Raw genomic sequence first — 108,677 nt, 5'->3', positions numbered from 1 at the left:
GGGCCTTTTTCCTCTTAATTCCTTACATCTCTAATACTTGTTTTGTGTGTGTGTGTGTGCGCGCGCAAGCATAGTTTTTTAAAATTTTTTAAAAAGTGAGAAATCTAGAGGAAACACCTTAATACCTTTATATTAAGAAGGATCCTGACAGGAAATAGATGGCAAAGAGAGAGCAAAGAAAACCACAAGACATAGTGCTGTACCCCAAGGGCTGAGGATAACCTTAGTATATGGGGGCGGGAGGCACTCCTAACAGGAATCTGCATTTCTGCTGGGAAGGAGTTGGGGGAATAAATTGCAACCTCCCTCCTCCCTCTCCCTTTCATTTCTATCCCCAGATGGTAACAGAGAATAACCTGCATAATCTGGAATCAACAAACAATAAAGTTTTTTTCATTGCTTTGTTCATCATTTAAAAAATAAGTACAACTTTACAAATAGAGTTAGAAATTGCCTTTGTTGGCCCATTCATTACATTCTCATTTGGTGTCTACTTTTTCTGTTTTGTTTTTAAATTTTTATTATGAATGTGCACACTGCATTCCATTGTTTTGGTTTTTAAGATTTTTGTATATGTGTTTCATGTTGTGTATATAATTTGGTAACTTGAGTTTTTTCATTTGATAGTATGCTTTCAAGATATATGCATGTTAGTATATACTGATATGTTTCATTCATTTTAACAGCCTAATAGTATTCCACATTCTCTATCCATTCTGCTGATGGACATTTATGTTTTTACTAACACTATTCTGGGCTGCAGTGAAAAACTTTGAATCCCAGATGGATTATAGGATTTCAACCTTCTCAACTTTACTTGATATTGCCAAATGACTCTCCATAATGGTTGTACTAATTTATATTTTCACAAGTAACCATGTGAGTTTCTGTTTCTCCATGTTCTTACCAACTTTCAATATTGCAGATTTTTTAAAAAACAGTTTTCTTTTTTTATTGTAGATTTTATACATTAACAGTTGAATCAAGATTCTTGCAGGTCAAACATCCTAAAGGGAAAGTAAACAGTCAACCAAAGACAGAGTGGTATTTGCCCACATCATTTAAGGGATTTCACCCCCAAAAATACTGAAGCTTATTAACAGGCTAAAATTCAAAGGGAATCCACTTCATTAAGTCTCCACATTCTGCCAAATGACCCCTGAGCAGCAAAATTACCCTAGTTAAGAATCCCTGCTTTAAGCTCTTTCGGGGTAGTAAGCACATTTTCTTTTATCTCTGAATTCCTGGTGTCCAAGACCTGCCTGACCTTGTGAACCAAAGGGAACTTGGCTGGGGGCAGGCTGGGGCTGATGAAGGAAGGTCTTGCATAAGAGAAGCTATCTTACTTGGATCTGGAAACTACCAAGGAATCATGTAATCAGCACTCTCCGACAGAACTCTTTGTGATTATAGAAATGTTCTATGACTGAACATTGCAAGACATTGGATAGCCACTACCAAATGTGGCCTTGTGCGAAAAGGTGGACCAAGGAAGGGAATTCTTAAATGACATTTAATTCCAATAATCTTGAGTTTAAACTTCAAAGACTACACGTGGCTAGAGGCTACCTACCATATTGGTGGCACTGCTCTAGGCACTGAACAGCTTGACCCAGTGTAAGCATTACTCACCAAATTCTAGCTGGGAATTGGAAACTATCAAGGTAAATAAAAAACATATTTATATTTCCAGTTTCTCTGGCCATTATCCAAGTCTAAAACAACATTTAGGAATAAATTCAATATTACTACATTTCACTCCACAGAGATGATAGAAGAGGCTGATCCCACTCACTGTAAAGAAATAAGAGTTATACCACCGAGGGGTTTGAAGACAGAGGGTGTTTAAATTCTTAGAATCACCCAATTTATTTTAAGGCAACCTTTCCATGTATCTATCTTTTCCAAAATTTATCCAAATAGCATTTATTGAGAGCCTGTTATATACTATCAGCCAATGAGTTCACAAAAAACACACAAAACAGCCAGAGGCACAGTGCAGACAACTAACTACAATATACTGTGAGGAGAGCCACTGTGGGATTCTGGGTGGGCGTCTGAGATGGGGAGAAACTGCAAAGAGTTGTAAAGTTTGACAATTAGCTGGGTCAGTTTTCTAAACCACTGTCACAAAAACAACAACAACAAAACAAAAAACAGAGATTTTAAAAAAATTTAAATTCTCAAGCTCTTTCCTGAAAGTTCCTAACGTAGAGCTTCCTCATTCTTGTTTTAGTTAATGCTTTTTTTTTTTTTTTGTCTTGCGGAAGTACATTCTTTAGTAATTCTTTCAGTGTGAAATGTCTGTAAGCAGTAAGCTCTCTTACTATATTCAAGTTTTTAAATTTATCTCTCACACTTGAAAGATCACTTAGCTTCACCAAGAGTTTAGTTTCATTATTATTCTCTCTCTTTAAAAATATTATTCCATTCTCTCTATCTATTCAACATAATAGGAAGCCAACAGTCAGTGTCATTGCTTCTTATGGGCAGTCTGCAAGTCTGCATTTCTTCCCTGGAGTCTTAGGATTTTCCCTTTATTTTTGGTGTTCTGCACTTTTAATACTAGTATTAAGTATGAAACTTTCTCATTTATTTTACTTATTTTTTTTCATTCTACAAATGTATGTTTCAATGTTGCAACACTAGTAGACATTACCTCTTTCAAAGTTGCTTCCACTTTCCTTCCTCCTCATTCTTTGCATTTCTTCTTTCTGGAACCTCTACAAAATTTGTAGTGGGGTGTCCAATTTTATAATCTCCCTGTCTCTCTGAACGTCATTCTAAGTTACTTCCTGTAGCCCGCCCTTCAATTTACCAATTTTCTATTCTTTGGTTTTTAGTCTACTGCTTAGAAATTATTACTTCATTGATCCTATTTTTTTTTACTTCATTGATCCTATTTTTTTTAGGATTTCTACTTGATTATTATTTTTTAATCCACCAAGTCCTCTCCATAAAAAGAGCTTACAACTTTATTTTATAGTAAAATACAGTATTGATGGATTTAGAGATAAAATTCCAACAACAGCAGAAATATTTCTCAAATCTCTAAATGGAGAAAGATTTTCAAGGTTTTAAATTCCAGCTTGGCTTTCATAATCTTAAGAAAATAGTGACAATTTAAATATATAAACTGTAAATGTGTGTAGCTTAAAATGCAACAAAATTTGAAAGCATGTAGTAATTGAGGAATATATGGATGACAAAGGGTGACTATCTTGAAAATATAAAGCCCTCTTTAAGTAGATGATAAAAACACAAACAAAACACAAATGGCTAATAAGCATTTTCAAATTATTTTTCTTTCCTAATAATAAAAAATAGAAATAAAAACATAAAAGTAACATCTACTATACTAGCAAAACTTTTTTCTTCCTAGAGAATATGCAAAGCTTGCTCTGGTACCACTTGGAAAAGCACAGAGAGACATTTTGTTAATTAAAAAAAAAAAATTGTGCTTTTCCAAGTGGTACCAGAGTAAGCTTTGCATATTCTCAAGGAAGAAAAAAGTTTTGCTAGTATAGTAGATGTTACTATACTAGCACCTTAAAAGTATTATAACTTTTTGATTCAGCAATTTCACTTTTAGGAATCTACCCCAAGGAACCAATCCCAAATACTTGGAAAGAAAAACTTATGCCATATTTTTACAGCCAAGAAAAATTAGGAACAATCTAGAGGTACAATAGAGAAAGTAATTTGTTACATCTGCACAGTAAAATATCATTCAGTCATTAAAATTATGCTTATAAAAATTTTATGATAAAAATAGGAAAATACTCATACCATAATCATGTGAAAAATGAAGTACGTGAAATTATATATTGTGTGTATACACACATACTCACATATAGAGAGAGGGAGACAGATTATAAATATAGATATGTAGTACTTGTGTTAATCGGCTTTTCATTGAGGTAACTAAAATACCTGAAAGAACAACTGAGAGGAAAGAAGATTTATTTTGGCTCACAGTTCCAGAGTCTTAGCACTCCTAGTCTAGTCACCAAAACTGTTGCTCTGGACCCAAGATGAGGCAGTATATCATGGTAGAGGGGAGAGATGGAGGAAGGCTGCTCCATTTGTGGCAGCCGGGTAAGTGGAGAGACAGGAGAAGGAGGTGCAGGGAGGATGAACCCCTCCAGGGCACGTACCCAGTGACACCCCACCTGCCTACCACTGCCACCCAGTCAGAGCACATGAATGAAGATGGACTGATGAGGTTACCACTCTCAGAATCCAATCTCTTCACCTGCAAACATTCCTGATAAACACAGGAGTTCTAACAGTACAACCAAAGGACTAGAAAAAGAGTATCTATCGAAATGCTGACTGTCTATACTTGGTAGTAGCTGTATTGGTGAGTTTGTTATACCTCTGTATACTTTTTTATACTTTCCAAATAGTCCATAATGTAGATCTATTATTTTTTATAATTTTAAATCAATGATGAAAAAAACTTTTTCAATACATTAGAAGTACCTTAGCTCAGTTCTCTTCATTCCTACCCATCTTTCCAGTAGGAACTGTTAGATTATTCTTGGCCAGTGCGAACATCAGGTCAAATGAGAGTGTTAATTTGAGCAACAAAATTCAAAACATTTGACAACTCCTCTCAGAGTAGTTTACATTTCAAGTCTGAGACCTTGAAGTCTGTTAGAAAGGTTTAAGAGCAAATTTCCCATAGGAAAGCACTGACTAGAAACTGAACATTTAAAAGGTTATAACATCTCAAGGTAAATGATTTTCTTTTTAAATTCCATGTTTTGATTGATGGAGATTTTAAGGCTAAAAATAGACTGATTTTTAATAAAAAACTAAAGATTGATTTAATGGCGATAGTGATTGTGTGAGTTTGGTTTCCCAAAGAAGCAGATGTCACAACAAAATTAGATTTTTCAAGATATTCACTGGGAAAAACTCCTGTGAAAGATGTAGACGAAAGGAAGCAGGATTAAATAAGGAGAGCCTTCAGACTTCAATGCCAATCTGACATTGAAGAAAGGAGAGAGGGAAGGAAGGAGAATTGGTAGTAAGAGCCTGAAACTACAGTGCAGCACTGAGAAAGCCTTGGCCAAGTCAGAGGAGCCCCTGGTAAAGGCAGCCTCAGAGCAGCTCACACTGGGCAGAAATGGCCTTCATCTGTTTCCTTTGCTATGCTCAGTGGAGCTGAGAGCAGCCTAGAAAGAGCATGGTCTCAACATCATCCTGCAGTGGATCCCCAAAAGGCTGTCAGCCAACCCTGCTCCTTGAGAAGGTTCTTTTAAAGGAAGACGTGATTGGTATCCCAGCACAGCAGCCACAGAAATGTATTGAAAGTATGCTTTCTTCCAGAGTCTTCTCCCTACCCCACAAAATAAAAGCAAGACTAAAAAATTTTCTTCAAAAACTTGTAGACTGTAGAGAAACTGTTAAGCTTCTCCTTAAACAGAACTGCAGAATTCAGAATCTAGTACAGCGTCCAGCATATAATGTGCAGGCATTTGTATTTGTTGACTAAATCATGTCATTTTTTTTTCCTTCTCCTCAGGTATAATACTATGGCATCTTTATTAAAGCTGGATACTTTAGGTCTGACATTCTAGTCCTTACAACAACACTACAATGTGGACATTGTTATAACTTTTTATAAGTAGACACACTAAAGCTCAGTGTGGTTAAGTAACTTGCCCAGGATCTCATGGTTACTAGGTGGTAATTTTAGGATTCGGAGTCTACACTGCCTTGAAGTTTGGCACATGCTTCCTCTTCTCTTTGTCCTTAGTAACTTTAAAAAGAAAACTAGCTAATGTAGGTGATAGGCGGCAATCACTTGAAAGCTGAAATGGATCTCAGATATCATCTCTACCCATAGTCTTCAACTCATATCAGAACCATCTGGAAAATCTCAAAAGCATTCAGATGATCAGGCTTCATCCCAGATCAACTCAATTACTGTTTCTGGGGTGGGCCCAAGCATGTAATTTTTAAAAAAGCTTTCTAAAGTGCTCAAGTTTGAGCACCCCTGCTCATATTACAGACTGGGTAACTGAGTCCCAGAGGAAAGTTGTCACATTCAACAGTAAATGCTTTGCAACCTGAGCTCAAATGAAGATCTCTTAGCCCCATGTTGTCCTTTGGCAGTGTACTTGAAGGTGACTTATTTTTCTAACATTTGTTGCATCATATAGTGAAGGTGAAGGACTTTGCTCATAGGACAGTCCTAGAGTGCCCCCTAGTGGGACAACTTGGTAAGGAGTCATTATCTTGGGTAGTACTTGATAGGTAGAGAGAAGGGAGCTCGGCAGACCTTTGCATTGCCCAGTCAACACGCTTCATGTAAGTTTATACATGCCAGCTGCTAGGCACTGGGGCCCCACATCAGCCCTATACTTTGAAGGAAGAAAACAACATGAGCACAAAAGCAAAAACCACCACCAGGGATGGGTGCAGTGACTTGCCTCCACAAACTGGCTATAAATGCCAGTTTCAGCATCTAAGGCACTGCCTTATAAAAGAATCCTGGGAGAAACATCTAAAATCTTATAGTACCTTTTATTAAGGCAGTAGAGTATCGTGATTGATCTCACAGGTTTTCACTGCCAAACGAATATGACAACAAATTCTGGATCCACAATTTATTAATCTCATAAGCTTTGGTGAGTTTTTGGTGGTATCTTTAATCCTTATTTTTATCATCAGTGAAATGGTCATTCTAGCCTATTTCTTATAGTTTAAGTAATATTAAATGTGTATGTAAAGTGGTTGGCACTGTGCCTGGAACCTATCAAGCTCCCCCAGCTTCATGCCCCTCCAAAGGTTGTCATTACTATTACTGGAGTGGACCCATACTGGGTGCATTTCTACCAGGTCTGGACAAAACTCTCAAACCAGGAAAGAATGTTTGCAGTGCAATGATATGACCTCTGTGCTTGTGCCGCTCCAGGCATCAGCTTCTCCAGGGATCAGCTCCTCCTGGTCCCTCAACCCAACCTGTCATCTCCCTCCTGCCCCTCCCTGCAGCTTTCCACAGAACCTTTCCTTGATAAGCAGAATCTGCAACTCTCATCTTTCCTTTATCAAAATATCTTTTGCATGTAGCCACCTTCTCATTTCAACCTGGAAAGGGTGAGAAGGTGAGGAGAGACAAGAAAAGGAGGCTGAGAATGAGAGGAACCAGGAAGGGTATTACACCAGGGGGCTGGGGAAGAGTGTTTCAGATGGGGAAATGATCTTTGGGGCCCAATGCCACAATAGGTATGACAAGGACTGAGAGTGACCATCTTATTTAGCAAAGCAAAAGCCATTAGTAATCTTAACCAAAGCAATTTTTATATAGCAGTGAAATTCTAAAGAGTGACATTCTAATTGGAGTAAGGAATTGGATACATGAAGCACAGACTATTCCCTTAATCTTTTAAGATGGTTTTCTGTAAACATGGACAAAAATGGAGTGATAGCTGGAGAGAGAAATGGTTTCCTTTTTGAGATGGGAGAAATAAATTTATAATGCCAATGGAGAAGTGTTAGTGGGGGAAAAACTGATGATGCGGAAAGGAGAGGGAAGGTCGCCTGCTTTCTCTGATTAGAAGCAAGGTCATCAGTGAGAGTGGCTGCTAGTAAGTGAAATACTGTCCTGTCATAAGAGCAAGTGGTCAGTTCAATCTCATAACTACAACTCAAAGCTGATGGAGCTGTGGTCTAGTGGGTAAGAGCCTTTGCTAAAAGTACTAAATAATGAGGTTCACATGTAATGCCAACTTAAGATTCAAATAACAAATGCATGTGTGATGCTCTGAACTTTATTTTCTCATAATTATTTTAAAACACTCTACAAAACACTCTACAACATTATTTAAGGAAACCTCTATGAACTTTGAAAGGGGATTAGACACTATTTATCTATCATCAAAATATCATGCACACACATTTTCTGAAAAGATCTTTAACTTTGTAGGATTCTATTAGGAGACGGTGTACTTTAGTTCCATGGACCACGATGAGAACTTTCTCTAGCATATAACTTTTTAAACATTAAATAACACACATTTCTTTTTGACTGTTTTAGATTAAGATATTTTATGGGTTCTCCCAGAAGTAACTAAGCTTGATTCCTTTCTTCAGTGACAGTCTCCAGCTTTTGGAAGATCTGGACAAAGTATACCAACAACTTCCTGGATTCTTCAGGTAGTGACACCAAGGTTAGTGTCATCACAGGTAGAAGAGAGAATTGGCTAATTCCAAGTTTGGTTCCTTATGGATGCTTTGTGCCACCAGAAAGGTCAGTTTGTGTGCATACTGACATGGTGCTGGGATACTGATTAAGCCCTGAGGAGAAAAACGTAGTAATCATGATTAAGAGGATGATTTGCTCTTCATCATGATTTTTTCTTCTGAGTTTTTCCAACTATTGGTTATACAGACAAAAGAATGTGTCTCTAGATAAACAATAATCACTTTTAACTGACAATAGGCAGCCTCACTCACTCAGAACTGAAGCTTCCTGGCAAGGTTGGGTGAAGGCTTCACAGTGCTGGGTAGTGGGAGACACTGCACTCAGGCCTGATCTGAGTTTCCTTTGACCTTTTATCTCAAGGGGCTTAGAGCAAACCTTGGCTTTGGACTTTGAGAGCAGCTCTTGGACTAATGCTCAGTACACAGGACAGACATGGCTGTTAGCACTTGCCCACCAGGGACATATGTGCTGGTTTCAACCTCCTCATCTATAACACTGAATTAAGAAAACCTTGATTTCCTCCTAAGCCTGCCTAAGATGATGTATATAATAAAGTCCTCTAATTTATTGTGTCTATTAATAGTTATTACTATTTTGCTTCTATGACACACTGGGTTCCTCCCACTGTGGACTTAAAGAGTCACACATTCATCTCATCTTGTGAAAAGTCAGATTTTTTTTTTTTTTTTTTTTTTTTTTTTTGCCTAGGAATATACAGGAGAACTGGGTACAATTCCCAGATGGGCATCTTGAGTATCATATTTACATCAGTAAGCAGCTTCCACTCACCTGCCAATTGTAGTACATATGGCACAGTTTGAATGTTAGTCTCTGCATGTGGTCAGGCTTCAAGCAATTGTCATCATAGATGACATTGTAGTAGGTGGGACTGACAGTTCCCCGACAGGCAGTCTGACTGATCAAATAGAAGTCATACCTGAAGAGGAATGTGGAAATGGGTATGGGAAAGAAGTCACTTGGGTTAAGGCCAAACCTAAACAAGATGCAGCAAATGCTGGTTGAAAACTGATCTCCAGTAGCACTCACCACTTTGGACGTGTTGCTTCTGCATCCACAATAGTGCCCAAGGGTGGGTTCTGGACAGTATGGTTCATTTCTGTGAAGAATCGTGGCATGCATTTCTTTCTCACCACAATCACTGACAGTCTGCAGCTTGGAACCACAGAGGAAAAAAATAAGAAATCAACTAAAACCAATCCATTCAGCTTTGCAGTTTTGGTTTTTGTTGTAGTTTTATCTTTTAAATTAAAATAAAGAATTTCACTAGAAAAAACACTGCAAAACAGAGAAAGTAAAATCACCCATAATCCGTTCCTGAGAGAGACATACAATCTTTAAGCTAGGGATTGTCCTTCTATGTTGCAAAAGTGCACCATGCCAAGTCATCTGCCTCGTTTATATCACTTAAGACAATGGGAGGAATGATTCACAGGACAACAAACTTGAACTGCATTTTGAGAGAAGATGTTCCAGTATTACCCAAGGAGACAAGTTTTTTTTTTCCATTAGCAAGCACCACTCTATTTTCACCTTCACTCTTTCTCTCAAATTTATCTGAGTAGCAAAAGAAGAATCACTTAGTTTTCTTCTCAAATCATCTGTTCTGAATTCTGTAACACTCACTAGGTAGATGGATGGACAGATCAAATTTATATTCTGGAAATGCTGAATGGCCAAATGTTAATGTCAAAGCCAAAACCAAATATTCACCATTATGGAAGAAACTCTGGGATGCAAAGATCACTTGGAAGTTTTATTTTAAGCATTTTAATTATTTAAAAAATTATGATGAATGTTTTCAGTATTGGACTTTGAAAAAGTTGATACTATAGAGAAAGAAAAGTAACCCCTCATCAATTGCTAAATTTACCCCTGTCTCTCTCGATTACATATTTTCTTTAATTTCTAATCATCTGCCTGAGATACATTCACCTGTGGTCAGTGGGAAGAGAGATTTTGACTCTAAGAGTTTGGCTGCAAGTGACATTGCCACCAACCTATGAGGCTCTCCATTCTCTCTAAATACTATCACGCTGAGATCAAGACTCAGCTCCTTTGTGATTTGAGGCCAAGAAGCTCTGATTGATGGGAATGATGGTGAAATTATATGGGAGAGTTCTATGTGCTTCACTGAAATAAGATGCTTTCCAAATATTCTAAGATGCCAACTTGAGATTACTGTCCTCCCTCATTTTCCATTTCTAATATTTTTACTGAGTTGCCACTTCACATAATCACTGAAGGAAATTTCATACCGAAACACCAAATCTAAAAAAGCAACAAGCAGCAAGATGCTTCATGTCCAAGATGGTCTGATTTCCATATGTGGTTCAGTTTTCATGATACTCGCATCCCTCTCACTACCTCAACTGCACATTAGTGCCTGTAATTCAGACGCATCAGCTCTGTGTGTTGATCTGGGCCTCAAATTTAAAACCAGGAGTTATTTTTTTCCATGGTATATTAATATGTATAATATCTTCACTGGCCATCAGTCCTGTGGGCTTCCTGCTGAGTTCGTGCCAGCTACTCTAAAGGATACCTGCCTTCCTCCAAGTGACCCACCTGGGACCCCAAAGCTTACACCACCTGACTATGTATGTTAGACCACCATGACTCCCCTCCAATCAAGGGAAGATTCATCAGCCATACTGACATGATGCAGAAATGCAGAAAAAAAAACTTAAAGTTATGTTTGCATACCTCATGTCAAATAGCTGCAGCTGAATGTGCTATTATTGGGAGTGTTAGAGAAAAGAACAACCATTTAATACCTGATATTTGAGCTGGATTCTGTTACACTGCTTAGCAGCTGCGGGACTTCATATTCAACAATGGTTTTCAGCTGACCGTCCCCTACACCATCACGATACACAATTATGCGCGCAGGCAAGCTGTGGTTGTGCTTGTACCACTTGTTGAGTGCTCCTGCAGAATTTGGTGTTAGTAAGAAAAGAATGACATGTCCAGTGTCAACACATATATTTACATGTAATTTACTGTTTAAATAACTTGGCTATTTCAGACCATTGTAAAATAGGGTCATACCTAATTTGGGTTGCATTTGCAATAATGTAAAAATGAATAACCTCAGAGGCCTTCCTTCATCTCTGCTCTCTGAAACATCTTAATAGTTTCTACGGCATAATACATTCCTAAATTTACCATATTTCTTTAACTAAATTTCAATATTTGTGCAACAAATCAACATTTGATTCATGATACACACAGATATTACTAAAACCAAATTAATGCTAATTAGTTTCTTCAAGTCTTTAAATCCTCTCAATAGAAACAGGCTAGATGAGTTTATATCATTTTCTTCCCTAATGAGAATAAACATGAAAACATAAGGACTTGGCTCTTCTGCTAAAAACACTTCTTCAACTGACTCAACCAATTCAATTCCAACTCTAACTGATGATAGGATTTCTGAAAACATTCCCACCCACTCTAACTAGAATTTGCCTTAGAATAGAAATCACAGTAACTCACATGCAAAAGAAACATCTAATGACATCTGCTAAAAGAAATTTTCCAGTGTAGAGAAAGTAATAGGATGCAGTAATTCTTTTCATGTATATATTGCACAATTTGTTTTTAGAAGAGTTTATTGTCCAGAAAATTCATTTTTTAGAAGATAATCATATATCTAATATCATTATCAACATGGATCATGTTGATAATGATATTAGATATATGATTATATATATTTTTTTAGGAAAAAAAATTACAACCTCCCCAAAATTTACCAATTGGAAAATGCAGTCTGGAACAAAGATTTGTACATGTCACATTGTTGAGGAACAGCACAGCCAGACCTGGGCCATGGCCAGTGAGGAAACAAAACCCTAGATTTGTCTTTCCATTGCATTCCACTGTGAAGAGGGCACCTTTCCTCATCTGTCACCTCCCCCTTCTTCTCCGGCTGTGCCACACTTTATCTGTTAGCATCTCTACCCCAGGCCCAAAGTCTCTACAGGGTAGGCTTCTTTTGGCCTTCACAGTGCTTACCAGGACCACCAGTAGCCACAAACTTTCCTCCCTCTCAGCTTTTGTTTATCACACACATACATATATAAATGCTGCACAGTCTGACTGTTCGCCTGTATGAGTCAGCATACAGCTTTGGGAAAGTTCTGACTCCATGAAATCTGACAGGCTTAGGGAGTTTGCTTCTACCTATCTGCTCTGATGAAAATATGTGGATGGAATCTACTTTGGGCCTGAGCAAGCAGTCCTTGAAGCCCACCCACATTGTAACCTTTTTAGTACCAGTCATGAAGACTTTTAAGCAATCTGCAATATCAGTTGTTTTCTGAAGGATGCAGCGTGAAAACCACCTACAGTGAGCGAAAGAAAAAAAGTAAAGCTTAATTTCAAAATTTTGCTCTAAACATGCCTTAATATTAAACAAACAAATAGACACTTTGAGTAAAAATCAATGACCCTAATTTTATATATGCTATGTGGTCACGATTATATTAAAAAGAACCTCTCCCCAGAATATGTTTTTTATTAAGCGAAATTAAAGCACAGTGTTAGCATTGAGATTCTAATCCTTGTATATTCACTAGCTTTGTGAACCTAAACCTTAGTTTCCTTATCTGTGACAAGGAGATTTACAGGGCAGTAAGGTAGTTACTACTTTATAGGTTTGTAGTAAAATTTCCAGTAGACAATATAGCATAGTACACCTGTGCCCCGAGCCTTGCGGGGTGCTGCAAAAAGTCCCTCTTCTTTCTTGCTTCACCCAGAACACTGAATTGAGAGATTGAGAGTGTCTGGGAGCAGGTAAAGGAGACTTCAGACCATACTAATTGCTCCATTAGCTGCATCAGGAAGCCCACCCATGAGATGTTTGGGATACCTTGCTATACCCCACCTTCAACTGGCCTAGAAGCACCCAAAATGCTCCATACACACTTTGCCACTTCTACTCCAAGTCTGGCCCCTTGAGCACATCCTACAAGATAGTATGAATAAGTGCCTTAAGTCTACAGGATTGGGAGAAAATACAATAAAGGCTGACATCTTCCCAGCTGGCTTAACTGTATAGGATTGGAAGAAGATACACACAAATATGAGAATTTCTGAGCACCAGCTATGGAAGACAATTGGGAAGCTCTCAGCACTTGGTATGGCTTTCTGGGGTTGAGAGAAGGTATACAATCTTTAAGAACTTCCCTAAGAAGGAACAAGAAGTGTAGGACAGGCACACCAATAGAAAAGATGGAAGAGATCCTCACAATCACTAGTGAAGTCATTTCTCTCAAAGCATGTCAGTAAAGTCTAGGGTGGATGACCAATTCTTCAAATGTGAAGACAGCAATGTAAGACTTCAAAGAAGATGAAAAAAATCAAGGAAACATGACACACTGAAGGATTAAAATAATATTCCAATAACCAATTCCAAAGAAATGATCTAAAAACTGCCTGACAAGAAATGCAAAATAGTTGTTTTAAGGGAGCCCAGTGAGCTACTAGAGAACACAGGCCACTTGATATCAGAAAAATAATACATAAACAAAATACTAACTTCAAAAAGAGAAAAATTGTCAAAAAGAACCAAACTGCTGTCCTAGAACTGATTAACCCAACAAATGAAATAAAGAATGCAATAGATAGCAGAACTGCTCCAGTAAAAGGGTGTTTTCTCAGAGGAAGAAAAAGAAATTTTAGATGAAAAAAGAAAATTCATAGGAGAAAAACTTTAAAACATAAAGAATGGAGAAAGCTTATGGAGTTTACAGGAAATCATCCAAAGGGCTAATATTCTCGATATGAGAGTTTCAAAAAGAGAAGAAAGAAGTGACAAAGTTTATTTAAGAAAATAATGGCTGAAAACTTCCCAGATCTAGGGAGAAAAAGGGACATCCTGCCACATAAAGGTCAAAAGTCCTCAGATCAGCTTAATCCAAAAAAGACAACACCAAGACATGTTATAATCAAACTGTCAAAAATCAAAGAGAATTTGAAAATGAAAAAATGGGCTTATCACATACAAAGGAACCCCTATCAGCAAACTCAAGAGAAACTTTATAGGCCAGGAGAGAATGAGATGATATACTCAAAGTGCTAGGCAGGGGTGAACTAGAAATATTTGCCTAGCAAAGCTATCCTTCAAAAATAAAATCTTTTCCAAACAAACAAAAGATAAGGGAGTTTATGACCACTGGATCTACCTAATAAGAAATACAAAAGTTCTAGCTGAAATGAAAGTTGTTAATTAAGTAACATAAAAATGTAAGTATAAAACTCAATGGTAAAGGTAAATATATAGTCAAATTCAGAGTACTCTAATATGGACATATATAAATCACTTTTAACCCAAGAATAAGGTTAAAGGTTAAAAAAATAGCTATAGCTACAATAATATTAATAAATACCCAACATAAAAAATGTAAATTGTGATATTAAAAACTAAAAATGTGTAGAGAGGAAGTAAAATGTTTTTGTATGTTATATATGGAAGTTGAGTTGCTATCAGCTTTTAAAACTATAAAATGTTTTGTCTAAGTTACTATCTCATAGTAACCACAAATCAAAACCCTTATTACCCACAGAAAAGAGAAAGAAAAATGAATCAAAACATATTAAACCACAAAGGAAAACATATAGAGAGGAATAAAAAACAAAGAATCAACAAAATTGCAAAAACAAAAACAAAATGGCAATAGTATATCAATAATTATTTAAAATGGAAATTGATTAAATTCTCCAACCAAAAGAGAATGGCTAAAAGGATAAGAGAGCCAGGGTAGCTATACTTATATCAAACAAAATGGGCTTTTGTCAAAAAACTCACAAGACACAAAGAAAGTAATTATATAATGATAGTCCAATTTAACAAAAGCACAAACCAATATATATGTAAATATATATGCACCTAACACCAGAGCACCTAAATATATAAAGCAAATATTAACAGATCTGAAGGGATAAATAGACAGCAATATGAAAATAATAGAGGAATTCAATACCCACACTTTCATTAGATGGAAAAATCAATAAAAACAACATTGGAGCCAGTGTGGTTGCAAACGCCTGAAATCCCAGCAGCATAGAAGACTGAGGCAGGAGGATCACAAGTTCAAAGACAGCCTCAGCAATTTAGCAAGGCCCTAAGCAACTTGGTAAGAGCCTGTCTCAAAATAATAAAAAGGGCAGGGGATGTATGGCTCAGTGATTAAGCACCCCTGGGTTCAATCTCTAGTACCTAAATAAATAAATAAATAACATTGGACTACAATTACACTTTAGAACAAATGGATCTAACAGACATACCAAATATTCCATACAAGAGCATCAGAATAATATTCTTCTCAAGTACACATGAAACATTCTTCAAAACAAATCATAACAAGTTTTAACAAATTTATGAGGGCTGAAATCATATCAAGCATCTTTTCTTACCATAATAGTATGAAACTAGATGTCAATAAGAAAACTGACAGCACATTCCTGAACAACCAATATGTCAAAGAAATAAAAAAGGAAATCAAAGTATATCTTGAGACAAATGAAAGTGGAAATACTATACCAAAACTGACGTGATGCAGGAAAAGCAGTTTTAAGAGGAAACTGTATAGTGATAAGTGCCTGCCTTAGGAAAGAAGTCTGCAAACAATCCAACTGTACACCTCAAGGAAGTGGGAAAACAAAAAAAACAAAGGCCAACAAAGTTAGTGAAAGGAAGGAAATGATGGCAGTAGAAATGGAGACTGGAAAAACGATAAAAATAATCAACAAAATGGTTGGCGTTTTTAAAAGGTAGATTGATAAACCTTTAGATAGACTAAAGAGAAACACTCAGGTAAATGAAATCAGAGGCATTACAACTGACATCAAATAAACTCAAAGGATCATACACATTACTGTGAATAATTATTGGATAATTTATAAGAAATGAATAAATTCCTGGACACATTCAATCTACCAAGATTGAATCATGAAGAAATAGAAAATGTGAACATACCAATAAGAGAAAGAAAACTGAATCCAAAATAATAATGAAAAATCTCTCAGCAAAGAAGAGCCACAAACCTGATGGCTTTATTGGTGAATCTACAAAACACTTAAGGAATAATCTTTCTCAAACTCTTCCAAAAATATGAACAAAAGAGAACATTTCTAAACCTATAAGGCCAACATTACCTGATATCAAAATCAGACAAGAATGTTTTAAAGCATACATCAATATTCCTGAAGATATAGATACAAAAATCCTCAAGAAATTGTCAAACCAAATATGACAGCACATTAAAAGGATCAGATACCTGGGATACAAAGATGGTTCAACATAAACAAATCAATAAACATGGTATACCACACTAACAGAATAAAGGAAAGAAGTGATCATCACAATATATGCAAAAAATGAAAAGATTTAACATTCTTTCATGATAAAGACTCTCAACAAATTAAATATAGATACCTAAATATATGAAAACCATTTTTTTCTTCATTCAAACATGTCTTTAATTATACCTCCATTGTCTTTCCATTTTATCAGTGGTAACTCTGAGCCTGATATAGTCAGGGTGACCAAATTAAATCCATGAAGATCAAGACTCTCTAAGGAAATATGAGCTTAGATTGCAAAAAAAAATTATGAAAACCACTTTTAATGGTGAAAATAAAAAGCCTTTCCTCTGAGGTCAGGAACAAGACAAAGATGCCCACTCTCACCACTTCTATTCAGCAGAATAATGCAAATCCTATCCAGGGTAGTTATACAGAAGAAAATTTAAAAAGTCATTCAAACTAGAAAGAAAATAGCAAAACTTCTCCTATTTGCAGATAACAGGACCTGATCTATAGAAATACCCAAGAACTCTACCAAAAATTTAACAGATTAACTAGTAAACAAATTCAGTAAAATTTCAGGATACAAAATTATCATACAAAAACCAGTTGTGTTTCCATGCACTGCAATGAACTATTCTAAAAAAAAAAGTAAGGAAAAATCTCATTTATAACAACATCAAAAATATGAAACTCTTAGAAATAAATTTAACCAAGGAAATGAAAAATCTGTATACTGGAAAATATAAGTTGAAGAGGAAAGAAATTGAGGATGACACAAATAAATGGAAAGATATCCCATACTTATAGACTGAAAAATTATTGTCAAAATGTTCATACTATTCAAGTGATCCACAGACTCGGTATAATTCCTATCAAAATTCCAAAAGCATTTTTTCTTTCTTTCTTCACATTTGAAAAGCTGTTTATTATGAACAATTTCAAACATACCGAAAATCCACTGGCATTTTTCACAGAAATAGGAAAGCAATCTCAAAATTTGTGTAAAGCTACAAAAGAAATCCAAATAGCCAAAGCAATTTTGAGCAAAAGATCAAAGGTAGAAGCATCATACTTACTGATTTCAAAATACATTGTAAGGCCATAGTAATCAAAATAGAATGTACTGGCATAAAAACAGACACACAGAATAGAAAGCTCATAAGTAAACTCATGCATATGTGGTGAACTAATGTTTGACAAAAGTACCAAGAAAACACAATGGGGAAAAGAAAGTATCTTCAATTAATTATATAGGGAATACTTAATATCCATGTGCAAATAAACAAAAAAAAGGAAGAAAGAGCAGGAGAAGCAAATAAAAAAATAAATAAAATTGATCCATCTTACATCATAAGGGGTAAATCTATGACTCTGGTCTTGGCAATGATTTTTTTTGGACATGATACCAAAAGCATAGATAACAGTAAACAAGTGGGAATACATCAAACTAAAAAGTTTCTGCACAGCAAAGGAAACAATCAACAAAATGAAAAGGCAATTTACAAAATGGGAAAAATATATGCATACCACATATCTGATAAGAACTTAATATCCAAAACATATAAGGAACCCATCCAACTCAATAATAAAAAAAAAGAAAATATACCACAAATTTTTAAATGGGCAAAGGACCTGAATAAACATGTTTCCAAAGACACAGAAATGGCCAAATAGCCATGTGACATCATGAATCATCAGGGAAATGCAAATCAAAACCACAGTGAGATAGCATCTCACACCAGTTAGGATGGCTATTATCAGAAATTCAAAAGAGAGGAAATGTTGGGAAGGATGTAGACAAAAGGGGACTCTTATACATTGTTGTGGGAATGAAAATTGATACAGCCTTTATAGAAATCAGCTTGGAAGCTTTTCAAAAAATTAAAATAAAACCACCATACAATCCAGCAATCACACTTCTGGACATCTAGCCAAATAAAATGAATCTGTATTTCAAAGCAATAGCTACACTCCATGTTCATTAAGATGTGTAATCAACTTGAGTGTCTGTTGAGGAGCAAATAAAGAAACTGTAATATGAACATTCAAAAGAATATCATTCAGTCTTCAAAGAAGAAAGAAATCGTGCCACTTACAACAACACAGATATACCTAGAAGTCATTGTGCTAAGTAAAAATAAGCCAGACACAGAAAGATAAATACTGCATGATCTCACTTATATGTGGAATCCAAAAAAGTCAATTTACAGACACAGAGAGTAGAGGGCGTTTCTTGGTGCTGGGGATAGAGAAAATGAGGAGACATTTGTCAAAAATACAAGCCTCCCATCTGTGAGATGAGTAAATTCTGTACACCTAAGGCATGCTGACTATATTTAACAACAAGGTATTTTATACTTGGAACAGAATAGAAAGCCCATAATAGAAAGACCAATGAAACAGAATAGAAACTCCATAAGTAAACTCATGCACATAAGGTCAACTAATCTTTTAACAAAAGCATCAGGAACACAAAATGGGGAAAGAAATTATCTTCAATAAGTGATATGAGGAAAACTGGATAGCCACACACAAATAAACAGAAACAAATTTGCTAAGAGTAGATCTTAAGTATTCTCACCACCCCCACTCACGCACGTGAGGTGATGGATTTGTTGATTTGATTCATTTATCGACAAATCATGATGTACACCTTAAATATATACAATTTTTGCTTGTCGATGATACCTCCATAGAGCTAAGGGAAAACTGAAAGGAAATTTTCTCACAAATGGTGACTACTTAAGAAAAAACACTAAGGTGGCTCCCTACTTCATTCCTCACAAAATCCTAAATGTATAAAGAAAAAAAATACAAGTCCTTTATTAACTTGATGGATGAAGTGACATGTATGTCAGGGATCTTATGTGACACAGAAGCACGGTGTTACATTTCCTCTTTCCCACAGTCCCAAATAGATACCTGACCACAAATTTAATGGAGCCAATCAAACCTATTAAGCTGGGAAGAAAACAGCAATCAGCAGCTACTACCTCAAAATATATATTGTTTAGTTACAAATGTTGAATGTCCAGGAACTATGATTTAATGAGAACTTTAGCCACTGCTTAAGCCGTAATCCCTAATCTTGCCTCTAATTTTAACACCATAGCCCCATCAAGTGTCTTCAAGTGTTAATGATATCAAGCATGCATTGAGCATTTACTTTGGGTGGTAGTGTTCTGAGCACTTTGTCTTACAAAATTCCCACAAATGTCTTGCAAAATTGGCACTATTATTACCCCTATTTTACAGATAATAGGAAAGAACAGCAAAGTTAAACTATGCCTCAGTGACAATGTGTGGCAGAACAGGATATAACTTTAGGCAATCTGATTTCAAAGCTCAAATGCTTGCCATAATATTTGGTGAGTACCTGTTACACTGCCTGGTATAGTGCAGATGCTTAGAAAATAAAACATGCACAAGAATATCAACACATCCATAATTTTGAGAAAATGACCAGAATACAAACATCAGCTTGTCCTAATAAATGTGTAAATATATTTAAATGAGGTTACATATTACTCCAATATTTTCAACCACGTTTTTATATATAATTTTATATATAATTTGTGACCATAAGTTTTGGTATATAAAATATGGAAGTGGGCTGATATGTTCTATAGTTAAACTACATTAACAATTTAACTGAAGAATATGTCAGCGTAGTTTTAAAAGTACCTGGTGATTCTAGGATTAAGGCTGGCCACAAATCCAACCACAGCCACTTCCCTGTTGAATGTGTCTTTGCAGATATCAATACCAACCACCATCAGGGACTTTAACTACAAAATTAAATTTGTTAAGATTTAATAGGGTAAGTATTTCCCCCCAACAATGATTAATATGACATGAAAAAAAGACTAGTTACTAATTATTTAATTAAACTTTGTGTCAGAGAGATCAAGATGCAGATGAGGCATATTTTTAAACTGCAAACCAGAGTTAAAGAAGGAAGAACATGATACATATTGTGTTTAAGAGAGTTGCTGTAGTCCAAAACAGCCATCATCCTCTATGGCGGTGAGCAAGAGGCACCAATGGCTAAAGAGATTTCAAGAACGTGGTCAATCCATTCTGTTCTAAAGGAATCTGGAGAGGAATTCCATTCCTGTTCTGCAGATTGCTAAGGAATCCTCACTTGACTAGGCACCTGGGTATGGAAGTGGGCGCCAATGGGAAGCATTCCCCTCACTTCCTCCTGTGGTGTTTACAGTTCAGGAAACAGAAAAGGAATTTCTCAGTTCCCATCACACTTAGGAGCTTCAGAACTTGGACTATGCCATTGCATCAAACTCTGGGAAAGCCCCCACGCAGGGTGCCAGGCTACTCTGAGAGACAGCACTCTGGTGAAATCAGGTAAAGATGGAGGCCAGGGAATAGATTTTAAAATAGCAGCTGGAAGGATCCAAATCAAGCCCTGCCCCAAGTCTATGACAAACTAAATTCTCACTCATGGAATGAACATTGTAAGTTAGAAGTTTAAACTGATGTTCCTTGAGAAGAGCACCATGCCTCACCTTCTCAGGGAATCTCTGCTCAGGGAATAACAGAACCCAGGGTACAGCTCAAGGAACAAACCAAATATGCTCCGCCGTCTGTAACCATAGGTTTTGCATGTACACTATATTAGCTATCAGAAGTAATCTAGAGAGGATTTAAAGCATATGGAAGGAAGTGTGTGAAAGTTATATGCAAATACCACCATCTTATATCCAATACTTGAGCATTTTCAGATTTGGGCATGTTCAGGGGGTCCTGGATCCAACTCCCCAAGGATGTCCAGGGACAACTGTAATTCTGGGATTATGTGATAATATTTCCTACTTTAATTTAAGGATTAATTGATTAATTGATCATTAAAAGGAAAACTGTGACAGTCCTCACAGGTATCTCTACAGCCCACAGCTCGCCTCCGAGTTTACAGGTCATCTGCATGGCAATCTTGGTGGCAACACTCATCATCATTCCCTGTTTATTCAAAGTCCGAGTAAGCACACACTGGCTCGGGACAGGGCAGTCCAAGCTCAAATATTTTTTAATAGAATCATAATAATTCTTCTGATTAGAAGGCAGAATACACATCACCTAAAAGAGAAAAAAAATAGAAGAAGATAAAATCAATTTCATTATGTTTGGGAAAAGTTTTTTAAGAAATGACTACATGGATTGTCTTAATACCCTCTGCCCCCAAGTTCCTCAGAAATAAGACTATCATAGCTACAGTTCCCTTAAATGACCTTTAAGCCACTGGCAAATGCATCAATACCACTTGAAAAGCCTTTTCACCAGCTATTGGCTCTGCAGAGTTGCACTCCAATTTAGCCCGTTTCCCTTGGTTTCCCTTCCTCCTCATTTTCTCTCCTGATCTGATTCTGTTAATGCCCTAAAATCCCCTTCTCAATAGTTCTTCCTCCTACAATTGTGTTGACTCATGGTGGTATAGGAGACTGACCTTGTTCATAGGAAATGCACTAAATGCAATAAAGAATTCAAGAGTAAAGAGCACTGTACCCTCCAATGTTTCAAGAAAAAGAGACCGGAAATGATAAAGCAAATATGGCAAAATCTCAATAATTAGGGATTTAAAAAGGTGCATGAAAGGCTTCTTTTAAATACATGTTGCAACTTTTCTATAAATTTGATTTTATTTAAGTAGGGTAAGAAATCTCTTTACTTAATATAATATCCTTTGGATTTTCTTTTGCGATTACAGGAGAAGCAGAGATGGCTGCACTAGTTTGCATGAGGTATGAAGAGGAGTAGTGGGGGCTGGGCTGAGCAAGCTAGCAAGGTGAGAAGAGGAAACAGGGTGAATTGGAAAAGCACTGCAATATGGAGCAGGCAGAAGCATAACAGAAGAGTAGAAATTTTCAGGAAATAGGAAAGGCTGAGAAATTTTGCCAATTTTAACTTGTCTGGAATGCTGGAGCATGATCTAATCATGTCTTGGCTTCCAATAGCCTACAAAGTCAGCTCTACATGCAGGCACACACTCCAGCACAACTTAGGGAAATGAGGCAATAGCAGATGTTCCACTGTGTGGTGTGGTGCAGGAAGAAATGGCACTTATGAAAGATGAAACACCCAATAGGTGGCAAAGACTCAAAGGAAGCCCGAACTTGGGACATGAGCAAGGAAGGAAGACCCAAACCTCAAAGAATCCCCTGAAATACTGGAGAAATGCGGGGCAACCCAGAAGCTAAGGATGGTAGGCACCCAACAGAGGCTGAAATAGGGGTAAAAACATGTATTTTTAAATTGTTAAAAATAGGAATATTAACTATTGAGTAAAATACTGAGATGATTTTTTTTTTTTTTTTTTTTTTTTTTTAGTGCTTTGGGGGAAATGCAGTGATTTGCAACACAATTTGGGACGGTATGTTCAGGTTCCTTCAACACCACAGATATAAAGAAAAAATTAAAAAAATGTTTATCAAAAACCAAAATGTATCCTATACTTACCAACTGAACATCAGGGTCCACATGTTGCTGGATAGCTCTAAGGAACGCAGATGGATTTTCTTGTACCTTTATGCTACACAAAAAGATGAACATAAGCATTATGATGTTATTAATAGAATGAATTTGCTATTGAAACAAATGAAAATGTTTCAAAATAACAATGAAGTATCATCGTTATCCACAAATGAATTTTCATAACAAACTAGTAATGTTAGGGGAAATAAAAACTAAATAAAAATGACAACCTTGAGTCTAAAATTGTTTTTACCACAAGATATGCCAAAAAATATTTAGTAATCACTTTTATTAGCACAAAAATATAATTTGGTGGAAATGGAATTTTCTCAATTGTAAAGAATCCTTCAATTAATATTTCTGTTGTTCAAAATGGGGTTGAAAGTGAACTTTTAAAATCACAAGCACATAATATCAAGTGACTGAGATAAGGTTCATGTGAGAATATTAATATAAAATTTTCATGAATCATCAGGTCAATGAGACCTTAATTTTCAACTAATCTGCATAATGGGGAAGGGAGGTGAACTTCTCATTACCGGAAGCTTGTTTGGAGCCTGGAATATCTAGCCTTAATCAGTCCATCAGTGAGCAATTATTCATCAATTAGATAGCAGTATGTTAGGGGGCCAGAGGCTACAGAAATAACTCCCACACACAGGGTTCATTAAGTCCAGTTTCTTTATGAAGAATCAGTTTCTTTTATATGCATGATTGGACTCTCCCAATGCTCAATAGTGCCCTTTTAAAATTTCTCCAGCAGGTGGCAGGACCACCAACCTGACTGCTGATTCTAAGATGGACAAGAATGGCCTCAAGCAGTATTTCAACAACTAGATGGTCCTGACTTTTTCAATTCAAACTCCTGCACTGCAACTCAGCCACTATTCCTGCCCATGCCCTCTAAAATCATTAGGCAAATGTTTTAGGTGAGAGAAGCAATGCATAAAAATCTAAACACGTAAATGGATACCTCACTGGGGGGAAAAAGAGGGGAGATAAAATATGGGCTTTGAAACAAAAAAGGCCAGGGAAGAACATGACCTGGGCTTGTTCACTGAATTCATGTAAGAAAGAGCCTGTGATACAAGCCCAAGGTCTTCACACTGTGGCTTCTTTCATAATCTTCTCCTGCTCTATTAGCTCATTGGTTAAGGGAAACTAGAGCAGGGGAAATTCAAACCAGGCGATTTGTTAACAGATTTGATAAGAGGAGAATTCTAAACTACAGTGTAAAATGAGACTTTGGGCATAGCTATAGTTTTCAACAATACTTGTGCTGCTGATGTAATTAATTAGTAACTATGTGTTTAAAGACTAACTTCCCAACCTGCCAGTTAGGACACTGGTACCTCCACTACAACAAAGAAAAAGAAGTAACCATTGTTCTTTCTAAGCATATCGGGTTCAACAAAGTGTGGCCTAATAGACTTTATGGCTTTTTTAAAGCAAAACAATGTTAATCTTTGAGTATGACTGCATAGGTATTTACTCAATTAAAGCTATTTTCTTCATCTTTCTCATCCCCTGAAACAAGTTTAGTATTTAGCACACAGAAGATATAAAACAAATGTTCAAAAAAAAAATGAATGAACTTAGTCTTAACAGAATATTATAAAAATGACTAATCTTGTTATAGCAACAGAATCAGAAATGCTTATTTTAGGTCTATTTCTATATTAAAAGTTAAAGCATAAAATCTATCAAGTAAATCAGGAAATGCAACTTTATTTTTAAATATCCTATTTGTTCTTAAGTTTTAAATAACTGATATGAAAGAAAAAAATTGAGAAGAGAATATATGGACTTATTAAGGATTTATTCTATTACTGAAAAGATTTTGAGGTCATGAGACTTGCCTAAGAAGAAATGTGAAAACAAAATTTCACACAGATCAACCTAAAATACATTTTAGCTTAATAAAGATGTAATCATTACAAAAATCTATCCACTTATGACTATTCTGTTGCACTTTATGTCAGAGAACATTATAGAGATAAGCTTTTGTAGATGCGTCAGCCGTTACTTCCCACCTTCTAACCAAATCAAATTAATGCATGAAAGAATTCAGTATATTCTCACATTTTGGGGTAGGCCACATTAAATCCCATGGGGCTTCCAACTCTTCTCAAGCAGTTCAGAAAGTTCTCAATCACATTTTCTGCTCTGTTACCACATAAAATCAACCACTTATTCAAAGGCTGTGCACTTAAAATCTTGCAAGATCGTATATCCTTGGACCAATCAGCAGCAGACACGGGTTGACACTGAGGAAAATGATTATGAAAGGATTGTATAAATTTATTCAGAGACCAATTAAATACAGTGTAAACATGGCCAATATTTGCCACAATAGAACTATTGTCACAGAATAGAACTATTGTCACAGTCTTAACACACAGATGCTTCTTGGGAGTGGGGGGCATCTGGGAATCATCCCAGGTCTGCCAGGCCCTGGATGCAGAACCTTGGGTAAGACCTCCTCATGGGTCTCTGCTATGTCTGATCCAAAGATCTCAAAGGTTCCCTTCCATTTCTAAGAACCTATGACCTCTATTATGAGTGACGTAGACAAACAGGCTGTACAGTTTGGTTTCCCTTATGCATTCTGACATCTCAAATAGAAAATGATGATTATTGATACTCTTCTCAACATACTAAAATGGACAAGCCCTACAGGGAAGTTAGCACTGTACCTTACGGCAGGAAAGCTACATTTAGGAACAAAGAGGATGCATTAATGTATGTAACATAATTCCCTTGTTCTACAGACTCAAAAGCTGTGGTGGAGAGAAATTGTAGAGCCAGCTGGCAGCAGTGACAGATTGAGAATGCTAGTGTCCTGATGTTCTAGCCAGGGCACTTTCTACCAAGTACTCATTTCCAGCCACCAGGCATCTTCATCATGCCTTGCCTTTAAGTGGCCAGGCTGGGACTCAGCACCAGGAAGAGACCTTGAGAACAAAAGGGAACAGGTCACCCTCCACAGAGAGTTCCATCAGAACTAAGGTTCATTACTACATACAGTGGGAAGAGAGTCACATTCTTGCCTACAACCCTGCTGTCATCCCATGAACACTGTTAGGAGACCCAGAACAATGTGCCTATGAATCTTTCTTTATGACTTTTAGAAAAGAGTTGGCCAATGGCTGGAGCTGTAGCTCAGCAGTAGAGCACTTGCCTGGCATACATGAGGCTCTGGGTTCAATCTCCAGCACTGCAAAATAATATTAATGATGATGATGATGATGATTGGCCAAAAAGTTGATGACACAGTCACTTCTAGCAAGCCCCTACCTCTAGGGTTCAGGTTCTTCCATTTTAATGCCCATTCTCCCTAGGTGACCTATTTCCACATCAAAAAATACAAAAATGAAAAAGAAATAAAAGTTCTGTTAAATATGATTTTACTCACAGAGATGATAAAATGAATCATTTAAAGTATCTTGAGTCCTCCTTCACATATGGACCTGAAACTGCACTTCTCTTTACTGATCCCTGACCTAGTAGGGTAACGGTTTACTGTTTTATTTGCTTTGTTTTGAAAATTAGTTTTTTTCTCTCAGTGTCTCCAATCAATTTTTGTTAATTTGGATAGATTATTCAACAGAAAGGAGAAAAATATCCCCATTTTCCCAATACCAGTTACATTAGTTCAGACATGTATTTTATTATACCAACTAAGGACAAGAAAGCCTTGTAAACTAAATGAAATATAACTGGCCTTAAAAATGGGCAAAACAGAGGGGGAAAGTAGGATAACGTGCAATTTTTGCATAAAATAGGTTTGTTACTCAATTAAAGGCCAGAAGGAGCAATGATTTGTCTCTTGAGGCTATGTTTGGGAATAGGCTCCATGAGAATTTCTTCAGTTTTACGTCAACTGAACAGCTCTTTACTTTTTTGAAAGATTAATAGACACAATGAACACAGCAATTAAGAAACTAACTTTGGTATAAGGAACTCAGTCTAGCAGAATTAATCTTTGCCAGTTAGCAGAATTTTCTTAAATAACTATGGCTTTTTTATTTTTAAGTCATGTAGTATAATAGCCCATAATAGGTGAATATGGTTCAATTACACAATACTGGTTTTTGGGGGGCGGGAGGTACTGGGGATTGTACTTAGGGGCACTCAACCACTCAGCCACATCCCCAACCCTATTTTGTATTTTATTAGCAGCAGGGTCTCACTGAGTTGCTTAACACCTCAATTTTGCTGAGTCTGGCTTTGAACTCGTGATCCTCCTGCCTCGGCCTCCTGAGTTGCTGCAATTATAGGAGTGTACCACCACACCTGTCTGAAACACTATACTAATTTCTAACAGACCTATATCGTGTCCACTGGGTGCTACTAAGTCCATGAAAGTAAATTTGTACTGAAATGGAAATTGGAGGGGACCTGAGCCTTAGGACAAAGGAAGGGCAGGGACATAGCCACCAAGAAACCCAACACATATCTGTAAGTGCCCAGTTACTCTGGCAAAGGATCAAACTTACAAATGTTCAAGTAAACAATTTCAAATGAAAATAAAACCATTGTACTTACTACATAGTCTTGCATTAATATTTTCTCTGAAGGCACAACCCGGCCAGTCAGAGACAACTGGCTTCCAAAATGCAGTCCCCAGGTCTCCAGCTCAAAACGAGCATTCTTGTCTCTGTTGAAAGAAGTGTTTTAAGTCAAAAGAGCAATGATTCTCTAATGGTTCTTAATCATTAGAGATAAAACCATAACTCACTGAATTCATCGGGGGCTGATTTTCTGTCTTTAGGATTCCTGGCTTCTATTTCGACTCATCTCCCGCTCCCCTCTAAAGAATTACAGGACAAGCATACCCATCTGAGAGATGCAGGGGTGGGAAAGGGCTTCCAGTGGGGCACACTGGTTAGAAAAATGAGCTCTCAAGCCAGGCCAGCCTGGGTTTAGGTTGGACCTTTTTTTCTTTTTCTAACTTTTTTTTTTTAGTTGTAAGTGAACATGATATCTTTATCTCATTTACTTATTTTTATGTGGTGCTGAGAACTGAACCCAGTGCCTTATTTATGCTAGGCAAGTGCTCTACCACTGAGCCACAACCCCAGATCCTAGGTCTAATCTTTATATGTGATCTCTAGCAAATTTTTAAATCTTTCAAAGTATTAGTTATTTTACTGGCAAAACATTGGGATAACAAATATAGCTACTACAGAGAGCTGATGTAAAGATTAAATATGACAATATATGGAAAATGACTGTCATGTGTTATATGCTCAGCAAATGTAGACGTTATTTCCAATAACAAATGTGTTAATAAGAAGTCATTTGGGGGCTTCTGGACATGAAGAGGTCTTCTGGGAATATCTGATTCAGTAGCTTGGGAGAGGATGGAAGATGATAAAGGGGACATAAGGATTTAAGCTTCAGAAAACCTGTAGGACAGACAGGCAAACAGGTTAACTATGAGGAGAATATTAGTATTACTAACAATGACAATCTTTCATGCTTGACTAGACGTTGGCTTGTAACTTAATAAGCTTTAATCATAGGTTATGCTTTAATCTAATGACGCTGTGATATGGGGTAATTTCTACTGTGCTTTAAGCTCCTGACTTTGTCTTCAGTTTCTGACACAGTATCCAGCATACACTAAGCCAGGTACACCTCTGTATCACTATTAAGCCTCCAACTCAATTTTTTTTTTTTTTTTTTGGTACGAGGGGCACTTAACCACTGAGCCACATCCACATCCTTTTTATTTTATTTTATTTTGAGACCAGATCTCCTTTTTATCTTGAGACAGCATCTCACTAAATTGCTGTGGCTGTCTTTGATCTGGTGATCCTCCTGCCTCAGGCTTCAATCTCCCAAGCAACTGGGATTATAGGAATGTACTGCTGTGTCCCACTCCACCTCATTCTTTAGAGAGGTTGGAACCACTGTCATTCTGTGACAGCTCATTAGGTCCATCTATTAAGGTTATGTCTTATCTAGTCACACTGAATCCTTTGAATTAATTATTTTTGCTTCATATACTGTCTTCCCAAAATGGGAAGACAAGGCTATAACTGGGCAAGAAATGGGATAAGGTAAGTGGCATTACTCAAAGGTAGCAGGAGGATATATCAGGAGAAATAATCTGCAGCCCAGAATAAGGGATAGAGGGGAATTTCTCCAGTAGACCTAAGTCAGGGCATGTCCAGAATAAATTTAAAAAGTATATCATAAAATGGACACTACAAAGCTACTAGCCTGATAACAGAGATGCACATTTATCAGATGGAAACATTCCAGAAAACCTTTGAATGAAAAAATTATAAAACATGATTTATGATACTATAACATTTTCTGAAAAAGAATAGTATCATATGTATTTGCAAATATTTTAAAAAACACACACCATTCACTAAATATGATTCATCTGTTAACAAATAATTACTGAGTTATTTCTCTCAATTTGCTTATATTCATATCCAAATTCTTTTGTAAGTTATTATTTTTTTAATTTTAAAGAAAATTAATTGTTTGGCCAGGTGCAGTGGTGTACCTGTAATCTCAGCTACTCAGGGGGCTGAGGCAGGGGGAACCCAAGTTCAAGACCTGCCAGGGTCTCACTTGAGTAAGACTCTATCTCAAAATTTAAAAAAAAAAAAATTATAAAGGGCTGGGTATATAGCTCAGTGGTAGGGAATTTGCCTAGCATGTGTGAGGCCCTGGTTTCATCCCTGATTCTGTAAATAAATAAATAAATAATGAAGGAAAATGACCATTTTACAACAATGTGGCCCAACAGAAATACAATTTTAATTTTTCTAGGAAGCACATTAAAAAGGTTAAAAAGTAACAAAGGAAATCATTTGTTAAACATACAACATGTAACTTAGTATATCCAAAATATTATCAATTGAGGATGTGTTTACTTGCCACATTTCAAGTGCCCAAGAGCCACACAGGACTATAATATGAAATAGCACAATTTTAGGATATCAGAAAGGAGACCCAGGAAGGAGCACAATTCTCTCATCACACATTGCACCACATGGTTGTAAATAAGGGTAGGGACACAGTCTGAGAATAAGATTGACTGAACAAAAGGACAAAGGCACTTGAAATTTAAAGTCTATGTAGTAAAAGCTTACAGTTCCAGCTCCTAAAGCCACTCTGAGCACTCCTAACCCTGAATACTGGAAGCCTGTCAGGGTTTTTGGCTGTCTTCTGTTTTTGTTTCAGGTTTTTTGTTTGTTTATTTCAGATTATAGCTCTTTACATAAAAAATTCCCCAGACCTCAATTCATTAAACATGTGCAAGCACAGCTGTCTAACTACAGTGGTGCTGCCCCTCCAGCTCGGCCTCCCACCTCTTCCCTTCAACTCACTACTCCTGAGCATTTTGCATGAAATCTCTGGGCTCCAAACAACACATTTCAAAAGGGACTTCCTCTGAATCCACAAATGAAATGTTTGCCTAAAGAATGAAGCATCATTTACATCATCCAATTCTACACACTTGGCTTAGGCAGGGCACATGCAGCCTCAGTAAGGTGATCCAGTACCTCTGGATGTCGTCAGCAAGCCTGGCCAAGCGCTGCTGCCGGCCCAAAGGACTGAGCCGCGTCTCTTCAGCCACGGCCTTCATCAGCTGGAAATCAGAGGTTGCCTGGTCAGTCAAGCCTATGAAGTGTCAACAAATACAGTGTGGGAACATGAGCAGACGCTGCGGCCCCAGTCTATCTCAAACACACCTGAAGCTCTTCCATTTAAACTGAATCAGATTCACTAGGACAGTACTGTCCCATGCAAGCTACATGTCATTAAAGTTGTTCTATTAGCTGTGTTTAAAAAGCCCAAGAGAAATAGATGAAATTATTTCAAGTAATATACTTAACCCAGTATATTCAATACATTATCATTTCTACATGCATATAAAATTCATTACTCAAGTAGTTTTCTCTTTCTTTGTATTTTGCATTTGCAGCACAACCTTCTTCAGTCTCTCCATGTAGCTCATCACATTTCAAGTGTCCAATAAACTCATGTGGCTCATGACCAACAAGGTGGGCTACAATATGACACTACAACCAGGAATGAGCATCCCTCCATTCGAAGATTAAGTCCTATTTTTCTAACTGCAAAATGTGTGTGTGTATGTGTGTGTGTGTGTGTGTGTATAAAATAACTGATTTAAGCAATACAAATACATAAAAATAGAAAGTCCTCCTTTCTTAGCTGTACTGTATTAGTTAGATAAACATTACTAGAAGTACTGGAGATAATTATTCAGATTCTAGTATATGGTGAGGATTACCTTGTGGAAGCTAATGCAAGAAGAAACTAAGGATCATTTTGGAATCATGCTAACAACATATGACAAAAATCAAAGTCATACTGCTTCCTATACTAGTGAATTTAAAAAACAGAAAAGAGCATGTTTGCTGTAGGAAAATATAGAGAGGCCTACTTTGCAACAAAGTAACAAGTGAAATACATGAGATAAAGGAAATAGATGTCTTTACTACTGGATAAATTCCTTAAAAGGCCCATCCTCCATGAGTTAAATTAGTGCTTTGGCAAGGTTCTGTCCATTGCTAAGGCTCAGAAGACTGTGATTAGGAGCCTGACAGTTATAAAACATAAATGTTACCTGTTAGAAAGCAGAGCTCAGGCATCAAGTGGACAATTGGAGCCTCAGTGTTGTGATTTTTCTTGCTTTTCAACAGACTAACAAGCACTGGCTGATTTAGGTCAGATATAGTAATATTATATTGCTATAAAATGCAAAGTTAATGAGAAAAAAGGTCAATGTGGAAACAGTGCATCCTTACTCATAAGCAACAAAGAAATCCCCAGATGAATATATAAGCATATCTTTTCAGTGGAGGGGAAAAAACAAAAACAAAAAACCCCAAAGCTTTCTGCTCCTCACAACTTATTACTAGAACTTGTCTTTTATATCTGAGGGTCAGTTTTATTCCTTTAATTATCTCTTAAAATGCAACACTATTTTTTAAAAGTCATTACCCTACTTTCTCTGGGTTTCTTCCAGATTCAGAATCGCCTCCAGCTGGTTCTATACATAATCCAGTGATCCCCTGGGGCTAACTGAAAATAAGCATTTCCATTATCTGTGACTGAGACTCACTGCCCCAAGATTAAACAATTGCTTCTAAACTTCTGTGTTCAATCTGAAAATGTCCGTACACAAGATGAGGGCAAGCATTATACTGAGCAGACCTCAGATTTCTCAAAAAAGCAAGCCAATCTTTAACATTCAGGCTGGTATGATGTTATAAGAAATCAGCCCAGAAATCCAACAAATGGGAATCTGATCCCCAGCTCTTCCATTTACCTGGACTGTGACACTGGAGAAGTTACTCACCTTCCCTCTTCTATGGAATGAGGATAACAGTAGGTGAGAGGTATGCTAGGTAAACCTCTAGCACCGTGTCTGGTTTGCCAACTGTCAATGCATACTCCACTCCATTCCCTTCCTAAACTTGAAGTTCAAACATTCTCATCATCGCAAAAGTTTTTTTCCAATGACAAAGGTTCCAATTAACACCCATTTTCTGTACAATTAGTGACAGAACTAGAATTATAATTTATAAAATGCCTGGGCATTATAATTAAGGATGTAAGATGCATTTTTATATTTTGATAAGGAATTTTAGTCATCAAAATAAATTTAAAAAACAACTCAGAAATCATATGTTAAAGTGGTGAGTACAACTAAAGATGTGGATAAAAAGCTTGGAGAAGCCTTTATCAAGAGTCTTTATGCATGACCTCACTGATTCAGTGCACATGGCATGCTTCCTATGTTCCAGAAATTGCAGGCAATACAAAGACAAAAGAGGCAGAGTCCTCACCTTTACTCATCACCACATTATCTGTGAATGGAGAAGCACAAGTAATGATATGCTAAGCACATGATTTTCCTCATTTAATCCTGACAACAAAGCTGGCAGTTACATGCTATCACCATCCCCTCCATGGATGAGGAAACGCTGTGAGAGATTAAACAACTTTCCAAAGCATCATAACTGGAAGTTAGCCCAGCCCAGGATTTATCCCTTCACTCTGCTTGATATACCTCTTAGAACTGTGTCCCTGGGCCAGTATACCAGGGAAGGCTTCAGGAGAAAGGAAGTGCCAAGGAAAGGCCTTGAAGAATATGTGAAAGTGGGACAGTCCCTGGAAATACCTCATGTAAAGCTGGGCAATGTACAGCAAAAAGTTATATTTAGGCCTGCCTTGCATGCACAAGCCCCTGGATTCAATCTCCAGCACCACAAAAAAAAAAAAAAAAAAAAAGGTTATATTTAGATGGAGCACAGAAAAGAGCTCCATCCTCAAAGTTGCTGCCTAAGGCAGATTTTACCCTTTTCCTTGCCCAGTTTCTTAGCTTTTAAAAATATTCTTTTCATGATATAATAATGTCTTCCACTTTGAAAACTGACTACATGCTGTGTGCAATGGTGCTAGCCTATAATCCCTGTAACTCAGGTGGCCAAGAAGGAGGATCACAAGTTCAAGGCTGGCCTTAGCAATTTAGAAAGGTTCTGTCTCAAAATAAAAAATGAAAAGGGTTGGGCATGTAGCTCAGTGGTAAAGCATCCCTGGGTTCAGCCCCATCTACCAAAAAAAAAAAAAAAAAAACAGAAAATAAGAGAGAAAGAGAAAAAGAGAGAAAGAAAGGAAGGAGGGAGGGAGGGAGGGAAAGAAGGAAGGAAGGACGGAAGCAAGCTAATAATTTAATGTTCCTTTCTCGGGACAGAGAGGAAGATACAATTTTGTTTCTTCTCTCTCTAGTTACAATATATATTCAATAGAGCACAACTCACTACAAAAAAAGAAAAAAGAAAAAGAAAGAGATTTTTACCAAGATTCCTTTTTCAGAAAATCACAAAATACATCTGTTCAAGTAAGAACAAATTTAATGATGCAGGGAAAAAACCTAAATGTTTAATAAACCATGGGTTAAATAAACAAAACAGCACATTTTTGGCCCAAGATGCTTTGCCAGTACTACGTATCCAAGATTCCAAAGGCCATCCCTGTCTTACTAGAAAAATGTGTTCTAAAAACATTGTGAGTGCAGGAGCTTAGAGAGAGAAGAGCCAGCTCTCCTGTGTGGCAGAAAGCAACATCCATGAGATGACACTTGATCCTGATGCAGTGGTGGAGGGAGAAGGGACTGGATGACTTTGTGCAGGTGTCTAGTGAGCTTGCACCAAGACTGACATCCATTCAGTGTCTAGAAAATGCATGGGGTGATAACAGCAGGATGCCTGGTGGGGGCGCTGAGAAAGCTGAGCTAAAAGGTGGGATGAGGCCAGACTCCATGATACTAGAGTGAAGAAGGGGTAGGTGGCAAGTGGGGGTGGGGTGTCTACCCAGGCTCACAGTGTGCAGGCATCACACACCATTATCCTACTGAACACTACACTATGCAATGAAAGTCCCTTAACAATGAGTTTAGTCAGTTCCCCAAACTAACCTTCAAGTTTAGTGATTTGCCCAAAATTATATAGCTAGAGCCAACACTTTCTTATCTAAGTTTATGCTCTTAACCACGTTTCTGGGCAGTGCCTCAGAAAGATCTCTCTCGTGCTAGTGAGAATGCTGGATTGTGGTGAGGAGAGAGCTGAGGTGGAGACCACCAAGGGTGACTGCAATACCTACCCCAGAGGGGAATCCATGAGGGGTCCTGCACTACTGTAGTGAGGACAGGCTGAGGAGGCAGGGATGGTTCCAGAGAGAGTTCAAGGATAAAAGAGGCAGAACTCATTCTGGAGACAAGTGAAAAGGAGGTGAAAGTGAAAATGAGGAAGAAAGCAAAATGATTTCTGAGATGCAGAATTCCCAAAGAGAAACAGGAATGGGAAAGAAAATCAATTCAGTGTAAATTATGTGAGTCTAAGAAGCCTGCAGGATATTCATGCAAACATGTTCTGGAAATGGAGATGAATATGAAACCTGGGAATGAGGACAAGGCAAAAATACTATATTTGAGCAGTCTCAAATACAAAAAAAAAAAAAAAAAGACCCTGTGTGAGAGAATCATGGTGAATGATGCTTCCTTTTGAGGCAGAAGAAGGGAGAAAATCATCAAAGCAAGATAAGAGAACAACCTGAAACCTAAACAGAGAACCACAAGGATGGGACCCAGCAAGTCTAAGAAGGTAGGCATCAAAGGCTTCTGAAATAATACAATATTTTAACTATAATCACCTTCTGTGTAGAATACCAGAACTTACTCCTTATGACTGGGACACTGTGCCACCGTCTCTACCCTTACCTCCCACCCAGCTGTCCTCTGCCCCCTGCAGCCTCTGGTACACACTATTCCACTCTCTACAAGCTCAACGAGCTCCGCTGTTCAAGATTCCACAGATGAGTGAAAGCTTACAGTTTCTGTCTTTCTGTGCCTTATTTCACTTAGCAGAATGATCTCCAGGACACGTGTATGAATGTATCAAGACATCACACTCTACACCTCATAAAAATGTGTAACTATCTGTCAACTGAAAAGTAAAAATACAGCAAAGTAATTACTGGTGAGAAAAGAAAAACAAAAGCCACTGAGAGCTGCGTAGGATAAGAAGGGTAACTGATTTTGACCTTTGTCGAGCTATTTCCACAGTAACAGAGTCAGATACCAGACTGCTGACATTTCTGGAAGGAAGAACTGAAGGGGGGCTTGGAGCTAATATAGACAAGTTTCCAGAGTTAGCTAACAATGAAGGTGAAGAAAGATCGAGAAAGGGTTTCTGGTTTTTTTTGTAGTTGTGGTCATCTGTCTTTTAATACATCTGTGAGATTTTAGAGACCTGAATGACTATACATTCAAAAACATGGAGGATGGGGGTGAAAGCTTCCTAATTGGGATCACTGAGAACACAGCCTCCACAGGCAGCATAAGATTCCATCAGTAAATATTTCTCGAGTGTGTGACACATGCAAGGAACTATGCTAACCCTGGGAAAGCCCAAGGTCCAGAAGGGAGGTCAGACCACTCACATCCTGACTCAGATGACCCAATGCAGCTAAGTCATAGAAGGGAGTCCTGGGAAGGGTGCCCTGGGGCCTCCGTGAGAGTTGATGGCCATGCTGAGTACTAAAAGGTGTTTAGTGTTCATCTGGGCTGTGAAGAGGTACCCAGGAAGATGTGTGAAAATGCACAGGGGATAAACTGAGTTAAGTACACACAAACTACTAGTACAGAAGAGCACAGGGAAGGATGGGAAGAAGTAAGAGATGTGGCTGGAAATGCAGGGAATGGCCCAGGTCATGAAGGGCTTGGGAAATTCCACAAAAGAGCTAACATTTGGTTTCTAAGGCAATAAAGAGCCATGGAAATGTTTTGAGCTCGGAAGTGACATCATCAGATATATGTTTTTGATTTATTTTATTTTTGGTACTGGGGATTGAACCTGGGGGGCTCTACCACTAACCTACATCCCCAGCTCAATGTTTTTTTGCCCCTGAGACAAGACTTGCTGAGTTGCCCAGGATGGCCTTGAACTTGCAATCCTCCTGCCTCAGCCCCCTGAGTAGCTGGGATCACAGGAATGCCTCACAGCACTTGGCCTCAGACTACCAAAATAAGGACAGAAGGAGATATGATAAGTACCTCAGTCAACCCAGGATGGTGGGAATGGAGGATAAGGGACAGGAGAAAACAGAGAATTATGTATGAGGCAGACTCCCCCTAACAATTCAGTGGACTTGACAGACTGCAAAGGAATAGGGAGACCTCTTTAAGCCAAGAGGAAAAGAAAATACCTACCTGCTGGTAGTAATCCACATAAGTAATCTGAGAGCCATCACGCCTCTGAAAAGTATGTGTGGGCTTCACAGACCAGTCAATGTCATCAATGCGATAGGTTTTGTTATTGTATCTGGCAAATGGAAAAAAACCCTTTTAATAAAGTTTCCAAGTCATCTCAGCTAAGCAGTTACTCCATCACACTTTTAATTCAAAGTATAAAATATGTTCCAGAATATCAGAAATTAAGACACAGAAACACTTAAGAGTCACTTATTTCTTGTTTTAATTAATGCTCTTCTTAGATAAAAGCTGAGAAGAGCATTAACTTATCAGTACACAGGAAGATCTCTAAATTCCAACGAAACTCACAAGAAAGTCATTAGACTGCAATCTGTTTTGCTCACTGTTAAAACGCTGTACATTCAGGTAAACCATTCTTCAGTGTTAGAATGCTGAAGCATTGCTCAAAACTTTCCTGTTGGCTTCAGGTGTCACTCAGATTTTTTGAGCTCCCAGATTGTCTTTCTGGTAAAAAGCACCAATGCAGGCCAACTGACCAGCAGTTGTAGCACCCTGCTTAACCTCCCATCTGGGCTGGTCCTTGGCAAAGCTGCAGAACAGGTCAGCTAGGATCATTCTAAGCTCTTTCTCCCCTCCAGGAGAAGGGCCTGGAATGTCCTCTCAAATACCCCAACCTGTGAGCAGAAACCTCCAAGGCAGGTTTCTCCAGAGCTCTGGGCACCTTACAAGATGACTGAAGGAGCGTGGATAAACTAATCCATCAAGATCATGACAGGAGGATAAGACAATTCAACCATCCCACCCCTCTGCTATGCAACCAGAAAAACAACTTTAGAAGGAAATTCCAAGACAGAAAAGGAGAAGGCTAATATGTCCCTTAAAAATTTAAAAAAAAAAAACCTTTTTGGATTGGCATCAGTATATGGTGAGCTTTTTAGTACTTAGAAAGTCATTTAATCTGCCTGCCTTTAATTCAGTGTGCACTGTTGGCAAATTATACATAGAAAAATCTGCAAAGAAGCAAAATATGGTCTCAGCCTAAAAGACCTCAGAATCTTTTGAAGAAGTTGAGGCACGGACTTCACATTCTGTGCTATCACATAATAAAATTCAATGAAATGGACATAAGGGGTGGCTCTACGGAAGTGCAATAAACAGTTTCAACTGACGGGGCAAGTGGAGGTGTCAGGAAGATCAGAGCTGGACTTTATGAAGATGGAAACTTAAAAGGCAGAATTTGGAGTGGGGAGAACAGAATGAGAATTTGGGATCATGTCAGTTTGAGAAAGTTGAGAATGACACATAAGGAAGTCTAACTCAAGACAATTTGAGAACAGCCAAGTCTTCTAAACAAATTGATCAGACCTGTGCTCCAACCTAAGTTCCAATGAACTTCCTGTTCCAAACTCCATAGATAATTCATTCTCTGGAGAAGAGTCACTTAGATGTAGACTTTTACCTTGTAAGGACAATGAGTCCTATCAGTTGTTGCTCACATGTCTGGGTGAAGCAAGACACACCAGTTCTGTAGCAGAGATCAGTCATGAATTCCAGAACAGTCTCATTCCGGAGGACTTTATAACTCACATCAGCACTAAGCAGGAGCCTGTTTTCAAAGTATGATACAGAAATAGCAAACCCAGGCCAAAGGGATAATCTGCAAAAACAGATAAAAAGAAAAAAATTTTTAAATTAATATTTAAGATGTTAGAACAGAAAAACAGTGAAGATTTTTAAGTGATTTTTCATTCTAATTCTCTAGAGGTAATTTTTTCTTTAGTCGGATTTCTTCCAGTTGCTGGCTAAAACTTAAGTTGTTTTTAGCTGATGTGTCTTTAAATACATATTTAGAGTAAACACATATTTAGGACATTGTAGGATGTTTAGCAGCATCACTGTCTCCACCTGCCAGCACTTCAATCACTCCACCTGATTCTGTCCTTTATGCTCTTCTCCCCTTGTTTGATTATCTGTCTTTGGGCTACCAGTGGTCTTTCTGTCTTTAGCCTGACCACAACATTTTGGAGAGGTGAGTACCAACCAGTTCAACCCATGACCTGATGCTCCCTGAAGCACTACATTTCCTGGGTAAAACTCATTCTCCAAGTGTTCAGGATGGCTCAACCCTTCTCTAGGGAAGTTTAGCTGACTTGTCTGTCTGACCTCTGTTTATCTGATGATTTCACACCAATCACCCTGGCTGCACTAGGTTCCGTTCAACAAAAGCTCAGAGCACCAGCTAAGTGTTATGACATACTACAGCTAATTCTGCTTTCAGAATTACTTTTGACACAGAGAATTCAGTTTCTGAATTCCCTCTAGAATTTATGATAAGGATCTTGTACACCAATAGAAGAAAACGGGCTCCTAGCTCCAGGTTCACATTCACCACTCTATTAAAAAAACAAAAACAAAAAACCCTTGAAGATTATAAAAATTCATTACATTTCATATCACAGAAGGACTCAGAGAAGGCATAATGGTCAACGTAAATTATACTGCTCACCTTATAAACATTTCAGGGGAAAAGAAAATATAAATAAACCTACTTGTGTTGGGGAATTTCCACTTGCTCTGAAGGTTTATAGAAGTTCCGTCCAATTTGGTACATAGACAACTTTTTTAAGATCCTGCAAGTATATTTTTTTTTTAGTTTTTGGTAAATATTAGTCAATAACAGTATAATTCTATGTTTGTACTCATGCTGAACATAATAAAAAACACATAGAACATACAGAGGTCTTTTTCTTACTGCTATAGAACATTTAGATACTGAATATACGCAAGTGTCTGTATAAGAACTCTTACTTCTTCACATTTGAGAATGATAACTGAAATCCTTTTTATCTATGTGGACTTAACTGCAATGATGACTAGGCGGTCATTTACCACTACATCTGGTCATTAACATTCAGACTGGCTGTAAGGAGTGAGGCAAGCCATGTCTGAAGGCTCTTCTGGCCTGTTTCCCATTTTGAGAGGAGGCAGCTGCTTCTGCTGAGGCTGCTCAAGCTCCCCAGGTGCTGCCAAATACCTCTTCAGCAACAAGCCATGTTATTCCCGGAACCTGTCACATCACTGATATGAGGTTGTCATTGTGTGAGAGAGATGTACAAGGTGTTGGGTCAGAATCCAAGTATTCCAACTCTTTGATCTGGGATGCCAAACACCACTGAGCCTTGGCCTCCTTACCTGAAAATGGGAATTGACGTAAGGGTACACCAGGGCCCTCCAGTGAGGATGGAGGAATAGAAAGCATAAGGGGAAAAGCTTTCTCACTGGAAAGAACCTTCCATTTGTCAGCTAGAGGGCACATGCCAGCTGGGCTTCTGAAGAACTGCTGTGTAGCAGTGTACCAAGGCCCAGCTATGACCGAAGGAGACTGCCCAAGACATCTGACTAGCATTAGGAAACAGTGCCTCTGTGTGGAGGAAGTTCCTTTATGGGACCCTACTACTCAGCAAAACCCCAAACTTCCCTATTTTCATCCTTTCCAGAGGCTGCTATTGAACAAAGGGATGGCACCTAAGATTTCTGAATGGCTCATCTTAAAGTTCCACACTAGCAGATTGTAGAAGTGGCTCGTCTACTTTACGGTATCCACTTGTCCTATGGGAATTGTGCTGAAAATGTGGATTTAGGGGGTCCCATTCATGAAATTCTGTTTACCAGGTCCAGCAAGGAGCAAGGAAATCTATACTTAACAAATTCCACTCTACCCTCAAGATGACTTTGGAACACCTGATCCTTAGAATAGTCTGAAGAACAAAGAAAAACCCCACTGTGGCCTTTCTTCTGGCCCCATGTGTACACACTGGAGCAAAAGCAGAAAGCAGAAAGCTTTTTAGATCCCACATCAACCAATGAAGAGTAAAATAGGACCTTAAGTAAGTCAAATATAGTGAACTTTTCAGTCAGGGGATCAGGAGTGGAAACAGGTTCAAAAATAAAAGCAAAGGGCACCCTCCCTGCTGCCAATGAGATGGAAGTTACCCTCCAATTCTATATCTCAACCTGGACAATCCTGGATAATGGTGGCTATGCCAAGGGGAGGCTGTGATGACTGTATGGCACATGGCTGCTTGTGTACCTGAAAAGTATGTGAAGACCTGCCCTCAATAAGCACTGTAGGGGCACACACACACTGCCTACCATGTGGTTGACCATTTTAATCCCAGGCTCCATGCTAAAAGGTGCCATTAGCCCAGATTAAATTCACATTTCAAATGCCTTACTTCTTGAAGATGATATTGAAAACTTGGATGCACACAGGGGAGCTTGATGGCAGCTCCCTCATAAGAGTGACAGTCATCTTTACAGTTTCACCTCTTCGAGTTTCACTTGATAATTCTGTGACCTGGAAAAAGAGGTACTTAAAATGCACTCTATAGATTATCCCTAAGTGTGCAGAATGCAGATATGATAAAATCATCACAATTCAATATGTAGTAACAAAAAGAAAAATGAAGGTGTTAGCTATGAGTAGTAATCTAATCATCACCATCACATTAAGTTTGAAGGGGTTTTTCTTTCCCACACCCTGTGTCTTACTGATCCTAAGAAAGCAACACATCTTTCTGCTCTCCAAATTCTTGAAGGAGAGTCAAATCCAGGCTCATGGCTCAAAGATTTGATCCAAAAAGAATTCCACAAAAATTGGGTCTTGACCTTTACTGTGGGGAGGGGGGGCGGAGAGGGGTCGCAAATTACTTCAAGAGTCTGAAATAAGTTAGTTACATTCTCCCAAGAAAATTTCACATATGCAAGAGTCCACAATGCACCCACTTTGGGAGGGTTCGTGTATGCCCAGAAGCAGCCTATTAGTGGACTGCCTTGCCTCTCCCAAGTTCACAGATTCCAGTTTATTCCTATAGCAAAAAAAAAAAAAAAAAAAAAAAAAAAAAGAAAAGAAAAAAGAAAGCAAAGCAGACATGGGAAGACAATAGGGAAAGTAAGGATGAGGGCAGGAGAGAAAGTGGTGGAAGTTAGAACAGATAGAAAATCTGATTTTAAAAATTGTGGCAGGTCTGGAGAAATCCCCTGAGATCTTATGTAGCCTGAAATGGTGTTATAGCAATGTGATGAATGCCTGACTAGATTTCTATCACAGCTCCCCAACTAAACCGAAAGTTACTTCAACCAGACAGGACTCTGTGCAGGCTTATGAAATAAAAGAATTCACAAATCAGTCATTAAATATCAATCAGCCTTCAGGGATTTTTGAAAAGGGCAATGAATTAGAAGTCAGCTAATTAGCAAACATTTACATATTTCTATATAAATGCCCTTTTCTACAGTTACAGTGTAGTTTAACCAATTTTAGGTTAAATGAAGGTCTGGAAGCAAAGAGAAATGGACCTTTCCCAGGGGATGGCATATTTCATTGAGATGATTTCTTGCCTCACATAAAATTGTACAGAGATCAGAACAGCTGCAGGAAGAGCTCCTCAATATCAGGAAAAGTCTGGTAGGCAGGAGGGGTGTGCAGTTCTCAAAACACTGCAGGGACTTCAGGACAAAGGATTACAGACAACAAAGGATGTGGAGGTGAGGAGTTAAGGGGAGGTGGCAGCAGATGGTCTCAGGAACTGCAATTCCCAGCAGCCACTTAAGATCCAACTCCTCAGCCCCCTTGGCCCCTCCCTCACCAAACACCAACTGCTCCTTCACTTCCTACATCTGTTACTGGACCCACACCCTCCAGTCCCCAGGAGGCTAACCTCAGAATGAACTTTTATCCTCCTCCTCCATCCACCATCTAATCAATTGGCCAGGCTTAGTGCATCTACGCCAGCAAGTCTCTAATCTATTTCAGCTGTGTCAATACCACTATTAACCACAGAGCTGAAGTGCACATGATGTGGAAACGGAAATACCATAATTCACTGCCTCTTACAGCTTGTGTGAACCTGGAGCAAGCAACTGTTTAAGAACTTTTCTCATCTCTTAAGCAGGAGTAAGCCTAACTTATGCCACAGGGTTGTAAAGACTAAATAGGATAATGCACAGGTCTTATCATATTCTAAAATATGACCCTTCCTTCCTATCACTGCGTCTTTGCCCCTTTTCACTAGGAATGCCCTTCCTCATTGTCCACATCAATGATCCAAACCCTATCTAAGAATCTAAATAACTCTAACTAAAGTATCCTACGAGGAGTGAGCTTGCCTTTCATCAAGCTCTGTACATCAACCTTGGGGCAAGATACTGAACCTCTCAGGCTCCAGAATTGTTGAGAGGATTAAATGAAATCATGTTACTAAAAGTGAACAGTCCACAATTTCAATGAAGTCTGGTAGGCATAATAGCAGGAGTGGGGTAGCAGCTGCTGATTGGGAATAAGGTATAGATCTGCTAATCTCAAGAGAGGAGTTCTGGAGCTAATCTAAAAACAACCAAGCATAGTACTTAACACTTAGTAAATGTTAGCATAATCAAAATATTAATTAGTACTTAGAAACTTATTCTTCCTTGCACTGTATTTATTTGTAACTTTAGTAATAACTTAGAAATTTTTGAGAAATCAATGATAATACTACCAAACACAAAGTAGGCACTTCATAAGTGTATGAGAGTGGCAAGCAGATATGACATGATAGCAACCCCATCAGTTGTGGCTGTAGGTGCACAGTGTGGGTCTGGAGAACACAAGAAAGGCCAGATGGCAGCTGAGCAGGACTTTGAGAAAACTACACCATCTGGGGATGCAGAGAGTGAATTTGTGGAGGGGCTCTTCAATGACACTACATACTAGGAAATGTGTGAGGATTGGCAGAGATGCAGGGTTAAGCCTAAATCGATAGTAGGACCAGGAAAAGAAGTGAGAATCACAGCTTCATTGTTGGGACCCTTTTCACTGTAACTGGGTGGCAAATCATATGTTGATAAGGAACAAGAGGACACTCGACACACTGTTAAACCTGGCATCACCTGGGTCTGGATATGAAACAAACAGGCCTGATTTGTCACACATTATATATTTAATCTTCTGTTTTGCCACTGGCCTCCTCCTTAGACTCCGCCCCCATGGACAGAAATGTGTTTGACTCATATCACATGCTCATTTTGAATGAAAAATGAGCAGCACTAACTTAATCCTAGCACCTGCAGAGCAAAATTTGTCCATTTTGGTTAGGTACAATTAAAGCAAGCCAGATCATTCATGGTTCCTATAAAATAATGTCAACATACCTAAAACTCTAAGCTATTGCTAAAATGAATCTATGAGAGCAAGATGATCTTTAATAATAATACACATGAGGTATAAAATTTAATTATGAGAAATTGTATTAGCATGCTAACAACATCTGCTCATAGAACAAAGTATTGAAGGAACCAACCAATAAGGACTTATGGGGAGTAATAATGTTTCCGAATTTACAGACTTCTTAAACTACTAGATTTAACTGTGTGGTATAGGGGGCTGGGGATAAAGCTCAGCTGGTAGAGTGCTTACCTAGCATGCACAAGGCCTGGGTTCAATCCCCAGCACCACCAAAAAAAAAAAAAAAAGAAAAAAGAAAAAAGTAACCATATGATATAATTTTAAAGTCCCACCTCCAGACAAAATAATTACTCAAGTAAATCCTACAAATCTCAGGATCCCATAAAAGGGTAAAGAACCCAAGAATCTCAAAATGCATTTCTTAAGGAAACTCACAGATTTGCTTATTGGCTAGAAGTTTCAATGTATGCTATTAGCCCCATATGCTCAAAAAATTGAACTAAAGGATTAAACTTCCCTAGGCCCAGCAGTATAAAGCATTAATTCCATGTTCTGTTTTACCTCTTCATATGAAAAACTGGGTTTTTTGGTAGCAATTTTTAAATATCATTTTAGAACAAAGCATATGATTAAAAGTCAATATCTTTCTTTTAGGATTGAAAGTGTTAAAAAATGGAGAAAAAATATGAAATATTCAACTGCCATTTCCAGTGGTCACATTTTTTAAATACTAAGAATTGAAAGCAATAACTCACATTTTGTATGATGGAGCAAGTCAGAAAAGAACTGATAGTGTTAGATTCAAAGACTGATGTGAAATTATTTGGGTACACAGGCACAACTGTGCAGGAATGAAAGCAAGAACAATAAATTTAAAGCTCTGAAGCCACAGGCTAGCTGGTGTTTCTTAAAATCTTGCTTGTTTTGGGAAAAGTTCTTAAAAGGATGCCTATTTCAAGGACACTTAGAGTTCTTTTTTTTTTTTCAGAAGAGAAGAGAGAGAGAGAAAATTTTTTAATATTTATTTTTAGTTTTCGGTGAACACAACATCTTTATTTTATTTTATGTGGTGCTGAGGATCAAACCCAGTGCCCCGCGCATGCCAGGTGATCGCGCTACCGCTTGAGCCACATCCCCAGCCCAAGAGTTCTTATTTTTTAAGATGCCACATCACCAGCTTCTTAATTAAAAATTCAATTACCAATGACATTTTTACTAGTAAGTCTTTTTTGCTCTCAAGCAAGGGAACAGGAAACTAAGTACATACACGCACGTGTAAACACACATAAATCATCACAAAAATAACCATACTATACCTTTTCTTCTAGCTTTTGTGAGAGGAAAAGGACAGTACCATCGAACGCTTTTGCTTTGTTGGAAAGTATGCTTTGACTATAAAGCAAAGCAATCCTGAGCTTTCTAGATTCTAATTCTGGAATATATGTCACATGGTACTGGTATAGCTGCCAGTCCTGGGGCAAATCTAAATTAAAGAGATTTGTAACCAACATCACAGGTATTCCACTGGAACCTAGGGAAGACAAAAAAACAATTCTTTCACCAAAAAAAAAAAAAAATCACTGTTAACATTAATCACATCATTTGAAAATTAGTTTGCATGTGCACAGTAGTTGCATTAAGCAAGGATTTTTGTTTGATGACAAAAGATAAGCTCTAAAACTTGCAGCCTAATAACTGTGTTGGACTTTAGAGTGGATGGTGTGTGAAGTGGGCCTCACAGGAAGTCAGGAGCAGACAATGACATTCATGACTTGGGAGAAGAGAAGCATCTGAATTTAACTACCCCACCTTCCTTCTGCCTGCCTTCCAGCTCTTATTCTCTGCAATTCAAATCCACTGGAGTAATATTCTCATATGCTGCTCTGCAATTATGCTTGTCTCATTTTCAAAGAAACTGTCTGGTTCTGAGCATGTCTACAACCCCCAACCTCCGGGAAACCAGATGATCAAAAGTTAACAATACTCCTAAAAATCCTGGAAAAATTCCATTAATGGTTAGACTGCTGTTCAAGTCCCAAAGAAGAGCCTTAGAGAGGGAGGGGAGTGTTGGAAGAGAGGAAGGAACTGTACCTTTCCTGTCCAAAAACAGACAGGATCTGAGGGGGGTGGGGTTCTGCAGACACATGGAAGCCATGTGTGCTTCCAGGAATGTCATTCCCCTATAGGAATTTTTATTCACATCTGAAATGTCTATAGGACAAAATCAGGGATGGCCAGGGCACAGTTAATGCTCAGGCTGACTTATATTTCCCCAGGACAGAATCTAAGAGGATACTAAGGAGTTTTTTCTCAGCTCCTTATAGGGAATCACCCAGTGTTTGTCTTTTAGAAAAGAACAATATCAAATAGGCACTATTTTGCCTTTCTCATAGAGAAAGTGGAAACATGAGCCCCAAAGTGGTGAGGAAGAAAAGTTGTCATGTGTGCCTTAGCATTTCCTCATTCTGCGGTATGTAAATGGTGGCAGCAAGGAGTCATTATGCTATTCTAGGTAAGGAAGGCTTTCTTTTGTTCACCCAGATCCTGAGGAAATGACAACATATTTTAGCTGTTCATATAAATGGACTAAAGAGATGTCAAACTAGAATGTCAGAGCTGGGAGACCTTTGAGATCATCTACACCAGTGCTTACAGATAGCAGCTGGCCCTATTAGTGCTACAGTTATAAAACGTGAAGTAGACAATATGTTCAATGAAAAGATAAATTTGCCAGGCATGGTGGCACACATCTGTAATCCCAGCAGCTCAGGAGGCTGAGGCAGGAGAATCGCAAGTTTAATGCCAGCCTCAGCAAAAGTGAGGTGCTAAGCAACTCAGTAAGATCCTGTTTCTAAATAAAATACCAAAAAAAAAAAAAAAAGGAAAAACACCAGAATTTAACAGAATGAACCAGAGTGCCTGGTGTGAAGTAGGGATAAGCACTATTTCATGAAAGTTTTGCTTCCACTGTGTGTTTTGTGTGTTTGCTGGGTAATAATACATTTATTTCTCCATTAGCTGCCTTGGTTTTATACAAAAGTTTGAAAAACATTGATCTGCATCAGTAAGGAAGAAGCCACAAAACCATTTGAGAATCCAATGAAAATAACAGACCTATTTCCCAGAAAGCATATATGCCTACAATTGTGTGTGTAATTTCAGGGGGAGCCTGGAATCTGGGTAAAAAAAAAAAATAGCCCACATTGGCTTAAGTCCAAAACACTATTATTCCCCATACTGGAAAAGGGTTAAGAAAAAGAAGAAGCATCATTTTCAGCCACAACTCAAGAATCAGGAGAGTATCTTTTCCCAAAATGAGATCTGTTGTTGTGGAAAATATCATTTCTATTAACTAAACAAAATTAAGGCTAAATATTGTAAAGCCTCTAGACTTGCCTTGAACACAGCAAATGTTCAGTTAGTATCTATTGAGTATATGAACTTATTTATTTTAGGTCAAGGGATAGAAATTCCTTAAGCAAGATTTGGTAATATTTGTACAAGTAAGCTTCATAAAGACTGGGTACCTGTTTTACAATCTTTCACATGTGCCAATTTCTCTCTGGTACAGATGCCCAGATCCATGAAGTTCTGTCTCATTTTCACATTTCTTTTCACAAAGGTACTTTCAACATCACCATGAGGTAAGCCATTATTATCTAAAAAATGTAGAGAACACAGTAATATATTTCATTCTAATGATACTAGGTTTACTATATCAAAAATGCATCCACATTCAAAACTCAGATGTTTGTGGTTTTTAACAAAACTTGCCCACATTGCTGAAAACATGCATGACTATACAGAAGCCTTTAGCCTAAAAGTTAAAATCTGAAAAGAAAGCATGAAATATTGTTTTTGGAAAAAAGAGGCACTGAGTTAGTACTAGCACTTATAATATTGTAGACTTCCTCTTTGACTAAGGAGAAAACTTTATCTCCTAATGCCCTATCCCACACTTATTTGCAGATGGCATCTCTCCTTTAGCTCCTGGGTAACACCCTGCAGAGCTACAGGCTAGGACTGCCCACACCAACTTCTGCACAGAAAGGGCTGAGCCTCTCACCTTTCCCAGTGAAAAGAAGAGAAACTTCCCAGAACACTGCAATTTGACTTTATTGTAGATCATTCCTCAAGAGAATGAAAGCCATGTTTTACCTTGGAGCCTATCATAATCAGTTTCTAGAAAATATGAAATTAAAATCTGTTTTGAAATGAATACTGTTTAAGTGAGTACAAAAGGTGCTGACTTTTTGGATGTGCCTTGGGAATTCTGGAGATGACTTTAAAACATCAAAATTGTCGGGCTGGGGCTATAGCTCAGTGGCAGAGCACTTGCCTAGCAGGGGTGAGGCAGTGGGTTCAATCCTTAGCACCATATAAAAATAAATAAAATAAAACATCAAAAATACAAGTTACCACTGAAAAGTAACAGGATTGATAGTCCTTAGGACTCTGACTTGACCCACCCTATGATATTCTCACTGTATGCAGTTCTCCCAAATGGCACTGCCACCAGCTCAAAACTGCTGCCCACACCTTCCTCAGTACAGTCTGAGTCCCTCAAGAGAATCACAAAGTTCATTTAATTTTTTTAAATATCTATTACCCTCACTAGATTATCCATATCATTCATTGATCTTAGCTTCACAAGATGTTGAACTGTTTCTAAAACATCAAGGTACCATGGAATGGTGGTTGTCAGGGGCTAGGGGAAAAGAGGTTTGGGGATTTATTGTTTAACGTGTACAGAGTTTCAATTTTGCAAAATGAAAAAAAAATCTCTAGAGATGAATGATGATGATGACTGCACAGCAATACCAACAGACTCAGTATCCTCAACTGTTCATTTAAAAATAGGTAAAATGGTAAATATTATGTTATAGGTATTTTACTACAATTTAAATAAACAAAAATTCAATATGCTCTCAAAGGATTAAGGGTTTTCATGACTTGCTATTCAGAAAAATGGGCAGCAGATGTGGACAGAAAATCCCAGGTTGGCGCACTATTTGAACAGTGGTGGTATGCTGGGCCTACTGTGCTGCCACTCTGGGCAGGCCTTCTGGGCTCCTGCAGCACATTCAGTTGTGTGAGTTCAGATCACACAGGGGATACTGAGCAGCACTGGAAAACTCAACCAAGAGCTAGAGAGCCAGTCAGGAAATTAATGGGGGACCAGACTCTCAAGAGTGTGGGGGAACCTAGACTTACACATTTGTTAGAAATCTATCACTTCACTCTGTGGTCAGAACAAAGGAGATGGCTAACAGGTTGCACTGGGTTATGGGCTGAACTGTGTCCCCCACCAGATTTATATGCTGAAGTTCTAATCCCCAGTACTTCAGGATGTGACTGTATTTGGGGATAGGATTTTTAAAGAGAGGGTCAAATTAAAGTGAGGTCATTAAGGTCCAATAATGACTGATGTCATAAGAGAAAAAATTAGGATACAGAAATGCAGAGAGGAAACATGTGAGTCTAGGAAGGTGGTCATCTACAAGTCAAGGAGAGAGGCATGAGAAGAAACCAACCGTGCCAACACCTTTATCTCAAATGTCAAACCTCCAGAATTATGAAAAAATAAATTTCTGTTGTTAAAGCTAATTAGTCTGTGTGACTTTGTTATAGCAGCCCAAACAAACTAACACATCAGGCACACCAACTGGCACTGTGTGGCTACTTGGAGTAGCATGTGGACAAGTATACTGAGACCACATCTGACTTTGCAGAGAAGACAACTACCACCAAGCAGTGACATCTAACACAGGTGGGGAGGGAGGAGGCCAACCATGGGAGGCATACTATTGAGTTTCTACCATCTCTGTAAGGTGACAGCATTGGCATTTATAAACCATAGGATTTTGTGTAAGGCGGGGGCAGGGGCATGCTGGGGACTGAACCCAGGGCCTTGGACATTCAAGGCAGGTGCTCTACCACTGAGACATATTCTCAGCCTCTATATACCATAAGAATTTTTATAATATTTTTTTCAAAATTCTTCTATGAACAGAAAGAATCAAAAAACTGGCTTCTTCGTGTCTGTGGATTCTCATCTACCAAGCACTTTCAGAAAATTTAGCAGCAGACTCTGCCTTAGGGAGTCCCAAAGGAATCTGACAAGGGAATCACTCAAGAAAAGAAGAACAGGATGCTCAAGAAGCCAGCCTGCTGCTATGAGGCCTGGTGGAGTCAGTCTTCTTTCATGTGAGTTGCCTGGAACTAAGTGGAACGAACTGAGTTGCACCTACCTTGCTGTGGAATCCTGCTTGGTCCCAGGAAGCCGCTGCTAGAGGCCACTTCATTGTCTCTAAAATCAGCGGGTGTGGGCTATATGGGCAAAAACATTTTTTTTTCAGATTTAAGTCACAAACCAAAGGTTTCACAAAATAAGAACAGTATCATGTTATAAGGCATTAGATTAGCATGATCTAGGAAAAAAAAAATGTTAACAGGTAAATCCCTTGAGAGATGAGAAGAGAGTGCCCATTGTAGACAAAGGATAGGATGAGTGTCAGTTTTCCCTGCTCATCAAACTTATTTTAATACCAGGGACAGCATAAGACCGTGGAGGTATAAAGAAGCAGAGATGTGATCTTTCCACTCAGGAAGCTATTCAGAAGAAACATGGCACAGACATGCACAGGATGCAAGCTGACATGGTCCATGGGCATGAAAATAAATTGAGCTCAGAGGACATGATGCACCAGCCCAGAGGGTGACTCCCTCTAAGTAAGTGGCCCCAAATTAGTTCACAAAACAATTAGGGAGAGAACATTAACATTTTCCTTTTTCACAGAAACTACTTCTCTTTGTTCCATAAGTTACTAGATCTTGGCCTACTAAAAACTGAGGAAAGTAACAAGGAGATCACTTCATGAAAATAAAGGTGTAATAACCACAGATTACTCAATTGAGTACTTTTGGCCTAAGTCAAAAAACGTTGCTTCTAATACTAATACACAGTCATTAACATCACTCAAAAGTTGTTTATCTGTAGGTCAATTCCATTTAGTTGTCTAAGTCCAGCCAAGGATTCCTACTAGAAGTGAAGGCCCAAGCAACAGTAGCTGAATCTAAACCACACTTGCACTTGAGATTACTTATTATACATACCAATTGGCAATTGTATTAGATGATAGGCCATGCAGTGGTCTGAGTGTATATCAGTTTTTTTTCCAGGCAATTTAAAAACAAATCAAGTAATTAAGATCTAGGAAGTAGATGGCACTGACACTCTTGCCTCCTTTTCATAGCTGATGAACCTACATTAGTATCATTCTTAGGTAAGACCCCTTAAAATAAAAATTGTGAGAAACCACAGAAAGGCTCAAAGTGAAGAGGAAAAGCTGTAACCCAGAGAAGATAAACACAGAGGAAAGCACTGTCCAGCTAGAGTCAGCCAGGAGAGAGAGAAACGAGACCAGCCCTGGTTTCTACATACCAGTGGCGAGGCCGGTGCCTGCCCCACCTGGGTGGCACTCCGTCCGTGAGTGATGCCTCGCGCCCTCACGCGGGCTCGTCCATTCATGTTCCCCAGCATCCCGAGTGGCTTCTGGAACTGCAGTCTCAACCACAGTACTCTGACTTGGGTTTACAGAGGCCACGTGCATAGGGCCTGGGAAAAAAACAGATTGCTTGCGTGGGCGGAGAGCGCTGGGGTCGCTGGTTGGGGCACTGGCACGTGAGCGGCCTGGCGGGGCGGGACCCAGGCGTGGCTTTTGCTTTGACCCGCCCCTCACACAGCAGATTAGGCGTTGTCCAACTTTTGGGGGTTCCAAGTATTAACGTGTGTGAGGTAATGGCGTTAAACTTCTTCTTTTTTTTTTTTTTTCCAGTCTGATTTTCTACTCTCCAGGGTGGTAAGCACCTCTTTAGGTGTGTGATAGTTTTGGAGTTTTCTACTGTAAGAATTGCCTGTTTATATCAGTTGCCTATTTCTAAAGTCATGTTTCTCATCTTTTTGTGTGTGTGTGATTTAGAGGAAGCCTTTTCCCCCCAATATTACAAACAGCTCTAGTACTTATGACCTATTAATTTTGACTATGAAGTGTTTTATGTAACTAAAATTCTTAATTTTGATGCATTTGCAGCAGCTTTTAAAATGTTATGCTTTGGGTCTTTGGGTTTTTGTATTTTTTTTAAGAAATTTTCCCTGCCCTAGGTTCAAAAAAACATTATGTGACATTTCATTATATTAAACTTGTAAATTTACTACACACATTAAACTTCCTCTGTCCTTCAAGAGTTTACATGCACCAACACAAATATGATTCTACATAGTGCAAGGTAGGGATCCAACTTTATCTCCATATACTAAGCCATTTTTCCTTAACTTCATCAATTAAACAAGTCATGCTTTCTCTAATGGTTTTTGTAGCCACCTCCTGCAAATGATGCATGGGTTCATAGGAGTAATTTATGTCTTTCATCTCTTTCTTTTTTATTTAGTTGATTTTATTTTTTTAAATATATGACAGTGGAATGCATTAAAATTCTTATTACACATATAAAGCACAATTTTTCATCTTTGTATAAAAAGTGTATTCATGCCAATTCATGTCTTTATACATGCAAAAGTTTTGCATTACAATTCTTATTACACATATGTACACAATTTTTCATATCTCTATTTGTATATAAAGTAGGTTGACACCCAATTTGTGTCTTCATACATGTACTTTGGATAATGATGTCCATCACATTCCACCATCCTTGCTAATTCCCTGCCTCCTCCCTTCCCCTCCTACCCCTCTTCCCTATCTATAATTCATCTATTTCTCCCATGCTCCCTATCCCTACCCCACTATGAGTCAGCCTCCTTATATCAGAGAAAAGGTATATAAAGAACTTAAAAAGCTAAGCACTGAAAAAACAACCCAATCAACAAATGGGCCAAGGACCAGAACGGACACATCTCAGATGAGGATATACAATCAATCAGCAAATATATGAAAAAATGCACATCATCTCTAGCAATAAGAGAAATGCAAATCAAAACTACTCTAAGATATCTTCTCAATCCAGTCAGAATGGCAGCTATTATGCAGACAAACAACAATAAGTGTTGGCGAGGATGTGGGGAAAAAGGTACACTCATACATTGCTGGTGGGACTGCAAATTGGTGCAGCCAATATGGAAAGCAGTATGCCTTTCATTTCTATTCTACTCATATGTGTTTCTTGTTTACTTGAATTATTCATAAAATCTCGTGGAATTAAACTTTGTTCTTTGATTTTTCCCCCCACTTTGTTTATTCACAAAATTTGTACTTCCATAGTGACTTTAAAATGTTTGTGGTTTCTTTAAAAAGCTTGCTTAAATTTCAGTAGCATTGTATTTAATATAATAAATTAATTTGGAAATAGCTTTCATTTGTACAATGTCAAATGTTTCAGTTCTTTCAAGTTTCTCTTTGTTTCCCTTAACAAATTTAAATTTTTGTCATAAAAGTCTCATGTATTGTTTAGGTTAATTTTTTAAAATTTTATCCTTTTTCTTATTGTGATCTATATCTTGTTTTAACAATATTTTGTAATTGGTACTTACAGTGATTGGTAAGTATTAGACACATGCCTCTTGTTTTTGTGAAGTTGAAATTGTTTATCAAGTCTGCTGATCTCCTAGGTTCTTACAGCTTGTCTTGATTTCATTGAATTTGTATGTAGATAATCGGATCTACAAATAATGACAATTTTGTCTCCTTAATTTTATTCTTCTTATGTCTTTTTCTTATCACATTGGTCAAATTATTCTGCACAATGTTAAATGTTACTGTGATATTTTGAAGCTTACTGTAATAGCTGTAAATCAATCCCTGATTTTAATGGGACTGTCTCTGAAATGTCTTCATTTTATTTGAAGTTTGTTGTAAATATCTTATTTATAGCTTTTATCATTTTAAGGAAGCTTCTCTCTGTTTCTAGTTTTTAGATTATTTTAGTCCTGTATGCATATAGAACTTTATTTAAAACTACTCTGGGTCAGTTTAAATATGCTGAGGTTATAATGGCATATGTATAGGCTGTTCATTAAAAAGTTATTTGGGGTGGCAGGTAGTTGGAGATAGCCTGTGTGCTCATCAAAAGTGGTACTAGGCAGGAAAAATGGGGTAGATACATAAGAGTGGACTACTGGAATTCAGAAATAATGACCTGAATTATTCCATGGGACACATTTAGCAATATTTAACACATTATGATAAATGAATAAAAAGTTTTTAAAACTTGAGATCCATATTATGGTAAAATATTATACGGTAGTTTTTTAAATCTTAGACACATATGTATACAGATATATATAATTATTTTCAAGTAAACACATATGTCTAAGAATATATAACAATAATATACTATATCTACAGTACTTTGAGCACCTATGTAAGAGAAAAGAATAGGAGTTCGAATGGGATGGTGAAAGGAAAAGCAAAATACAATACAGCTGATTCAGTCAGTTTTTGCATCAATATGACCAAAAATCTCAACAAGAACAACTTGGAGGAGGAAAAGTTTATTTGGAGCTCAGTTTCAGGAGTCTCTGTTCATATATGGCCAACTTCATTTCTCTAGGTCCAAGGCAAGGCAGCACATCATTGAAGAAGGGCCCAATGGAAAAAAGCTCTTCCGCTCATGGTGGGGATCAGGAAGCAGAGAGAGTAGGTGAGGAAATGGTCACAGAGAAGAGGAACCCTTCCAGGGCATGCTCCCAGGGATCCATCTCCTTCAACCACATCCCACCTGCCTACAGTTATCACCCAGTCAGTCCATTCAAACTAAGATGGACTGATTAGGCTATAGCTCTCATAATTCAGTCATTTCACCTCTGAACTTTCCTGCATTAACACGGGAGCTTTTTTTAACATCATTTGCACAGAGGCTTCAGAGTCATGTACAATGAATTGCAAAATACAATTAATATAACTTTCTGTACTTGAGGTCATGTAGTTAAATAAATATAATAGTAATGTTTATTGAATAATTACAGTGGGCCAAGCTCTGTTGAGGACATTACTGCCCCTATTTTATAGTTGTTAACTTTGGAAACCTAAATGATTTTCCCAAGGCAAGACCATATAACGTGTGTTAGAGCTGAAACTTCAACTCAGGGTCTATCTGTGACCCTCATCACACCACGTCCACTCGTTTCTTGCTCTCTTCCCTCTAAGTGGATGATCTGTCTTACTTTAGATACATTTCTTAGTAGAGGAAAAAGCCCAAATATTGTGTAATATACCATGCTCTGCTTTATTTTTCCATCAGAATACCCTTTTGTCAGATTCTCTTAGAAAACCATTAACCCTGATAGCTGGCAAGCGCAAGAAGTAATTATGCCCTTGAGCACAGATGGTTAGTCTTAGGTTTGGTTCAGTGAAGCCACTCTAATGAACAATAATATATTTCTTTGAAAGTGAATAACTGAAATAGATTTCTATGCACGTATGAGTTTGTCAGGATGAATCCAACTACTATGTATACCCATTAAGCTCTAATTTTAAAAAGTAATCAGTCAATCTAAAAACAAAAAAAGTAAATGAATCTGAAAGTTGTGTGTGATCATAAACTGCTATATTAAAAAGGAGGGGCAGATGAAAACAGACTCAAAATGAATCTACCTTTGAAAGTCTGCACTTTATTTCTGAATATGAAAATAATCTTTATCCATGTTTTCCAAATTTACCACCTCCTAATACTGCCCTACTTTGCATGTAACTTACACAGATGTGACAAGGAAAGCTGAGAATACACTAAAGAAACTGATGGTTTATCTTGTTGTCTGCTTGACTGGATTGAAAGATGCCTAGAAAATTGGTAAAGCAAGGGCTGAGGATATAGCTCAGTGATAGAGTGCTTGAGCAGCACACACAAGGATCTGGGTTCAATCCCCAGCACCACCAAAAGAAAAGTAAATGGTAAAGCACACTTCTGGGTGTGTCTTCAAGGGTACCTCAAAGGCAATTGGTCAGGAAACTGAGGGAGAAGACTCACCCTGCAGGTGGGCAGCACCATCCTATAGGCTGGAGGCCTGGATGGAACAAAAGTGAAGGAAGGGGAAGCTCTTACACATAATTCTCAATTTTCTGCACAACTGTCATCACCTACAGACCTAACTCCAGATTCTTCAGTCTTTGAACACGATGTTGCTTTGGGGGCTCTGCAGGGAGTTCCTTTGGCCAGAATTGGGGCGTTACTGATTTCCCCAAGCCTCCAGTCAGCAGACAGCCTATCCATCATCTGCTTATGTTAGCCAATATAATAAATCCTGGTTATAATTATACATTCATACTAATACCATAACTTCTAATAGTCAAATCCTTTCCATTTTCCAAATGCTGATTTGTTATAAAATCAGAAACACTGATGATTTCCAATCATTGTCTGCATTTCTTTCAATTTCTGCTTTAATCACTATAATAACTAACATACAATTTCGTCATATTGTGCTCTCCATAGGGAAGCACTACAACATGGTCGAAAGTATGCAAGAGCTTGAGTCAGTCAACTAGAGTTTATATGCCAACTCCATTACTCACTAATTTCTGAACACCCGCCCCCAACCAAAGTACTTAATCTCATTTGGCCTCAGTTTTCTCAATTATAAAGGCATGCTGTGATTTCTCAACCTGAACATACTTACATTTTAGGCCAAACAACTATTGCAGGGGACAGTCTTCTCTACATATAACAGGATGTTTATCAGTATCCTTGGCCTTCACTCACTAAGTGCCAGGAACACCCAATTCTAATTTTAACAACTGAAAGTATCTCTAGACATGATCAGATGCTCCCTGAAGGACCTGGATGAGAACCTATGGGATGTGGCTTATCTCTCAGGGTTGTTTTGAAGATTAAATGAAATAATTACAATGCTTAATACATGCGATAAAAAATTAGATAGCTAATTATTATTTTTATAATAATTGTCATGGACAGATTTTATAAAAAATAAATTCAATACAATAATAGCTATGTCATCCTTTTGAATCTGTGTTAAATACTTCATGAGTACAACTGACATAAAAGGAGACTGCCAAGGTAGGTGCCTTATCACTGGCCGATGTTTCTGGTCATAGGAACCTATTGTCTCATGCTGCCTTTCATGTTTTCCTCATTCTACCTGTTAACTCCAACTGTTGTTGTGGCAATCAGCTGCACACAGTATGACCTCATGGTGCCTCACCTTACCTGAGCCTCTGTCTTTCACACTGTTCCTGGGCTTCTCTGCTAATGCTGGACACTCCTTGAAATCTACTCAGCCATTCTAGTGTAGAAGCAAGCCTTGGAGTATGTGGGAGTTAACACTTCATGGGTCAACCCTTGGCCAATTGTGTTAAATTCTCCCCTTTCCATCCATTGAACAGGCAATTCTGTGGGGTATCCTAGGTCTTCAACAGAGGTGGGATCAAGTACCAGATGCCACAGGAGTATGGACCTAATATTTCATTCTTCCTACTTCCATACTTCATTCTTCCCAGTTCCTCTCTCCTGCTCCTTGCAATCACATCCCAAAATAAACTATCTGCATGCAAGCTCTTATCTTAAGTCCATTTTGGGGGGAATCTAAGCTAGCATAGTTCGGTAATAAAGTGCAATAGTCACTCTAAAACATATTTCATACCTGCCATGGAATAATGCCTAAGTATTCTTATTTTAATTTTATCAGTGAGGGAAAGCACAGTTCAAAGATTTGCCTAAATTTGTCCTGAGAGTCAATGGTAAAACCCAGTTTTTCACATATTCAGTCGTGTGGTGCTAACTTAATTTTTTAAAAATTTTTTTTATCAGGAAAATCCTGTAAATAATAACAACCTGCAAGGGCATGCAAGTCTACATCAGCTAATTTACTTGTTTAGTATCCATCGTTCTAGTTAATACAAAATTCATTCCCTTGACCCAGGTATAGATGGTTGTATTATCTTCACTGGAACTCATTTCCAAAATACTATTGGATTAACCTAAACAGTTCTATTCTTTTTGTCTTTTTATTTGAAATACATTACATTTCCTGAAAAGTTGCAAGGAGAGTTTAATGAACTTCCATAAACACTTTGCCAAGATTGATATTAGCATTGTGCCATGTTTGCCTTATTATTTTCTTTTTATGTGTATTTTTTGTGATCCATTTATAAAGAAGTTGTAGAAATCTTTCCCTTTGCTAAATATTTTAGTGTCTATTTGTTTAGAACAAAAATATTTTTCATTTCCTTATATAACCATAGTACAATTATGCAAGTCAGAAGATTTAATATGGATAAAGTACTACTGTCTAATATATGGTCCATAGTTAAATTTTGGCCAATTGTCTTCAAATGTGCTAGAAAGCAAAAATTAGTTAATTAATTAGTTAGTTAATTTTCTGATCCAGAATGCAGTTAGGTTAGGATAATGCATCTTCAGTTGCCATGGCTCTTTAGTCTTCTTTAACCTGTAATGTGAACATTCTTTTTTATAACAAATTGTGAAAAATATATTATTAAAATGTTGAAAGGAAGAAAAAGTCCCATTAAGATTAGATGTTAAGGATTGGGATTGTGTCTCAGCTGTGGAGCGCTCGCCTAGCATGTGCAAGGCCCTGGGTTCAATCCTCAGCACCACATAAGAAATTAAATAAAGATTGTGTCTGATTACAACTAAAAAATAAAAATTAAAAAAAAAAAAACGATTAGATGTTAAACTGCTTAACCATTGGGATGGAACTCTTTCCAAAGTGTATCCTATGCTTCCTTGACCACAGTAACAAGGCATAATCTGTGTCCTTGTCCCACTGTGTTCCAAAGAGGATTTAAGATTACTTACACAGACAAGATAAAGGAAAGTGGTTACCAAAGAGAGATTCTATCTCCCTCATTTTTTGTTCTATCCCATCTCTTATTTGAGCCCCAGCAAAGATAAAGGATGCAGGATACCATTCAAAACAATTAGATCTCATGTGCTATAGAAAATCATTTATTTGGTAACTTGTTTATTTTCTCTTCCCTCCACATGTTTCCAGCAGGAGGGCTTGAGCCTTGTCTGTCTTTTTACTGCTTTATCCCAGTGACCAGAATAGTGCTCAGCACTTGACAAAATATTTGTTGAATGATGGAAGGTGCTTAAAGACCGTAACAAAACTCCCCTTAGGCTTTTTCTTTTCTGGTTTATGTTTTCTCAAGTCTTCACCCATTTTTGTAAGAAACTTTTATTCCAACCCTTTAATCATGTTTCCCAAAGGAAAACATGATTAAAAATTTTTGACAGAAAGCAAAATACCAGTTAAAGTAAGACAAAATTGTTTACTCTCACAAATGATGATGCAAGAAATAGGCTTGAGGGTAGGGGCTGTAGCTCAGTGGCAGAGTGCTTGCCTAGCATGTGTGAGGCTCTGGGTTCAATCCTCAACACCATATAAAAATAAACAAAGGCATTCTGTCATTTACAACTACAAAAAAAATTAAAAAAAAAAAAGAAAGAAAGAAATAGGCTTGAATCTTGCATCCTTGGCTCAGCTACTCACTGCCTAAGGCCTATGTCATAGACCATTATCCTCAGGAAATAAAGTGAGATGCTATAGCATAATCCCAAGAAAGTATAAATAGAATTTCAAGCTGGATGACAAGGTTGCCAAAGTTGGCGTCTAAATAACTGTGCTTTAGAGTACATACTATACATGTTTATAGAGTTACTGGAAAATAAAGGATCTTGATAAAACTTTGAAGAAGGAACTGAGTATGACTAATTTCCAAAAGCACTGTGTAATACTTTAGATTATTTTATCCTGAAACAATAAAAAATAAATTTAGGACTCCATTAGTCATGCTAGAGGAATTATGGCAAAATAAAGTGCTTTCAAATAAAGTGAGAAATACGTAATGAATGAAGACCTTCATTTACTTTAGTTTCAAGTGCAGTTTAACTATTAAGACTCATGGAAAAAATAAATATAATATAAAAAAAAGTATAAAATGAAAGGAACATACTGGGGCTGTATCTCAATGGCATGGCCTTTCCCCAGCATGCTTGCTGTGCTGTGTTTTGATCCTTAGCACTAGAAAGAAGGAAAAGAGGGGGAAGAGGGAAATGGAATTTTTATAAGAATTTTTTTTTAACTGACATCCAAATTACTAATGATTTTGTTTAGTTGTGTACAGAACATAGCATATGCTCATTTACAAGTGTAACTCAGAATATACTTCGGGCATAGTGTTTCTAGTGCCCTGCAAACTCATACATGGCCACATGGACATAAAGAGGAATTTAGATTCAGTCTCAGTAGTTTGCTTTTCAGAGTGAAAATCAGAGAGCAAAGCTGGCTGTGCTACTACAAAGTTGTCACTTTAATATAAACACACCAACCCTCCTCAATAAATGAATGACATTATTTCATGCAAAGAGATTTGCCTCCTTATTTGTGTGGGGTAGTCTACTCTAGGCTTCCAAAGTGTGCTGACCCCAAAGAGGAGTACTGACCTAGAGTTTCAAAGTGTCACGAAGGAAGAAATGTCTCTAAATAAGGGTCTGAGGAGTTCCCAAGGAGAAGGGGGAAACTCAGGACCAGTGGGGTTCTTGGCATACACGAGGGAAAAGAATTTCAGCACATGGATAGAGGTGTAGTTAGGAAAGTAGATACACATTCAAGGGAGAATAGGGACAATCTCAAGAGAGACAGACGACTTTTGAGCTGGGCACAGTGGTGCATGCCTGTTATCCCAGTGGTTTGGGAGGCTGAGGCAGGAGAATAGCAAGGCCCTAAACAATCTAGCGAGGCCCTGTCTCCAAATAAAAAATAAAAAGGGCTAGGGATGTGGCTCAGTGGTTAAGCACCCCTGGGCTCAATCCTTGTACCAAAGGGGGAGGGGGCAGGGAGAGAAAGAAAGAGAAAGAGAGACCTGTTTTGGATAGACCAATAAATATGCCCTCAAGGGAGAATGTGGGCTATCTCCAGAGGGACAGACAGAAACTCACTGGTGTGGGGTATTAATATTTATAGAGGGATGACCACTAGGGTCTGAACTAGAGGTGGAGGCAGGATGAAGCTCCCCAATTTTGTTCCAGTTTTCCTGGTGCTTGAGCATTACCCTCATGTTAAATGGGCTTGGATCAAGGGTCCAGGCCAAGGGCATGTGACTCAGGAGTTGCAAATCCTCCTAGGTGCTTTCTGTATTTCAGAGGTACATGGGTGCTTCCTGAATTTCAATGGCTTACGGGCACTTCCTTTGAAACCTAGTATCTTTTCCTTTATTCCAAAATTCCTATCTTAAAAGTTGTTGGCAAGTTGACCATTTCAGCCTCCTGGTTAAGATTATCCTAGTATATCCAATACATCCAGTAAGAGGAGAAAACTGGCAGGGCTTTAAGCAACAAAGAAAAAACTGTGGGTATTAGCAACTAAAGGCAACAATAAAATAATAATTTCCTCTTATTTCCTTAAGACATTAAGAAGATAAGAGAAGCTAGGTGGGCATGGTGGCATAGCTTGCAATTCTAGAGACTCCAGAGGCTGATGCAGGATTGCAACTTCAAGACCAGCCTCAGCAACTTAGCAAGGCCCTAAGCAACTTAGTGAGACCTCGGTTCATAATTTAAAAAAAAAAATTAAAGGGCTGAGCATGTGGCTCAGTGGTAAAGTGCCTCTGGGTTCAATCCTCAGTAATAAAAGGGAAAAAAAAAGCTGAGCAAATAAGTTTCACTAATTTCTCACATAACTCTTAATATAACTATTATAATGCTTAAAAATCCTTGACAAGTGGTTTCTTTTCCTATGTTCCCATTAAAAGGGGCATGGGTAGGGGAGGAAGGGAGGGGGAAGAAAGGAAGGGAGAGGGAAGAATGAAGGGAGAGAGGAAGGATAGACAAGAGGCAACAAAAAGAAAGAAAAATAAGGGAAGGAGGATAGGAAGAATCTTCTTATAACCGAATCTCAGAAGTTTCTTCACTTTTCCAATACTCTAGTCATTAGAAGTGAGTCACTAAATCCAGACCAAACTCCAGGGAGGACGATTACATGAAGGCATGGACACCAGGAGGCAGGGACCAATGAAAGTCATCCTAGAGGGCACTGATCACAATGCTTTTAACAGAAGAGTGATAAATAGAAAAACATATGGATAGGATTGGGGCTGTAGTTCAGTGGCAGAATGCTTGCCTAGCATGTGTGAGACACAAGGTTGGATCCTTAGCACCACATAAAAACAAACAAATAAAATAAAGGCATGCGGTCTATCTACAATTACAAAAAAAAATTATTTTAAAAAATATGGATATAAAGCATCCTACCTATAGCAGGAGCTCCATTACATAAAAATGTTAATGAACTATCACTTCTGGAAAAAAATCTTTGTATAAAACCATAGATTTCTACCTCCCAACAAAGGTTTGATAAACCATAACATTATTGAAAGGCATTACTTTTAGAACACCAAGATAATTGTTTGTGGGGATGTTTCAGCTAATGTAATAGAGCCTTCTAAAATGTTTACTTAACCTTAGAAGAACCAGAAAAATCACAGGGCAAGGACAGGTGTTCCTAGTTGCTGGGAGAACAAAATCCCTACAGAGATTAGTCATTATGAAGGTGATGGTAATAATGACATTTGTTAAATGCTGAATAGTCCATTTCTCTCTGCTTTTAAAAACAATTCAGAAAATGCTTACCACTCAAGACCTAATATGGTATTATTATTTTCAGGATATTAGGTAAGAATTAGTAATTTTTTAAATATTTCTTTTAGTTGTTGATGAACCTTTATATAATTTATTTATCTATATATGGTGTTAAGAATCAAACCCAGTGCCTCACATGTTCTAGGCAAATGCTTTACCACTGAGCTACAACTCCAGTAGAGATTCAGTAATTTTTAAAAACATTAAATCAAACATCTCAAAATGAATCAGTCAAAAAAATCCAGTTCTTTAAATCTTACCTGAAATAGTTTTGTAATAACATTCTACAAGAAACTAATAAGCATATTAATGAACTGAATCTTTTGCATATTTTTCTTAGTCTCTTTAAAAGAATAAATCGGTGATTATGACTATATAAAAATAGATTTATTTAAAAGCGGATATTGAGTATAGACGAAGTACACTAACTAGGAATGATAAATGGCACTTAATGTACTTTTTTTCCAAGATGAAAAAAGCATTCATAAGAGTTTTTAACATCTGCTGTAATGAATCAAGAAATAGCTTTATATTTCTTTTTTCGGGGGGAGTGGATTCCAAGGATTGAACTCAGGGGCACTCAACCATTGAGCCACATCTCCAGCCCTTTTTGTAAATTTTATTTAGAGACAGGGTCTCACTGAGCTGCTTAGTGCCTTGCTGTTCCTGAGGCTGGCTTTGAACTCCTGATCCTCCTTCCTCTATCTCCTGAGCTGCTGGGATTACAGGCATGCGCCACTGTGCCTGGCTAGATAGTTTTATATTTCTGTTGAAATGTTAGTTTATTCTCTAAGTTCCTGACTCTCCCTGTCAGTGAATTCTCATACTCTTAGACTTCGCTCCAATCTGTTGACAGACACTGTGTCTTAAGCTGGAACAAAGGTTTCTTCTCAGCAAAGTGACATTGAATGGTGCATTTGAAATTGTTCTCTCTGGGATGGGGGTATAGCTCAGTGATAGAGTGTTTCCTAATATAAAGGAGGCTCTTGGGTTCCATTTCCAGCACTGAAATAAAAACCCTGTAACTCTTCCCTTGATGTCTTTGCATATGCCCCTCCTTTATCCTACCTCTTTGGTAGTCCTTTAACCCTTCCTAGTCTTTGCTCTACTTTTGTCAGGTATCTTTCCTTCTTCCCTTCTTTTATCCAGTCTTTTTTCTCTTCAAACACTTTGTATTCCTTGACCTCAATGTCTTTCCTTTTTCTTCTTTCCTAATCCCCATCCATATGCATCACCTGCTCCATTTTATAATGCACTTTTCTTTTTTACTCAATTCATAATCACATCTTCTTTTCTTTACAGTATTGTTCCTATCCTCAGCTGGCCATGGTAATTTTTCAAAGTCTGTACTTAAATGAGCATGTCAGCAAGTGTGTGCAAAAGTGTTGGGGGAGGGCAGATAGAGAATTTTCAGTGTTTATTCCAACTTCATGTTTTCCCCTTTGAACAGTTGCAGTATCTGCTACAAAGAAGGCAGCTTGCCCTATCAGCTCTTTGCCCACCATCACTTTCCCAGGCTTTATTTCAGCTCTTCTCAAGATGAGATTACTTAATGTGATGGTTAGGAGATAAAGACAGTGCATAAAGGGCATCAGAGCACTTAATAAAATAAACTGTACTGACAGAGAGGGATGTACTTCTTATGCCCTTGGAGATGAGTTACCAAGTTATTAAAGTGGAAAAAAAAACATGCAAGAAGAAACAAAAGGACTGGGTAAATTGGACCTAGTGCAACTCAGGAGAGGCAAAGTCATTGCAATTCAGTTACTAATCTAGAAAAAATATAATTCACAAAAACTGCCCCAAACAAGAAGTATCCCATGGGTCACAGGTGAACACGTAGGTGCATGGAGGTACACATCAAAAACAACGAGCCATTTTCCATTTTATTACTTTAATCATTTTATCAAAATAATCTCAACATTAAGACTTGATTTGTTAAAAGAATGTGTAGCATAAAAGTCCCTGAGACACATCCAAGAGTGACTTGAAATGTATGCAATAGTTATCTACCAAACTAATTAGCATGGACTTGATCCTCTCCTTGATATCTGAGGTGTGTGTGTGTGTGTGTGTGTGTAAGCTAAAGCAGATTCTCCCTTTATGGTGCCTGTGCCTGTGCCTGGTTTTCTGCCAGTTTATTGCTCCTATATATGAACTCATTTCTAAACTGTAAGGAAGGGACACTGTGAGGTGAAGTAGCTAAGCCCTAGGGTGCCAATTAGTAGAATGACAGCAAACGAAACTGAAAGGTCTCAAGAGTTTATTTTGTGCAACCCCCTCATTTTGAAGTTCAAGTGACAGAGGCTTAAAGGGGTTGTGATTTGCACAAGCATGGCTGCTTCTGTCACTACTACCTAACCTTAGACAAGTCCTTCAGTGGGTCTGGACTTTGACTCCTCCCTCTGTAAAAGGGATTGGTGGCAATCACAGCTAGCATTTTCTAGGTTCTTCCTATGTGCCAGGCACTAGATTCAGTACTTTAAGGGTGTTATCTAATACTCTCAACAAGCCTATAAATTATATATGATTACTTTTATTAGAGCTGAAGCTACCAAAACACAAAAGCTTAAATAATTTTTCCAAGATCAACTAGGAAATGTTGCAAAAACTGGTCTAGGAATCCAAGAATATCTGCCACCAGAATTCCTAAATTACAATTCCTTAAATCCCTTCTAAGAAACCCCATCAGGTTAGATTTTAAAACTATATACTTAATTTCCCAAATTCCTTATATCTCTAGAAGTCTAGAGCAGAGTTGGCAAACAATAGCTGGTGGGCCAAATCCAGCCACTCCATTTGTTTACACATTGTCTGTGGCTGCTTTTGTGTTCCCACAGCAGAGTGGAGTAGTGGCAACAGACTACATAACCAGCCTGTGAAGCGTGAAATATTTGCTGTCTGGCATGTACAGAAAAGGTTTACTGATGCCAGGTCTACAGCCTTGAAAATTTTGAATATCCTGTAATGGTATAAAATGTTAAAATGTTCAAAGCACTTTGGTACATATCATCATGTTTAACCCTGGTCTTGTAGGGGCATTCATGCATTATTAAGAAGGAAGCTAAAACTCTCCTAAGTTCTCTATTTAGGTTCAGACTCCAAACTGCAAGCTCTTTTCATGAAGACACCCTGTCTTCCCTACTGTCTTCCCCTTGCTGTTAGGGGAAGGTTTGGAAGATGGAAAAAATCTGTGAATATTGCAAGCAAATCAGACTGTTTTATGATGTAAATATCTTTCTAGGTTCAATCATGTAGAGACACCCAGTGATAAGAAAATTACAAAATTAAATTCATAATAAATTTAAAAGAAAAGTATATGCCTTTTAAAGGAGGGCATGACAATCAGAGAAGTAATTTTTGAAATATATATATATATATATATATATATATATATATAATGCATTCATATGTAGTCTTCCTCATGCTAAATATTCAGTAAATATCTGGTTAGTGGCTCAAGCTGCAGCGCTCTCACCTGGCATGCGTTCGGCCTGTGTTCGATCCTCAGTGCCACATACAAACAAAGATGTTGTGTCCGCCAATAACTAAAAAATAAATATTAAAAAGTTCTCTCTCTCTTTCTCTCTCTTTTAAAAAAATCAACTTAATACCAAAAGGGTGTCAATAAAATAATTACTACTAATTTAATTATATAACTTAACCAAAACACAAATTTCTTTTCAAAGAAAGCATAGGTGCTTAGTGCTAATTTGTAAATTCGGGCTTAATCTAAATGGTAGTGATGATTCCTGAAATATGGCTTAGCTGTAGGGGCTGACTTGAAATACACAATATGAAGCATCTTCCTTTTTATTTCATATTTATTCTGCAATACACCTTGAGATACAGTTTCAGACATAAAATGTATATGAGGGCATCCTAAAATCACTAAGTGTTGGCATCTTCACTTATTTTCTGAAATGCTCATAATGAGCTGTGAAATACTTTTCCCCTCATTTTACAGATGAGGAAGCTGACACTCAATAGTATTACTAATTTGCCCAATGTCACATAGAGAGAATTCAAATCTAAACCAAACTACCTTCAAAAAATCACTTGCCAATATCTTATTACTTACTTCAAGAGTAAACTTTTATCTTTACTGGGTGACTTTCACTTTGTAATTGAAATTCTGCCCAAACTATAATACTTTAATGACGAATGTTGTCCACGGCTTTTAATTTTCCTTTCTTTTTCTTTTTTTTTAAATTAGTTACACATGACAGTACAATGATCTTGACATTTTAATTTTCCTTTCAAAGAAGAGAAAGAATTGAAGCACCTAGCTTTAAGTTTTAAGAGCTTTTCAAGTATGTATGCAACAAATGCACATAGAGGTAAAACTTGCTTTTTGACTAAGCTAATTGAACAAATCAAATACAAAATTACTATTTACAGCAGAACTCTGTATAAAACTAATTTATTTTGGAACTTACTCACAGCAATTAATCATTAAGTATCCTTATTATAATAACTCAAAGAGAAAAGCGCCATTATGGCAGGCTTTAAATCAAATGGCATTCTAATCATTGATTTATGGTCTATATCTCTAAGAATTTCACTTTAGTCAAATAGGTTTTGCCAACTTTTTCATCAAAGTCATTATTCACTTTTGGCACTAGTAGATTGTAAGAGCCCTTGCCTTATATGTTTTTGTATCTTCCCTAGGGACCCAAGCCCAATGTTGGGGACAGAGTAGGCACATCGTGATATCTGTTGAATATTATGTTCATTCAACTTCCTGTAAAGTCAATGCATATTAGTTTCAAAATTTGACCCACAGCATATTCTCAAGGACTCTGGAAATGTGAGAAATTGCTGTAGTACTCTGCAGACTAAGAAGGAAACCTGCTGGCACTAGCAGCACTGCAGATTCAGCCTTTAACAAAAGGCAGAGACCATTGGTAAAAGGCACTAGTTTAGTTCCTATTCCCTTGGATTAAAACATTTTACTAAAATCTGTCAGGTAGAAACAAAAATTACCTCTAACATGCACCGTTTGTTTTTTTTTTTCTTTTTCATGATTCCACAATACAGTACAATCTTTTTCACTGTTCTGTACAGGTAATGCCAGCACCTCTGAAGCACTGGGTTGCAGTTTAAATTTGGGGGTCCAGTAAAGACATAAAATGTCCATAATTTTGTGGAAAGTGACATTGTGGCTTCTCTGTCTTCTGTCTGTAAATGCAGGCTGTTTTGCCAGGAAGAGAGAGAAAAGAAGGTTGCTTGTGCTTTATTTTCACATCTGAAATTGTAATTTTTTAAAATCCAGTTTATAGAAAAACTAAAGACAGAAGAAATAAATTAGAAGATGACTTCACATTGTAAAGGGATTCTCCATAAGGTTCCATTAAATACTGAACTCTCTTAGGACACTGAATTTGAGATTTGATATAGATGCAGCTTTTCTGGAATACATTTCTTGTGAAAGTAAGGTGTAACCATATATTCTTCCTAACTGTCCTCCAAGCACAATCCAGAATCTGTTTGCATTTATAGGGCAGGGGAATAAACAGTGCTTATTAAGGAAGTCAAAGTCAATGGCTATCTGAACTACCCTCCTTTTCCCAGAAGTTTTTTTTTTTTTTTTTTTTTTTTTTAAATCTAGGGATTGAATCCAGGGGCACTCTACCACTGAGCTACACCCCAATTCTTTTTATTATTTTATTTTCAGAAGGTGCCCCTAAATTGCTGGAGCTGGTCTGGAACTTGCCATCCTACTGCCTCAGCCTCCTAAGAGGCTTTGGATTATAGGCAATTGTCACCATACCAGCCAGAAGCAAGGTTTTGACTAATGCAACCAAAAAAAAGACCCATTTGTGGACATAGTCCTTCCACTATCTCACACCAATACTAAAAACAGTGCTTTGCTTCACTTTTGTCCAGGCAAATGTGAATGGGGCACCTTATGTATGAGATTTTGAGGCTGCACAGGCCACAGATAAGGCCCTAAGGCAGATGAGGAAATTCAAAGAAATCTCCTAAAGGCATCTTGTAGCTAAGCTATTTCTTCATATCTGTAAGGAGCATGGAAAGAACCCTTTCTTCACGAGAAACACTGATAACCCATGAACAGCAGAGAACTAGTTGTGCAAAAAATGTAAGAACAAGGGATCTTCCCCACTCCATCCTTGTGCTAAATAACATTAATTGGTAAATCACCTTTTCCTTTAGAGCAAAAATAGGTGTTCGGAAAACTTAGTCCCATGATTTGGCAGTCAGGAAAATGTGCAGAAAAGGATCAAAAAGGTCACATTCAGGGGCAGACAGCCTCACTGCTCAAACCAGCTGGCCAGGTTGCGTATGCTCTTGGGCTGGTCCCCAGCAGTCTGCACAGCTTGGCAGGCCCGGCACCAAGGCTCGTCCCAGAAGGAGGTGATGTGTACTGCGTACCTCCGGCGCCAGTGGAAGTAGCGGCGGTAAACTGCCAGGTTTCGGTCCAGAAAGAGCAGGTAGGTGGCTAGTGAGGAGGCACTAGGGAAGTCGTCCACGTGGATGAAGGCGCCTCGCGGCACGAAGCGCTCATAGTTGGCACGATCTGGGCCTAGCACCACTGGCACGGCCCCAGCCAGCAACGCGTTGCGCCAGAGTTTCTCGGTGATATAATCCAGGTGCTGCGAGTTCTCAAAAGCCAGGTAAAACTTGTAACGGGCTACAGTGTGCAGAAGCCCGCTGTCAGGCACGGGCCGCCCTGGCCCTCGCTGGCCAAACACATCCACCCGCACATGCTGGCTCAGCTGGTGGTAGTAGCGGACCCTGGCCTGTCGCTCGTCCCAGTTGCTCACCACCCAGGCCACCAGCCCCCGTTTTTGGGCCAGCGGCGGTACCTGACCTATCGGCTGGTCCCTAGGGTGGCTCCTGGGATACAGGTAGCCATAAGGCACGAAGATGTCTGAGTCAGCCCGGTAAGAGAGAGTCCAGTTGAAGAGGTTACTTTCCAGGCTCCGAAGCCCCGGAGAGTGGGAGGGCGACTCGAAGTTCATCCACACCCAGCGCTGGCCCGGGGGCCTGGGGCTGGAGATCGCCAGGGCTTCGGCGGCAGCCGCTGCTTCTTCTTCCAGGTCATCTAATACTCGCAGCTCCAGCTCCTCTGCTGTGCGCACCTGGATGCCCCAGGGCGGGGGCCAGTCGGGGGGTCCTCTCACGAGGTCACGGTGGTGGAAAAGTACGGCATGAGCCTCTCCATAGGTCGAACGGTCGGTAAGAAGGCGGCAGCCGCTGATGTTGAAGCGCAGCCGGCAGTCGGGTGTCGGCCTTGATGCGGGGCCGCCACCCCCGAAGGGCTCCCACCAAAGGAGCACGCCCACTGGCCGCGACTGAGCCGGGGACGCCCAAGGTAGCGGCGGCAGCTGTCCCCAGCAGGCGTAGGCTACCAGAGCGGTGCACATCAGCCCGGCGGCCGCCACCGCCAAAGCGCTGGGTGGTAGCCCCAGGCCTCTACGCCGCCCGCGCCGCCCGCCGACCGCGGGGCCCCACGGCATCCCCATGGAGCGCACAGGCTGAGCCGGCACCGCTTGCCGCGCGTCCGCAGGCGCAAAGGGGCGGCATCGACTCTCATCCTGCCGCTGCGGCTCCAGCCGTCTCTGCCGGTCGCCGCCAGCCAGGGAGCAGGAGGGGGCGGTCCCGGAATCCAAAGGCCTTCGGGCCAGGTTCGCCTCCTCCCGAGGGCCGGGCGCGCGACGCGTCGCCAGAGCAGGTAAGCGGGCCGGGCAACCCAGCTGGGCGTCGCTCTGTCCCTCCCCTCCACAGTGCCCCCAGCTCTGGCCGGCCTGGCCTGGGGTTTCCTGCTTCGCCTCCGCCCACACTCCACCCCTTCCAGTGCTCCCGGGCTCCTAGACAGAGTCCCACAGGAGTCTCATCCGGATCTGTTTTTCAGGGGTCGTAGCTTCTCTGTGCGAACCCACGGTCCGGGTCTTGCGCCTCGACCCTTCTTTCAGCTGTCACCGGACCCTCACTCTCCGCGGCCTGAAACCGAATCTTCTGGAGTTAGGGCTTAGTTCATCCCTGGGTGCGTGCAGGGGTCTTGAGATCCTCCTGAAGCCGCTGCGGCACGAGAGCAGGCTGAGGCACGAACTGGAGGCGTTCCGGGAACTGGGCCTCCGCTGGGCTGAGGATCAGAATCCGCTTCCTCCAGCAGGGCTCTGCTACCCGCCAGCGACGCCCTCCGGAGAGAGAGAGGGAGGGAGGGAGGGAATCAAAGAGGCAAGCCTAGAGACCGCTGGAACATGCGAGCAGAGGTGGTACTGAGATTGGGCGTTTTGTGAAATTAAGTTTTCAATGCAAGTGGTCCTAAGAACATACTCTTTGCCTATAGCCCCAACAAGAGGGTAGAGAAGAACAAAATGTTATTTGAGCAATGAAAACTTGTTCTTTCCTTACTTCCCCACAGAATATTTCTGACTGCTGGCTGATAGCATTTCTTTTCTTTACTTTTCTTTTTTTTGTTTTTTTTTTTTTGGGGGGGGGGCGGTGTACGGAGGCACAGGACTCATAAACCAAAGATAAGATAAGGCCCCTGAGGCCCATGTCTTTAAGGAACTTCTCCCTGCCTATTCATTTGGACAAGTGAATGGACATCGCTATTAATATTGCTCAGCACAACGAAACAACTTAATTTCTGTACTAAAGAAAGTTATGCAAAAATACTCAGGACTATATAAGATAAATATTATTGCACCCCAAGTTTAGGCTAAACTTTACCTGAGTAAAGGCTATGTAATAGCACTGTCCTCTCCAGATTTATCCAGGTTTATCAGTAAGGCGACAATGTACTGCAAGGATTTTTTTTTTTTTGCCTAGGACTTAACTTTAAGTTTCTGGGTTAGGGCCTTCATTTATATTACTCATCTTTTATTCCATGGAATTCTAAATAGGCCTGAGGAGGAGGTGCTGACCCAAAGAAAGGAGGCAGCTTTGAGAAAGCTTTTAGTAGATCACAGCTGTGTAGAGTCTGATATAAATTACAGGATATTAGAACAGCTGGGAATGGTGCCATCATGCCCAGTGGTTTGTTTTTGCTTTTTGTTTTGGTATTAGGGATTTAACCCAGAGGTGGTTTACCACTGAGCTACATCCATGGTCCTTTTTATTTTTTACATTGAGATAGGATCTTACTAAATTACTGAGGCTGGCTTGGATTTGGGATCCTCCTGTCTCAGCCTCCCCAGTTGCTGGGATTATAGGAGTATGCCACCCCATCCAGCCTGCCAACTACTTTTGATGTTATTAGTATCAAAAATAAACATGGATTTTTCATTTAAATTTATATTTTTAATTTCTAACTATTACATAAGAATTGTACATATTTACCATGTGATGTTTTGATACATGTTCACTTTTTGTTATTAAAAATCTGGTGGGGGCAGAGGGGTGGGGCTGGGGTTATGGCTCAGTGGTAGAGCACTCGCCTCACATGTGCAAAGCCCTGGGTTCGATCCTCAGCACCACATAAAAATAAACAAATAAAATAAAGTCATAAAAAAAATGTGGCCAGGCGTGGTGGCAAATGCCTATAATCCCAAAGGTTTAGGAGGCTGAGGAAGGAGGAGATCAAAACCAGCCTCAGCAAAAGCTGGGCGCTAAGCAACTCAGTGAGACCCTGTCTCAGAATGAAATACAAAGTAGGACTGGAGATGTGGCTCAGTGGTTGAGTGCTCCTGAGTTTAATCCCCGGTACTACCCCCTGCCCCCAAAATCTGAAAGTTAAAGCTTCTATGGAAAGTGGTTTTGTTAGAGGACAGACAGATGAGGATGGTGGAAACATGAGGTTAAGAGAATAATTCTATAAAATGAGTCCGCTCTGCTGACCCCCACATGCTTTCTTTTCCAAGAAGCAATTTACCTGCTGCCCTGCCTAAGTGGACAGGATATGTCACATTCCTCAGCAAACTGTTAACTACAGGAGAAATGTAGGCCCAAAATAATGTTGGTAGTAACCCTGAAGGGAAACACTTTGGTGACCAGATCCTGAAAATCCAGGAGATAAGGATGATTCCTCTTTACCATTAAATCTGTAAGAATGTATGGTTAAGAATCCAATTAGATGATCAACACAGGCCAACCTAGAGTTGCCATGGCAGTGGGTACTTAAAAGTCTGATGTTATCTTGCTGTCAGTCAAAAGTCAAGAAGTGAGCCCTGGCAGGACTTTCTGCAAACTTGTCTGAGATCCCCAATAAAATGGGAATGTAGGAAAGACCCATTGTCTCTCTCCTCTTTGGGAGGACCCACTCTCTCCTCTGAGAGGGTCCCCTTTTCCTTTTCCTATCCCTTCAATATACTCATTCCTGTTATTCTGAGCTACATGACCAAAATCTTTCTGACTTGATCGAAAGATTTGGGGTTTGTAGGGTGTGGTCTTCTAATTGCCTCAGTTTCTGCAAAGGCCCCAGCTAGGTAACAATTTGAGGTGGTTCTGCCTGCCAACCCTCAGTAGCAGTTAAAAGTTAGATGGAAGGTATCAATCTATTATAATTTTCTCCTATGCACTAAAGCCTTTTAAATGTTTCTAGGTTTTTAAATTTGAAAAATAGAAATTAGGAAAAGAAATTCAATATTTTAAAATCTAAAACTAGAAACTGACTTTCTTTCTGTGTGATGCTAGGGATCAAAATCAGGGTATCAAGCTCTACCACTGAGCTACACGCCTAACCCCAACCCTGTTATTTTATGTAAAAGAAAAGCTATGTCAGGCATGGTGGCACATGCCTGTAATCCTATCTACTGTGGAGACTGAAGCAGAAGGATAGCAAGTTCAAGACCAGCTTGGGTACTGTAGTGAGATCCCGTCTTGAAAAGGAAAAAAAAAAAAAAAAAGGAAAACTATAAAGTCACAAATAACTTGTTCCAACCAGAAAATAGGAAAGAATGTATTAGCTTTTCTTTTTTATGCAGTTCAAAAATCAGTACATTTATGCATATTTTTCTTCTACTTCAGTTAAATAAATCATCAGAGGTACAGCACAAAATTGTACCCAGCACACGGTAAATAGGCACTTGGTCAATATTGACCTGATTGCTTTCTTACTTGCTTTCTTCTCTTGTTTTTAATTTTCCCTTACATCTGCCAAATTTTCCAATAAAACCAATGTTTTACTTGGAGAATGGCCTAGGTTTCATGAACATCAATTTTCATTGTGTCCACTTACTTCATTATGGTTCAAAACCACAAACTTCCCCTACTTAAGACTTTTCTTGGTATCTACTTCCATATATAAGAAATGATTACTATTCTCAAAATTAAGAGATTGGACTAAATGAACTCTGAATCACCTTAGGAACTTAAAGATTCCTTAATTCTTTCTAATTTAGCAACAATAAATTATTGATTTGTGTTTTTAAAAGCTTCTCAATTTCTACAGAACACTACACAGGAAGAACTGGCTTTCTTTCAGTTGCAAGACCAGCAACAGCAAGACCAGGTAGGTATAAGGAAGAGATTTGGGATCCTGAGGGTTGCCAAAATGGCATAGAAAAAAGTTCTGTAACTCAAGGCTCAGTTTGTCAAGGTGAATGCATAATTAGTTAATAATGTCCCAGGGGTGACCTATTCAGATCCAAAATTTTACATAAAACAGAATTCCCTAGTTCATTTTAATCTTAATGTTACTCACCGGAGATTTGATATTTCCTATGGAAACCCTCAAATATATTCTGATTACCTCATTCTCCAGCTATAACCAAACTGTCACTTTAAGTTCTGTGAGACCTGAACTATTCTCAAAGGGGTTATCTTGGTTTGGATCTGAGATTTCTATGACTGAACATGGGCCTGCTAAATATACTACTATAGTTCAGATCTGGAATGTCTCCCAAAGATTCATATGTTGGAGCTTTGGTCCCTAGTGCATCAATACTCAGAGGTAGGGCTTCAGGGAAGTGACTGGATTATGAGGACTTTGACTTCTTCAGTGGATGAACCCACTGATGGACTGATAATTTCCTGACATTTAGTGGGAAGGGGTGGAAATCTTAGAAGGTGGGGCCTGGTTTGAACAAGTAGGTCACCAGGGTGTGCCGTGAAAGGGTATTTCTTGACTCTGAATGCTTCTCGGTCTCTGCTTCCTGACTGTCATAAGCTGAGCAAAGCTGCTACACGCCCTCCTGCCACAATGTTGTGGGTCACCTCAGACTCAAGGCCTTGGAGCCAGCCGACCACGAACTAAAACCTCAGAAACCTCAAGCCAAAAATAAATTTTTCCCCCTCCAAGTTATTTTTCTCAGGTGTTTTGTCCCGGTGACAAAAGGCTAACAAATACATATACTTTTAATTTTTTTTTTCTCCAGAAGAAAAAAAAAGGTAGTTCAAAAGTTTTCCCAGTATTATTTACTTCCTGGAAAATGGTAAAGGGCTAGTGAGCAGGTGTGGTTGAAAGGCAAATAGGCGGGGATTGTTTCCTTTGTTAGGCAAAACTTTTTTTTTTTTTAACTCTAATTGGCCAAATGATAAGGAAAGGGCATTTGGTTAAAAATTGTTAGGAGTTGTGTGAGATTAACAACCACCCTTAATTTATTGCCTGCCCATTACCCTGCTAAAAAACCCTTGGCAGAAGGGCTGAGAGTGTAGCTCAACAGGAAAGTGCTTTTAACATGTGCGTGAGGTCCTCGGTTCAATCCTCAGTATCACATATAAATAAATAAAACAAAGGCATTGTGTCCAATAACACCTAAAAAATAAATATTAAAAAAAAAACCTTGATAAAAAAGAAATTCATCACAAATTTATCACCTCTTCTCCTTTTTATTCAAGTGAAATAATGTATTAGTCCTATCAGAAATTGTTATAGATAGTCAATTTGGAAACTTATTAAATTTATTTTAGAGTTTTACAATTCATGTACTCAAATTCTTCTGGGACATTTACTTGACTGAACAAGTAATGCAAGATTTTGGAATGTTCAGGAAAATGAACATAGTGAAATTTTGATTAAAGTCAGAAATATTTGCATGATATTTAAAATATTTCAATGGTTTACCTCAATATTATTCTTATTAAACTATACTTTCCTAAAACACAGATTCTTTGCAGTCATATGTTAAAGTGCTGGAATGCAATACTTTACAGTTTCGGGAACTCAAACTTATCTGGTCTGAAATTACTGTGGTACCTGCCCTTTTACAAGGCTATAGCTTCACTCAAGACCCTAACTTAGAGGGGCAACCCAATTCTCTGCAGATCAAGGCAAGATCTTGACTCCCCTCACGACCCCTTTGTCTGACCCCATTCCTCATACAGACCCTGGGCACACTTCAGGAGAGAAGATATGTTGTCCTGTTACATCATTGCCTTGATCAGTAAATTCCTGTCAAGTCGTAGAACAGTGGGTTTGAGGGGCATGATCACACTCATTGTTGTGATCCTTTCTCTAAAAGGAGCCTGGGGCACTTATTGTAGATTAAAGTGAACAAAATCAGGGACATATAAATGATTTTCCACCCTTCCAAAAAGACCTTTGGACTGTATTTAATCTTTATTGTTTAGTGCAATTCAGTAAACTTTTGGTCTTGGTGTATGTATGATAGAGAGGGGCAGACAGACAGACAGGCTGTCTAACTGTACTGCAGGAAGTAGTTCTGTCCTGCAGCACCTGTAGGCACTGCATATAAAGAAAGCCTCTTTCTCGGGTGAGTTTGCTGGTCAGATCTAATTTCCTGGATCATCTAAGGCAGTATGGAAATAGCAAAAATTCTTCAATGAAAGACAGATTCCATGATTCCATACCTTTGCAGAGCCCACCATTCTTCATTTCTAACATTGAAAAACTGTCTCACCTCTACGGCTTCCTTTAAGCTCTCCTGGACCCTGTGTTCCAATTTATAGTTTGAGAACTATTAATGGAGACTGTTAGTAGATTTTGAAATGATGAGCCCAGAATTTTCTGTGTTCCTTTAAAAGATAAAATACTTTGGATTTTCTTTAGTTTTATAGATTATAGCATGACTTCTTTGCCATTACCAGGCTTGTAGAGCTATTTCTAAAGTGTTTCCAAGCAATCCGACACTGGGAATTGTTCAGTATTGATATTTGCAGAGCTACATTAGGGCCAGCTTTTGTTTGGGCTTATAAACTTGCAAAAGCTACAACTTTTTTCTGAACAGAAAAAGACCTCTGCCCTTGAGGGACATGCTGCTCTCCTGCTTACCCTACCCATTTGAATTACAGCTTCAGGAAAAACCCCAACATAGAGTCTAGAGGAGAAGCTGTGAGTGTGTTCACCCTCCAGGAACCTATTCACATGCCTTTTGAAGCAACATTTCCTTGATTACCTTGCCACATTGAATTTGGATCAAGTGTCACTGTCAGAGCAGAAAGTTATTTTACCTTTGCAACTTAATAATTTCTGTTTGCCTTCTGATAAGCAAGATTTGTCAGATTGTCAAGAAAATCTTTCAAGTTAAAGGACAGCAAGTTTCAGTTGCAGGAGGGGACAGACTTGAGTTCTCCACCCAATAGTTTCCACTTTCCCAGTAGTTTCCATTTTCCCCACTTTAGTCATAGTCATAAAATGTGCAATTATAAATTAGAAGGAAGCGTTTTAGCCCACACATGTGTGTTCCAAGCAACAACTATAATTCAGACAGATAAAACTGAAGGCAGCTGTATTTCTGAGGATTCTTCTAGTTGTAAATATTATGAATGGAGAAAAATACTAGTCAACAATCCTAGTTCAGGCACATAGAGATTTCTTTCTTTTTCTTTTTTTTTTTTCTTTTTTTTTTTTGGCGGTGCCAGGGATTGAATCCAGGGCCTTGTGCATGCCATGCAACTACCAACTGAGCTATATCCCCAGCCCCCCATGCACATAGAGATTTAATCAGCATCTTTTGTCCCCCTTTTGTCCCCAATTTTAATTTATTGTGGTAAGAACACAACCTGTGATCTTCCCTTGTAACCCATTTTTAAGTGTCTAATATAACATTGCTCCTTATAAGCCCAAAGTTCAATAGATCTCTAGAACTTACTCATCTTGCATAACTGAAATTTTATACTGTTGATTAAAAACTCTTCCTTTCTGTTGCAACCCCTTACCCCAGTCACTGGCAACCATCATTGCACTGTCTGCTTCTATGTGTTTGACTACTTTAAATTCCTAGCATAAGTGGAATCATGCAATGTTTGTCTTTCTGTGACTGGGCTTATTTCACATAGCCTAATATACTCCAGGTTCATCCATGTTAACCTCTAGTTCCTTGTCCTATGTGAGGTGTATATGAGTGTCTATGTATAGACAAGGGCATAAATCTGGCTGGATTTAAGGAAATAGAGTTCTTAAAATGGATGATGTTGATTCTGAATCTGATTGCCCTATTTTCATCCAAAGACTTCTGGTTTATTATTTCCAGAGTATAAACTTCCAGAGGAAAATCTAAAATGTTTACTTTTCATTGTATGTGTTGGAAGAGGTGGAAAAATCCATTAAAATGCAAAGTTTAGAAGACTTGAATGTAAAATGAATGTGCATCAATAGAGACTATGTTAAATAAGTTGTAGTACAGCCATATAATGACATACTATATAATCCATAAACTCATGATTTAGATAAATATATGTTATATAGAAAATGGTCATAATAAATGGCTGAATGAAATAAGATGGGTTATAAAATAAAATATTGCATGGATGTAATGTGTAATGTTTTTATTAAAACAAAAGCCCCAAATCTCCTCATTGTATAATTTCCATCTTTATAAATATTTCAGTTGTAAGACAAAGGATGTGTTAATAAGATAAACCAGGAAATTGAGCTCTTTAAAAATAAAACTAAGTTGTCTTTTTTTTTTTTTTTTTTTTTTTTAGGAAATAAAACTTGTCTCATCTAATGACAAGAAAATGGTTTTCCCAATCATTCTGATTCTTTGTTTTCTCTTTCTTTTTCTTTAGTCTGTGTGGATCACAGATGCTTTTGCCACAACTATTTGCCAAATTAGGAAGTGCAGTGTAAGCCCCTATGACACCAGTCCACCCAGTACCTGCACTGATGCTGATAGGAACAAGGGAACTGAAGGACCCTGGGGCCAGCAGGTATAAACAATGAAGAGTGAAAGTGAGCATCCTGCAAACATCTTTGGAAAAAAAAAAAACACAAAAAAATTTTTGTTTTATTTTGAGCCTCAGAAGGAATGTTTCTAGTGTTCTTCATCAAATATAAAAATAGTTGTTGGTTTAAGACTACTGTGTATTTTTATCATTTTAATAAAGTGTCTTGTAATTCTGGTTTTAAAAAGAGTTTCTATTTTAAAATGTTTACTAAAGAAGCAAAATAAAACAGTCAAAATCATATAGGGGTTTGTGTGTGTGTGTGTGTGGGTGGTACTAGAGATTGAACTTAGCACCTTTTGCATGTAAGGCAAGCACTTTACCAAATAAGCTATATCCCTGGCCCAAGTAATTTTTTAAATCATCCCCTATGAAAGGATACTCCCAGAGTCCATGCAAAGTCCAAAGACCTGGCCACACACCGGAATTCCATGCAAGAGATTTATTGTTGGTAACATGAGATATATCGACAAGGCTGTACTTCTGAGGAGAGAAGCAGCCAGTCAGCACTCACACCTATATAGAGCAGCTTTATAGGCCCCAAGAGGAATCTCATAAACTGCTTAGGAGTTTAAGCTGGGGTGGAGTTGACAGCAGGCACCTGTTCTTAGGGGAAGTTAAGCAGCTTTGCCTCAGAATTGAAACTTTGGAAACTCTAGATAAAAATGGCAAATCTGATGCCAATATTGATTTGACACCAATATCCTACATTAGCATTTAGGTGGTTTCAGTTAATTAACTCACTCTTATTGTAATAGTGATCCACTTTATGCTTTGAATATAGATAGCCCTTGCTGCTCTGCTACTACAATTTATTTTTGAAAAGGACCTTTCTTTCTCTTCTCTTTCCCTGCTCCTCCTAATCTCTCCTTCTCCCTAATCTCAGGGGAAACAGGATTACCTTTCTTCCCCATTTTAGGCAGATTTATCTGCCCTGGAATACATAGCCACTAGAGAAATGAAGTAATCCAGACTTTGGGGATGGCACCTGAAGATCTCAGAAATGACTGTCTCCCAAATTAACAAGTGAATTACAATTCCATCAGAGAACACATGAAATGTTGAATCACTTCTTTAAAAGCCCCCCCCCCGGCCCCTCCCCACCCACCCCCCCCCCCCCCGCAGCCCCTGTTCTTGCTGATGCACAGAATTACAGTCTCTGAGACAGGAATTCCTTGTGTTTCTCCTTTGCTAGCAAGCAATAAATTTCTTTTTCCTTTTTCTTAGAACCTATCCTGGTTATTGGATTGGCATCGGGGACAAGGACCGAGGTTTCAGTAACATTGTAAGTAATGTTGGTATGAAAAACCCTGTACACAAATCCACTTGGGAAAATGTGCAATGAGCACTGAAGAACAGTATGTAACTGCAGAAGGAATCAGGCCCCAGAGTGGAGTAATTTTTATATTAAGTCTGGAAAAGTTTGACTCTTGACTCAAGAGATTATTGACTGTAGCACAATAAAACATTTTAAGTAGGGACAAGACATACCCAGTCAACAAAACTTTCCAAAGTTCTCATCCAGTGAGACCTCCTTCAGAAACCCTAGCAAGGAAAAGGTGCCCAGAGATGAACCCTTGTTAGCATTACAGGCAGCTCAGAAAGGCACTGACCCAAAGCAGTCAGCAGAGGCAGCAAGGCTGAAAACAAACAGGGAGCTTGTTTATTGGCAGGAGTAGAGTGGAAGTGAGAAAGGAAATCCCTGAGCATGTTTACAAAGTCACACTGGGTACTCAAATAGGAACAGAACATAATTTCTAATGGATGAACCAAAGTAAATACTTTCTATCCATTGCACTTTTTGTATAGCAACTAACACGTGGACAGAGGTTGATGGTGACAATTTTTGGAAGCTTGAAGTTTAGATTTGTAGGAATAGTAAGTACTTCACCCTAATTCTAGTAGTTTTTATATTTCTCTATAGATTTAAATGTAATCCCTCTGTTTTAGCTATTGGCCTACAATACCGTTTTTGAAGTAGCCAAGGATGAGAGTTCCATAAACATGGTGGTGGCTGGAATTGGCCTACAGGTAGGATCTCATCTAATGTGCATGAACTAAGTGGAAATTTTTATATTAAGTCTGGAAAAGTTTGACTCTGAACTCAAGAGATTATTGACTGTATCACAGTATAAACATTTTAAGTAGGGACAAGACATACCCAGTCAACAAATCTTTGTTGACTAAACTTGATTTATTACATTAAAAAGAGTAATGAATTAGCGAACTGGAGGAAGTTTTAAGATGAATTTATGCTAGAAAGGGAGAGTGAAATCAGAATACTAGGAGAAAGTGTAACAGTGATTCACTTTATGCTTTGAATATCACTCTTGCTACTCTACCACTGTGACCTCTTTATTCTTTTTTAAAAAAATATTTCACAGGGCCCAGTAGAGTTCAAAGCCAGCCTCAGCAAAAGCGAGGCACTAAGCAACTCAGTGAGACTCTACCTCTAAATAAAATACAAAATGGGAATGGGGATATGGCTCAGTGATTGTGTGCCCTGAGTTCATTCCCCAGTAGCCAGTAGCCACAACCCCCGCCATCCCCTCCCAAAAAAGGTACATGTTTCTATTTCTCTGGCCTTCCTCCTCCTTAATCTCTCCCCCATTTTAATCTTAGGGAAAACAGGATTACCTTTCTTCCCCATTCTAGGCAGAATTATCTGTCTCTGAGTACACACCACCACAAGAATGAAGTAATTAGACTTGGGGACGGCACCAGAAGTCCTCTCGGAAATGACTCTCTCCCATATTAACAAGTGAATTACAACTCAGGACCGAGAACTTGTGAAATGTAGCCTTTGAATCACCTCTTTAAAAGCTCCCTGTTCCCCGTAATGGGCAGAATCACAGCCTCTGGAACAGTAGCCCTGTGTTTCTCCTTTGCTAGCAAAGCAATAAAACTTCTTCTTCCTTTTTCTCAGAACTGTGTCCTTGTTATTGGATTGATACTGGGAACAAGGACCAAGCTTTCAAGAACAATAGAGCTTCTTCTCAGCTGCTTTCTCAAGGCAGTCCCCACCCCCATCCTGCCACCCCTGCCCAGTCTCACTAGAGGGAGCTTTCCAAAGTTCTCATCCAGTGAGACCTCCTTCAGCTGTGTGCATGTCCAAAAGCTTTGAGAGATGGAGATGAACCAGAAACCAGATGGGGTATGGTGTCCTGTCCCACGTTGGGCTACCCTGACCCCCCATCTCCCAGGCTGCCCACCATGGGCTTAATAGGGCTAGGTCAGTCCGACATGGGAGACAGGTTAGGGCAAGACATCCCCCATGTGACTCCATCTGCTTATGCATGATAGAGTTTGGACTGTTGTCCCTTGTGTGGGCGTTGCAGACTCTCATAGCTATAGGAGTTTGTTGCTATCCAGGCGTATCCTGCCACCTGGGCCTCCATCTCCTCTGAATTTTCCAGAGCTCTGTGCCAAGCCCTCGATTGGTGCCAGCACCTCCTTTCCCTCTGTCTATCTTCCCTGGAGAAGCTTGAGCCAAGTGTGATTCTGGAAGCTTTTTAGCACTACCACTGGGTTCAGCCTGTCGCTTCCTTTCTCTACTACAGCAAACACGATCTCTACCATCTTAGCCTACAGAATCAGCCTGAGGGGGCTGGGAGAAAAAATTGACACAGTGAGCAAAGAACAGCCAGAAACCCCTGCTCTGAGAGCCCATCTTTCTTCATCTTTCCCATTGATGGTTTTAGGCTTAACCTTCTGTCTCCAATGGGGGCAGAATTCTACAAGCACAATTCACTGATCTTTCCCTCAATTTTACATGCTAATAATGGATGTTAATCTTGAATCTTTCAGCATCTCTTCCATTGAATTAGAATTGCTTTCTCATAGATGTTCAGTATACTAAAGCAAACCAAAAAAAAAAAAAAACAAAAAACAAAAAACAAACAAACCCAAGAACAATAGAGCTTCTTAAATTAGGGGATAAGGAGTATAAGTAACAATGGATATGTATAAAATGAAAAGTCAGCAAAATCCAAATATCAAAAAAATAGACTATTAAAGAATAAATCTAGTACAAATATATAAAGATTTTTATGAAATTATTTAGCATGATAAATGAATGGGAAATTATGTAATGTTGTGCCAGAAGGGATAATAAATGTATATACTATACAGTGTGATTTCAAATACTAAAGTAAAATAGCATAGAAAAGAAGAATAAAGCCAGGTGGGGTGGTACACTCCTGTAATCCCAGAGGCTCAGAAGGCTGAGGCAGGAAGTTTGAGAGTTCAAAGCCAGACTCAGCAATTTAGTGAGGCACTGAGCAACTCAGTGACACTCTGCTTCAAAATTAAAAACAAAACAAAACTTTTAAGGGCTGGGGATGTGGCTCAGTGGTTAAGTGCCTCTAAATCGATCCCCACAATATTTTAATTTCCAGTTTTCTTTATTAGTTTTTCTATATTGCATATATATTACTTTAAAAATTTAGAGGGAGGGAAAGGATTTTTCCCCTTTCCTTTAAATTTCTTTTTTTTAAAAATTTATTTTATTTTTTTGGTACCAGGGATTGAACCTAGGGACACTTAACCACTGAGCCACATCCCCAGCCCTTTTGATTTTTATTTTGAAAGAGCTCGCTAAGTCACTTAAGGCCTCACTAAATTGCTAAAGCTAGCTTTGAATTTGTGATCATCATGCCTCAGTCTCCTGAGCTCTGGGATTACAGAGCTCTCTTAACAACAACAATAAATATCCTGGCTTCTATTTACTATTTAGTAAACAACTTCTGTAGGAATGATGAACTTTACTAAGACCAGTATGAAAATGATTGTCTCCAAGTCAATCAATGACTTCTTATCTATGTCACTCATTTACTGACAATTGTCTATTCCTGGATTTATTTTTATTTTTAAGTGGATTAGCACATTACACTTTAGTGAAGGTTAGGTTTACAATGTTTATCTTGAAATAAAGACACAATAAATTTGCTTTTGTTTTATTTTTATTTCACTGAAATGCTTATTGCCTCACTCATTTAATAGAATAACCCAATTCTATTGAATTAGAAACCCAGTTTATTCCAATTGTGAAAACTAAAAATAAGCATAAGATTTTCCTTCATTGTTTGCAGGTATTTAGCAAAATATCAATAGTTTTTCAAGACTTTAGATGACTATGTAAACTTATATTACAGACTAATATACTTCCCCTCCATCCATACATCTGAAATCAAGAAACAACTTGAGTTTCTTCAGTGTTCTTCAAACATAAAGAGAAAGAGGTTTCTTCCCAGTGGAAAATTATATTCATTTCATCCTAGAGTGAAAAAGAGTATGTGAACAAATAAGTAAGTGTTTTTAGTTTGGAAGATGCTCTTTAATACCAACCCCACTTTAATCTAAGTTTGAATTAATATTCCCAGTGATATTTCATTAGGTGGAGTGGAATGTAAAAGCCACACCCGTGTGTTCTCCCTGACTATAAAAACCTTTACTGAGTCTTTTAGACCCTCACAACAGGAGCATGGTTTCCAGACAATTAGCTTTGGCATCACCTGAGAAATCTTAAATGCAGAATCTCCGAATCAACCTCTTGGATCAGAATCTGAATTTTAGTAAGATACTCATGTGATTCACAGGCACATTGAAGCTTAGCACTGGGCTAGACAATGGTTTGTTTGTTACATGATATAGGATAAGAAGGAAATGATCAAAGTAAATTAATGAAGTCGGTTAGTGAGATAAAAGCACAATAGTTTGGGGTTCTAATTCAGGATGTTTCCAAAAACATGCTTTAGAATTACAACTGGGTGATCATGACTCTAAATTTAAACTTTAAATGATGTGTATTAGATGTTGGAAGAGTCACAACTGTTATGAGAAAGGGGAAAAAAGCATAAGAGGAAAAGAAAGTGACAGTAAGTTTTAGTTGAATTTTCTAAATGAAACATGGGAGTTCCTGGACATATTGAAAACCTCAAAGTGTCATTTCCAAGCTGTGTATAAAATATATACAACTTTTCATAATTCACACACTGAAGACAATAGTTTTCCCTTGCCCCTCCCCCATTGTTTGCCTGAGAAAATCATTTGCTTTTGTGGAGGGGGAACATGTATATGGGTTTCCAGCAAAAAGATCCTGAACATAAAGTAGACATTCAACATACACTTTCTTTTTCTTTTTTTTCCAGTGTACATGTTCTGGTTTTCATTGGTCATTCTGGTGACAAATAGTAACTGAGAACCTACTGTGCCAGGTACCATGCTAAAAGCCAAAGACACAGTGGTGAGGAGACACTGTCCCAGTCTTTGTGGATCTCTTGATTACAGGCAATTGTCTGTGGAATGTTTCATATAAATTTCTCTGCATAGCTCTTTTTTTTTAATTGATAATGAGAAATGTCTGATTCTTAGTTATCTGTATGATTGACATAATTGGACCAGTTGTGACTGTGTCATAGACAGTAGCAGTAGATATCATCCTATGGCAGAGATGAAATTAAACCTGTCAGAAACAATTACATCTGATCTTCGTAATGGCTAGATATGGGCTAGGGAGAGATGGCCAAGGCTGCTAGGAAAGTAGCGTGAATAAGTGGCAACAAGTACAGGAAGGAGCCAGGAACACTTCTCTCCTAAATTGTACAGATGAAAGCAATACAATTATGGTCCAAATGTAACACATTTTTGTCATTTGACTCATTGATGAACTGGATAATTATTAGACGTATATGTCTTCAGATAAAGGTAATTTATTCTTCAGTCTTATAATATGCATTTTGGAAACTATCCATCTTTAAAATAAATAGCTTTGTGAGTTTTCTTGGAATGAAGAATTTGCCCACTATAAATGGGACCTGACATATTGAGTGGAAAGTTGAGATAAATAGCCCCTGATAGACAAGTGACCCAGATTAGGCTTGAACCAACCATTACTCCAGGACAATGATATCTTTGTGGATCCTGAGTGCAGTTGACTCCCAGATTCCTCACCCTGCCTTTCCAGAGCCCAGGCACTGTGCCTATTTAACACAACCCTATGACTAATTTGGCCCTTCTTGCCTGGTGACTATATTCTTTACCATGACTCATGGTCTGGTGGTTAAGGGTATAGTCTTGAAAGCCGGATGGATACAGGTTTAGTTTGGGCTCCACTGCCTCCAACACATGGGCTCTTAGGTAATGTCATGTCTCTATGCCTCAGTTTTCTTCCCTAGAAGAGAGATTATAATTCTCAACTTGTGTAATCATGGGGTTCTATAACTATGTAAAACATGTATTGCCATGCTTGGCCCATGCAAATAATGGCTACTTTATTATTAAAACCAATTTAATAATAAAGTAGTTTAAACCCATTACTGGCTCCTGATTGCTACACAAATCCCCTTAGTAACGCTTTTTTTTTTTTTTTTTAAACAGTGTGGTTCAGTTTCTTAGTGTCTGTGTTTTCCTTTATTGAATTCATATCCCAGAGGTTGCATCCCTGGCCTCCTGCTCTCTGGCACTTCTGCACTCCTGTTTCACTCAGGTTATAATAGACACACTAGTTCCTGGGGAGTGTCTGGCTCAAGGCTATAGCAGTGTCCAGTGGTTGAAAGCCTGGCCTCTGAAAACAGGCCACCTGGTTCATATCCCAGCACTTCTACTGACTAGCTGAGTGGCACTGGGTAAATTATTCTACCTCTCTGATCCTGTTTCCTCAATTGTTAAATAAATTATAACTATTTCCTGTGATTGTTGTAAACAGGAAATATATATTATATATGTTAAGAATCTAGAATAAACAGTGCTATTTAACATTTGCAATTATGATTTATATCCTGGATAAGTGTATCCTTGGCTTTTACCTATTTCTTTCCTTTTCCCTAGGTCACCTCCAGGCTGTAGACTGATCTTCAGGACTCATATACCCAGTTGCATATCTCTACATTATCTGGACACTGTGCTCCCATGTCAAGCCCTCTACCTTTCCCACATTCTGCCACAATTGTTCCTGGCAAACATTGGCTATGACAGTGAGGGAAACAGCAATAATTCGCTTAAAGTTTCTGTTTGTTTCTTCACTGGACCCAGGCTGGTGGCTGCTACCTGGAAAAGGTGAAACTAAAGGAGCCAAGCAAAATACTTGTCTTGTTCTTCCTTAATCTCTCATCTCCCTTGTTCTTCCTTAATCCCTCATCTCCCTTCCCTCATTTCCACTGGTAAACAGAGACCATCCATCCAGAAGAAAAGACAGAGTAAAATTCCTCCTCTCTGAAGCTGACTATGTGCTAGAAAGTCTTCTGTGGATAGGAAATTGAGGAGGAAAAAAAAAGTCAGCAGTGTAAGTCTGAGTAGAAACTTCTATTGTATCCCTGGGGGAACATTGGTTAACTGAACTGTTACCATTTTGAGTTCTTCAATGATGGAACAGGGCAAAACAATAAGTAACTATAGAGAAAGACAGGGGCAGGTTGAGTTTTGATTGAGATCTTTAAACAAAGTGTATACCACTGGTTTGTAAACTGCGCAGTACCCTCGGGGTGTCTGTGGAAGTCAAGGGTGTCAGGGTCTTACTTCTCAGTCCTCCGTGCCTTGAATAGTATTTGGCTTGTGGCAGTAAACTGTTTCTGCTAGGCAGTCCTGGCTTCAAGCCCCCCACAGGGAGATTCCTTTTAATGCTCCAGATCCCTTCCAGGACCACTGTCAATATTTTCAAAAGCAAGATGATGATCATTAGCATATTCTCTTTTTAACACAAGTGTTTCTAAAGTATTTACTTGATGATTATTTATTTTTAGTTATTTGGGTGTAAGTTTTTGATTTAATTAATCAAACTCCCCAAGGTCTTTATTCCATTTCATGCATTCAGTTATCCCCCATGCAACTAAATCTCTATAATGCCCTTTTGTAATTTATCTTACACCTAAACAAATATATGAAAAGTCAGAATAGGTTTTTTTTTAAGTGTCTTGTGGATATACATGATGGTGAGATTCACAGTGGTATATGCATATATGTACATAGGAAAGTTAGGTCAGATTCATTCCTCTGTTCTTCCCTTATCTTGTCCCTTCTCCCTCCCCTCTTAGTCCCCTTCATCTAGTCCACCATCTTCCTTCTATTTTGATGGAGTCCCCTCCCTGCCCTTATTTTGACCTAGCTTCTGCATATCGGAGTAGAGGGAAGGGAACAGGGGAGGGAGGAGGAGAGAGAAAGCGGGTAATACTGGGGACTGAATTAGAGCAAATTATATTCCATACTTTTAAAATTATGTCAAAATGAATCCTAATGCTATGTATAGTTATAAGGAAACAGTAAAAAAAAAAATCCAAACAAGTCAGAATAGGAACATATATAATAAAACACAGAAAGAGCAGGAATAAAAGTTAACACATAGAGTGTATTCAGTCAGCTTTATCTGATTCTTTTTTAATTCCTGCAGCAGGTTAGAAATATTTCTACAGATAAGAAAAAAAAGCACATTAATTTATTCAATAGATGGAAGAATCTTCTAAAAACTATAAACTAGATGTTGTTTAATTTCCCATTTGAAAGAAGCAACAACAAAATCACCAGATCCTACGTTTTTATATATATATATATTTAGTTGTAGGCAGACATAATGCCTTTATTTTATTTATTTATTTTTATGTGGTGTTGAGGATTGAACCCAATGCCTCACATGTGCTAGGCAAGCACTCCAACCACTGAGCATAACCCAGCCCAGATCCTACATTTAAAAAAACCATAGCAAAGTACTTGGAAAGTGATGTGTACACATTGGTACGTGGCAAATTATAGGCCTTAAATCCTGGCACTATTCAGTAAGTTCTAGTAATGATTTGCACTGGGCTATCCTCTGTATCTGTTATGGTTTGGATCTGGAATGTCCCTCAACGGCTTGGTTCATAATGTATCAATGTCCAAAGGTCAGACTTGCCTAGTTGGAGTAAGTAGGTCACTGGGGGAGTGCCCTTGGGAACTATTATAGCTTGTCCCACACAACTCATCCCCTGCTTCCTGGCTGCCAGGAGGTGAGCAGCTGTCCTCCACCACAATGTTCTGCCTCACCTCAGTCTCAGAGCAATGGAGCCAGTAGGCCATGGACTCAGAAGTCTAAAATAGCCCAAAGTAAACCTTTTCTCCTTTAAGTTGTTTGTATCAGGTATTTTGGTTTTAGTGACAAAAAGCTGACTGACACAATATCCTACAATCACTTCTTTAAGTTTTGAGAGTCAATTAAAAAGCGTTATGTGGACTTTAACTGTGCAGAAAACCACAATCTAAGTTAAGTAAGTTTCTGAATTCTGGTTCCTTGCCATAAGTTGTTTTTCTGATTTCTGAGCCTACATTTTTTTTTTTTTTAGTTATGGGTGGACACAATATCTTTGTTTTATTTTTATGTGGCACTGAGGATTGAACCCCAGTGCCTCATGTATACTGGCCAAGTACTCTTCCTCTGAGCTACAGTCCCAACCCTGAGCCTACAAATTTTAATGCTGAATTCTCCTCATGGATCCAGAGCTGCCTCCTGGCATCCTCAATGACACTCAATCCTTCCCCAAGTGATTTTGTACCCAGTGATGACTAGGAGTACAGTCTTTAGGTTTAGAGGACAGCAAGATTTTAGTGTCAGTTCTACCACCTCCAATTATGTGATTCTGGGCAAATTATTTAATCCATATGTCTCAATTTCCTCTTTTTTTTTTTTTTTTTTGGTTCTGGGGGTTGAACTCAGGGGCACTCGACCACTGAGCTACATCCCTATCCCTATTTTGTATTTTATTTAGAGACAGAGTCTCACTGAATTGCTCAGTGCCTCACTTTTGATGAGGCTGGCTTTGAACTCTCAATCCTCCTGCCTCAGCCTCCTGAGCCACTGGGATTACAGGTGTATACCACTGCACCCAGCCCTTATTTATTTATTTGTGTATTTATTTATTTACTTTGTACTTGGGATTGAATTTAGGGGCACTCAACCATTGAGCCACACCTTCAGCCTATTTTGTATTTTACAGGCATTAGCTGTTTATTTACTCTTAATGAGGATAATAATATCTTCCTTGAAGGAATATTGTAGGATGTAGGTAAGGCAGGCATAAAGTGATCAGTACTTAATAAATGGTTGCTATTATTTTTACAGGGGAAATGATTTTATTGTCCAAGCATGAGCTTATTAGGTTCACTCATAGCAGGAAATCACTGGCTGACTCATGGAGCTGAGCATCAATTCTTGCCTCTCTCAAGCTATCTATCAAGATTAGCTTCCTTCTTCCAGGGCCTTCAGAGAAGACTCCATGTTCTCTGTCAGGATCCTATATTAACTTAAATCTCCTCTGCCATTCAAGCCAGTTTCCTCATCTGTGTTGTCTAGAAATAGGAAAGAGCTATAATCCCCAGCCCCTGGTACTAGACTCAAATTCAGGTTACCACCAACATTTATTAAATACCTACTTGTGTATGACTTCCTGTAAGAGACCAGGGAAATAAATTTAGATTCATCTATATACTGTGGGAAGATCTGGCAAATGGAAAGTAGCTTAAAATCAGAAAGCAGATCTATGCTAAACAAACACATGAAATGAAGTAAAGAATTTAGAGATTGGGAATTTAGTAGGGCTCTTTGCAGTGGAATCACAAGAATAGCTGAAGCTTATAATCAATAGAGAAAATATCTGAAAATATAAATGCAGATGCTAAGAAATTCATTAAAACCCTCAAAACAAAATATAGTTATACATAAGAATTTACTGTCCTGAGGGAAAGAGGTTACTGGGAAAAAAATACTACTACTTTTATTTGGTCTGATGTTTGGGTGAGGAATTTCAGAAGGCAATATAGTCACTTGGGGAAAAAAGAAGCCTATTAAGAATCACAGATGGCTGGCCAGGTGACACATGCCTTTAATCCCAGCAGCTCGGGAGGCTGAGGCAGGAAGATTGAGAGTTCAAAGTCGCCTCTGCAAAGGTGTGGTACTAGAGAAACCCTGTCTCTAAATAAAATACAAGATAGGGTCGGGATGTGGCTCAGTGGTCGAGTGCCCCTATGTTAATTTCCCAGTACCAAAAAAAAAAAAAAGGAATCACAGATGCCCTTTGAGGCAACCGCTTCTCTTATTAGAAACTGAACTCCTCAGCTCTAAGCATGTGCATTTCAGGAGGTGGAAGAAAGACACAGCAGATCCTGCAAGGCCTCTGTGCTGGCATCGTGGCCTGAAAAAGAAATGGGCAGCAGGGGAGAAATGAAGATTAAGAAATTGAGTCCTTTTCCCAGAACCTTCCAGAGATTCTTCTTTCTTCCCTCTCATGCACCCAATCCCTTATACCCGGACACCGTAAGTGTGTTTTTATTCTAACTTTAAAAATTATGAAACTATGCTTATGCCAAAAATTCTTGTCAGTGGGACCTAGCCTGGCCTCACAGGAAAAGTAAATTCACCCTTTAAAAATATTTTTTGTTCCTGTTAGCTCTCTCTGGACTGTGAATAATGAGCCTGAGAACTTAAAAAGCCAGTTTAGAGTCATATCTTCTATACTTCCCTTATATGAACATATTCAGAGATTTGACCAAAGGAAGAAAAATGAAAGTAATTTTAATTTGTGTTCAGTGACTCCTAGGCTACACAATTACCCTTGTATATTATAGATGCATGAAAACACTTTTGTTGAATGAAATAATTAATATCCAACTGGTTTACCCTTGCTCAAACAACATTTTGCACTTTCTAAATTTGTACTAAGCGCAGTAAATAAACCAGACTCAAAGTTAATTTATCACGTATTAAGGCACAGAAAGACAAATATTAATGGACTTGGAAGTACACTTTGAAATTCAATGCAAAAAGAAATATTCTGTAAGAGGAAAACTTTGATTAAGCTTCATTTATCAAATTTTCATGGCTAATATAACTTCTGCAGGTTTCAATTAGAAAGATAAAAAAGCCTTTGCTACATGAAAATATTGTTAACATATTAACTTCTTTTTACAAAGTCTTCCATAGAAGTTTGTGGAAACCAAAAGCTAAGTTTTCTCTTTTTAAAAAGTGGGGAGGGGAAATCTTCAGGGAATCACTAAGTTATGAATAATCACATTAGCTTCATTCTTCTTTATCCCACTGACTGGAAGGTATGATGAGGAAAGTGCATTTCTATTTTTCAGGATGATGAGAAACTTTATAATAGGTCCAGGCTCTCTGCCTATAATAGGTCTGATAGGAATGGGCAAACCTCTGGAAGCACAGGTTTGAACCTGAAGGTTAAACTGAAACAACCTAGAGAAGAATGGCAATTTACCTTCCCTCCCTCCCTCCCTCCCTCCCTCTCTCCCTTCCTTCTTTCTTTCCTTTCTTCCTTTCTTTCTTAAGATGACTCTATACTGCTACTAAAATTGTAGTTTCAATTTTTATTCCTCTCTGAAAACACAGTTTTATGCTTTAAAGGAAGACAGAATAACCCAATGGCTGACAGCAAGTTCTGCAGCTTCTGACAAGCCTGTGTTCAAGGACCAGCTATTCCACTTGCCAACTGTGTGACACTAGGTAAATCATGTATCCTTATGAACATCAGCTTCCAGATAAGCAAAATATGAATAAAAGAGCATATATTCACACAGTGTTGTTCCACTAATAAAAAGAGATACTTTGTAAAACAAAACAATAACAAAAAAGTCTGATACATGCAGAAGATACTTCTATAAATGATGGGAGTTATTATTATCACCATTATCACTACCATCATCATCACCCTTCACCCCAGCATCCTGTGCTTCTCACTGTGCCCACAAATCTCTGCATCAGGAGCCTAGTGGGAATCAAAAGTCCACAGAAGGGAAGCCTTAGAGTCCTGGCTACATACTTTTACCTGTTGAGGCATAAGGGTTGCAAATTGGAGACCAGCGTGGGCAAATTAGTGAGACCTTACCTCAAAATAATAATAAAAGGCTGGATGCTGTAGTTCAGTGATAGGATGCTGAGGTTGTCTTTGAACTCTTGATCCTCCTGCCTTAGCCTCCCGAGTCACTGGGATTACAGGCGTGTGCCACAACACCTGGCCAAATGTACTTATTCTTTTTTTTTTCTAACCTGTATTTTATTTATTTATTTTTATGTGGTATTGAGGATTGAAATCAGTGCCTCACATGTGCTAGGCAAGTGCTCAACAACTGAGCTACAACCCCAACCCAAATTTACTTATTCTTTTTTAAAAATATCTTTATTTATTTATTTACTTATTTATTTATGTGGTGTGGGGGATCAAACCCAGTGCCTCACGCATGCAAGGCAAGTGCTCAACCATTGAGCTACAACCCCAGTCCCCCAAATGTACTTATTCTTGAATATCCATAAATAGCAGTTATAAGAGCCACTGAAGTCCCTAAAAGTTTCATGCAGAATTCTGGTGTATGTGACAAGATGTATCTTCCAGGAAGAAAAGCCATAGCTGTTATCAGGTATTGAAAGAGGGCGTGTCACTGCAATGGCCAGATGGTCAAGTAGCTGGCTCAGGGCTAGAGAGTGTGGCACCCTCCCTGAGTACTTGTTCTGTGTTCTGGCCAAGGATGTAGGGCTTCTAGCCCTTTTAAAAATTTATGTTTCTTTTCAATAAGTAGAACCTTTAAAACCTAAGCTTAAGGATCTATTCTTAGTTTTGAATGTTTTATAGGCTAAAATAATACCTCCATGCAACTTCTGATAGATGTTATAAAAATGCAGCCCAGAAAGTCTTCATTTGTATGAACAATATTTGGAAAAAGGGCTTAGAAAAATGAATTTTTATAAATCAAACTATATTTTCTGTAAACCTAGATAGCCTCATAATAAAGCACATCCAATAAGAATAAGATAACAGACAACTAGTGTACAAATTAACTTTGTAGGTAGTCTTTGAAAACAAGATAAATCTAAAATATAATGTAGATTTTGAAAAATTAACCAGGGAGGAAATAATGTATCTCTGCTGCATTCACAGTAGAAATATTGTAGGTCATTCTGCATCCATTCATAAATGTCAAACTTTATATTCATTCATAGAATTAAAACTTCCTGAAACCATTGTAAGAGCAAATGTGGCCATTACATAGGTCTCTCCTTCTGTAAGAATGGACAATAAAAGAAGGTCCCAGAGATGTTTCTATAGCTGGTTTAGAAACATAAAATGAGCCTATGCAGAATGAAGTCTAAAATGGTAGACTTCTGGACCTACAGCATCTGCTCTTATGAATCCTGAGGGAATCTGGGCCCCATCTGCAGGTTCAACAATTGTCTTAAAAAACATCAAGTTTTCTGAGCATGGGAGTCCTATCTTACAGTTCTTTTATTTTTATTTTTTTTCCTAGCAATTGCTGGTACCCTACAGCATCACAATAAAAACCTGAGCATGGAATATGTATCTATTCACTGAGAAGGAGCCATGGAATGCGGGGTACTGGCAGTTTCAAAATAACATTTGTGGGCTAAGGTCCTGGGTTTTTTTTCAGTACCAAAAAAAAAAAAGCATAAATTCTTGGGCTTATAGAGCATATCTATCCTCACATGAGCCATCAATGAGATGTTTTTGTGTCCAGACCATGTAATACACACTTGTGTTTGTGGCACAAAAACCCTTGGATGTTTTAACCTATTTGAGTGAACCAGAATTCTGCTGAGTCAAAGGTTGGCAAAATGGGGTCTCTAGACCCACAGTATCAACCTCACCTAGGAAGTTGGTAGAAAAAAAAATTTGTTGGGCCCTATCTCAGACCTGTCGAGCCAGATCTCTTGGGGATGGGGACCAGAAATCTACCTTTAATAAGTTTTCAAGTAATTCTGAGATAATCTAAAGTTTGGGAATTTCTGTTATTGGCTATACCTGTGTTGATAAGACAGAAGATGTCATTGTGGTTTTCAAGCATTTGGGGAAAAAATGCACTTATCATTAAGTAGAAATAATTTCACCAAACATTGGGAGAGAAAAGAAGTACATACCAGTAGCTCATTTTTTTCTAAACACAGGTTTATTTGGACATCAGAAAAGTAATTATAGAATAGTTTAAGAATTTCTCAAGAACCTATTTTCTTTTTGGTAGTTATAGTTTTGTAATAAATATAATAATCACCCTATAATCAAATAGGCAATTTAATTTTCACTTTCACTACTTTGTTACTGAGATTACCTGAAGGTGGATTTTTAATGTGGCATTCATCTCTCTTAATATAAAGTTCTTCTTCCAGCACTTCCTTAATTCTCTTATGTGGCTCACAATATAAAAATTTCTTCCCTATAAAAGAATTGACAAAATTTGTTAGTTATCATAATTCTTCCCATCCTTCTAACCATTATATCTATATGAATTTTTTTTTAATATAAAGACCCATCACTCCATACAAATATCAGAAATTTGCCCTGCAGGCTCTCTCTCTCAGAGCGATCTCTCCATTGTAACTTTGTTCTTTGGGGACTTCATGTAATTACTTTCATGTAATTCTGAATTTGTGGGATGTTTTAGGTACCTCTTTTGGATATTATGAAGAAGTATGTGGGATTTCTCATTCACTCAAGAAACCTTTCACTCAATTTAGTCAATAGATTCTTACTAAAGACCTTCTGTGCCAGGGCTGAGAGCAGTGGATAAAATAGATGTGTTCATGGACCTTGCAAACCAGTTGCAGAATGGAAGCATAATTTTTCATATCTCTGGTTGTATATAAAGATCATTATTATACAAAGTACAGGTATGAAAACAGGAATTGGTGTGAACATACTTTATATACAACCAGAGATATGAAAAATTATCATCACATTCCACCATCATTTCTAACCCCCTGCCCCCTCCTTTCCCCTCCAACCCCTCTGCCCTATCTAGAGTTCATCTATTCCTCCCATGTTCCCTCTCCCTATCCTACTGTAAATCAGCCTCTTTATTGAATTTATAATTTTAAAAGATTAAACCTCTATCATTCTTACCTCTCTGTAGTAGCAACCACTGATGGACATGTGACTTTTTTCTGGCCTCTAAATCTAGCTCTATAGGTCATTTTTACTACTCCAGTCCAGGACTGATATTTGTTCTTTCACCCCAGAGGATACAACTCTAGGGGAACAAAACAGCTCTGTGCTCTGCCCTGCCTCTCTCCAAACTCTTCATCAGCCTCTCTGTGTAGTTCTCTGAGCTCCAGCCAAGTCACCCTTCTGTGCATTCTCACCTTTGTACCTGTTCTCTTCTCTTCCTGAATTGCCTTTCTCCTAATTTTTTTTCCTGCATAACTTCTACTCAAATTGTAAATCACAGCTTTAATATCAGTTCCTCGGGGCAACTTTCCTTGACTCCACAAGCTAGAAATGTTTTTTTCCTCATACTCTCCTCCTTTTTCCTTTCCTTTATATGCAGTTTCATTTCATTTACATGCAAATATGTGTGTAGGTGTTAGTCTTCTTTCTTCTTCCTCCTCCTCCTCCTCCTTCTCCTCCTCCTCTTCTTTTTCTTCTTCTTTTCTCTCTCTGTCTCTGTCTCTGTCTCTCTCTCTCTCTCTCTCTCTCTCTCTCTCTCTCTCTGTTTTTATACTGGAGATTAAATGGGAGGGGGCACTCTACCCCTTGGCTATATTCCCAGACCTTTTTATTTTGAGACAGGGACTTACTGCTGAGGTTGGCCTCAAACTGTCATCCTCCTGCTGCAGTCTCCTAAGTCACTGGGATTACAGGTGTATACCACCATACCTGGCTGATATCTGTCTTCTTAACCAGACTATTGAACACCATAAGGGTAGGGATATTGTCTGTTCAGTTTATCAGTGTCCTAGAAGAGGACTTGGCATATAACAAAGGTTTGAGTAATGTATGCTCAGGTAGAACCAACCATCATTAGATTTGATAGAAGCCTAAGCAAAGACTATTCTATGTGCCTGCCTGACAATGCAACCTGTGAATGTCAGGAAACATGCTTTTAGGCTTGGTACCCAAGAGCTCAATTTAAGGAGCCACGAAAAACTCAAGCAAACCACTTATTTATTTTTTGTGGGGCAAGGGGTACTGGGAGTTTGAGTAAAGGGGCACTTACCAAGCCACACCCCCAGCCCTTATTTTTTAATTTTGAGACAGGGTCATGTTAAGTTACCTAGGGTCTTGCTAAGTTGCTGTGCCTGGCTTTGAACATGCGATCCCCTTGCTTCAGTTGCCCAAGTCGCTGGGATTACAAACATGAGCCACTGTACCTGACTCATTTTATTAAAGATTCAACTTTAAACCTACAAAGATATGGGAGGTGTCTCATCTTTTCCAGACCAACCAGTAATAACACAAGGGAGTTCATTTGACTTGACTACACACTGGCTAAATGGGGGCAAGAGACATGCTGCCATGACAGTGGCCTGGGTCATTACTGGTCATGAGGACTCAATCACACCCTCAGATACAGACAAGGTAGAGTTAGATACTCTCAGAGTCTCATTCTTCCTAAAAGTTGGGAGTCATATTAATGAGAGATAAGAGCATTAATTTTGGTTAAATTTTTTTTTCTATAGAATCATAATCTTCAGGCAGGAAAGGATTTAATAAACTTGGCTAGAAAAGGAACAAAGTCTATAACAGCTAGTCTGTAACAGCAAAGTCTATAACGGGCAGAGTTACCTTCTGTAGGGTGAGATCTTCTGACAAATTTCAGCTTTGTTTTTAAGAAAATTTAGAGGTAATCAGCAAAGGTGATTTAAAGAACAGTGAACATTGAGAGTAGAAAGAGCAAGTGTAAGCAATTATCCTCTACAAAGAAAAAGAAGGAAGAAAGGAAGGGAGCAAGGGAGGGAGGAAGAAAGGGAAGGAAGAAATCTACAAACTATAACATAGCAACTTTATGTTGATCTTCACCAAAATTTTGAGTGAATAGTCAACAAATGGCTTCTGTCTATAGATAATGAGAAACAGTGACCACTAATTTTTTTCCTTCTTTTTTTCTTTTTTTTGGTACCAGGCATTGAACCCAGGGGGTGCTAACCACTGAACCACATCCCCAGCCCTTTTTATTTTTTTTTATTTTGAGAGAGGGTCTTGCCAAGTTGCTTAGGGTCTCACTAAGTTGTTGAGGCTGGCTTTGAATTTGTGATCCTCCTGCCTCAGCCTCCCAAGCTGCTGGAATTACAAGTGATTCCCAAGGTGCTGGTCCCATTAAGTTTTAAGAGGGACTGCTAAGAACAATGTTATTCTATGTTTTCTTTTGGAACAATGCTATTTCATGTAACAAGTGCTACAATTTATTCAATATTACCATGCTTTAGGCATCTAATACTCATATTGTTTCTCTTCCTCACAATTACCTATGGGTAAATATAATTATTTCTATTTTATTATTAAGAAAGTACCTGTCTAAAGTTATAAAACTAAAGTAATAAAAACAAGAAGCCAACCTACCTGACTTTTCCATACCTCAAGTTACTAAACTACTAGACTGGGGAAGTAGTTACAATATATCTGCATTTCAACAAGGCGCTTGATAAAGTGGATTTTCCGGAGTGGGAGGCAGAATGCCCACATGTAGGATGCTGATTAACAGATCAAAGTCTTCTTCGAACTGAACAATTCTGATGAGATCACTATCAAATTTGTTGATTTGAATAAAGGAACTAGAATGGCATAAACTTGGGTGAATGAATAAGTGGTTGAATGACAATTAGGATTCTCAAAGGCTGCTTCTAAAGCTGGAAGAAAATGCAAAAATCCACAGGATAGCATTTAAGGGGATAAATATATGGCCTAGGCCTCCTGATGCTTACCACAAGTCATTCTTACAATGACTATATAGAAAAAGGAGGCAGAGTAAGTCTACCCCATGTACACCTCAGCTCAGGCCCTGTGCCTGGCCTGTGTTGTGAATGGAAAGACATGGTGTGTGTGTGTGTGTGTGTGTGTGTGTGTGTGTGTGTATAATATTTGAATATATATACATTTAGATATATGAATATATATACATGTATATATGAATATGTATACATGAATAGATATATGAATATATATTTATCAAACCTAATCTAGGAGACTAGAACCTGGGAAAGGGAGAAAGACAAACTAAGGATTGTGATAAACTGCATTTGTTTTACAAGTTATTTTGGATCCATTTAATAGAAGTTCTCTGATCAAAGGAGTTATAGTTCCACCACATTGTATAATCAGATAATACCTACAATACTGGGTTCAGTGATTTAATTAATGGGATAATGTTGGAAGAGACCAGCCAGAATGGCAAAAGCACTACAAATGATTATAAAGCTAATTAGTTCTTTGATGCATTTTATGGGTGCTCCAAAGGTCACCTGTATATAATTGAAGGATGTTTGTGGGAAAGGACCACACTTCGTGTATATTTGAGAGCACATCTGTGATTAGAAACTAGAGGCTATAGAGAGACTAAAGACTTTTCCAGTAATTAAAAACATATGAAAATTGAATGCATACTTTGTGTGGTTTGAACAGCCCCTCTCTACTTAGTCTGAGTCCTTGAAAGGAGGTTCTCAGGGAAACTGAGGCAAAAACCTTTGCATGCCTCTACCCTGACTTTGTGAACTCATGAAAGTTGGTACCTATATGCATTCATTTCCCTATTTCCTGCAACTTGCCCAAAGCCTTAGTAAAGACTCAGTATATGTTGAATCAATGAATGAATAAATCTACCATTTATTCCTAAAGCCCTAGACTAAAAAATCCTTTTGATGCTTTTAAGCATTTTAAGCCTTTTAAAGCATTTTAATGGAAAAGTTGCCAGATTTAATTTAAACCAGAGGTAAGGGATCTCTGATACCTAAATACACTGATTTTAATTACTTTAAGTAAGGCTTCTGTTTGCTGTTGATAATAATAAAAAGAGGAATGAGGTATCATAGACACCCTTGGGCTGACGCTGAGGGACAGACCCTTTTCCCCAGGAGGCAGTGGTTCAGTGACTTACTCCTTGACAAGATCTCTTGAGAGGAGGGTATGGGTCCACTGAAGCACAAGTGCTGGTAGCTTGAGCCCAGTGCTCCCTTCTGGGATCAGCCAGTTTGGAGGGAGGCTGAAAAGTCTTAGGCTACTCCCCAGAGAGGCAATCAAGGAGACTAGAAACTGCTTGTGTTCCTCTTGGTCCTATTATTTTCATCATCATTCCTTAGCACCTGAAGACCTGTGGAGTGCAACAGGCTGTCAAGTATCTGTAAGTTCATGAAACAATGTGGGTGAGCATTGAAACCCGGCTAGGACTCCTTATAACCATGCTGGATGTAACTGTGGACTGGAACTGTCTTTACATATTTGAACATTGCTTGTATGTTGTGGGGTGGGGGCCACCGGACAGCAGTGTGTTAAAATGTTGCACCATGGCGTAGGCCTGTAATCCCAGAAGCTCAGGTGGCTGAGGCAGGAGGACTGCAAGTTTGAAGAAGCTAGCCTCAGCAATTTAGTGAGACCCTAAGCAACTTAGTGAGACCATGTCTCAGAAAAAATAAAAAAGGTATAACAATGTGGTTCAGTGGTTAAGCACCCCTGGGTTCAATCCTCAGTAACTGCCCCCCCCCCAAAAAAAAGTCCTTAACTGAGATTCCAAAAGGATCAGGGAATAATATATGGATTTGGAGTTCAAGAGATGAGAATTAAAGCATTTTATGTATTTCTCCAGCACTGATGGATTAATGGTGGTAAGTCACTTCCTCTCCTCTATACCACAATTTCTTAATCTGTATAATGAAGGAATTGTCAAAATGATGTGCATATACACATACACACATATATGCATATGTAAATGTCTACATGTTATACACATGTAAAGGCCTCTCTCTGTGTGTATAATATATATATATATATATATATATATATATATATATATATATACATTTATAATTCTCTTACAGAATAATTCCTCTGTCAATCCTTAAGTTGTAGGTGATGCCCACGCTGGGCTTTGGTGTCTTTTGTAAAGGAGAGCTTGGGGAAATGTCCAGGATGCTTTCTACCACAGTGACATCACCTTTGCCTTTGCCAAAACAGCAGCTCCCCACCCCTTCCCGCTCTGACCTTCTCTTCAGTCAGTGCCACTCAGATGTCCTGCAGCTTTCACTCTTTCTCCACACCCATCCACCCCTTGCGACAGAGTCCGCGGCTGCAGCTGAACTCACACTGTTTGTGGGGTTCCTGGGAGACGCCGGGCGCCCTGCACACCAGCCCTGCCAGCTGCCGAGGCTGCTCCCCATCGCAGCCCTCCTCGGGCGTTGCCGCCGCGGTCACTACCACGGCCTCCTGCTGCCTCATGCCGCGAGGGGTTTCCGCGGTCTGTCGGCTGTCGCCCTGTCGCCCGGCTTTCTCAGCTCTGCAGTCAGCTGCGGTAAACGCTAGGCGTCTCCGGTTGCCATAGTGACTGTGGATCCTCCCCGCCCTGGATGTTTTTTGCCAGCCCTGGGAGTACCCTTGTGTATTGCCCTGCAAACCAAAGAAGACGTGCAGTTAGAGTTCAAATTCGTTTTTGATCAAAGCAAAGGACCTTCCATTGATCTCTCCTTTCTCACATCAGCTTCTCAAAAGAGATTTTACAGTTCCCTAATAGGGAAACTGAGATTCAGAAAGACTCAGAAAATTGCCTGAGACCACACAGCTAGGGTGTGGCACAGATGGAATGTCACCTCAGAAAAGTCTGGATCCAAAGTCCAAGAAATATGTCACCAACTGAAAGTGCGGAGTGAGGGCAGGTACTGGACAGGTGAGTTCAAAGTGCGATCACTGGTTTCATGCAGCACAGTAAAATATGCTTGATTATCATAATTTTATAATACTATAGAGCCCCAAACTGTAAACATTCTAAAGGCACATAAGAGAATAAAAAAATAAAACGTATCTATAAATTATTATATGCTGATATCACAGAGTAAAGCAATGAAAAAGACAAACCCTGTATGTGGAATTATGGATGACTCTCATAGGCATAAAATTGATTAAAAACAAACAAACAAACACACCAAACACACAAATACACATAGTAAATCATTCCATTTATGTAGGTCGAACTCAAATAATGGTAGTAAAAGCTAGAGCAGTGGTCAACTTTGAAGAAACACTGAGGGGCCGGACAAAATAGGCTCTTGGAATACCAGTTATTTCACATACCTTCAGCTGTTAGTCACATGGGTATGTTAACTTTGAATAATTCTTCAAGATTTTTGAATTTTATTGTATGTATGGTATACATCTACAAAATTAAAATAATTGAGCACATTCTAATTATAAAAATTAATTTGAATTTTTTTACTCATAAAATAATATGGTTTATTTGATCAAATAATAATCATACAACTATTGTTTTCCTCAATATAAAAGATTTGGAGATAATGTGGTTGTAAATTAGAGTAACTATATTAATTTAGGTGGCTGCTCATTTTCTTCTTTTGATTTTTTAACTTCCAATGATCATATGTATCTTCAATTATATACCACTTCAAAATCTCTTTGAAATAAATTATTGAAAAAAGTGTTAAATGTACTGTTTTAGTTATGAACTGTGGTCCCCCCACTTTTCAATTCCACAAAACTAAAATGAGCAATAAAAATTGAGCAGTTGATTTATCCTTTTTTCATTTCAATTACATGAAAAAGACCAACATGTCCACTAGATGGAGGCAAAATCTAAGACTAAAGTTTTTTTCTTTATAAAATAATGTAAAAATATTGTCTTTATCAAAGAAATAAAAAGTTAATAAAAGTCACCAAAGTTAATACATAACTTAATATTATTCAATGGCATTTTAGTAAAACCTAGGTGGCTTGAGTTTTTTATTCTGTGTTCAATTCTGTTATCTATGAAATACGTCTCAAGAAATCAACTTTCTTCTGCTTAGTTTTGGAGTAATTGAATAAGCATTTGGATGTTTAATGCTATTGCTTTTTTTTCAGAGAAGTAAATGCTATAACCACTTTGGTGGCCTATTTAAGATTCTAACAGTCTGATCTAAATTATTTTAAGAGCCAACCAAATCCTTCTTGTGTAGTATCTAGCCATCTTTTTAAACTTTGAAAACTGCCAAATTGACTAAGTTTTTGAGCTCATGTTTTATTTCCTATTCTATCATTTACTGGAGAAAATGCTCCTGGTTACAAAGAACTTGTTTCATGGGATTTAAAAGTTGCAGTCAATTGATTTAATGTGTATGTATGTGCCTGCACACATGTATTTATAACTCACAGACCTTTGTGGAGATACAGCCCCAGAATTTGGGTAAGAGGCCATCATATTTCCCTGCTTACTATGAAAAATGACAGAGGAATAAAATTAGTCATCTTTGAATACCTACTTTAAAATCAACTTTATTGAAATATAACTTATATACAAAAACTATTTTATTAAAGGACTATTGAATTCAATGACTTTTAAGTTACATACACTTGCATAACCACCACCACAATCCAGATACAGAAAATTTAACCAACCCCAAATGATTTGTCCTGCCATTTTGAAATCCAATCTGTGTCCCTGTTACCAACCTGTTTTTTCTTCTATCCATAAGTAAGTTCCTTTTTTACCCCAAATGAACTCTTATTTGTTCCAGTACCATTTGTTTGAGAGAATTTCCCATTCAATTCTTGGTACTTGTGTAAAAAAAACAATTGGCCATCTATATCCAGATTTATTTCTAGACTCTATTCTTCTCTATTGACCTATATGTAGTCTATCTTCTAATACTGATGCCTTGATATTGATGTTTCATAGCTAATCTTGAAATCAGGATGTATAAGCCTCCTAACTTGGTTTTTCTTTTTGAAAACTGCTTTTGCTCTAATAATTGTCAACTGATGGTATTTTTGCTTATTTATGTTTTTATGCCATAAAATGCAATTTTCTACATACTGCATGATTTCACCTGTATGGATTTTATTTTGTTTTTCTTCATGCTTCCCACTCAATATACCAAGGATATAACCCAGGCCCTTGCATATTTGAGACGAGCACCCTGCCACTAAGGTGAATCCCCTTCCTCCACTTACATGAAGTAGTTAAAACAGGTAAGCACAGAGAAGCAGAGTAGAATGTGTTGTCAAGGGCTGGGAAAAGGGGGAAATGGGAGTAGACACTCATTGGGTATAAAGGTTATGTTATACAAGATGAGTAAGTTCTAGAGATCTGCTGTACAGTATTACATCTATGGATAACTATATTATATTGTATAATTAAAATTTTAAAAGGGGAGATTTTAAGTTAGATGTTCTACCCATAATAAAATAAAGACATTTATATATTAAAAAAGAGCACGGAATTTTATGTGGAAGGCAAAATCAAATTAACAAATGTATATATGTGTGTAATATATATTTTATATGTGGATATAGAGCATACATATTTAAATATATAGATGTAAATAATCAAATTTTAAAATATTGACTAAACCTTTAAAAACAAATTCAATTTTCCCACCATAAATATATCACATAAAATAATATTAAAGAAATTAAAATTTTTTGGTTGTTATTATTGACAGACTAGTTATACACAGTTATTAATATTTAAGAACACTATAGGCGAAGAGCTGTTGTGGGAACTTGAGCTTTGTGGGAACTCACTTTGAAGAAAATACACTAAACAGGCAGAATAATTTAATCTCCAATCAACTTTACAAATACAGTGAATATTAAATACAAGTGTGTGGTGAAGAGCACTTACCTTTATCATACACTAACTGCATGACAATGGGCCATTTACTTAATTTCTGCCAGCCCAACTTCCTCATTTTTACAATGATATCTACTGCATATGGCTATTGTGAGGCTTACATGAGATGGTATATGTGAAGCACCTATAGCACAGTCGGCTCATAGTCGGCATTTAGCTATTAGCTCCTATAGACTATCACAGTGGGTTGGTGTACCATGTCTTACATACGTAAGAATTTTCATAAAGAAGATAAGAGTCTATTTCATTCATGCTAAAGATGTTTGGGGAAGGTTGAAACATAGATATAGATTTTTTGTAATTATGATTTTTATATATTTCATCTTAGAATTCCCTTATAAAACAAAAGTGATTGACAAAATAAATTATACCACATGATTTTTACATTTAAGTAACAAACTCAAAGATTCTAGGTCTGTAATAACATTAAGAGATTAATTTCTAAAAAATAAAATTTCTCTGTTTCTCCCCTTATTTACATTTGAACCTCCTAGCTTTCTCACCATGGCCTTCTTCCATGACAGAAGTGGTTCTCTCTTATTCTTATTTTTCTAGAAGCAAAGTCTTGTGTCAACTTCATTCAGCAAAACAATAAAAATTCACATTTGTAATGGTGCAACCTATTAAAAATCAGAATGTTGCTATTATCTCAATTGAGACACAGCAATTAGATTTTTTTAATCGTAAACTCATCTGAGATAAGGGGTAAATTTCCTAGAGGCCAAAACTGAGTATAGGGATTAAGCTTTTCTTCTAAACAACATTCAGTATTAGTGAGCTCTTTTTTTCCTAATTGTATGTTTTAGCCCAATTTTTGAATGTGTTCAATGATTCTATTAATAAAATACTAAAAACCTAGTAGGGCATGATGGTGCATGCCTGTGATCCCAGCAACTCAAAAGGTTGAGGAGGATCACAAGTTCAAGGACAGCCTTAGCAATTTAGTAAGGCCCTAAACAACTTAGTGAAACCCTGTCTCAAAATAAAAAAGGGCTATGACTAAGCATCCCTGGGTTCAATTCCTGGTACAGTTAAGCAAACAAAAACAAAACGAAACAGAACTAAAGTAGAATCAATGATTATATGATTTTAAAAGATAGATTGATGAATATTTGAAATGCCTAACAAAATGAAAGGAAAACATATGCTTTAATTAAATTTACTTGCATGTTAATAAAAACAACCATGTAGTTTTTCAAATTATGAAATCTTCTGCCTTATAGATTTTTTATGCTATAAAGAAGGGGACATTGGGCAATGTCTGGAGACATTTTTGGTTGCCATAACTGGGAATGAGGGCCTGGAAGGTGCTGTTGGCATCTAGTGGGTACAGTCCAGGAGTACTTCTAAACATCCTACAGTACACTGGATGCCCACCACAATGACATTATGTGGCTCCAAATGTCAACAACATGAAGGCTGAGAAACCTTGCACATTGTTACTTTTCTAGATGGACTCATATCCAAGGGTGCAGACTAAAATCAAAAAGAAGGATGAAAGGACACTTATACATTTTTCTTGCTTTTGTTTCTTCTCATAAGGTTTACATATCTTCCAATTTCAATAAGAAATATGCAAAAGCACATGAAAGCAAATCTGAATCCTACTCCTTTTTTTCTGGTACATGCTCTGAAGTAATTGATTCATCTTAGGTCTTCTTATGACCTCATAGCAGAGCCCGTGTCTTTATTGATTGTCCTCTGCAATCAGTATATATTTTCTTCTTGAGATATTAAACTGAGGTTTGGAAAAACTTAATAGACACATGATTTTTTCTCTTTCTTGAGTGATGGCAGGCTCACTTTCTCACTTTTTATTCGATGACTAAAAATTGCCTAAGGTAGATGTATATAAAAATAGAACATCAAGGACTGCTCAGGAGACAATGCTCTTTCTGAACTCAAATTAATTCTCAAATGGTTTCCTAATTTTCAATTACTATACATCTAGTAGAGGTAAAATGCTAAACATATTGTAATATGAATGGAAAAATAAAACAAATTATCAGCTTGCTTTTCAATTGTATACACTATTTCTTTGATTAAGCTAATTTTCTGGCTCACAAATCTTGCTACAGTGAGATCCATTGGAGGATATGCCATGTCATTAAATCCAGAGTGAGGATTATTAGATGCACCTGAGTTTTGAATGGACAAAATGAAAGTAAAATCAGTTAAAAGAAACTGATTATTTCTTGTGTTTTTATTCCTTTTGCTTAGTATTAACAAGAACCCACCTTGAAAAGAGGGGAAAATGGGTATGAATTTAAATAGCAACTCATTTAATAGGCATTGGGAAGATGCATATAGAATGAGCAATACGCTATTCAAGGTTTGTATTCATTCTGGAAATATACTCTCTTGGAATTTCCTTTCCCTCCTGTCCTTGCAATTATTTACCAAATTCTTTTCATTTATTTTCTTTATTCCTTTAATTTTTTCTTCTTTTGGAGAACTTTGATCCTTGGTCAAGACCACTTAAAATAGGGCGGGCATTTTTTCTAGAAGAGGAGTTTCTTAGATTCTTGAAAGAAGCTCTATGCTGCAAATTTTACTGTAAAACTGTTAGGGACAACTATAGGAATATAAAGAGAGAGTTACTTAATTGGTCTTCAAGAATCCAAATACTTAAAAGAAGAAGGGCATATCTGCTTGGAATACTAGGGAAATAAAGAACTCAATACCACTTTTTGAGTACCTATTACCTAATAGGTATTATATCCACAATTATCTCATTTGTCCCCTGCAATGCTGCAACAAAACAGATATTATCCCCTTTTATACATGAAAAAACTGAAATTATTTGCCCAAAGTTGCACATAAGTGTGACTATCTCAGTTTAATGCTTCTCTTAACCAACCTGCTATATCTCCAGGGCATGTGTCATGCATCTACCTGTGCTGTTCAGTATAGCAGCTGCTATCAAATGTGGCTAGTCTCAATTCTGATATACTATAGAATATAGTATATATACTATAGTATAGTATATACTCTACTATACTATAGTATGTATACTATATATATACTGCCGGGTTTCTGTTCTCGAGACTAAAAGGCTCAGGGGTCACTCTAGTTAAACTGGGCTAACTGGGCTGCATGAAATAACCACACAAGAGACACAAATACCTTTTTCTTTGGGGTCGCTGTGATGGCTCCTCTGACCATAAGGGTCTGCAGAAAGAGAGAGAGAGAGAGCACGCGCTGACCCCTTTTATTGAGAAGCTATTCAAATGAGGCAAGGGGTCAGGTTTCAGGGGGCTGAGTTTGTCTTCATGATGTCCACTGTCAGCGGGTTGACTGACACCTGGGTAGGCCACACCCAAGGGCACAGTAAGAGAAGGGGACACACACAAGGCACTTCCATGGAAGATTCTATCCTAAACAGGGCAAGGGGATATATTACAAAGGAACAGGTGAGCATAGCTTCACCCATGGGGCTGTAGCAAGACACACCCATTTCTGTGACTGAGCGCCTCAGCACCCAGCTGGGGAGTGTAACGCAGTCACCCGTAAGGTTGGCCTCCCACAATATACTATATATACTATACTATACTATATATACTATACTATATATATACTATATACTATGTACTTTGAAGACTTAACTACAAAAAAGTAGCATATCTCAGTAATTGTTAAATATGTATCTGATGTTGAAATTAATATTTTGGATGCACTGGGTTAAAACATTTTAAAAATCAATTTCATCCACTTTGGTTTAATGTGGCTACTAGGAAAAACTTAAAGTTACATACAGCTCATATTATGTTTCCTTGTGATAGTACTATTTAATTTCTCCTTAGTTCTCTAGAAGTAAAATTTGGGGGTTTCCAAGGGAAATTTCCAGGAATTAAAAAAAACACCAATAGGCTATATTCAACTCTTCTCTGTCTTTCTGATTCCTAGTCATTTTGGATAGGATGAAGATAGCATATATGTTGATCAGAAATAGAAAGCTAAAGCTATGGAAACAACTTAGGTACCCTTCAATAGATGAATGGATTAAAAATGTGTTATGTACAATGGATTATTACTCAGCCATAATGAAGAATGAAATTATGGCATTTGCTGGTGGATGGATGGAACTGGATAATATTATGCTAAAACACCAATCCCCAAAAAACAAAGGCCGAATGTTCTGTTATGTGGATCCTAACACACAATAATGGGATAGGGGACAGAAGTTCATTGGATTTAGACAAAGGGGAATAAAGAGGGGGCTGGGATGAGAACAGGCAAGACAGTAGAATGAATTGGACATAACTTTCCTATGTTCATATATGAATATACGACCAGTGTAACTCCACATCATATACAACCACAATGGGAAGTTATACTCCATGTATGTATAATATGCCAAAATACATTCTCCTGCCATGTATAACTAAAAA

At 38.2% G+C, this 108,677-nt stretch overlaps 3 protein-coding genes and 1 non-coding gene across 5 annotated transcripts; 1 reads left to right on the top strand and 3 right to left on the bottom strand.

The window, feature by feature from the left end:
• Nucleotides 1–8,193: 8,193 nt before the first annotated feature.
• On the bottom strand, nucleotides 8,194–51,559 carry Piwil4 (piwi like RNA-mediated gene silencing 4). 2 transcript variants are annotated; one of them, XM_026396120.2, is made up of 20 exons: nucleotides 51,473–51,559; nucleotides 50,280–50,358; nucleotides 47,556–47,687; nucleotides 45,345–45,559; nucleotides 41,039–41,160; nucleotides 39,353–39,433; nucleotides 38,263–38,460; nucleotides 36,801–36,912; nucleotides 31,653–31,776; nucleotides 30,565–30,682; nucleotides 27,581–27,692; nucleotides 25,115–25,299; nucleotides 23,018–23,090; nucleotides 21,440–21,640; nucleotides 20,234–20,337; nucleotides 12,515–12,582; nucleotides 11,014–11,167; nucleotides 9,266–9,391; nucleotides 9,008–9,155; nucleotides 8,194–8,310 (listed from the first exon to the last, which is right to left on the bottom strand). In XM_026396120.2, the coding sequence occupies exons 1-20, from the start codon at nucleotides 51,557–51,559 to the stop codon at nucleotides 8,194–8,196; spliced, it is 2,556 nt and encodes an 851-aa protein (XP_026251905.2). The 2 variants fall into 2 exon arrangements, with proteins under 2 accessions (XP_026251905.2, XP_077653812.1); XM_077797686.1 differs by lacking the exon at nucleotides 50,280–50,358 and having other exon boundaries at nucleotides 51,469–51,559.
• A 17,094-nt stretch (nucleotides 51,560–68,653) lies between these two features.
• Nucleotides 68,654–77,713, bottom strand: Fut4 (fucosyltransferase 4). Its single transcript, XM_026396128.2, has 3 exons — nucleotides 77,695–77,713; nucleotides 70,684–70,829; nucleotides 68,654–70,499 (listed from the first exon to the last, which is right to left on the bottom strand). Exons 1-3 carry the CDS (start codon nucleotides 77,711–77,713, stop codon nucleotides 68,940–68,942), a joined length of 1,725 nt encoding a protein of 574 aa, XP_026251913.2. The 3' UTR covers nucleotides 68,654–68,939.
• An 8,871-nt stretch (nucleotides 77,714–86,584) lies between these two features.
• Nucleotides 86,585–100,883, bottom strand: C4H11orf97 (chromosome 4 C11orf97 homolog). The gene is made up of 4 exons (XM_026396127.1): nucleotides 100,751–100,883; nucleotides 94,792–94,896; nucleotides 87,217–87,342; nucleotides 86,585–86,748 (listed from the first exon to the last, which is right to left on the bottom strand). The coding sequence occupies exons 1-4, from the start codon at nucleotides 100,881–100,883 to the stop codon at nucleotides 86,585–86,587; spliced, it is 528 nt and encodes a 175-aa protein (XP_026251912.1).
• Nucleotides 98,364–98,493, top strand: LOC113188006 (small nucleolar RNA SNORA51). The gene has a single exon (XR_003301486.1). It is a non-coding gene; the product is annotated as a small nucleolar RNA SNORA51 (small nucleolar RNA).
• Nucleotides 100,884–108,677: the final 7,794 nt, after the last annotated feature.

The sequence above is a fragment of the Urocitellus parryii genome, chromosome 4, assembly GCF_045843805.1.
Source record: "Urocitellus parryii isolate mUroPar1 chromosome 4, mUroPar1.hap1, whole genome shotgun sequence".
Lineage (NCBI taxonomy): Eukaryota > Metazoa > Chordata > Mammalia > Rodentia > Sciuridae > Urocitellus > Urocitellus parryii.
Note: the sequence above shows the minus strand (reverse complement) of the source record. Positions and strands in the feature narration are given on the sequence as shown.

Excerpts from the sequence above, each read along its gene's own strand:
- Piwil4 (XM_026396120.2), bottom strand. The coding sequence starts at position 51,559 with ATGAATGGACGAGCCCGCGTGAGGGCGCGAGGCATCACTCACGGACGG. Across the intron at positions 36,913-38,262 it reads GGACTCATTGTCCTTACAAG|ATACAATAACAAAACCTATC; the intron begins GTAAAAGTCTAC and ends TCCATTTGCCAG. Across the intron at positions 30,683-31,652 it reads TGAGCTCTGCTTTCTAACAG|GCTTGACTGACCAGGCAACC; the intron begins GTAACATTTATG and ends GACACTTCATAG.
- Fut4 (XM_026396128.2), bottom strand. Across the intron at positions 70,500-70,683 it reads AGGAGGATCTCAAGACCCCT|GAGCCCGGGAGCACTGGAAG; the intron begins GCACGCACCCAG and ends GACTCTGTCTAG.
- C4H11orf97 (XM_026396127.1), bottom strand. The coding sequence starts at position 100,883 with ATGAGGCAGCAGGAGGCCGTGGTAGTGACCGCGGCGGCAACGCCCGAG. Across the intron at positions 94,897-100,750 it reads CCAGGAACCCCACAAACAGT|GGAAGAAATTTTTATATTGT; the intron begins GTGAGTTCAGCT and ends ATTCTTTTATAG. Across the intron at positions 86,749-87,216 it reads AAGGCACGGAGGACTGAGAA|GTAGCAGCCACCAGCCTGGG; the intron begins GTAAGACCCTGA and ends CACCTTTTCCAG.